General features: G+C 51.0%; 6 protein-coding genes and 1 long non-coding RNA gene across 7 annotated transcripts; 3 read left to right on the forward strand and 4 right to left on the reverse strand.

Moving 5' to 3' along the window:
• Positions 1-2224: 2224 nt before the first annotated feature.
• LAMTOR2 (late endosomal/lysosomal adaptor, MAPK and MTOR activator 2) lies at positions 2225-5535 on the reverse strand. Its single transcript, XM_050930833.1, has 4 exons — positions 5394-5535; positions 4219-4381; positions 3122-3211; positions 2225-2512 (listed from the first exon to the last, which is right to left on the reverse strand). The coding sequence occupies exons 1-4, from the start codon at positions 5459-5461 to the stop codon at positions 2456-2458; spliced, it is 378 nt and encodes a 125-aa protein (XP_050786790.1). The 5' UTR covers positions 5462-5535; the 3' UTR covers positions 2225-2455.
• Positions 5536-7743: 2208 nt separating this feature from the next.
• Positions 7744-9186, reverse strand: LOC127038282 (uncharacterized). The gene is made up of 9 exons (XR_007770612.1): positions 9047-9186; positions 8891-8929; positions 8813-8851; positions 8579-8617; positions 8501-8539; positions 8345-8383; positions 8111-8149; positions 8033-8071; positions 7744-7993 (listed from the first exon to the last, which is right to left on the reverse strand). It is a non-coding gene; the product is annotated as an uncharacterized LOC127038282 (long non-coding RNA).
• A 316-nt stretch (positions 9187-9502) lies between these two features.
• Positions 9503-24100, forward strand: UBQLN4 (ubiquilin 4). The gene is made up of 11 exons (XM_050930829.1): positions 9503-9687; positions 11606-11757; positions 14891-15108; positions 15532-15794; positions 17204-17362; positions 17845-18070; positions 18747-18886; positions 19754-19837; positions 20302-20417; positions 21107-21284; positions 23072-24100. The coding sequence occupies exons 1-11, from the start codon at positions 9523-9525 to the stop codon at positions 23222-23224; spliced, it is 1854 nt and encodes a 617-aa protein (XP_050786786.1). The 5' UTR covers positions 9503-9522; the 3' UTR covers positions 23225-24100.
• Positions 24101-44990: 20890 nt separating this feature from the next.
• On the forward strand, positions 44991-53888 carry GPATCH4 (G-patch domain containing 4). The gene is made up of 8 exons (XM_050930534.1): positions 44991-45072; positions 46247-46400; positions 47097-47170; positions 48224-48316; positions 49617-49724; positions 50836-50939; positions 51787-51837; positions 52711-53888. The coding sequence occupies exons 2-8, from the start codon at positions 46322-46324 to the stop codon at positions 53111-53113; spliced, it is 912 nt and encodes a 303-aa protein (XP_050786491.1). The 5' UTR covers positions 44991-45072; positions 46247-46321; the 3' UTR covers positions 53114-53888.
• Positions 53889-54326: 438 nt separating this feature from the next.
• Positions 54327-61542, reverse strand: NAXE (NAD(P)HX epimerase). Its single transcript, XM_050930535.1, has 6 exons — positions 61304-61542; positions 58277-58385; positions 57649-57759; positions 57016-57129; positions 55891-56038; positions 54327-54619 (listed from the first exon to the last, which is right to left on the reverse strand). Exons 1-6 carry the CDS (start codon positions 61504-61506, stop codon positions 54417-54419), a joined length of 888 nt encoding a protein of 295 aa, XP_050786492.1. The 5' UTR covers positions 61507-61542; the 3' UTR covers positions 54327-54416.
• Positions 61543-65236: 3694 nt separating this feature from the next.
• On the reverse strand, positions 65237-79027 carry TTC24 (tetratricopeptide repeat domain 24). Its single transcript, XM_050930504.1, has 12 exons — positions 78973-79027; positions 76212-77004; positions 75406-75621; positions 73684-73812; positions 73235-73356; positions 72263-72382; positions 71624-71730; positions 71334-71497; positions 70163-70316; positions 68486-68568; positions 67280-67337; positions 65237-66913 (listed from the first exon to the last, which is right to left on the reverse strand). The coding sequence occupies exons 2-12, from the start codon at positions 76969-76971 to the stop codon at positions 66811-66813; spliced, it is 2016 nt and encodes a 671-aa protein (XP_050786461.1). The 5' UTR covers positions 76972-77004; positions 78973-79027; the 3' UTR covers positions 65237-66810.
• A 2957-nt stretch (positions 79028-81984) lies between these two features.
• Positions 81985-121653, forward strand: IQGAP3 (IQ motif containing GTPase activating protein 3). Its single transcript, XM_050930487.1, has 38 exons — positions 81985-82074; positions 84943-85030; positions 85885-86041; positions 88343-88420; positions 89174-89250; positions 90971-91038; positions 91880-91993; positions 92620-92798; positions 93169-93256; positions 94762-94925; positions 95235-95322; positions 96432-96595; positions 96941-97101; positions 97782-97906; positions 97993-98156; positions 98630-98720; positions 99376-99543; positions 100674-100816; positions 101743-101913; positions 102575-102658; positions 103169-103240; positions 104964-105033; positions 105511-105719; positions 106463-106615; positions 107531-107694; positions 108419-108643; positions 108734-108874; positions 110040-110124; positions 110590-110822; positions 113884-114016; positions 114526-114628; positions 116044-116191; positions 116494-116581; positions 117560-117772; positions 118364-118530; positions 119012-119113; positions 119623-119731; positions 120713-121653. The coding sequence occupies exons 1-38, from the start codon at positions 82035-82037 to the stop codon at positions 120824-120826; spliced, it is 4941 nt and encodes a 1646-aa protein (XP_050786444.1). The 5' UTR covers positions 81985-82034; the 3' UTR covers positions 120827-121653.
• Positions 121654-133894: the final 12241 nt, after the last annotated feature.

Consider the following 133894-nt stretch of genomic DNA (forward strand, 5'->3'; position numbering starts at 1 on the left):
CAGCCCCTTGAAGATCTCCTCCAACTCCCTCATTGTTAGAGACTGATTGAAGCCTTGAGGCTAAGGGTTTGCACTGTAGATGGGAATCGATCCGTCTTCACTAGTCTAACTGATCCTCTTGTGCGTGACGTTAGTCAGGCTGCTTAATATACTAGAGCACAGTTACTACAGTGATGACCTCAGTACAAGAACCTATGTAAGCGTAGTCCCTCTTTGCTAACTTCTTGCCCTCGGTATGATCTTGTGGCAGAGAGTTCCAAAGTCTAATTATACCGTGGGTTAAAGGTGGAGGAAATACTTCTGAGATTGTGGCACATAGGTCTGTGTATTACAGGAATACCCAGAGGCACCAACCAAGATCTGGGCCCCAGTGTGCTAGGCTATATAACGAAACATAGCAAGGGGTAGCCCTGCCCCAGAGAGCTTGCAATTAAAATAGAGAAGGCGGGAGGAGAAAACAGGAACAGAGAGGGGAAGTTACTTGCCCATTATCACCCAGGCAAGTCAGTGGCAGTGCTGGGAATAGACCCCAGGACTCCTTATCCAACGCTTCACCTTATGCTGGTTTCCCTGGACTCACAAAGTCGGCTTCGTGCTGGCTTTCTGCAAAGGGGCGAGTTTAGACCAAAGTGAACACCTCAGGGGCCTTAGCATGGGCAAAGCTAATTTAAAGATCCAGCCAAGTGGTGGTGGGAAAGCAGTTGGGCTCCAGGCAGCTGTAGCCTGCACCTTGTTAAAAAAATGTATTAACGCCACTATCACTCAAGAGGGACGCAGCCGAAATCTGTCCCACCGGCTGAGCCAGGCTAGTCCATCCAGTCACTGCTTCTGCTGGACAGAGCCTAGGATCACATGCAGGAGGCCACTCTGAGGTTGGGTGGAGGTGGAGCTCCAGATTGACAGACCTCAGCTGTTACATCACCCTTGTCAGATTGCAGCCCCCATCCACAATGTGCTGATACATCCATCAGCCTGTGGCTTCAGGACACAGCCTCTGTAGGAGCCCAGCCTAGGTTTAGATCAGGCCTGAGACATGTGCCCTTGTTTGCACATCAGAACGGGAGGGTGTAGACCAGTGGTTCTCAACCAGGGGGACATGCACCCCAGGGGGTACACAGAGGTCTTGCAGGGGGTACCTCAACTCATCTAGATATTTGCCTAGTTTTACAACAGGCTACAGAAAAAGCGCTAGCAAAGTCAGTGCAAACTAAAATTTCATATAGAGTAGTATAAACAAGTCATTGTATACTGTACACTGAAATGTAAGTACAACTATTTATATTCCAAGTGATTTATTTTATAAGTATATGGTAAAGAGGAGAAAATCAGCAATTTTTCAGCAATAGGGAGCTGTGACACTTCTGGGTTTTTATGTCTGATTTCTGTAAGCTCGTAGTTTTTAAGTGAGGTGAAACTTGGGGGTACACAAGGCAAATCAGACTCCTGAAAGGGGGACAGTCGTCTGAAAAGGCTGAGAGCCACCAGTGTAGACTAGAGCTGGTCAGGAGTTCTCAAAAATCACAAAATGCCCATTTATCAAAGACAAATTGTGGGGAAAAGGTTGATTGGGCCAAATCTCACTTCAAAAGAATTCTGAGAAGAGTTTCAGAGGGGTCAGGATGCTCCATTTTGCCTTTTTTCCCGCCCTGTAAATGAAAAGTCCTGTTTGAGTCAAAGTGACTGCTGCAAAAGTTAACATAGTAAACGAAAGAAAGAAAGAAAGAAAGAAAGAAAGGTTGAAATAGACAAAATGTTACCATTGCCCCAATTGAAATTTGTTTGGAGATTTTTCAGTTCACAGCAACTTGCAAAATTTAACTTTTCCATCCCATTTGTGATCGGAAAAAGTTTTGAATGTCATCACAGGACAGGAGACCTGTTTGTGACCCAGCTCTCGTACAGCCCCAGGCACCTCTCCTTGTCCTAACCACCCCCTCCATCCACACTCCTTTCCAGCTCTTTTTAACCTCTCGAGTCTGGTCTAAGCTAAAAATTTAAGACAACCCAGCTGCACCCGAGTGATGCAATTAAGCCAACCTAACCCCGGCGTAGCCAGCGCTAGGTCAACCGAAGAACGCTATGATGACAGAAGAATCCTGCCCATCGGCGTACGTAGTGTCTGCTCTGCAGTGGCGCAGCTGTAGTGTTTCAAGTGTAGATAAGCCCTAGGATGAAAGTCTCCAGCCCCTTCCTCATCTGAAAGAGGCGAGACAGGACTCAAGTGTTAAATACTTGGTTTTATTTTTCTTTTTAACTATATATTAAAAAAAGCCCCAAGTGCCCTCCACTGCTGGCAGGTAGTTTTCAGTGTGATGCCAATGCCTGGATTGCTCATGGAACCATTCACGTGCCCACTTCACCAGTTCTCCGTTGTAAGAGCTTTTGGGGGGAGGGTTCTTTGCCCCTGAGCTGCGATGGGCTCATTCATCCTCTGCTCTGCCCCGCCGTAGTTTGTTCAGGATGCTGCCACTTGCGTGAGAGGTTCTTCCAGATACTGGACAAGGGCCTGGGCCTGGGAACAGATTATTGTACAGCACAGTTAGACGAGCATTAGTGAACGAGTAATAAGCCGTACTCAGCCTTGACTACAGCCGAACTGCTCAGAGGTAGGGAAATATTATCCAATTTTACAGCGAGGAAACTGAGGCAAACAGCCTGCCTGGGGGTACAGTGGCCCAGAATTGGGACTGCTGCGCTAGGTGCTGTACAAACACAAAAGACAACCCAGGCCCTACCCGGAAGTCTCACAGATTTTGTAGGCTGTTATAAAATCTCCACTATACACCACGGATCCCACTTTCACTAAGCTCTGGTAGTTTACAGAGGCCTTAAAATGTAAGGGCACTTTGTTCCGAATATTACGCTCTCCCTTTTCTAGATTGGTGTTAAGGGGCCTTTGGGTAAAGTGAGAATGAGGCCCTTTGGTTCCCCCAAACTTCATCTAGGTTCTCCCTCTCCCCCCTCCCATGCCATTCTATAAACTCCCCCCGCCCCAACATCAGTTAGAGATCTGCTCATCCTATGCAGCACTCACTAATCCACTTTTCAAACTGCAGCTACACAGCCTGCTACCAGCAGCCCCTGCCCTCCCCTCAGATGTGATCAGTCAGCTCAGCATCACCTTGGCTTTCAGCATCCCAAATCCAACGGTCTCTTTTGCATACATGCACAGCAAGAGATTCGCCACTCGGGTGATAGCAACACGGCCCTCCTGCAGAGGGGGAAGAAAAATGCATTTGATTGATAGGTTTGCAGAATTCTGCCCTCACACCCCATGTCCCAGGGTCCATGGGTGCCCTAGAATAGCCATTTTGACCTTCTGCTTTTAGAGTCAAGATACTGGGGACATGGATTCTCTTCCAAGTTCTGCCACTGGCCTACTGGGTGACTTGAGAAACCCTCTAACACTGGAGACTCCAATGGCTGAGAGATCTACTGATGCCAGAGTAGATCAGAGCTAGGGCTCACGTTCCTACTGCCCTGCACGAGGTGCTCAAAACGACTGTACAATGTTATCCAATCGGACTGTCCAGTCACACTTGAAAGTTTAAGTCATTCTTGAAAAGCAAGGCATTTGCTCTGAAATAAGTCCTTTCAACTGTGTGGGTCTGGGGAGAGGGGAATGGCAACCTTCGTAAAGTTTTGGCTTTAGATAACTTGCATTCTTATAGCATAGTGAGTTTCAGACTATTGTACTGGTGACCCCTTTCACGCCTGAGTGCAACCCCCCTTATAAATTAAAAACACTTTTTAAATATATTTAAGACCACTATAAATGCTGGATGCAAAGCGGGGTTTGGAGTGAAGGCTGACAGCTCGCAACCCCCCCATGTAATAACCTCATGACCCCCTGAGGGGTCCCGACCCCCAGTTTGAGAACCCTTGTTATAACACCTTCCATTATAGGATCTTGGAGCACTTAATTTCAACCTCCACCCCACCCCATGATGCAGCTATTAGCCTGGTTTTACACCTGGGGAAACTGAGGCAGAAAGAGGCAGTTGCCCAATGCGAGTTGGTGGCAGAGCTGGGAACAGGAGTCTGTAGTCTTGTGTTCCAGTTCCACACTTGTTTCAGGGATCTATGGCTTAAACTGGGACGAGCAGAGACCTGCAGCAGCATTCCTCCCCTCCTGCAGAGAAACTCAGCCTTCTGTATGGGAATGCAGCCCTTGCCCCATTCCTCCCTCCTTCCCAACGCCCCCCGCACCCCATATACCATGCAGTCCATAAGGATGAATTTCAGATTGTCCTCGTTGAAAGCCTGGTGACCGTTCTTGTCATAGGCCACCCAAATGTTACTGGCAATGGCCGCAGTGACCCTGGCATCTGTGTCTCCATAACCAGAATATGCGAGCAGAGACCCCTCATTGTTCAGAAGCCTACAAAGGAGAGAGGAGGAGAATTTGAGCCAAACACCCACAGGGCTTTACACCATGTCTGCTTAGGCATGGACTTTATTCATAGGGGTTTTTATGATGCTCCATCGCCTTAGTACCCGATCAGACAGATCATGCACTGATCCTCCCGACACCCCCTCTGAGGCAGGTCTCACTCTCATTTTATGAGAAGGAATCTGAGGGTCAAGGTGAAGTGACATGCCCAAGGTTAGATGGGGAAGCAGTGGCAGAGCTTTTCCTTTGTCCACCAAACCATCCTTCCTCCCTAGCAGGGGTGCTCTTTTTCCATGGGTGCAGCTACTAGGAAGAAGGAGTTAAGGGGGAATGGACCCCCCAGTTTTTTACCATCTAGTGGATATTTCTCTGGATTCAGCCACAGCACTTGTGCAAGCTCAGGATTCCCCACCCCCAGTTCTCATGTGTCTGGAGCTCTGCCCGCCCTCAAACTCCAGCCCTGTCCACAGTGGGAAAGGGCGTATTAAACACCGTATTTACACAGATCCCACTGTTACCCTCTCCCATTTCTTTGCACTGGTGTAGCTGCCCTCATGCAAACTCCCACCATGACTGGCCTAAGCAAGGAACACAGGCGACCGCCATGCAATGATACCAAAGTGCGCTGCAATGGTGCCCCCCAACAGGGGGAACACTAGTAATCTGTTCCCCAAGCCCCCTCCCCACAATGCCTTTTGGTGGGGAGGTGAGTATTCCTTATTGGGGTGCACTGGGCTGCCCACTCCTCCCCACGGCTTTCAGGTAGGTTGTACTGCACAATTCCTCGTGTGTGCAGGGGCAGACACTGAGATGTCCCTGTTCCTACCTGGTCACCGAGTGTGGCAGGGGGCAGGAGAGGAGGAGATGGGAAGCCCATTTGCACCCAGGGGACACTAATCCTTAGCGGGACCACTGATCTGGCCACAATACTTTAGGGTGAGGACTCACTGACCCCTACCCAGTCACCCCACACTCCTCTCCCAAACACCTTTGTACTCACAGGGTGCTCTGGACCCCTCCAGTGTTGGCCTGGCTCAGGACCTGGGTAAGGGCCTTGGGGCGCAGCATGGTCGCAACAGACCCTCTCTCCTCCCTGCAGTGGTGGAAACACACAGATCAGAGAGCCTACTTCCCCATCAGCTGATCAACCCAGGCGGGGGACCTCAGCCCAGAGCATGCTGGGAGTTGTAGTTCCTGCCCGATTCTTTGCATAGTCAGGCCCATGTGGAAGGACATGGCATTTTATTCACACAGATTGCTGTGTAATCTCTCTGTACGTTACACACATACAGCTTGTGATATACACCAAAGGAGTCCAATCCTTAGCAGTTCGCACAGCAGTATGTGATCTCCTGTAATCTCACTACAGGAAACAAACATAGCATTTACTGACATACACGCTACAAACAGTTAACACTGTGATCACAGAGGAAACACGCTATTTGGTTTTTAAGAACAAAACAAAAAAACAACCATTCTCAGCTCCTGGAGTCAGGTGAATCTCAGCTTTTATTAAAACAAAGTTTCTAGCCTTCATGTTTGCAGCATAGCAAATCCCAAGCATTTAAAAAAGAAAAAGAAAGGAAGAAACTCATGGGCCAGACCCCATGAAGTTATAATAGATTTGGGGTTCTTTTTATTTGTTTTCTGTGTTTTGAGCCTTTAGGAACACCCAGGTCACATTTTCAAGGTTTTTTCCAGAACCATGAGATCCATATCTATGTGTGATTCTCACGTGACTCCAGGAGCTTGCACCAAATATGGTGAGGCTTATGATTTAAAAAAAAACAAAACAAAAAACCCACCAAAAAAACCCTACAGTTTGTTAATATTGCAGTTGCAAAGAAAAACTTACAAGCATGACAGCTAAAGGCACGGGGGGAAAATACATGTTATTTTTGGAAGAGCTTGTGCTTAAGCCAATCTCATGGCTTTCGGGGGGGGGGGACTAACTCATGATTTCAATCATTTGGGGGTAACACTGCTGCCTCATCCACGCCATTTTCCCTACTGCTGTCCCATCAGCTTATAATTTTCCCCACTACTACCCCAGGTACTCCAAAATCCTGTGGGACCAGTGGAAGAAAAGCCTAGGTGGCTGGATAAGTTAACTGGGAAACAGTTATAACTCTTGTTTTCTTAGCACTGCACCTTTTAACAGCAGAGAATTTTGGATCTATGCAAGGGCACCTGTCAGTCTATGAGGCAGCAGGTTACTGCTGGTCACATTTCTTGCAAAACATAGAGGTACAGCAGTTTTCACTCCACCACCATGATCACGGGGCAGGGGAGAGGGGGGGCAGACAATAAAAATGCAGTGGCCCTTCTTCAGGTTTCCAGAGGCACACACATCCCATTTTATACCCAAATGGTGACTTTTTTTCCTTTTTTAAAAAAATAGAAGAGCTCAGCTGGGCTGGACACAGGCACACCCACATTACAGTAACACCTCAGAGCTTCAGTCATGGAACAGGATCGATGTGTAGCACCCCAAAAACTTTATGACTTACAGAAGTCTAGCTATAAGCATCCCAGCAGAAGCTAGCCACTTTGACAAAGTCTGTCCCCAATCAAGAATGCTGAATATCAGGGGATTGGGGTGGGGAGGAAAGGGAACTAGCTTCACACAAACTCTGCTTTAACAACTTTGTACCCACAATATAACTACATTTGTAGCACAGGTACCCCCTAGAATCAAATAACTAATTCAGTTACTTTCACACTGATACTTACATTAAGAGATTCATTTTCTGTCAAACTACTATAATCACCCTCCTTTTCCTTTAGCTTTCCACAGGAGCACCTCGCAGCAGCGCTTTTTATGGTTCCTCTACAACAGCAAACTAGTGTGGGTATGTGGGAGGAGCCTTTGAACCCTCCCTCTGACAGGCTTTATAGCTAATTAGAGTGGGACTTGGGGATTCCCTGCTCTGTCATAGACTTCCTTGGTGACCTTGGGCAAATCATTTAATCTTTCTGTGCCTCAGTTCCCCATGTGTAAAAACTGGGGACAACTGCCCTGCCCTGCCCTACAGGGGGTTATTTACAGGATAAATACACTATAACTTGGGATGGACCCCGATACTAAGGCAGTGGGGCCAATGGGCCATGTAAGTACCCTAGATAGATACACACCTTAGAAGAAACAGCTGGGCCCTTGTCTTTACCTGCTGCTCAGCCCCAGGCCAACTGCCCCATTGTTGCAGTGACTGAAATATGGGTACCAGTATTGCTATGGTAGACATGTCCTAAAAGGGCAACTTGTATTTCTCTCTGTGTTTTTGTTGCCATCTCAGCAAACCTACGGGTGGATCTTGAATAAAATGCTATCCCTTGCTGATACCCCTAGGCCTGGCCCACAACAGCAGACTGCACAGCCATCATTAACCACCCGCGCAGCTCTGGAAATGGACACTGTAGTATAGACAGGGCTCTCACTACACTTAATTCACACTTTTCCTTCTCACTCCAGATGCCTATTCCCAGCTACCAGTCAGAACTGTTCTCTCCTATCTGTTCCTTCCCAGCTGTCACAGAACCCTCTGATCCCAACATTCCAACCCCAGCTACCACGGAACCCTCTGATCCCAACATTCCATCCTCAGCTACCACAGAACCCTCTGATCCCAACATTCCAACCCCAGCTACCACGGAACCCTCTGATCCCAACATTCCATCCTCATCTACCACAGAACCCTCTGATCCCAACATTTCAACCCCAGCTACCACGGAACCCTCTGATCCCGACATTCCATCCTCATCTACCACAGAACCCTCTGATCCCAACATTTCAACCCCAGCTACCACGGAACCCTCCGATCCCAACATTCCATCCTCATCTACCACGGAACCCTCTGATCCCAACATTCCAACCCCAGCTACCACGGAACCCTCCGATCCCAACATTCCATCCTCATCTACCACAGAACCCTCTGATCCCAACATTTCAACCCCAGCTACCACGGAACCCTCTGATCCCGACATTCCATCCTCATCTACCACAGAACCCTCTGATCCCAACATTTCAACCCCAGCTACCACGGAACCCTCCGATCCCAACATTCCATCCTCATCTACCACAGAACCCTCTGATCCCAACATTTCAACCCCAGCTACCACGGAACCCTCTGATCCCGACATTCCATCCTCATCTACCACAGAACCCTCTGATCCCAACATTTCAACCCCAGCTACCACGGAACCCTCTGATCCCGACATTCCATCCTCATCTACCACAGAACCCTCTGATCCCAACATTTGAACCCCAGCTACCACGGAACCCTCCGATCCCAACATTCCATCCTCAGCTACCACAGAACCCTCTGATCCCAACATTTCAACCCCAGCTACCACGGAACCCTCCGATCCCAACATTCCATCCTCATCTACCACAGAACCCTCTGATCCCAACATTTCAACCCCAGCTACCACGGAACCCTCTGATCCCGACATTCCATCCTCATCTACCACAGAACCCTCTGATCCCAACATTTCAACCCCAGCTACCACGGAACCCTCTGATCCCGACATTCCATCCTCATCTACCACAGAACCCTCTGATCCCAACATTTGAACCCCAGCTACCACGGAACCCTCCGATCCCAACATTCCATCCTCAGCTACCACAGAACCCTCTGATCCCAACATTTCAACCCCAGCTACCACGGAACCCTCCGATCCCAACATTCCATCCTCATCTACCACGGAACCCTCTGATCCCGACATTCAGCACTTCTCCTGGTAAGGGGACATCACCCACGCTATTTTGCCGGCTGTCAGAATGGGAACCCAAAGGAAAGAATGCCGCACGGTTTACCCCACCCCCGCCCCAGTTACCCTCTCCTGCCCGGAGTCCTTCCCCCACCCTGCACCGTGAATCTACCCCTCCCTCCCCCTGCAGCTCCCACCCCGGTCCGAACCTTCCGTGGCTCGCCCAGCACTGCAGGTCCCTCCCTGGTCCACCGCCCCGTGCGGCTCCCTCCCGTGTTACCCCCACTGAGACCCCGGCGGCAGTTCCCCGCCTAGCCGCGTGGGGGCGGTGTGAGCCGGGCTCTCTCCCCTGCAGCGGCCGGGCGCCGCTCTCCCCGCGCCGGCTGCCCCCAGGCTGGCTGGCTGGGCGGGCGGCGAAGATGGCGGAGCCGAGCGGCGGCGGCGGCGGCGGCCCGGGCCCCGGCGGGGAGGGCGAGGCGGAGCTGGGCGGCCCCGGGCCCGGGGGGCTCCTCATCCGGGTCACGGTGAAGACCCCCAAGGACAAGGAGGAGATCGTCATCGGGGACGGCGCCTCCGTGCGGGAGGTGGGGCCGGGCCGGGGGCTGCGGGCGGGCGGGAAGTGGGGCCGGGACCGGCCGGGCCGGGGGCTGCGGGCGGGAGGGAAGTGGGGCTGGGCCGGGGGCTGCGGGCGGGAAGTGGGGCCGGGACCGGCCGGGCCGGGGTGAGGCTGGGCCGGGGGCTGCGGGCGGGGGGCGTGCGGGGGCCGGGGGCTGAGTTTGGGGCCGGGGTCTGCAGGCGTGTAGTGGGGTTGGTGGGGGGCTGCGGGCGGGCGGGCGGTGGAGCCGGGGTGGGTTGGGGCCGGAGAAGAGTGAGGCTGGGGACAGATTTCTCCGCGGGGGAGGGTAAAAGGCCTGGGGTGTGTGAAACTGGGGAGCATTTGGGGAAGTGAAAGGGCTGATGGGAGCTGGATTTGGAGTGGGGCAGGAGTTGGGGGGACTGGATCAGGAGAGGTGTGGGTGGGCGGACGGGCGAGAAGGGGATGGACTGAGACATGGGTTGCGGGTACTTGTAATCTGGGTGCCAGCGAGGCCCCGAGAGTGGAGTCGCATTTTGGGCAGTGGGGGGCCCCAAGGGCTGGGGAGTGAGGTTTGGAGGAGCGTGGCTGGGGTTCTGCTGGGACTGGGGGTGGATGGGGGTTCAGGGCACAGAAGCACAGGTTGTGAAAGGATTTAAAAGGCACATCCGGTGCTGCAGAAACATGTGGTCATGGCCACCAGGGCAAAGTATCCCTGGTGCTGCTTGTGGCGGCAGAGGCCGTGGTTGGATTCTGGTGTAGGATATGGTGGCTGAGCTGACGGTGTCGTGGATGTGATGACTGTAGCAGAGTCCTTGGTATTAGAATTAGACACTTCTGGCCCCTTTGAGGCCTCCACTTCTCCACATTCAATTCCTAGCGGCCCCTGAGTACAAACAAGGCATTAAGTGAATGTGGCATTCAGAGGAGGGTATGAGGGATGCGTTTTTAGCTGTGTGCCCTGGATGGCCTCAGGCTTCAGAGCTGTATGTTTGCTGGAGTTGAGTGCAGGGGCTGGGTGCCAGTGGCTTTTTGAATTTTGAGAACAACCTTTTCCCTTGCGAAGTCTTCCCCCATGGTCTGTGGCTACCAAAAAGCAAAGCTGAGGAATGCCCGCTGGCTGCATTAGCCGTGCAGGGGATAATCCCACTCCGTCCCAAAGAATAGTTGTCAGGTAGAGCTATACTATATGGCATGCTGAAAAGGAATATGATGGTAGGTGTTAGGCCTAGGAAAGACCATTTAGTCTGTTTCCCCTGGCTCATGCAGCGTTGTTCCCTGGTTTCTAGGCCTGTTTTAAAATCACTCAAGAGCTGGGTTTCCCTTTATGAAATTCAAATGAGTGGAGAGACAAAAACGGTTATAGATATTCAGAGGATAAACAATGTCTTTGGATGAGATCAAAAAGAGACAACTGGCCTGGCTTTGTTAGCCCTTGTTTCTGTTTGAGGTAATTGCGCTGTGGCTCCCTCCCTGCCCCTTCCTCAAACCTGAGCTGTGCTCCCCAAGTGGATACTGTTAAACAGCTCAGATAGAGGCACTATAGAAACATCAGCTGTTGGTAGCTTCTGTGTAGTGAGTGTGATGTTCTGCTGCAGACATTTAGACATTTTAAAATCGCTGCTTTCATTCCTTTGCCTATAAAAAAGAATTATAAAGTTCCTGGAGGATAGGGCCGTCAATGGCTATTAGTCAAGATGGTCAGGGATGCAACCCCACGCTCTGTGTCCTCAGACTCTAACTGCCAGAAGCTGAGAGTGGATGAAGGAGATGGATCATGTGATAATTGCCCTGTTCTATTCATTCTCTCTGAAGTATCTGCCATCGGTTGCTGTCGGAAGACGCGATACTGGGCTAGATGGACCATTGTATATGACCCAGTGTGGCCGTTCTTACGTTCTTAAATTGCCTTGTTGTCTGTTTTCCAGTTCAAAGAAGAGATTTCCAGGCGGTTTAAAGCCAAACAGGATCAGCTGGTTCTGATCTTTGCTGGAAAGATCCTGAAGGATGGAGACACTTTGAATCAACACGGGATCAAAGACGGGCTGACTGTGCATTTGGTCATTAAGACCCCACAGAAGTAAGAAATCATTCCTTCCTGGTGCTGTCAGAAACTTACTTTGTGAAGAAAGTATGTTAGTAAGGCAGTGTTTTGTCCAGTGGCTAAAGCAGGGTACTGGGAGTCAAAACTCCTGGGTTCAATTTCTGGCTCTGTGGTGGTGCTTGGTAGGACTCCTGGGTTCTGTTCCCCTTTCTGACACAAGTGTAAATCACGTAACCTGTTTTTGCCTCATTGTAACCATCTGTAGAATGGTTATTACTGCTACTTGGGGTTTGAGCTTTCGTCGCTCTAATTATTATGTAGAGCTTTACATTTGAAAAGAATTTATGATTGACGAGCATTAGTTAATGCTTACGCCAACCCAGGCAAGTAGGTATCATCCCCATTTTACAACTGGAGAGACTGACAGAGGTTAAGTGACTTTCCTAAAGCCAGCATATTGTCAGCACTGATGCCAAGGACCAGACCCTAGCTCTCCTGACTCCTGTTCCTTGACCTTTAGTTCCTGCTCTCTCAAGTGCTTTGAGATCCTTTGATGAAAGACATGCAGTGAGTACAAAGCTTTATCCACAGTACATAGTTCGGGGAGCTAAGAAACATGTATGAAAATCAACATTTCAGATGCCACCAGATGAAACTTAAGTAAATGTCCTAGATGTCAAATGATTCCAAGAGCAGTTGCTGCATTTTAGATGTGAACACGTGTTGTTGTTTTCTCAGTGCCCTTCGCAACAATTTCCTGGGTTCCCGTTGCTGCCTGAGCAGCCGTGTGCTGGTGAACAGACCGGGCTGCGTCTCTTTGTGAAGCTGCATTGCCCCCTTGGGAGTCCTTGCTCACTGGCTCATTAAAGATCAATGTATTTTTAAAAGAAGCACGGGTATTGTCAGTCATGGCAGAAGGCCCGTATGCCAAATTCTGCATTTCTGTGTAGAGTGGTAGGTTGATGCCATTTACTGCTGTCTTTGCAGTGCTCACAAACGATTTCAAAGGGTGCAGTAAACATCTGGCCAGTGTCATTCATTTTATTCTGTGTGATGGTCATTGGTAAAGGTGCTGTAGTGCTTATTGCAAACATGACAGCTTCTTCCTGCGCAGAGAGGATCAAGTGATCTGTGTCCAACTACCCCCCCTTCCTTTTACTTTAAACTTCCTATTTCCTATCCGCTTTGCTTCCTGCCCTGCCCTGCCCTGCCTCCCTCTGAGTGAGAGCTGACTGTTCCTACCCTCCCACCAGCCTTGAGCTTGCTACCCGGGGAGTTATGCATCTAGCTCTGCTTCTGCTAGGTCTCTGGATCCAGTGTTTTATAACAGCTAGCTAGGCACACTCTGCTTCAGCTGCTTTTGTTTGAGTGGTGGGAGGTGAAAGGCCTAATAAACAGAGGTAGATGGTAGCACTGGAAGCTTTTGGAGGGCTGTGTGGAGAAGGACTCTACAGATAGTTTGTCTCTAACGAGATATCCGGCCAGTTGGGCATTCTTTAAAAGACAGTGGCTGTCTCTGCAAGCTTCAAGCCTCTGATCTCTAAAAGGAGGATGAGTCCAGATTACCCTTTCCTGGCCTGATCACTCCCTTCCCCCATTCTCAGATGTTCCCAGAATATTTGTGTCTTAAAAAAAAAAAAAAGAAAAACTGCATTCATTTTTGCTCAGCTCAAGTGACATTATTTGCCATCCACATTATTGAGTCACTTCCCAGCATATTTTGTTAAAGCATAAGGCTGCAGCAGCTGGAAATCTAGTCAATTTCAGAAAGCTCAAAGTAATTTCAGGTTTGGCCCTGCACCCCCTAGTTGATTTTTATGCCTTTGTAGATTTTCCTATTTTCAGAGACATTTCTTTCTCCTGCTGCTGTTAAAGACCCAAACAAAGAGGGGACACCAGACATAGAGCACTGTCAAATGTGCAAAGTTAAAGCCCAGCAGTAGTGAACCCTTTCCCCCTAATCTTGTAGTTATAACCGTAGTCCTGCAAACACTTGTGCATCTTAACTGTAGCCTTGACTTCAGCAGGTTCGCTCATGTGCTTAAATTTAAACACGTGTATAAGTGTTTGTTTGTGTCATTCACTGGCGGGTGTATGTTCCAGGTCCCCATTTGTGCCAGTCCACAGAGAATATGGCTTGTTACAGCCCCCTGTTTTTACAGAGCGTTAGCTCAAGCTGTAGCATCTCATGCTTTTAGCTCTGCTGGTCCCTGGTTCAGTCCCTGGAGTGTCTGCCAAGATTGTGGCTGTCACATTTGCAGAATGGGGGCTGTAGTTATCTTCAGTTGTATTTAACCAGCATAGTAGGGTAAAGAGAAGATCAGACAGTATACATTGACTGTGTCTATTTAGCAATCAAAATGCTGGTAACTAAAGAATGTAATATTAAACATTGAAGTTTGTGACTTGTTAAAACAAAATGGGAAACAAACTGGAGAATATTTAATATTAGAGACGTTGTCAGAGTTCAGGGTATATATATATATGCGAAAAACCAAATTCTTTCCTTGATAAAGACTTCAGTTATTGAATCTGAAATGATTTTTAAAATTAACGTCAGTGACATATTTGCTTTTGCCCATCTTGGAGAATGAAGATGAGATAATTATGCTTGTTTGTAATCCACTGTCAGTTGAAACCTCTCATGCACTAGTCCAATAATGTTGGGCTTGTAAATGCTCCAGGGAAGTTGAAAAAGAGAAACATGGGGGGAAATCATGGTTCTAGGCTACCCGTTCAGGTTGGCTCTACAGATGGAAGGCATTACAGAAAAGCAAATGATTATTGCGGTAAGCATGGTTTAACCTGCTGAGGTTTCTAATGAGGCAGCAGGAGGCTTTTCCTGGTTGGAATGAACTCTGGTGCAGGGTATTATTGAGGCAAATAGCTTAGCATGATTCAAGAAGGGGTTAGACGTCATTCAGAATGAGACTAGTGCCTCCATTACACTGGCCAGGGATGTTGTAGAAGATCATGGCAGGAACCTTGTCACCAGCTGGAGGTGGGGGGGATTTGAAAGAACACACAGGGGGCTGGATGGAAGCATCCAGAGCAGATGTCCCATTGATCTGACATGGACATTCCGAAGTTCCTCTTAGGAGCTGCAGGTGGTGCTATTTAGATTACTGAGCCCGAGATGTGACCTGTTTTGTTTTGGTTTTTTTGGTAGGGTTCAAGATCCTGCAGCTGCTTCTACCCCTGCCCCTGCCGCTCCTGCTGCCACTGCCGTCCCCACTACAACCCCTTCCTCTCCCGCTGTAGCACCTCAGCCTTCCACCTCCAGCAGCGCCCTCTCTGACGCTGGGAGCAGCAGCAGGCGGAGCAGCGGCGCAGAGACCACGGCAGGTGCTGGAGATGGAGCGCCCAGCAACGCTGCATCCATCCTCTGTAGGTGACAACTTTGGTTTCTTGGCATCCCAGTGCCTATTCTGTGAAGGGAGAGTTGCCCAGTGGTTAAAGAAAGGGGGCCACGCATTAGGGTTTCTGGGTCCTATTCTTGAGTCTGCCACTTGCTGGGTGACCTTGGGCAAGTCAGTTCTCCACTCTGTGCCTCAGTGTCCCCATCTGTAAAATGGAGCTAATAGTACTGCCCTCCTTTGTAAAGCACCTGGAGTTCTGTGGGTAAGAAGCTTTCTGTCAAAGCTGGCTATTACAGAACTGGAAGGTGGCGGTATTAGCAATGAAGTATCATTGGGTTGCAGTGGATAGAATTCAGCCAACCCGCCCACCCGTACCCCACCCTCTCTTTCCAGTTGCAGATAACCGCACTAACTGGCGTGCGTCTCTCTCCATGTCTTGTTCCCTCTCCAGCTGGCTTTGGTGGTGTCACCGGGCTCGGCAGCCTCGGGATGGGCTCCGCCAATTTCATGGAGCTTCAGCAGCAGATGCAACGGCAGCTGATGTCCAACCCAGAGATGCTTTCGCAGATTATGGAGAACCCCCTTGTGCAGAACATGATGTCCAACCCCGACCTCATGAGACAGATGATCATGGCCAATCCCCAAATGCAGCAACTGATGGAACGAAACCCTGAGATAAGCCACATGCTGAACAACCCCGAGCTCATGAGACAGGTGGGTGAGAGTTTACGCCTGAGAGCCTATTTCAGGTGCCTCAGAGATCATCAGTGCGGACTCCCCAGCTTCTCGCTTCTCTCTTCTCTTTGCTCCCATCAGTGTCCGTTCTGTAAAGGGTGCGAGCGGAGTCCAGAGCCAGTTGATTCAGAGATCAGATTCTTTATCTCCCTGCTGCAGGCTCCTCCCAGACACACAATGGTCTGTGTGTAAGCTTATGTATGTTGTGTGTACCACAGTCATGCACCCATGTGCTTCCAATCCTTCTACCTATGTCAGTGCTGCTGAACAGATCACATGCATCGGGGCTGAAAGGATCTAGAGTGGTCTATTGCAGGACCAGAAGCAAAAGGCGTTGCTTTCCATAGGAATTAAAGATGGCAGAGAAAGATCTTATGGTACATCTCCCACTGCCAGTGTAGGATTGTTCTCTACAGTGTGTTCTTCAGGGCTGTTCGTTTCATTATTTCTAAGTATTTTTATTACCATAGTGCTTACAAGCCCCAGTCCTGGATCAGAACCCTCTCATACTAGGTGATACTTAGATTGTCTTTTGGTCTGTGCTTGTGTATTAGACAAGAGACAACAGATGGAATCAGGCGGGAGCGCCAGGAAGCAATGAGAACTCTAGTTTTAAATACAGCAAGTGACAAGACTTCCATCACGTCCCTTGGGAGAAGAAGAGATCTCATTGTCGGCAGATGTTTCTTGATATTTGTCCCGATGTTTTCTCTGCCCAATTTCAGTCTGTTACTCCTAGTCTTACCCCTGCTTGGGCCACGCTAACCAATTCTCAGCTTCTAAACTCCCAGTGAATTGTCACTGTGTGTAGTTGGACTAAATCGTCTTGTGAATGATCTGTGCTTTGGTTCTTTGAGTTGGAGCTGGACTTTCCCCAGAAAGGCAGAACCTATCTGAGATCTGGAGGACCTGTCGGAGGTCTGGAGCTACAAGATGGTTTTATTTTTACTGAAACGTGAGGGAATCGTTTTCTTGTTAACCTTTGGACAGTTTTCAAATGCAGTCCATCCTGGGGGTGTTAGCCAGGCATTTGGGCAGAGGTGACTTGATCTTGCATAGAAACTACATGATCCTAACCAGCTGAATTGAGATTGTGAAAAAAGGAAGGCATCGTAGCTTAGCAGCGATAGCAGGGAACTTGAGGGGCTAGGATTCTGGGTTCTCTTCCCTTGCTGTGCATTATCTTGGACAAATGATTTCCACCCTCTGTCTGTAAAATGAGTTTATTTATGCTTTTCTCCCAGGAGGTCGAGACTTATTTTTTTTCAGTGCTTGGATGTAGAACAGTGGTGGTACTGCTAGGGGCGGTGCCACCCATAGTTCAAGCCACTGGAATCTTTTGTGGTGTAAATGGGCCTGATCTCCCCAAATTCTTTTCCTTCCCCCAGACAATGGAATTGGCCCGCAATCCCGCCATGATGCAGGAGATGATGCGGAACCAGGACCGAGCTCTGAGTAACCTAGAGAGCATCCCAGGAGGATACAACGCCCTGCGCCGGATGTACACCGACATCCAGGAGCCCATGTTTAGCGCAGCCAGGGAGCAGGTATGGAGCACTCCTGCTCCAGTTGGGGTAGATTGGTGGGTCTTATCCCCCCCACCTGCAGGTGGTGGTAGAGCTCATTTGTCCAGCTGTCTGTGTGGTGTGGTGCAGATTCCTCAGCAGGGAAACTGCACAGAGGGTGTCGCGAGTCCTGGTGTGTGATCTGTGCCCCATGTGTTCCATTGACGCCTCCAGAAGAGGCAGGCTGGTTCAGGCACTTGTCTAAGACTTGAGAGACCTGGGTTCAGTTCCCTGCTTGCCACAGACTCCCTGTATGACCTTGGACAAGTCACTAGCCCCTTTGTGCCTCAGTGAAAGCCGGGTATAATAGCACCGTCCTGTGAGGCTGAACGCATTAAAGATTGCGAAACGCTTTGAGCACTGCTGGTGAAAAGCGCTATATAAGAGCCTGGTATTCTTGTACGGTGGTGGGTTTAGTCTGCTCTCCTTTACGGGGTCTGATTCAGCGATCTCTCTCTTTCTAGTTTGGCAACAATCCTTTCTCATCCTTGGCTGGGAACTCCGACAGCTCGAGCTCCCAGCCTTTACGGACGGAAAATAGAGAGCCTTTACCCAACCCCTGGAGCCCCACCCCGCCCACCTCCCAAGCCCAGGTTCCCAGCAGTGAAGGGAGTACCGGATCAACGGCAACCCAGAGCACACCCACTGTATCCAATCCCTTTGGGATCAACGCTGCCAACCTGGGGACTGGTACGTATCCGGTAGCGAGGCGCCGGTGACAAGACAAACCGGTCAGGGGTAGATAGCATCAGATTACTTCTAGCATTTGTATGTTTGCTGTAGCGGCCGCGTTCATCAGATTGGCCATTCTGGCCCTGTGGCAAACTAGAATGGGTTATTCCTCATGTGCCTGCCCAAGGGCTGCATTGGGGTTCTCCAGGGGCACAGGATGAGACAGGTAGCAGCTGTAGGGGGAGCCCATGGAGACAAAGTACTCCCTGCCTGGCTGCTCAAGATGGAGCATTGCATGCTGGGATTTGTAGTCTCCCTGGGCTGCTGCTGTTTAAGATGAGAGCATTTCCATGTGTTGGTGTAGCCCATCCTTGGCTTATTTACTTACTCAGCCTGAAAAGGGTTAACCACTACTCTGCTGGATTTCCTCTCCAGCATCTACACCCCCATGTCCCACTGGAAAATCTCAAATGGTCAGGAGCACATGTTGCCTTGCCCTCTCACCCTTTCTCTTACGAAGAGCAGCTGGTGAGAAATGAACATCGAGATTGCTCAGTGTTGCTGTATGCTCCACCTTCTACCAACACTAAATTCAAACACGGCCTCCATCTTCTGTGTGTTTCGTGCTTGATTTTAGCTCCTGTGTTAGCTGCGATCAGACTTGTAAGTTTTGCTCTCTCCTGTATTGCTGCAGGGATGTTTAACAGCCCAGAGATGCAAGGTCTCCTGCAGCAGATTTCAGAGAACCCCCAGCTGATGCAGAACATGATCTCTGCCCCTTACATGCGCAGTATGATGCAGACTCTCTCCCAGAACCCAGACTTCGCAGCACAGGTAAAAACGTAGCAGCATCTTCCTCTGTCACAAACAAGTCCTGGGACCCAGCACAGATGCAGACGTTCTGTCACTATAGCATGAGACATTGCTCATTTTAAGGAAGCAGAGTTCTGATAGACCAGGCTCGGAGCTCTATTGTGCTTCTTAGTTGCATGAGCCCAGCCACAGGACAGAGATCCCAGACGAATGAAGTCCTCTGCATATCCACACAGTGTGTACAACCTGGGCAGAGGGAGGGCAGGCACCAGCCTCACTGTGCTGTCTTCCTGACCTGGGAGGGATGAGAGGGGAAATTCAGATTCCAATGGCCCATTCAGTCCTCAGCCCGTCTGCTCAGACTGCCAGAAAAGGTGAGGTTAGCCAGTGCCAGTAGCTATTGTGAGTCAGATGCACATGCCCGCCGTGAACCTGGCTTGAGAGCCACCAACTCTTCTGGGTAACAGCTTTCTGCGGCTGCCATACTGGGCTGTATTTCATCTTGGATCAGGGTGAGGGTGGAGAGAGATGTGTATCTCAGCACTCCGGGAGCCATGCAATCATCTCTAAAGGAATGGGAGGTGGAAGGTCTTCACTAAAAAGCATTTCCACCCCTTCTGCTGGCTGCACCTCCCATTCATCTCTGATGGCAGGATCAGGCTGTCAGTTCCTGTTGGAAGTGGAACATACCAAAGCCACCAGTGGCAAGGGGTGTTAAGGACCCAGTTAGACTCATAGACTTTAAGGTCAGAAGGGACCGTTATGATCATCTAGTCTGACCTCCTGCACGATGCAGGCCACATGTTAACATGTTCTTCTATGGAACTAGGCCATGAAGAGAGTTTAATAACCCCATTGACTCATGCTGTGTGTGCTGTCTTCTGGCAGATGATGGTAAACGTCCCACTCTTTGCCGGGAACCCGCAGCTTCAGGAGCAGCTGCGGCTTCAGCTCCCCGTCTTTCTGCAGCAGGTAAGGAGCCTAGTCCCTCGCTCTGCACTGGCTATCCTGTGGTCCAGAACTGTTCCATGGCTTTTGCAGTGGGGGAAGCCTGTGGTCCTTCAGCCAAAGGCTCACAGGAGGTGCACAGTCCTATCGGTAAAAGCAGCAAAGAGTCCTGTGGCATCTTATAGACTAACAGACGTTTTGGAGCATGAACATGAGTCCTGTCGGGGTGGGCTGTGATGCTGAACGAACAGAGGCTTTCCCTTGGTAGGTGATGCAACTAAGGCTTTGAGAACTGACGGAGAAATGGATCCAAGAATCCACTGTCTTGCTGTAACTACTAGATCCTGCTGTGTCCCATTGGATGATCCCTAGAGCTCATGTTTAAAGGGCTTTGTCTGGCCAGGGCCCTCCTGCCTCTAATGCAAATCTTTGACTGAAGGAAACTGAATCTTTGGTAACTGTTGAATTTTACCTTCCTTATTTCCAAGATGCAGAACCCAGACTCCCTCTCAATCCTGACGAACCCCAGAGCCATGCAAGCTCTCCTCCAGATCCAGCAGGGACTCCAGACGCTGCAAACGGAGGCCCCGGGACTAGTGCCAAGGTAACAAGGCCTTAGATCAGACTCAGACCTGCAAAACCTGTCTGGCAGGTCTGCCTTGGGGGAGCAGTGGCAAGTCCCCAGCTACTTTCCAGCACAGCTGTGTGCAGCCTCTGGTGAATTAGCTGGTTCTTCTGCTTGCTCACACTTGCTGAGGGCTCCCCCTGCTGCTCTCTTTCAGGAATTACAAGAGCCCCCTTCTGGTCTGCAATTCAGAGTATTTAATATCGCCTGAATTTAGCACTGGGGAAAGGTTTGAGATGCACAGCCCTGGAGATGGATAGGCACATCGGGGCAAATAATCCTGCCAGCGCCTCTTAGTCCTTCACTAGAGTGAGGATTCCTTGTATGGGGGAGGGGGGAGTGCAGTCTTCACAGTCCCTTTAGTTCTTGTCTTCTGCCGAGATTGCTAACAAGGGAACCTGATAATCCCAGTTCTGCATGGTCTAGTGATGTAGGTATCTGCTCAGTAGGCCCAGGACTGGGACCGACTGGCTTGTTTCACAGAAGCCATGGAACCGCCGTCCCATGATAATGGCAGCCAGTTGCTCCTGCCCTTGGCTGGATTCAAACTGGCGACCTAGAAAAGGCTCCACACCCTGTTATGAGAACGCTTGTACCGTGCAATCCCAGAGAGACAGGCAGGAGCGACCTTGTAGCATCTCCTGCAGCGAGTGTTCTTTCATTCTCAGCCTCGGTTCCTTTGGAATGCCTCGAATCCCCCCATCCTCCGCAGGAGGAAGCACAATCCCAGAGAACCCTGTATCCTCCACTTCGACGCCTGCCAGTGCCTCTCCAGCCGGGGGCAGTAACCCCCAACAGCAACTCATGCAGCAGATGATCCAACTCTTGGCTGCAGGAAACTCTCAAGTACGTAATATGCAACCTGCTTGTGCCCATGCAGCTGCCATTCTCCCAGTACCATATGATCGTCAAGGCATCCTACAGCTGTTGTCATAAGCCAGGTGCTTATTAGTTCCACCCATTACAGCAAGATGCATGGTAAATATTGTGGGCGATTAGGAGCCAAACTGCAATACTCCCTGTCAACATTTTGATCCAATAATAGTCCCTTGAATACTGTGTGCAGATGTCACCCCATCTCTAAAAAGATGTATTGGAATTGGACAAGGTTCAGAAAAGGGCAACAAACATTAAGAGTATGGAACAGCTTCTGTATGATGAGCAATTAATAAGACTGGGACTTTCCAGCTTGGAAAAGAGACGACTAAAGGGGAATATGACAGGTCTATTAAATCATGACTGGTGTGGAAAAAGTAAATAAGGTAGTGCTATTTGCTCCTTCTCATGACACAAGAACTAGGGGTTCTCAAAAGGTTTAAAACAAACAAAAGCAAGTGTTTCTTCACACAACGCACAGTCGACCTGTGGAACTCCTTGCCAGAGGATGTTGTGAAGGCCAAGACTATAACAGGTTTCAAAAAAGCACTAGATAAGTTCATGGAGGATAGGTCCATCAATGGCTATTAGCCAGGGTGGACAGGGATGGTGTCCTTGCCTCTGTTTGCCCGAAGCTCGGAATGGACGACAGGGGATGGATCACTTGATGATTCCCTGTTCTGTTCATTCCCTCTGGGGCACCTGGCATTGGCCACTGTTGGAAGACAGGATACTGGGCTAGATGGACCTTTGATCTGACCCTATATGGCCATTCTTATGTTCTTGTGTTCCCTAGCTCTTATCTGCCATAGATCTCAAAGCACTTCACAAAGCAGTTCAGGATCACTACTCCCATTTTATAGATGGGGAACCTCAGGCACAGAGAGGGGTAGCTTGCCCAGGGTCACCCAGCAAGTGAGTGGCAGATCCGGGAAAAGCACTCAAGTCTCCAGAGCCCCATTCCCATGCCCTGTTCACAAGGCCACACTGCTCAATACCATAGCGTCGTGCTAGGAGGCACGACACCACTGGCGGTGCCATCTTTCTGAAAACGGCTCATACTGTGGCATCTTTTACATGAATCGGGGGTGTTGGTCACATCCCGCCTGGAGACTGCGAGTGCCCACAGCAGCTTTTTCTTGGGCATAGTATTCCCCATCCAACACTGTGCCCTATGAAATGTGCCAGCCCAGAAGTGGCTGTACTTTGGCTGGAGCAAAGAGAATTTAGCATGTGACGATTACATGCCTATTGATTGTGGGAAAGAGCTTGGCCTGGTGACTCAGGCACCAGCCTAGAATTCAGGAGACCTGGGTTCTTCAGTTCTGCCACCCAGGCACTGTGGGCGAGTCACTTTTTCTCTCTGTGCCTCAAGGGTGGACTGCGGTGGTGGGGCAAACTCGCCTCTGCCAGAGTGTTTTGAGATCTTCTAGTGAAAAGCATCAAATAATTACCAAGGGTTTACTACCCACCAGAAAGGGTTTGACCACATATACGCCTATGTCTATCAAGGTACTTCTATACTACAGTGGTGAGGGTCATACAAACTTCTCTCAATTCTTAATAGATTTTAACTGGATAGGATCCTCAGCTGCCAGGCATGAGTACAACTCCATTGCCTTCATCTGAGCCACTCTTGGGAGCTGGCCCCTTGACTTCAATGGAGCTACTCCCATTTACACCAGCTGGGCATCTGGCCCTCGCTCTGTAGTGTTATCTGTCCCAATCTAAGATCTTTGATTCCCTTCCCCTGGCAGGTGCAGAGCCCCGAAGTGCGATTCCAACAGCAGCTGGAGCAGCTGAACGCTATGGGCTTCATTAACCGCGAGGCTAACCTCCAAGCGCTCATCGCCACCGGTGGAGACATCAATGCAGCTATTGAGAGACTGCTGGGCTCCCAGCCTTCTTAAACTCAGTCATGCTGTCCCACAGTCATCAAACACACACCCCCCCCACACACACAGGGGCCTTTCAGGAAGACCCACCATCATTTTCTGACAGCTGTCCATGTATTTAAAACAAACAAACAAAGATACAGCTTCACCCTGACATTCCTACTAAGTTAAGATTTCATGTTGAAATGCTCTCTTAACTGGCTTGTGTGTGGATCCCGATTCTCAGCAAGTGGCCACAGAGACCAGATGTGTATTTTTCCTAAATATGCCCTCTGTATCTCAGACACTCTTCCCTCTCTAGATGGTAGAGGCGATACTTCTAGTTACTTACCTGAATGATTGTGTTTGAGTAGTTTGATTTTAACTGTACGTTATTCCTCCGGGCAAATATTTAAACCTAGGCTGAGTTTTTCTCCCCAGCGTCTTATCAGGAACGGATCAAAAGAGGGACTGAAATGACTTGGATGTTTCTGATGTCATTTGTCTTCAAATACTCCCATCAGATGCACTGGGCGTGATTTTCATTTACTCCACTTTGGAAGTGTGTAAAGGGGCACTTAACATTGGGTGTAAATTACATTTGCTTTGAGCCCCCTCCCCCCACCCCTCCATGCTGCCAGAGTGGTGTAAATGTGCCTTGATGTGATTGAGAATCAGGCCCATCCTCTTATTTTATTTTATTTTATTGTTTTCAACCCAAGTTTTGGAATTAGTGTCCCCTGCCAAGGGGAACTTTCGAGAAGCAGTTTTCTGCCCAAACACTACAGTTCTCTCGCACTGTGGCGTTACGGGGGTGGTGGCTCTTGTGTCTCTGCTGTTTGGTTTTTGAAAGTGTAAAAGCAAAATGGGGAGGAAAAAAAATTAACAAAGATCTTTCTCTCCACTGGAAAATGTTGAAAGTCCTCGTTCTTCTCTGTTTGTACATCTGCTTTCTAATTCAGGGGTGCTCAAACCTCACAATGAGTCCACCCTCCTGAGGACCAGCGAGGTAGCTTCCCAGGAGCCAATACAGCTACGTCATTTGCATCTAAATTTGCATACCACTCTTACTGAAAAGAAATGAACTCAACCATCTGTCTACCCTTGCTCCACGTATTTTCCTGGATGGCTGCATTTACCCTTTGGGACTCTGTGGCCCTTGAGTGACCTGTGGTTGATCAGATTTTTCCCCCCTGCCCTTATCCTGCAGATGGTGCAGACCGTTGGCCTGTTTTTGTGGGCACCCTTGCTCTAGTTGTGGCAAGAAGCTTTCTGATGCTGGCTGAGATGCACCAGGAAGCCCATGCTGGCAACTTGACTAATGTCAGATGCTAGGGGTGTCTTGTTAGAAACCTCCCATGTACTTAGAACTTTGAGAGTGTGTATGACTTGTTAGCATCTCCTCTGTAGCAGGGTTACCTCATGTTTCGTTTGACCTCCTCTCTCCATTGACCTGATCCAAAGCTCACCAAAGGCCAGTGGCACTCTTTCCACTGACGTCAATAGGCTGTGGGTCAGAACTCCTGGTAGGAAGCAGAACCACCACCCAATGAGTGCCTCTCTTGTCTAGCTTCCTCCAAGGCTGGGGCGATCCTGAGGAGTACAGTTGGTTGGTCAGTTCCATACACAGATGACTACACCTCAGGTTCTCAAAGCAACCCACTGGGCTGTGTTGTGATGGATCACAGACTGTTGACTTGGCCTCCAGCTGTTCGGAAGTTAGCACAGGCACTTGCCCTGGGCTTCATATTTGGTGGTGGACATGTATCAAGTCAGCTCTCTTATGGGGAGTGTGGGATGGTGAGTGATCCTGAGCTTTCCCTGATTCCTTCATTTCTATTAAACCATTCCAAGCGAGTCCATCTCCGTTAGTCCGAAGGATGTATCCTACATCCTTTTGTCAGAGTGTAGCTGGGGCAGTGGCTGCTGGGAGAGAAGGAGAGAGAGGAAAAAGGAGGTTGTGTGTGAGATGGGGACAGAGATGTTGCCTCTTTTGCCACAGCATGTGTCCTATGGAGGCAGTGTGGACTGGGATTTAGGAGGCTTAGGTTCTAATCCTGGTTGTGCTGAAGGTCTGCTGAGTGACTGGGCAAACCACTTCACCCCTCTCTGCCTTGGTTTCCCCACGTGTAAAGGAGCTTGGAGATCTAAGGATAATAGTGCTATTTAAAGGCAAGATGGTGAAATTACTGCCCAGGAAAGTGAGGAGTGGAGAGTTCTCGTAATACTCATGGTCAGCCCCCGTAGCTGCTCTGCGTTTGCTCAGAAGGCTGCCTGCGCAGTCCTTGGAGGGATTTTCTGCTCTGCCAGCAATCTAGCTTAGGAATGGGGCAGACTTCCTGGGGAAAGGCAGGCATTTTACCTGCGGGGAGCTCTGATCACTCAGCGCAGGGTTTACGTCCTCTCTGAGCCAGCAGTTGCAAAGGAGCATATGCCTGCAGGATTTGAGGAAGGTGAGTGAGGTGGCAAGATATATTGGATGAGAGGATAAGGGGAGATAGAGGGAACTTAAATTCATCTAGTTTCAGGTGAGTGATTAGAAGCAGGGAAGTATGTGCTGCAGAATCTCTTGCGTCAGATGTTTGCTCCAGACGTGGACCGCTCTTAAAAACAAAATAGTCCCTATTTTTTATGGAGCCAAAGATTGCCTTAAGTCTCTGCAGCCACATCTCTGCAGACAGCCTGAAACAGGTGTGAGCTGCCTCCGTGCATCTCCGTTGGAGTGTTGATTCTGAAGCCTAATGATTACATGTCAGCGCTGTTAAGTGTTTCACTGCTGGTCTCTTTAACAAGATGGTTCTGCTACTTGCTTATCCAGTTAAAGCCAAAAGTCCTAATTATCCCATGTCCAGCTGCCAATATCAGTCTAGGCCTCTCCCTAGTTTACCATGCTTAGCTGCAGTGATGTACATCGTGTCTACACAAGGGTTTTGCCATGGTACAGCTGCCGTAGTCTAGAATCTGAGTGTGGTTATAGTCTTGGTTTCCTGAAATCCCTAGGCCGTCTGTAGGCATAGATCCAAATTCTGGCAGGGTCAAGTCTAGCTTTGTGTCATTTTTAGACAGATAAATTGAGTTCTATGTGGGTTGTGTGGAGAGGCCAGCGAGTTAGGGATGAAGTGGGAGCAATATATTTACTCTGTTTTTTGTTTGACCACTGGGTGTCTCTGAATGCTACAGGGTAGTCTCTGGTAAGCAGAGACATAGCTGGGGCTCGAGCTGCGTAGAAACCATGTGTTGTGTCTATAGCAGAGTTGATTGGAAACAGCTCTATTTCCCCCCTGTGGAATAATTTAGACACAAATGAACATTATTTTTGGCTGAAATTTTTTGGTTGAAAACCGTTCTGTTTGAATGTTCTTTAGGAAACCCCCAAACATTTAATCGAAAACGTTTCCTGCGCACACTTCTATTTGGACAAAAGTGTTGTTTTCCACTGGTAAAAAAACATTGCTACAGGACAACTTTTTGACGGGCTGTAGGCTGTAGGCTCCATTTACTTGTCCAACACAACAGCACCACCACCACACAGCGTTACTTGGCTTGAAGCTTGTGTTGTCCCTTCAGCAACACAAAGGTTGGCCTTTGGCAGCCATGGTAGGCTGAGAGGCCAACAGGTTTCCTCCATGCTGGACCGTGCTCGTACAATTTTTTTCTAACAGATCCCTCCTATGTCCCAAGCCAGCGATCTGTCCCACTTTCCCAGCGGTTCAATCTCCACCACCCAGGCAGTCCTTTATGGCTCTTTGCCGGTTTAAGCAGAAAACACAAATCTCCCGTCTCTCCCTGACTGCGAAATCTGCCATCACATCAGCAGGAAGCCATCACTCACTCGTTGCTGGCCCAGCAACTAAGCTGCCAAAATACAGATAATAGGGCGGCTCGCTATCTCCCTTTGCAGCCCCTGTTTGCATCCTGTGTTGGTTTACCGGCTTTCCAGTTTCTGGTGGCTAATTTGGCAAGGCTCCCATCCCCTGCGCTCCTCTTCCTGCTGCTCAGCAGGTCCATTTACTTGTCCAACACAACAGCACCACCACCACACAGCGTTACTTGGCTTGAAGCTTGTGTTGTCCCTTCAGCAACACAAAGGTTGGCCTTTGGCAGCCATGGTAGGCTGAGAGGCCAACAGGTTTCCTCCATGCTGGACCGTGCTTGTCAGGTATGCGCACGTGGTGTCTAAGCCGGGATGCACCGCAACACAGACGTGTCCAAGTGCTGGGGGTGGGCAAGCCCTGGGACTGCATGGGCTGTATTCACCATTTGTGTGTTTGGGCAGCGACAGAGTGCAGGGGAAGGAAGGTTATGTCACGCCACCTTTGCACGCTCAGATTCACGGCCTTTGCAGGGTGTCCAGGAAGCAGAACTAGCTACAGTACAGTGCACCCTGGCTACTGGGGCTGGGAGCAGGGAGAGTGCAGAGCACCTCCACCACTTCTGAAGGCCCTCTGTGCAGGAGGATTCTGGGCCAATTTCTCCCTACTTTTATTCCTGAGTTTAGCTGAGATCCAGACCCTCTATCCACCGGACAGGGGTGGCCCAGGCAATGGTAATGAAAGATTTCCCTCATGCCAGCATATCTTATCCGTGACCTCTCTAAGAATTGAAGAGATTTCAGTTCCATGGCCCATTCCGTCCTGGTCCTGTACTGGAGGCTCCTTCGGGGCCGTGGATGCTTTCCCACTAGGGACCAGACTGAGCCTAAGAGAAACTACTAGCCCAGGATCCCACAGCTGGGAAGAGGATGCAGAGATGCATGGATCCGAGAGGCCCCTTGTCTGATCCCTTCCCAGTCTCTGAGATCGTGCACAACACATGGCTTATCAATGGAGCAAGAGCTACTGCTAAGCACGTGAGTTCTATATTTGGGTCTTGCTGACAATCTGAGAACAGGCAAGGCCTCTAGGACACAGCAGCTGCACCTGGCCTCTCTAGAGAAGCCAGCGTGGCCTCACCTTTAATTAGCTGATGCTTTCAAGGAGGCCGCTTTGAAGAAGGGAGCTTCTTAGTAAGACCGAAGCCACTCAAGGGAGCTAGAAACAGCCTTAATGTTCAATAATGTGCTATTCTAGGGGCCTTTCTTAAAGGAACAATTACGTTCTTTCTATTTTTACTTCCCATAGGAGCTGATCCTAAAGTGCTGCCTGCTGCCCTGAGTTCTGTTATTAATGCCCATCAGACTTTACTCAGGTAAATAGATTTAATTCCCTTAAACCTGATTATACTTAATACAAAGAGAATTTCCCTAAAGTTGTTTGTGTGTTGGGAACACGAGGGTTGCTAAACCTGATCAGAGCTATCGTGCTACCAATCCAGTTGCCTGAAGCCGGATTCTCAGCTGATGTAAATAAGCATATTTCCAGCTGTTTCAGAGAGAGGTTGAAAGCTAGAGATTGCATTAAAAAATCGTAAGTGTTTTCAGCAGAAGAACCTTCTGAATGAAACATAAATTTCCTGGAAAATCCATCCAGTTTCGTAGGAAATGTTTCATGGAATTGTCTGATGTAAATGACTTTTATTTCAGTTTTTCACTGAAAAGTTTAGCTTTTTCAGTCCCCCACATTTCTCTTTTTTTTCCTTTTTTTTTTGAAGAAAGCCCTCCTCCCCCAAGCCTAAATTAAAAACTTTCCATTTGAAGCAACCCCCCAGCTTGTTTCAAATGGCTTCTGGACAGGGGCAGACTTTTCAATCATTACAGATCTGGGTTCCTGATGTAAAGGCTCTGTAGGCCATTCCCATCTCCCTGCACCATGTGGCTTCCCCCGCATGGACTTCACCGTTGGCCAGCTTAGATCTGTGCTGAAAGTCATAGGAATTGCTGAATCAGACCCGGGGTCCACCTAGCCTGTCTCCAGCCATGGTCAGCACCAGAGGCTTCAGAGAACCCTGCAGTGGTAGGATAATAGCCACCCCAGGAAAGTCCTTTCCTAACTGTATAGGTTAGAAGTTGATTCGTGGCCTGAATCAGGACAGTTTATAGCCCTAAGTTGCTTTGTTTTTTTTAACCCCTGCTGTTAAACTCAGGCAGTTCTGGTTAGTCCTATAAATATCCAGTCAGCTGAATCCCTGTGGCAATCAGTTCACAGGCTGTGTGTTTTTCTACTGCTAAAAGAACAGTATAGATTCACCTCTCCTCCTCATGCTGCTGGGTCCCAGGGAAGGTACCATGGATGGATTCTTGGAGGCCAGTCCTGGGGCTGTGAGGAGACTGGGATTTGTTGTTCGCTTCCCTGACACCGGAAACAACAAAATCACAAGTCTTCCAGACCGACCCAGAAACAAGCGTTGCGAGGATCTGGAATGAGAAGCATCTTCCCCTTGTGAAGATCTCGCCGGGTCACTTGGCTCAGGGATGTCACATTAACGAGAATCTGAAAGAGATACAGAGAATGGGAGCCGCGTTCTACAGAAGCTGCATTTATTAGCATGCTTCCGGGCTGGTTCCTGGGTCTCCCAGTGCCTGGTGATAAGGAGACAGCTGGAGACCCTAGACTTTTAGCCTCATTTTTACGAAGGCCCCTTTTACACCATTCTAGCCGTAAGATGTGTGCAAATTAATTACTAAATAGACCTACCAGGGCTTTACTGTGAGAATCAGCTCCTGGTGCTCCTATCCCCTCTAGGTGGGAGCCCTTCGCAAAGCACCTGGGCTACAGGCATCCTTCCAGTGGCGGTGAAGTTACGAGATACTTATTTAAGAGTTTGTCCATCTTGATCGTCCTCAGGGGCTCTGAGGGAATAAGTGTGTTGAGATTCTCAGAGGAAATGTCCTAGCGAAGGACAAAATTGTTATCGGAGAAGAAATCCAAGCCCTCTGCTCCAGAGAGAGTCTGATGCCCCTCTATCACAGCACCCAGGTTTCAAATACTCCCGTGGGTAGGAGTATTCTGCATGGGCGAGATCTGTTCTGTGGATTGGAACGGCAGATCTAGACTCCATTTCAGATCCTGGATGCCCTCAAGTTGGAACGTGGGGTTCCGGTTTGGGTTTGTTGCTGCAAATGACCCTCTCTGAGATGTTTGTTCTTCGTGATCTGACCACCGTAAACCCCACAGTCAGGTGGGGCCTCCTGAGAGAGAAGCTGCTCTGTGAGGGTGGTGGCTGCCATCTTGGCTGACTCACCGGGGATTGAACCAGGCACCTCGCGAGCTAAAAGCAGGAGCGGCTACAGCTTGAGCTAAAGAACTGTGGTTTCTTAGTGGCTGCTGTAACCGAACCCTGTCCTCTGTGACTTGGGACCAGAGTGGGATCTGTAACATACGTTCACTTGTGGGTTATGCTAGCAGAAGATAAAGAGTTGGGGATGGGGCAGAAGAGGAGCTGACCTAATAGGGATCATTGTGAACCCCCTACGCACACAGGAAGTGAAATATCATCAGCAAATCCTCTTGATCCCTTTATTTGGGATCCAGGGAAGAACATGCTGCCATTCTCTGCACAGAGACCTTGGCCTTCTCCCGTTGTCAAGGCAACCACCACAATCAAAATGGCCTCGCCTGTCTTGATCATTCTTGTGCTGCCTGGTGGCCAGTTTCCTAGGGTGCAGAGAAAATGGTGCTTGTTGGGGGGTGGGGTGGGGGGGACTTTGCGTCCCTCAGCCCCTCTTGGCACCATGGAGGGTCAGGGCCCCAACCCAGATGATGGGCCTTTTACATTTTGCCCCAAAACCCAGCTTGAGCCCTGGCCTCTCTGCTAAATCACTACGAGCTATTTCACAGGCTGTTCTGAGCTAACCAACTGAACACTGCGCAGGGACAAGAAAAATGGAAGCTGCTTGGCTCCAATTTTTAAAAAATATTTAACAGAACAGATTTCTCATTTACTTAATAATTGACCAAAAAAAAAAAAGGGCGGGGGCGGGGGAAATGTGCCCCACATCGGATGGAAGTGTGGTCTATGATACTGTGAAGTCAGGACTCCTGAGTTGCTTTCCTCACTCTGGAGAGCATTTAGTGGCTGGAGGTGGGACTGGGATTTTATAGGGACAGTCTCGATTTTTGGGTCTTTTTCTTATATAGGCGCCTATTACTCTCTTACCCCTTGTCCCGATTTTTCACATTTGCTGTCTGATAACTACTAGGTTTTTGTTCCCAGGTCTCATGGGGAGTTTAGTCTAGTGGTTGGAGTTGGTGGGGACAATGGTAATCAAACTGTTGATCCAGTCCTGTCCCTAAAATGATTGACACCAGCTAGGTTTCTAGCCCCTTATTCCTTCCAGGCATTTGGGACATCTCAGTGACAGAAGCTTCTGTATCTTGGTCCTTGATGTAACTCTTTACTTCCTTTGTTCTTCAGAAAACTCCCTCCTTCTCTTCCTCCCCTATGAACAAGCTGGAGTTGCTTTTTAGGGGCTAGGGCAAGGTGCCGGATTCAAAACCCAGGCAGCTGAATCCCTCTGTTTAGCCACAGAACAGGGATCCACCAAACTCATTACAGGCCACCCGAACAACGATCAGATTTGAGTGAGATGCCTTCCATCCAGTTTTGCTAAGGCCAAGGCTGTGTACCATCTTCTGATAATGAGCCAGGTTGGTTTCTCCTGGACACCTGCTTGCCAGAGCGCAAACTAGCAACTTCAGCTCACATAGGCCGCTTAGTGATATTGGTATTGTCTCATGGGCTGGCTGTCAGGACTCCTGGGTTCTATTCCCAAGGGTTAGAGTGTTGGCTCATGTTTAGGACACAGGTCTGAGTCAGGACCCCTTGTTTCTTCCTCAGCTCCTGAAGATTGTGGCCTAGTGGTTAGACCAGGGGATTAGACTCCTGGGTTCTGCAGTAAACTCTGGGAGGAAATGTTACCAGCTAGTGAGAATGGGATAGAGAGCCTGGGTTCTAGTCCCAGTTCTGCCATTGTCTTGGTATATGCCCTTAGGTGAGACACTTCCTCCCCCCTGTCGCTGCCTGTTTCCCCATCTGTATAACAAGGGTCATAATACCCCTTTACGAAGGGCTTCAGTCTCCCATGGAAAGGCATTAGTTAAATTCTAGGGATGATGGTTGTTATAGGGACAGCTGGAAGAAGGAACTTAGCTAGTCCTGGCTCCTTCTCAAAAGTTATTTTGTTTTTATCTTAGCAGACAGAGCAGATAGCGAAGAAATATGAAAGAGTCAAGGATGTTGCCCCGATGGATGCTGGGCTGAAAGCTCAGCTTGGAGACAACGCGAGGGAAATTTTTTTAATTATTAAGTGGTGGGTGGAAGAGGAGGAGGCAGACAGGGGGAGATGGGACTGGACAGATCAAAGGATATAGCAACAAGTCAAACCCCCTGTGGGCACCAGGCCATCGGGAAAGGCGCCTCACATGCCAATTCAAAGGGCCTGCTAGGCTTGTCCCATTTAGCAACTTTTAGGGTCCCCTGGATCCGACAGGCAGGAGAAATCGAAGCAGCTGTGTTAACCTGAGAGTTGCATTAGGGCTTGGATGGATTGTTCGGATGACAATCAGTGCTGAGCAGTGGTGCAGGGTGCTGGATTCCTGGATTAAGCATGGGGGTGTATCTGTTGTGAAGCGCAGTGTGTGAAGAGGGCCGGGGAAGGGAAGCAATGTAGAACGAGCGGGTCTGATTCTTGGCTGTGCTGCCCCCTGTTCTGTCATTTACGCTAATGCAAACTGAGAGTAAAATGAAGCTATTCTGGTTCGAGGAGGGGGAACTCTGGCTCCGCTGAAGTCAATGACAAAATGCCCACTGCTCATAAGGTCAGATCCATACAGATAATTTAGTTGTTAAACTCCCTTGGCAAAGGGTTTGGTGATCAAGAGACGGCAAAAGAATTGGTTTTCTCTCAGGTAGATTTTGGGGGATTGGTGGATGCATGGGGAATGGGGCAAGGACCGTCTCTTTGTTCTGGGTTTGTATAATGCCTGGCACTGTGGGGTGTGGGGCCACGACTGGAGCTGCTAGACACTATGGTAATAGAATTAGTATATCCTAATGAAGGACCTAATTAACACTGGCAATTTCTGAAACAAGGAGGCCAAATCATCAGCTGGTATAAACCAGTGTCGCTCCCTTGAAGTCAATAGAGCTATGCTGATTTACACCAAATCTAACCCCAAATCTCTATAGGGGCCAAACACCAGCTAGAGAGGTAACAACTGCACCACTTGTCCAGGCTGAGGTTCCAGTGACAATGGTTTTGATGGCTGGGAAACCTATTCCTCGTCCACATTACAAAACTGCTCCAGAGTGTCTAGGACCCATGTAGTTTTCAGGACTCCAGGTCAGGATTGGGCTATGTTGTCAGAATTGTGGCTGGGGGAGCCAAGGCCTGGAATAGCAGAAGGGCTGGGGGTTGAAACTGAGAAAAACTGATAGAACTGAGTGGGTGGGTGGAGAGGGAGTTCAGGTCTCAAGTAGCACATCCTACCCCTGCTCTGGGTCCCGGTTTCAGTGACACTGATGCAAAAGCCAGAGCAACTCCAGTGAGGTCCATGGTGTCAAGCTAGAATTGCTGCTGGAGTCTCTGGGTACATCTACACTGGAATAAAAGACCCACAGCTGGACTGGATCAGCTGACTCAGGCTTGAGCTGCTGGACTAAAAATTGCTCTGTAGATGTTCAAGTGTGGGCTGGAGCCAGGGCTCTGGGACCCTCCCGCCTCATGAGGTCCCTGAGCTTGGGCTCCTGCCCAACCCCAAAGGTCTACACAGAAATTTTACAGCCTTGTGAGCCCAAGTCAGCTGGCCCAGGCCACTCTCGGGTGTTTAATTGCTGCGTACACGGACCCCCTGAGATCAGAATCCTGGACCGTGTACAGCTGTGAAGGCACCGTTAGAGAGGAGAGGGGTCTCTGACATTCACTAACCCAGGGGTCAGCAACCTTTTGGAAGTGCTGTGCCGAGTCTTCATTTATTCACTCTGATTTAAGGTTTCGTGTGCCAATCACACGTGTTAACGTCTCTTTCTACAAGTCTATAATATAGAACTAAACTATTGTTGTGTGTAAAGTAAATAAGGTTTTTAAAATGTTGAAGAAGTTTCATTTAAAATTACATTAAAATGCAGAGCCCCCCGGACCAGTGGCCAGGACCCAGGCAGTGTGAGTGCCACTGATAATCAGCTCGCGTGCCGCCTTTGGCACCTGTGCCATAGGTTGGCTATCCCTGCGCTAACCCTACGCTGGTGCAAAGTGAGTGTGAAATCCTACTGAATCCGAAAGGGCAGTGTTTGCCCTTGGGCTGGTGTAAATGATTGCATAGGGTGTAGGGCAGGAGAGAATCAGGTCCTTCACCTTCCAGACAGATGGGAAGACACCTTTGGTTCTATGCACGCTCACACAGAGAGACACAACACACAATCTCTCCCTCTCCCCTCACCTTCTCTGCACACATCTGCAGACACTTTCTCGCAAACCCAAACCTGATTGTCATTTACACCAACACTGCCTTTGCACCACTCTAGCAATACAGAGAGCCCTTAGAGTGGGCATACGTTACGGTGACACACGCTTTCAGGCCCTTTGATACTGCCAGGGCCATGTAAAAGGACTTTGGTGTAAATGTAAATTAGCCCAATCCCACAAATACGCACGCGCACAATCTCATTCACCATCTCCCACAGACAGACTGTCTCTCACTCCCTCGTGTACACACACAGGGTCTGATTAGCTTCTCACTTGCTCTGGTGGAAATCAAGAACTTTGTCTGAAGCCAGTGGAGTTACAGTCGGGGGTACTTGAGATCAGAATCTCACCCAGGGCACACAAATTGGCTCACACAACACACGTTCTCTCTCTCTCTCTCTCTCTCTCTCTCTCTCACACACACACACACACACACACACACACACACACACACACACACACACACACACACACTGCCTCTCACAAGTTCTGACTCTTACACACAAATACATAGACTGCCTCACTCAACGTGTGTTCTGTCTCTTACACACAGAGACATACTGTCTTACAACACGTTCTGTCTTACACACACACACACACACACACTGCCTCACACAATACGTTCTGTCTCTTACGCGCGTGCACACACACAGACTGCCTCACACGACACGTTCTGACTCTTACCCACACAAATACAAAGACTGCCTCATTCAACATGTGTTCTCTCTCTTACACACACAGACTGCCTCACACAACACATTCTGACTCTTACACACACAAATACACAGACTGTCTCACTCAACGTGTTCTGTCTCTTACACACAGACACACACACTGCCTCACAACACGTTCTGTCTCTTACACACACACACAGACTGCCTCAGACAACACGATCTCTCTTACACACACATTGCCTCATGCAACACGATCTGTCTTACACACAACAAACAGACTGCCTCACACAACATATGTTCTATCTCTCTCGCGCTCTCACACACAGACCGCCTCACACAACACATTCTCTTATACACACACACACTGCCTCACACAACACGTTCTCTCTTACACAGACTCACACAACATGTTCTCTCTCTTACACACACACACACACCCCTTTGCCTTGTAGTTTGCTAGCAGGTTCGTTCCACTGTCAGGATGACTCAAAGTGGAACTGATCAGACAGAGAGTTCAAAGCCACTTACCCACCAGGCTGGTCTGTGTCTGTCTGGTTTTGTTCCTTGTTGCCCCCAAAAGCTGCAGCACCTCCAACACCTAGCCCCTCTCAGTTCACGAAGAAGGGGACTCTGGGTGCCTAGAAACAAGATCGACCCCTCCCTTCCCAAAATCCTGCACAGCCCCCTGCCCCCCTCCAGGCGACACCTGCCGAGAGGGAGCTCTGAGCCTCAGCCGCCGCGTGCGTGGGCGAACCCCAGGCAGAGCTCGGGGTGGGGAATCTTATATCAAGACCGTTCTCCAAATAGGCTGGCCTTGGTGACAGCTTGAGTGGCAGCCTTGGGAAGGGGATGGAGCTGTCTTCATCAGCGAGAGAGAGGGAGGCAGGGGTGGGGGCTTGTGATCCACGCGAGTGATGTCATCTTGAGCACTGATGCAGCTTCCTCTCCCTCCCCAAAAAAGAGAGACCTTTCCCACTGCACCTGCCTGATAGCTGGAGCACTTGTGGGGTAGGGGTAGGGGTGGGGGTGAGGGGTTGGGTTAGAGGGGCCTGATCCTGCAAGCCAGCGTGGGAAGCAGGACGTTTGCTTTGCCAGGGAAGGAGCAAAGATCCCTCCTCCAGGGAACTCTTTGCGCATCAGGTCAGATTCTCAGCTGGCGCCAATGAGCGTAACGGTGTGGGGCATTGCCAGGGATGTCCCCCTTTACACCAGCAGAGGAGATGGCCTGCTGCCTTCCGTAGCACGTCGTGTTCTCCTTGTTCCTCCAGCCCCACCTGCCTAGTCTGCACAGTGATGTTCTGGATCGGCCTGTGCTCAAGAGGGTTTCAGGGGAAGGACTGGGTCGGGACTTGGGAGACCTTCCCACCAGCTCTCATTGCTGTCCCAGTGCTTCCGAGGGGCGAGGCGCCTGTATGTTTCAGAAAGGATTCTGGGTGGGGGGAATGTTTGTGCCTATGGCGTGAAGACCCCGAGGTGGTGGATTAAACCCGTCTCTCCAACCCCGCCCCCCCGCAGTAGATTCCATTGCGATCAAGGGATCCCGAGGGTCAGGGCTGCGGTTCGGGGATAGACTGTCTGAACACTGCCTCGGTCGGGAAGCAGAACAATCCCATCCCTCGGCAACACGGGCGAGAGAGTCCTAGCTGGATTCTCAGGCATGCTAAGGCCCCTTGGTACCCACTCACGCTGCATAAAGGGGTCTGAAAGTGCCTACTTCCACACCCCTTTACGCAGCCAGCGCAGGCTGGAAACCTAGTTGACATGAACCACTGCACTGGCCCACTTAAAGCGGTGCAATCCCTTCCCGTTCGTGTGAACCTAGCATATCGGTATAAAGGTGCTTATATCTGTCTGGGAAGCTATAATGGTATAAGGCACCTGATATAATGGTGTTCACACTAGCGCAGGGGTTCTCAAACTGAGGGTTGGGTCCCCTCAGGGGTTGGTGAGGTTATTATATGGGAGAGTTGCGAGCTGTCAGCCTCCACCGTAAACCCCACTTTGCCTCCAGCATTTATAATGATGTTAAATATATAAAAAAGTGTTTTCAATTTATAAGGGGGGGGGTCACACTCAGAGGCTTGCTATGTGACAGGGGTCACCAGTACAAAAGTTTGAGAACCGCTGGACTAGAGGTAGTACTGATATAAGCGTAACAGTAGAAAAATCACACCCCTAACTGACATAGTATAGTGAGATCAAATCTGTGTGCTGACCATGGCTCAGTGTAAATGCTTTGCTGAGGGTCCAGGGTTCAAGTCCCTGTTCGGGCGAAACCTGGCTCCAGGGTAGGAGAAGGAGCAGATTTGCTCTGGATCACTAGCAAGAAAGCATTGCATAATGATGAACTGGAGTCTTGGGTTCTATTTCCAGCTCTGGGAGGGGAGTGTGACATAGTGGTAAAGGCACGTGGGAGCCAGAACTCCTGGCTTCTATGTTCAGGTCTGGGGGAGAAGCGTGATTAGGGTGACCAGACACCAAGTATGAAAAATTGGGGCAGAGTGCTGGGGGGGTAATAGGCACCTATATAAGAAAAATCCCCAAATATCAGGACTGTCCCTATAAAATCAGGACACTTGGTCACCCTAAATGTGATCTAGTGGTTGCAGCAGAAGCCTAGGTGGTCAGGATTCTTCAAGTCATTTCTCAGCTCCATGAGAGAAATGGGGGTCTAGTGGTTGCAGTAGGGTCAGAGTGTCAGGACGCCTGGGTTCTAAAGCCTGAAAGGGGAGGGTGCTCTGGTGGGTAGGCTGTAGGACTTGGAACCAGGGCTCCTGGGCTCCCCCCTGGAAAGAGTATGGTCTGGTGATTACAGGGGTGGGGGAAACTGGAACTCCTGGGTTCCATTTCTGGCTCTGGGGGAATACCAATGACCTGCTCTGTGAGTGCTCAGAGCTCCTGGCGGGGAAGGGCAGATGTTCAGAGTCGCGTCGTTTCTCAGGCTGAAAAAAAAAAATCTCCTGAACCAACATAAAAGCAGCCTGACAAGTGAGATAAACCCAGCCTTGTGGTCTAAAAATATTGCCCCTTTATCAAGTCCTGCAGTCAGGAATCCCAGATAGCTGATGGCAGAGGGACCCTTGCACAGCAAAGGGCCTTGACAGATCATGTGCCTGATTGAGGCAAAGTCCCACTGCCCCACTCAGGCTGCGCCTGCATTAGAGGAAATGTGTGTGGAGTGTAACAGCATCTGTGCTGTTACTCGGGTCTAGGGGAGCTCCCACGGGCACTGATTCTTATTTACTCCGAGGTCTTTTTGCATTACTCTGGCCCTGGGAGTCACACCCATGTTCAGCCCCCCTTACATTGCCAGCGCAAAGGTACCTCAGTGCTAATAAGATGTATTTAGGTGCCTAAGTCAGATACCTACATGCCATTGGGGTTCTAACTTGTCATGTCGATGCCCCCCGCTGGGGAGTGTGCGCTACAGTCCCAGTTTGTGCCGGGTGTGTCTGTTACAGCCCCATCTTGGGACCTGGTCACGGACTCACAGGTTGTGCCCAGTCTTGGCTTTGGGGGGGGTGCCACAGCCCTTTTCAGGGGTCCACTCTCTCCCAGGGTCAGGCCCCTCCACCTCCTGGAGCCGCACCTCTCTGAGCCTTAGCACCCCTGTCTCTGCCGTGGCCCCCTCAGGGAGTCCACTCGCTCTGGACCCCCGGGGCCTCCACCCCCAAAGGGGTTGATGCAACCTTGTTCTCTAGACCGGAGGGTTTATTGAGTGTTGAACACAGCACAGAAAACGATCAGGGCCTCAGGCCTGGTCTCCCACAGCACAGCACATCCCAGTCTCCCCTGCATCCAGGTGGGCTCTGCCTGCTCCCTGTCTCCAACCCAGAGCCCCCTTGCTTCCCAGCTGGGCATCTGAGATCACCGGCTCTAAGTCCTGCCTCTGTCCATTGTCTTCTCTCTAAGGAAACAGGGTCGTCTGGGCCTCCTCTCCTCTTTGCCCTCCTCTGGCTGGAACTGGCTGATCAGGTCACTGGGGTCCTCTCTCCACAGCCCATGTCCTCCCCCTGGCCAGAACTGGCTGCGACTCCTGAGCTGGGTCTCCGGGTCACCAGTCCCTGGGGTATCCATCCTCCAGGCCATTGGCTGGGGTCCCAAGTTCCCTCTCCGGTCCTCTGTAACAACAAACTCCCTCTCCCCTCACCTCGTTAAACCAGTGACACTCAGGGAAACTGAGTCCCACCCCCTCAGCAGACAAACCATTGGAAAAACACAGAAAAACAAGAAAACCCCCCACTTTGTCACAGGCCTTCAGCGGCCTTTTGCTCTGCAGGTCCCTGGTTCAGTCTCTGGTATGTTGGCCAAGTTGGCAGCCAAAATGTGGGGCATGACACACTGCACCAGTGCAAATCAGGGTTCGAATTGACTGGCATCACCCCAGGGGCTTGCATCTGTGTCACTCATCACCTCTGACGTTCCCTAATATAGACAGGGCCTTAGGAACACCCCTGGGCTGGAACTGAAAACATGCTGTTAGCAAAGCAACTTTGCCCCTGCTTTTCATTTACCCGAAGGCCCTTTGCCCCACTCTGGCAGCAGAAAGGGCCTGAAAGTGTGTGAAAATTGTGGTTCTTACTGGCTTGTTATTGTAGGCTTGGTAGCGAGCCCTGGGGTGCACGCATGAGTTTTGTTCAGTGTATGGTTGCTTTTCAGCATCAGATGATGACGTGAGTTTGTTATGCTCAGGGTGGCTGAATTGAGCAGGCTAATTTGTTATTGTGGAGTTGCTCATAAAGACAGAGGTGTGTGCGCTGGTTTGTTTATTGTAGGGTTGCTGATAAGGAGCGAAGGGACTGTGACCATTATTTTTCATTATGAAAAACAACTTCAAATCATTGGTTTAAACAGCGTTGCCTCGGTCCTCTCTCTACACACACACACACGAATAAGATTTACAAGGACTTTGTAAACAGGTGGGAAAAACAGACAGGTCAGATTTTAGCCTGTTCTAAGGAAAATGTCCCTTTAAACACCTCAGCTTATGCTTAACTATATTATTTTGCCATTCCCCAGGGATAAGCTGCTAACCCTGTCATGCATCCGAATCCTGAGTCACTTGCATGATGGAAAGAAAAGAAGCAATTTGATGGCAGTCACTGTATCTCAGCCCGGAGATTCTTCTGTGCTCCAGAGAGTTGTCTCTTAGCAATAGGGCCTGAGTGCATTGGTTCTGCTTCATTCAGTCCCCAGTGGCAAATGATTGAGCTTGTATTTCTTAAAAGGTGAAATGGGGGGAGAGCTTTGGAGAAGAAATTTGTTTAGAAGTAATTATGAAGCTGATTTTACTGAAGAATTAGCAGGGTTTGCTATTGTTAATGGAAGGTTCCCCACCCCCATTCCAAAGTGTTTCCCATTTCACAGGTGAGGAAACTGAGGCACAGAGCAGCAGTGTGATTTGTCCGAGGTCATGCAGCAAGCCAGTGTCAAAGGTGGGAATAAACTGCTCTAGCCACTAGGCTGTATTCCCCTCCTTGAACTAGGAATAGAACCCAAGACTCCTGACTGTGGGGGGAGGGAGTGTCATCTACTGGATGGAGGCTGCGGGTCAGGACGCCTGGGTTCTCTTCCTAGCTCTGTCCATGACTTGCTGGGGGATGGCTGTGAAGTTCACTTAGCTGCTGAGCCTGAACCCCCAGTTTTGGAAGGGATGGGAATCCAAACCCATCTGTGAACTTGACAGGTGACTCTGACCCCTTTGGGATGCTTGAGGTCCCCTCGCCAGCACAGAGCTCTGAGCTTTGCCCACCAAATCCCCTTTCTCCAAGCCTCCACAAACTCTGCTTTGGGCTGACAGCTACTGTCTCTCTAAAGGGGTTTAATTAGCAGCCAGGATATTAGCAGCTCATTAGTGGTTTTCCCTAGTGTTCATGGCAGCTGTCGCCATGACACCCAAACAAGGGTGGAAGAGTCAGTGGACAACTTAAATAAATGAAGTATAAAAAACCAGCCTGCTCCCGCTTTTGCTCTGCCCAGGGCTCATCAGCCTGAGAGCTCATTTCCTGCTCTAATGAGGAAGAAATGGCTTCATGGAGCGCCCTGAGGGCCCGGTGAAATAGAGGTGAGAGCATCTCATTAACATAGCATGGTGGTAAGGGATAGGGGTGTGTGTGTATGTGTGTGTGTGTGTGTGTGTGTGTGTGTGTGTTTCCCCTTCTCTTGGCAATCACCTTTGCATTCCTCTGTGTCAGACTCCGACACTGCTAGTCAGGTGGCTCCTGCTCATGGGTGGCAGATTGCCAGCTTGGGTTGGGTTCCTGGCCATGCTGCCATGGGACACTGGGAGGGTGGGGGAATATGTGGAACCTTGTGAGTACTTCACCTGCTTCTGGAGCATCCAGCATTGGCTGGGGTTGGGTTCAGGACACAAGATGAAATGGACCAGTCTAGATGGTCTGTTCTGGCCTAGACTGGATGGACCGATCTAGACGACATATTCTAGGTAGTATTTTCTGGACTAGTTCACCTGAATGAGATGAATTGTTCTAGATGCCCATTCTAGACTGCCCCAGACTTGAAGGGTGATTCTAAGTAGCCTTGTTCTAGGCAGCTCCAAACTAGAAGGAGAACACTACTAGGCTAGGTGGACTGTTCTAGATGGCCTTTTCTGACTAGATTAGTGGTGTTGTTCTGGATGACCTATTCTAGATTGTTCTGGACAAGAGAGAAAGCTCTAGATGGTCTGTGCTGGCATAGCAGTTTCTGTATTTCTTGTTACCCTGCCAGTACCTCAGCCTTGATGCTGAATTGCCTTTAGAGGAATCTCTGACACACAACACAGCCAGTGAGCGATCTGGAGCAGTCGTCTTTCAGTTTTGCCTTTCATTGGAGGGCAAAGGGGTCAAAGTGCTGGAGCTGGTGCCAGGACCATTGGGTTCTATTCCTGGTTCCAATATGGATTCACAGAGTGGCCTTGAGCAAATTACTACACCTTACCGTGTCTCAGTTCCCCAAGCTGTAAAATGGGGCTAAGGATACCTACCTCCTTGGTAAAGCACTTGGAGATCTACATATGAAGAGAGCTGCACATTACAATTATGAAGTGCTTTGAGATCCTGAAAGGGAAGATGCTAGAAAAGTGCAGGGTGGGATAATTAATCATGCAAAGGATGCTTGTTAGGGCCTCAGGAGATTCCAGGGGATTTAGCAGGCCCTACCAATGCCGTTACTGAAGAATATCAGACTGGCATTAGTTTAATTCCATTCTTTAGTATAGTCTTTTCGTAATAGGGAGCCCATATAGCTGAATCATTGCATTGTTATGAGTTGTTATTTGTATTTTGGTGGTGCTTCGGAGCTCCAGTCATGCACCAGGACCCCATGGTGCTAGGTATAAACACAGAACAAGACAGTCCCTGTCCAAAAGAGCTTCCAATTTAAGTACGAGACAAGAGACAACAGCTGGATAGAGACAGCTCGGTGAGGGAGTACAAGGAAACAGTGAGACAGTTTTGGTCAGCAAGAGACACTGGGGTCTCAGCCCAGGAGCAGCCTAACCGGCATCAAGTTTTTTCTAGGCAATGCTCTTAGTGCGACATTGTCGTTTGCTCATAGCTCGTAATCAGGGGGATGGAGGGGCAGGGGTAAGTAATTCTCCCAGGGCTGGTGGAGTCTTATTGGTCTCCTGTTATATCACCTTATTCCAAGTCCTCTAAAGAGGACCTACTTCTCACTGAAATGTAGGATGGGGAAGGAAAGACGGGACTGGGGCAGAGAAGGGCTGAGCCCTGCAATGGAAATATTGGGGAAGGGACATCTATGTCCATCCCCACAATAGTCACCCATGTTCCTTTAAGTTGCTCAGATGTGGGCACTCTTCCCCCCCCCCCGGAAGTACTCCTTGTAGGTGGGCTGCGTGCCATCCCGGCCCCTCGGTGCCTAGGTGGACCAGGCTGGGGTGAAGGCCAAATCATTGTTCACTCTCCTTCAATGCGATTCCCCTAGGTGCTCCGGGGCCCACGATGAGTTGGCACCTTTCATAAAGAGCTCTGATCAGATTAGTGCTCTGTGGATGGAGTGCGACCTAATTCTTTAATCCCGATGAAAATTAGAATGAGATGCCCTAGACCATTAAAGTCTCAGAGAGATGCAGAAATTCTCATGATGTCAATGGGCCAGCTCCCCCACTGGTGTAAACAGGCATAGTTCCATGGGTGTTGAATGGGCCAGAGCCCCAAATGGTGTAAATCAGCATCACTCCATGGAAATTAAGGGGGCTGTGACAATTGAAACCAACCGAAGATCTCTCCCAACGTGACTGACATGATTTTTACCATCAATCTGTACACCTCTGTTGAAACTACAGAGCTACACCAGGAAGGATGGTTAGCTTGGAAGGGTGGGGTGGACACCAGTTCCTCCTACCTTTGATTAAGGTAGCATTTGAAATCTGGGGCCACAGCTCATGGAGGGAGGGATAGCTCCGTGGTTTGAGCATTGGCTTCTAAACCCAGGGTTGTGAGTTTAATTCTTGAGGGGGCCACTTAGGGATCTGGGGCAAAATCAGTACTTGGTCTTGCTAGTGAAGGCAGGGGGCTGGACCCAATGACCTCTCAGGGTCCCTTCCAGTTCTAGGAGATAAGTACATCTCCAGATATTATTATTTTTTATTTGGTGTAAATCAGCAGCACTCCAGTGGAGTGACATTGATTTACACCAGGGGACAAGGGAATCTGGTCCATTAATTCCAATGCAACTAGGCTGATTTACCCTGGGTGGGGGGCAAAATCTGGCCATCTTTTTTTAGGTACAGTCGCATGAAGAAACAAACATCCTCAGGCTGACAGGGGCCAAGTGCCATGTGACAGTCGCCATGGTAACAGAAAGCTTTCTGACAGGGTCTGTCTCTGGGTGATGCAATCCAGCGCTGAGGGTTTTGTTCTGTAATAGCAATGCTTTTGTGGCATACAATGGTTGCAAGGGGGGAGGCAATTCTCTGTCAGCCCCCTCGGCAGCGATCCGAGCTCCTTGTTGTGGTGTTGTCGTGGTATTGCGTGTCCCTTTAAAATTGTGCCTCCTTGCAGCCTTTCGAAGGCAAAGAGATAACAGGCGAGGTGACAGAAAAACTCAGATGGGAGGGTCACTTGATTCTAGAGAGGTTGAGTGGGGATGGGGCAGGAGGGGGGATAGGTGAGGGGAGAGGAGACGGTGGAGGGGGATAAGCTGCAGCTTCATATTATCCGTATTGCAGCATTGCTTGTGGACCACAACCACAGATCAAAGCCAGGCCCTGCCTCAGCTTCCAGTCCAAGTAAGTAGCAACATGCAAGCAGATTTAGCTCACTGTCCAGGCATCTCAGCCTCCTTGTTCAGCTCAGCAAAACGCCACTTGCTCTTCGTGGGACATTTCTTTTTAACCTTTCTTCCAAAATTGCCTATGAAACAGCCCCCTCCCCTCTCCCCTGCTCCTTTGCCACTGGCAAAAGGGAAAACAAACCAAAGCCAAGGCAGGCTTTGTGGGAGGATGGTGTATGTTGATCTGTTTTGTATTTTGGTTTTATGCTGCAAAAAACCAAACCAATCCAAGTGAAACAACAATAAAGGTGTTTTTTTTCTGGGGAAGTGGGGGGAGGACACAAGTTTTCCCTCAATGTTTTATGGGAAATTGTCCACAGTGACTAGTTGCACTGGGACCAGATCAGCTGGGGCAATGGGATCCATGATGCAGGGGATGTGGGGGTGGAACATGCATTGCAGGGCAAGATCCCTGGAGGATTCAAACTCTATGGTTTAGACACTAGGGGCAATTTCTTCTCTATGGTTCATCACAAACCTAGAGCGGCGGGGGGGAGGTTTTACTTCCGGGAAGATGGCGGCCTCCATGCAGAGCTGGGCACGTGTCTGTGGGGAAGGAATCCGGTGTAACAGTGAGTGGCTGCGCAGGGGGAGCCCCTGGAGAGCTGAAGGGGGGGCTGGAGAGGGCTGGATGGGGATCCGGGGGGCTGGAGAGGGCTGGATGGGGAGCTGGGGGGCTGGAGAGCTGAAAGTGGGGGGCTGGAGAGGGCTGGATGGGGAGCTGGGGGGCTGAAGAGCTGAAGATGGGGGGCTGGAGAGGACTGGATAGGGAAGTGGGGGGCTGAAGAGCTGAGGGTGAGGTGATGGAGAGGGCTGGATCTGGGGCTGGAGAGCTGAAGGTGGAGGGCTGGAGAGGGAGCTGGGGGGCTGGAGAGTTGAAGATGGGGGGTGGAGAGGGCTGGATGGGGAGCTGTGGGGCTGGAGAGCTGAAGGGAAGGCTGGAGAGGGCTGGATGGGGATCCGGGGGACTGGAGTGCTGAAGGAGGGGGCTGGAGAGGGCTGGATGGCGGGCTGGGGGGTTGGAGAGTTGAAGGTGGGGGGTGGAGAGGGCTGGATGGGGAGCTGTGGGGCTGGAGAGCTGAAGGGAAGGCTGGAGAGGGCTGGATGGGGATCCGGGGGACTGGAGTGCTGGAGGAGGGGGCTAGAGAGGGCTGGATGGGGGGCTGGAGAGCTGAAGGGGGCTGGATGGGGAGTTGAAGACCTGAGGGTGGGGGGCTGGGGGGATCTCTGGGGTGGGGGTTGGATGGGAATCCGGGGGATTGGGGAACTGGCATTGTTGGGGACGGAGAGCTAGTGGGGGATATCTAGGGGGTCGGCAGGAATGGGGTATGAAGGGTTGACTGCTGTACTTGGCTCCCCTTGTCTTGCTTTCCCTGGATTTGATCTCCCATTTGGAATAGGACAGATCAGTTTTGATGGGCTGTGGCCAACTGTTCACATGGGATGGGGGGCACTGGGTAGGACAGGTGTTGCCCTTCTGGTTTCTTGCGAAGAGCCCATTACAAAGGAGGTCGGTATCATTGTCTCCATTTTACAGATGGGGAAACTGAGGCACAGGGAAGTGAAATGGCTTGCCCATGGTCACACAGTAGGCTAGTGGTGAAATTGGGAATAGAGCCCAGGTTTTCTGAGTCGTGGTCCACTAGGCCACACTGCCTCTAGGCTTATAGGCCATTGGCAATGGGTGCTGCTCAATGCAAAAGATCATTTCAGCATGTGTAATTATGCGCCACCTTCCTATGATAGAGTGATGCACAGGGAGGCCTGGAAGCTGCAGGGTTCAAGTAGCATCAAGCTTTAGAACAGCAACCTGACTCCATCATGAACGGCTCTCCCAAGAATAAGACCAAGGGGATGAAGTTTGCAGAGCAGCAGTTACAGAGACACGGCTGGAAACAAGGTACGGACTTGACACATCCAAAAACTAGGTGCACAGAATAATGATTGATCTGGAGGAGGTGGATCGGGAGCTCCTTTGTTTCCTGTCTCTTAATACGATTGAAACATGGCACATTCAAAATTGATACATGCAAATAACTTGTTCGTACAACATGCCATTGGACTGCAGAACTCCTTACCACAAGATCATTGAGGCCTAGATTCAACGAAGGATTGAGTGTGTATGTAGACAATAAGAATGGCCAAAATTATAATCATGCTTCAGAGTTTAAGACAATCTTTGACTTATGAGGGTCAGGAGGAAACCTTGCCCAGGAACAGGTTATCCCAACAGTGCAGGGTTTCTTGCACTCTCCTCGGAAGCAGCTGGTGCTGGCCACTGTTGGGCACAGAACACTGGGTTAGGAGGATCTCAGTGCTGATCCAATCTGGTGATGCTTGTGCTCACAATTTGTGTCTCTTGGCTGCACTGGGTTTTCCATTTCGGTGCAAGGGGTCTGTTGGAGCTTTGTTCCTTTCTAGTCCCTGAACAATGTAAGAGGTTTATGGTTCTGCTGCTGGTTATTCTTTCAGCTTAAGAAGCTGGGGCTTGTGTTTTTTGGATCAAGAGGTTGTGGTTTCGATCCCCACCTACGACCCCTCCAGGAGCCATTAATGTGGGAGAAGTCCTGCATTTATCTTGCTGTGCTCTCTCTAGGCAAAGGGCTGGGGAAGCAAGAGAACGGCATCTCTGAAGCCATCAAGGTGAAAGTGAAATGCGACACAGCTGGGGTAAGGAAGACCTGGGTCTGTACAACCAAAACTTATCGTCAGTACCTCTAGGTCAGGGGTAGGCAACCTATGGCACGCATGCCAAAGGCAGCACGCGAGCTGATTTTCAGTGGCACTCACACTGCCCAGGTCCTGGCCACCAGTCCGGGAGGCTCTGCATTTTAATTTAATTTTAAATGAAGTTTCTTAAACATTTTAAAAACCGTATTTACTTTAAATACAATAATAATTTAGTTATATTATAGACTTGTAGAAAGAGACCATCTAAAATATTTAAATGTATTACTGGCATGCGAAACCTTAAATTAGAGTGAATAAATGAAGACTCAGCACAGCACTTCTGAAAGGTTGCCGACCCCTGCTCTAGGCTGTATAATGCAGTGCTCCCTTGGCCTTATACGTAGGTGGAGTTCTCTGGGGACTGGATGACTCCGGGGACTGTGAATAGGCTGTTTAGATCCTGCCCGTTTGCCATCTGGCTGCTCCTTGGGCCTGCATGGAATGAGGTTGATGTGTCTCAGCCCAGTTCCTAGTGGGGAAGGTCTGTTGAAATTGTGGGTTTGTCTTCCCTGCAAGATTTCTTTTGGGGTGTGTGAGGGCAATTGAGGCAATGAAGGCCCCCTCCGGGCCCCCTTTATTTCTATCTTTCAAAGGCTCTCCTTGCCAAACCTGATGCCGTTCCATCAGCGCTGCTTCTGGATTGGCAAAAGAGAATCAGCTGCTCCTTCTCTCTGCTGCCTTCCCTCCCAGAGCTGGTTCCGCTGCCTTGGCTGCTCCCCCAGCCCCTGCTAGGCTAACAGATGGGATTGGCTTTAAACTGGCTTCCCCCTGGGCTGAGCTGTCCCACCCCATTGCCAGCTCAGGGCCCTCCCTTGCACACGCATATGCCTCAGCTCCCTGAGTGTCCCACACTTGCAAAAGCTCTTTGCTTTGTAAATAAAGGGGTACCTAGAGCCAGACTGGGTTGGGAAGGATCCCGACAGCTGTGTTGGATCAGCAGATCCTGATGGGGAGCAAGGCAGGGTTTTTTAAGCCTTTTTTTTTGCAACCCAGGTGGGTCACGACCCAGCAGAGCAGTTCACTTTCCATTGGTGGGATCACCTCTTCAACAAGTCGGCTGCGAACATCTCGATAGAGGCTGGGCAGGTAAAGGGGGGGATTAGGGGTTGGGGGGATCAGGGAAGGCTGGACATCTTGATCTATGTGCTCAGAGCTAGATGGGATTGACGAAGAGCGGCCGACGCAAGGCTGCAGACATGGTTGTATAGGAGACGCCCTTCCAGAACAAAGCCGGACCCTGCTCACTTCTCCAAAAGCACTTTGGGTGTTTTCCCTGGCCAAAGCTATAATGAATAGAGCTCCTGGAACTCGCCGTTCACTGTGGCCAGTCCTCTGACATCAGGTGTCTGTTACAGCCCCCTGCTACAGAACCTGGCTCCTTAGCTCAATCTGGTGTGACTTGTGATTTTTGCTTGGGAGATCCCTGGTTCAGTACTGGTGGTGACTATCTCATATGTTCTTAAGGAAGATGCGTCACGGGCCTGATCTGACGAGATGCTGGGCTTTACAAAGGGGGATCAGTATAGGCATCCCTTTTTTAAGGATGGGGAAACTGAGGCACAGACAGGTGCTATGATTTGTCCAGGGTCATGGTGCCAGAGCTGGGAGTGTAGGAGCTGGGAGTCCTGAGGCTCCACCTGTACCGTAACCACAAGACCATCCTTGGACCAGTAATCAGGAAAAACATTACAGTTGATTATTAATTTCCTTTCTGCCCACTGGTCCAAGGGTCTCATGTGGAAAGGTTCTGGGCTGGGTGGCAGGACACTGGCTTTCTCTTTTTGCCACCACCACTGGTTCGCTGTGCTGGCTCGGACATGGTGTTCTCCCTCTGGGAAACTGAGACACGCAATCTCTAAAACAGAGCCGATGATACCGAGCCACCTTGGCAAAGTGATTTGAGATTGAACACTCTCCTTTGCTGTGATGCTAACAGAAAAACTCCAGAACCGTTAGGCAGCTGGTGTCCATCTTACTGAGTGGCATTGTCTCCTTGCCCTCCGCCCCACACCGCCCCATGTGAATGTATCCACCGGTCATCTCCTGCCTCATACTTAGATTGGAAGCTCTTTGGGACTGAGACTGTTTCTTTGTTCTGTGTTTGTACAGCACCTAGCACCATGGGGCCCTGGGCCAGGGCTCCTAGGCAGTACTGCAATACAGATATGAATACAAACACCTGTCAGGAATGGTCTGGTTATGACATAGTCCTGCTGGGAGTGCAGGGGATGGGACTAGATGACCTCTTGAGGTCCCATCCAGTCCTGCACTTCTACGGTTCTGTGATTAACAGTATGTAAATGTGAAATATGGAGCACGTAATTAAACTAACTAGTGGCTGTTGTGAGGCCTGGCTGATCACACAGTGCCTGTTTAAATCTCCCAGGATGGTGTCCAAATGAAAAAGCTCTCTGAGCAGGATGGGGAGATCAGCAACAAGAAGCCCCGCAAAGCACCCAGTGCCAGGAACATGCTGTATGGCCGCTTTGTGAAGGTAACAGGGCGTGCGGGTCGGTGTTCAGGAGTCCCCTTCGCTGCAGACAGGCTCCTGCGCTTTTGGCTACAACGTCTTGCATTTCTGTAGTGCCGTCTATCCTGAAAGATCCTACCACTAGACACATGCTTCAGCCGCTGCTGAACTGCAGCCACCTTTGGAGTGAAACGAGCCAACTGTCCGGCAGCGCATAGTGACGCTGCGCAGGGATTGCCCACCCGGTGTTGAAATGCAGCCCCCTCTGGGGTGGAGTGTGGTAGCGTATAAGGATGCAGCATAGGGTTCGCTCACACAGCTCTGAAATGCCGCTGCCTCTGGGGTAAAACAGGGCAGAAGTCTGACAGCACATAGCAACGGTGCACAGGGATCACCGTGCACAGGGATCATCATTTCCTGTGCTGAAATGCAGTTGACTCTGGGGTCTGACTTCCTGGATAATCCAGGCCAGAGAACTGCCCCAAAGTCATTGCTAGGGCAGATCTTCCCATCTTGATTTAACTGCCAGTGATGGAGACTCTCCCACACCCCTTGGTAAATCGTCCCAATGGGTAATGACTCTCTCTGTTCAAAAGGTACACCTTATTTCCTGTCTGAGCTTGTGTAGCCACAGCTTCCAGCCGTTGGCTCATCTTAGACCTTCCTCTGCTAGATGGAAGAGCCTCTGATTAAGTATTTATTCCCCACGTAGATACGTATAGACTGTGATCCAGTCATCCTTTGCCCTTCTCTCTGTTACACTAAATAGGTAGGCTCAAGCAGCTCAGTCACACATGGGACATTTTCTAATCCTTTAATCATTCTTGCGGCTCTTCTCCGAACCCCCTCCAATTTCTCACCACCCTTCTTGAATTGTGCATAGATATGGGGATGGGGAAACTGAGGCCCAGAAAGAGACCATCGCTTGTGTCCAAGGCTACCCAGAGAGGCAGAGCTGGGGATAGAACCCAGGAGTCCTGCCTTTCAGTCTACTCTGCAACGCTACCCCTCTGGAGTAATGCAACCCCTACTCCCCTACCCTCCCACTAGCTTTCCCTACACCTGCAGCACAGACCGTGGGTGGTGGGGGTGTCTCCAGCACGGTGATTTCTGACTGCACCTGTCTCCATCCCAGGCGGCCACGCTGACGGCAGGAGGGGAGGAGCCAACGGAGCAGGTTTCCACCTCTGAGAGCAGCGAGGACGAGGAGGAGAAACTGGACCTGTCTAGTGCTAGGAAGTAAGTGCCCAGCCGGGCGTGGGGGCAGGGAGCAGCTGTTCTGAGCCTCTGGGCTGGGCCACATGCTAAAGGCACTGGCCATGGGACACATCTCTGCTCAGAGGGCCATCCTGTGAGAACAGACTGGACCCCAAGGAGGTTGGGGGCGGGACAGTCCTACTCTGATCTGATTCCACAGTAGTCCCTGTGACTGCTGTGTCATCCCATGGCTAGCTGATCTCCCTTGTCTTAGAGCTGTCGTTCCCCCCACATCTGTCCTCAGCAGTGCAGCAGAAGTCCTTGTGCCGCATGCAAGGAGCAGGGTCAAGATCCCTGCTGGGTCTTCCTCCCCACCCCGACTTGGCAGAGAGCTCAGTTTTGCCTGGGGACTGAACCATTTCTCTGGGGGAGTGGAGGACTTGGCTTCTCGGTGGCCCCCTAGGAGCGAAATGGCCAGTTCTCCCCTCCTCGCTGGGACTTGCAAGCTGTCCCTTTCTGTCCAGTAGGGGCGGGATGGGACACAGTGCGAGCCCATGGGCCCGCTGAATTGAACAGCATGGGGAGCATGCCCTGATTACCCCCATCCCAGCTTTGCTGGCAGCTGCAGTGGGGCGGCCTTCCCTACCCACCGGCCAGCCTCTAATTCATTCAGTCCTGGGGACAACTGGAAAACAGGGAATGCCTGGTTTCCACTGGGGGAATCTCTTCCTCGCTGTTGCCTTGTGCATATCACAGGCGGCAGTGTCCTAAGCTGCTCCCTCCCCTTGGATATACAGCTCGGCCTACAGAAGCACTGCAGCGCATGACCCCTCTAGCAGTTAGCACCCCAGGTATCCCTGCTGCAAACTCTCTTGTCTCTCTCCCCCAGGCTGACGGATGAGGAGCTGGTCCGAGCCTGCGGTGGCCGCACCGCGCACAAGTAAGTGGGCAGAAAGACATCGCTAGTGTCGGCTTGGAACGCCACCTCCTCCCCCTTCTCCCTATTGCACCAGGATCCCTTCCAGCCCTGGTGCCTTCCATTTATCCAGCATGGTGGTTGGGGAGTTCCACTGAATGACCTGCCTTTCCTGCAGCTCAGGTGGACTTTTAAGGGTCCTGGACTATAGCCTCCCAGGCTGGGGGACTATCCAGAGCAGGCTGAGCTGTGGGGGGTGGTTCTATTTGATTCCACATCTCAGGAACCCGTCCCAGCCTCTGAGTGCGGTGGGAGCGTGGGGCTGGAGCTCAGATTCTGTGTGCTGCCCCTGGTGGTATATTGCCCCAGCTCCCTGCTAACGAGGAGGCCCTGCCAGAACCACCTGTTCTAACCCATCCGATACTTCAACACACACAATACCAGGGTTGGAAGGGACCTCAGGAGGTATCTAGTCCAACCCCCTGCTCAAGGCAGGACCAGTCCCCAGACAGATCTTTGCCCCAGGTCCCTAAATGGCCCCCTCAAGGACTGAACTAACAACCGTGGATTTAGCAGGCCAATGCTCAATAGCCACTGAGCTATCCTGCCCCCTTTGGCCCTCCTGCTTTGCTAGCCCAACCTGGGGAATAGCTGGAGTCCAGTTCAGGCCCAAGGAAGGGGGGTGTGGCTGCCACAAGCACTAGAAAACAGGCTAGTCCTCATCATCCCGAGGCAGCCAGTATCCAGCTGAGAGTCTGTTGGACGCAACTGTAGCGGAAGTGGGGAGGATACATGGCAGGGCTGACTTACGAGAGGGCGGTTGCAGGTCTCCCAGGCCTAGGCACTATCTCTTCTCAGGCTGTCATTAACCTGCCCTGTCTGGTGCGTTCTTCCCAGGGGAGCCCGTCATGGTCTGACCATGAGTGCCAAGCTGGCCCGGCTCGAGGAGCAAGAGCGAGCCTTCCTGGCTAAGTACGGCCAGGAGGCGGCTCCCAGAGGTGGCGCCCCAGAGCGTCAGCAGGAGGCAGCGGCAGGTACCTCGGCCCCGGAAAGCAGCAGCCCGGCTGAGAGGCGGCAGAAAGCCAAGAAGAAAAAGCGGAAGAGATCCAAAGAGAGGGGGGGTTGTGCCGAGGAGGAGGAGAGGCAGGCCAGGAAGAGGAGGAAGAAGAAAGAGGAGGAGGAAGTGGTGGAGGGTTTGGAGAGCGAGTTGCAGGACTCAAGGGAGCAGCCCGAGGGGAGGATGGACTGGGACGGTCCCAGGGAAAGGACCAAAAAGCAGAAAAAGAGGAAGGTGCAGTGAACGAGGGCTCATCCTGTTTGAGGGGGGTGCCACCCGCAGGCCTGCTATGGACCCGCTGCACATTCATCTGCGGGACCTCTTCCCAGTCACTCTGCAACCACTCTTAGTGCCCTTTGGCTGCAGGGGTTAACGGGCCTGCCCCTTACCCAAGGGGGCCGCTCTGCACACAGGTACCTGGCTGGAAAGACATGGCTAGTGTCCGACTGCTGGAAAAGAGCCACTGGGGAGTTTATAGCCGGGGTGGGTTTTTTTCTCCTCCGGGATCTAACCCTGATGCTGCTGGAGCCCAGCCGGAAGCAGATGCTCTTAGGGTTTGTTCACACAGCAGGTTAGGGCGTGAGGCACTTTCAGTGCATTGCAGCAGCGTCCACACGGGACGTTACTCTGCAGCAGCTTCACCACACAGTAACCGCTGTGTAGACAAACCCTTTGACCTCAGACAAGGCAGAGCGAAGAGGAGATGAAAAATACCACTCTCAGCACTGAGCACGGCTCTGCCTTGCAAGGGAATCAACTGATCACGCCACTTGTGAATACCTCAATTCTCCAGCTTTTGTATCGTTAGAAATCCCATTTCTGGCTGTTGCTTCCCATCAGCGGTTGCAACCTCAGTAACTGCAGGGAGAGTTTTGCTGCAGACTTCAGGGGGCCAGGGTTTCACCCATGGTATGTTTGCAGCATGGGTCAGTTGCATAAGAATGGATGGGAAGAGGGGGAAGGAAAGGCCAATTCAGAGTGATTTTTAGTGTCAATAAATCTTTTATTGCAGAGAAAAGGTGGATTTTATATACACATCAGAGGTCGCTACAGCTGGAAAGCCCATGGAACGCAGGCCCTTCCGTGTGTAGTATATTAAACAGAGTTAGCGTCAGAGCTCCCTTCCTAGACCCACCTGTAACTCCCAACAAATACACCCTCACCCTTAATGAACTTTAACCCTTCGGTTCTGATCCAAAGCCCACGGAAAGCCGCCCGCTGACTGCAAAGGGCATTGAGTCAGACCAAGCACAATCCCCAGCACCTGTGTGCCGACCACAGCTGGCTTTGCACACACCAGGCAGAGCTATGCCGGGGATTTCCTAGCACCAAACAAGGTGCTGAGCGCCCCCACCCATCAGATCAGCGCAAGTTAAAGGCGCTTTGCAGAACCAGGCCCTGCTTGTGCAGCACAGCTAGCCCCCACCCCTACTAACCAGCAACGCCCCCCCTCAGTCAAACACTGGGCAGGACTCGTCTCTGCTTCACAATCCAATCCCCCCCTGTCGTTCAGATTTTGGATAAAGCCGATCCTGCCTGGCCCCGGCTAGGGTAACTGCAGGATGCAGTCAGTCTCGGGGTAGGGCGGCAGATTAAGTGAGTATTTTTGCTGCAGAGCCATTGGCACAAACCTGCCCCCCAGGAAGTGATAGCGGCCAGCAAAATGCTGCGCAGCCTTCTTGGGGGCAGTGAGAGAAATGAGCATGTCGGGCTGGATGCCGTCGGGGCTGCCTTTCTCCACGTCCCAGCCTGAAAAAAACCAAGGGGGAGCCAGTTAGCCAAGTAAGTCCCACTCCAGGCAAACACCCTCCCATGTCTGAAGAGCTTCCCTGACGTGACTCGTAAGAGCGTTACCAGTTCCCCATTGAATATGCACAGCTCAATTCTCCTCTCGCCAATCTACAGTGGTGGAACAACTCCCAGAATGTCTCTTCTGTGCATTACAGGAGCACCTAGAAACCCCTGCTGAGATCAGGGCCCACTGTGCTAGGTGCTGCAGAAGAGTGAGGGAGAGAAAAAGGATTTACTCCTATTTTATAGCTGGGGAATTGAGGCATGGAGAGATCTGCCCACGGTCACATGGAGCTGGGACTTGGGAGCCTGCTTTTCCTGAGTCCCAGTTCAGCACAGTAACCTCACGCTGACTAACGAGACAGCTGACAAAGCAAATACCAGCTGACGCAACAAAGCCAGCTTGTGAATTCACTCACAGGGCACAAGCTGGCAACAGTCAAGAAGGAATTCTCACTTTCCCTGCCCTACCAGCACTGCCCACTGACCAAGTGTGTTATAGAGTCATAGACTTTAAGGTCAGGGACTATTATGATCATCTAGTCTGACCTTCTGCACAACGCAGGCCACAGAATCTCACCCACCTACTCTTGTAACAAACCCCTAACCTATGTCTGAGCTATTGAAGTCCTCAAATTGTGGTTTGAAGACCTCAAGCTGCAGAGAATCTTCCAGCAAGTGACCTGTGCCCCATGCTGCAGAGGAAGGGGAAAAGCCTCCAGGGCCTCTGCCAATCTGCCCTGGAGGAAAATTCCTTCCCAAATATGGCGATCAGTGAAACCCTGAGCATGTGGGCAAGACTCACCAGCCAGCACCCAGGAAAGAATTCTCTGTAGTAACTCAGATCCCACCCCATCTATCATCCCATCATAGACCACTGAGCATACTTACCTGCTGATAATCAAAGATCAATTGCCAAATTAATTGCTAAAATTAGGCTATCCCATTATACCATTCCCTGAAGCCTCAGGCACTGGCCCCAGCTGGGGACTGGGATTTGGCTGGCCCAATGAGTTTAAATTGATAGTACAAATCTTCACAGCAGAAGCCTGGGATAACCCAGCAGGTCTGCTGCTGTCCCGACCAGTGACATCTCTGCAAAGCTCAGCATGTCACCACGACCTTAGAGGCCCACTAGGAACATAACAACCCTGCTGATGCAGCCAATGTGATCGAGAGAAAAGTTAACAGATGCCAAAGGGTCCGGACAGCGCTGGAACAGAACGAACCGGAGGGGATATCGATGCTGGCGACGGGGACGGTGACTTGCTCCAAGGTCCTGAGGATGCTGCCAAAAGGTTCCCGCACGGCTCCCTTGAAGCTGAATCCAAAAATAGCATCCACCACCAAGCCATACAGCTCATCAATCAGCATAGCCTGCAGGCAAATGGGTCAGCAGCTTAAAACAGCAGGATCCCACCTACCCACCCTCCCTGGCACATGCACACTACAGAACTTTTCTAGGCAAGGGACATCAAGTTCCAGCATCTCCAGCAGGGCCAGATCCTGGTCTCAGACTAGCGTAAATCTGGAGTAACTGCATGGATTTACACTGGGGGGGGCTGAGCTCAAGCCAGGTAAATCCAGGGTGACAAGCTAAATACAAAGGGCCTTAGTCTAATCTCACGTGTGTAAAGCAGGAGTCGCTCCACTGACGTTAGACTGGCGTACGGGAGAGGAGGATCAAGCCCAGTATCTTTGAAGGAGGAGAACACGGCTACGACAGTGTAAACGCACCGACTTCAGTGGAGTGACTCCTGATTTACACGGAGTCACACCACTGGGTAACGGAGCAGACTGCGGCCCAGTCATTTACACACCCCCTTCCTGTTCTCCAGATAATTCAGTGGCAGCACCAGGCACATTTTTCAGGGATACAGGGGACGCCCAGACGCTGTGGCGATAAGCACCACAGAGATGCCCACGAGCACGTAATAAATCCACATTGCTCATTTCCATTGTAACTGGATTTACTGGTACTGCAGTGGCGCCTGAGAGCCCCATCACGGAGCAGCTCCCCAGCGTGTTAGGTGCTGTAGAAAAACCAGGACAAAGAGACGCTCCATCCTGTAGCCTTTCCCCTTTGACACCTTGCTTCCCTTCTTCCTTGGGATCCCAAAGCACTTGGAGAATATTAATGATTTAACCTTGCTACAGGAAGTCAGCCTAGGCCATTGCAATAGGCTTCAGAATGGAACCTAGAGGAGGAAACCAACCCTTGGTCTGCATCTGGCACATGAGCCTCTCTCCCCTATTTTGTGCAGTGAAGCGTATACAACCGAAGCCATGAAATGGACCAAGACAGGACGAAAGTAACTGCTGGATATTCTAGGTCTACCGGCCATGTGCCCTACCTCTGACGGGAACTCCGAGAGAAAGGGAATGTCCATCTTCTGGCACTGAGTTGTCAATCCTTCAAACAGAGCTTTGCCGGGCCGCTTGGGGTAATGCACGCTCGGCTCGTAGCCCTGCAGGGACAGAACAATTCCAAGCGATGCCCCAGTGTGGTCACCAGGGCTGATTCCCAGCACAGACCCACAGCTAGTGTCACCTGCCTGGGGCTTGGATGTCTCAGATCAAACACACACCACACACTTCAGCCTCCTCTCTGTCCCTATGGTTCCCCTAAGTGCCTCCTCTTTCCTAGTTCCCTCTCCTGTCCAGAGCTACACCCTTGTGCCCAGGGCCGACCAAGCACCCTGGTGCACAGTGTGTCAGCAGAACTTCACCCAGGGCTGCTCGCTGAAAAATCCGTATGCGAGGAAGGGAGGCTGGTCCGTCCTAAAGGAACGGGCCCCCTAAGGAACATCTCAGCCGAAGAGCTAAGAGCTGAATGGAGCAGGGAGGTTCCCAGGCATCATCTGGCTCACTCCGGCAGGAATGTATATGCGTGCAGGATGCTTGCTCGGCTGCTGCCTTTGCTGTATCTGCTCTGGGCAGAAAGGACTTGAGCTCCAGGGCTGGCACATTTTGCCAGCATTACTCACAAACATCTTCAGGTGCCTGGCACAGACCAAGCCGTCCCCTCCGTTATTCCCCGGGCCACAGACGATCAGCACCGCGGGCGGGCTTTTGGTGAAGGAGCTGGGTGGATAGGCCTGCGCGGGAGAAAAGAACAGGCTTCAGTTAAACAGCACAACAGGCCATTAGTAGGAACAGTTGGGGTAGCAGGGATCGGAGCCCTGTAGCCGACCACAGAGAGATGCGCTGATAACGCCACCTCCAAGGTATCTGTGCTGCTTGCCAAAAGCCCAGATAACGATGCATCCTGCTATGCTGCCTAGCTGGCAGCCTCCACCCCAGAGGTGGCTGCATTACAGTGGCCTGCATGCCCACGTGTGTGAGAGAGAGGGAGAGATGATCCTGCTGTGTTTTAGTCTCGTGCTCTGGGATGGCAGATACAGCCCTATAAACCCGGGAAGCTGCTTCCCAGGGCAAACTGATCTAAGAACCTCATTTACAACCCTGGATCGATCACTTGCAGGAGCTGCAAGGGGCCACGCTGCTACCTTCAGGGCCTGCACAGAGCTCCCTCCCCTCCCTGGACGGTCATGGCTGGATCGGGACAGGCAGGGCACCCCGAGAGCAGGGGGAACCCAGGTGTGCAGTGCTCACCTTGGCAATGGCCGTCGCACAGCTCAGCCCCGCCAGCTCCATGAGTTGGTCGACGCTGAACTTGTACTCCGAGAAGAGCTCTTGATCGATGGCTTGTGCTTCCTCCTGGCTGAGAGGAGAAGCAAACGACATGAGCCACCGGGCGTGTGTGATTGAAGGGCTCGTCTTCGCTGCTGTTAGCACAGGTGCTGCCTCTCAGCAGCTAACAGGACCACCCGGATCACACCGCCCCTCGAGAGCAGCTGCTCCTCCAGTACCGTCCCGCAGTTCCCCCCGTGCAGCCCGAAAGGACAGGCAAGATCCCCCACAAGGGACTGGGAAGGAATTCAGAGAGCAGCTCAGCTCCCTGCAGCGCTAAGGAGCCCGGCAGACTTTGCATCACCCATGAGCGAGCAGCGCCCGCGTGGGCACCACCATGCAAGGGTTATTTTGCACTGTGGCTGCTCTCACTTGAGCGAGGCTGACCCGAGAGGAGTCGCGGATCACTCCAGCTCAGGGGTCGGCAACCTCTGAGAAGTGGTGTGCCAAGTCTAAGTTAATTTAAGGTTTCGCATGCCAGTAATACATTGTACATTTACAGAGGCTGGCGGACAGAACCCCAGACTGGCAGTGGGCTGAGCGGGGCCAGCGGCCAGGACTCCGGCTGGCAGAGGCCGGTAAACAGAGCCCCAGACCAGCAGTATGGGCGGCAGATGGAACCCCAGACAGTCTGGGGTTCCGTCCGCCAGCTCCTGCTAGCCGGGGTCCTGGCCGCCGGCCCTGCTCAGCCTGCTGCTGGCCTAGGGTTCCGTCCATCCAGGCAGGCAGCAGGCTGTGGGGGCAGCTGCCGGGACCCCAGCTGGCAGCAGAGTGCCACTAAAAATCAGCTAGTGGGCTGCCTTTGGCACGCGTGCCACAGGTTGCCGACCCCTGCTCCAGCTAATTTTGCAGTGAAGCCAGGCCGTAAGTTACAAATGTAACAGCTCCACTATCCCAATCACCGCAAGTATCATCCACCATCCCTGGCTCACTCGCATTCTCTCCTGATTTACATCCTTCCTATCTTCCTCGGGATCTCCACCATCAAACGTCTTGACACTGCTGGGGTGTGCCTAGCGCAGGAGTTCTCAAACTTTGGTAGTCGTGACCCCCTTCACATAGCAGGCCTCTGAGTGCAACCCCACTTATAAATGAAAAACACTTTTATAAATGCTGGAGGCAAAGTGGGATTTGGGGTGGAGGCTGACAGCTCACGACACACACACAGTTTGAGAACCCCTGGCCTAGCGTTTCCCAACTGGCTCTTGCTGAGATCAGAGGCCCGTAGGAATAACAGAGCTGGTTGGAAATCTTCCAACAGAACGTTTTTCTGTTGGGAAAAATGCTGATTCGGAGACACCGGAGTATTCTGTGGGAATGTACCGATGCTCATATTTTGCCTGGGAAGTGATCAAAACGTTTTCTTTGAACTTTACCCTTTCCACTTTCATATGAAAATGTACAAATTGAATCACCTTTGTGGGAACATGAACTGTTTCAAGGAGGGCCACAGGAAATCTTTTGGAATATTTCATTTTGCAAAAAAAGGCCAAGATTTCTATTTGGGTTAAAAACGAAGTCTTGGCATTTCCCACAGGATGCGAATTCCAGGTATTGACCGATTCTAATTAACAACCCCCATATGAACACACACATCTGTTTCCTTCACGGGACGCCAGATTTGCCATGCCAGATCAAAGCACTGATTCCCCGACACTCGTGGAGTATTGCACCTCCAGCCTGACTGTGTCATGATCACTGATCCAGCCATTCCGGCCACCTGGCTCTGGCCCTGCCAGCACTGACCACTCAACTCTCTGGAGATCGGATCAACGGGCCCAGCATCCTGTCCCTGGCAACAATCGAGCTTCAGATGCCGGTGGAATGCCTGTGCTAAATGCCACATGCACTGAGACGTGTGTCGAATCCCGGCCTAACCCCGCCGAGATCCAGGTGCTGCTCCAGTTACCCGGACACTCAGCTTTTACGTTCCCTTTCATAACAGGGATAAGCTGCTCCAGGGAGCCACTGTCTCAAGGGGCATCGCCCCCTCAGGTGACAAAGGCACCCAAAGGTCGGACAGGCTAGACGAAGCCGCCTCTTTACCCCCAGTGCTGAAGCCAGGCCACTGATCTGCAGGGAGCTTTAGTGCCTCAGGCCTGGGAGTTCGTTTTACCAAACTGAAAGCAAAGGCAAAGGCAATTTAAAAAGGCCAGTAGCAGGGGTTACTCGGGGCCCAGGGGTGAGGACGGAGAGAGAATCACACTGCACAGGTACAAATAGGGGTGTTTTCATCCCAAGTCTCCATATTTTAAACTAGTTTTAAGACTTTTTCTCTCCAACCAGCAACCACCTATGCCACCCCCTCCCCCTTCTCTCAGTCCCTGACAAATGGGCTATTCCCCATATCCGAAAAGTGCCCCAGGTCCATGCAGAACCCCCACTATCCTCCCTCATTTCCCCATCCCCTGCAGTACAACCACCTCCCTCAGCTCCTCTCCTGGTGCCCTGCAGCCCTATTTCCTCTCTCCTCTACTACAGCCCCCCATTTCCCTCCCCCTCCAGCCCCATTTCCCCTCTCCTCCCCTCAGCCCCCCATTTCCCTTCCCCCGCAGCCTCCCATTTCCCCTCTCCTCCCCTCAGCCCCCCATTTCTGCCTATAGCCCACTTCCCCTCTTCCCCTGCAGCCCCCCATCTCCTCCTACAGCCCCCCATTTCCCCTCTCCTCTCCTGCAGCCCTCCCTCCCCCTCCAGCCCCCCATTTCCCTTCTCCTCCCCTGAAGCCCCCCCCTACAGCCCCCCCACAGCCCCCCATTTCCTCCTCCCCCTTCAGCCTTCTCCCCCTACAACCCCATTTCCGCTCTCCTCTGCCGCAGCCCCCTCCCCCTACTGCCCCCCATTTCCTATTTCCTCCCAGCAGCCCCCTCCCGAATTTCCCTCCCCAGCCCTTTCCCCTGCAGCCCCCCCGCAGGCTCACTCCCCGAGGCGGGGGCAGGACCAGGGGGCTACCTGAGGTACTTGACCCCGCTGCGCCCCGGGTTCTGCATGGCGCTGCTGCTGCGCCCCCGGCCTGCGCCCCCGGCCCCCGCTGCGCCCCAGATCCCCGCAGGAGGCCCCCGCTGGACCGGGCAGCGCCCCCCGCCCGCCGCCACCAGCCGAGAGCCCGAAGAGACCAGCAGGCCGAGCCCCAGCAGCGCCCTGAGCCCGGACATCCAGCTGCGGCTGCCGCCGTCCAGCCTCGCTCCGCTCCGCCCCGGAGCGCACGGAGCAGGCGCTGCGCACAGGCGCCCCGGCGTGGGGGTGGATCCCGGAGCCTGGGCTGAGCAGGGAGTCGGGACTGGAGCCGGGCCTTGCTCCGGTTCTCTGCACCCCTCCGGCGCGGCACCCGGCGGTGCAGCCCCCCTCTGGGACCATGCAGCCCCCTCGGGCTCTGCAAAGCTCGCTGAAGAGACAGGCCCCACCGGCAGCGCCTGAATCTTCCTCTGAATCTACCAGCCCCTCTGAATATACCAGCCTCTCAGCCTCTGAATCTACCAGCCCCTCTGAATATACCAGCCCCTCAACCTCTGAATCTACTAGCCCCTCTGAATATACCAGCCTCTCAGGCTCTGAATATACCAGCCCTTCTGAATATACCAGCCCTTCATCCTCTGAATATACCAGCCCTTCTGAATATACCAGCCCCTCATCAACCTCTGAATATAGCAGCCCTTCTGACTATACCAGCCTCTCAGCCTCTGAATATACCAGCCCTTCTGAATATGCCAGCCCCTCTACCTCAGCATATGGATATACTTCTGAATATACCAGTTCCTTTGCCTCTGGATATGCAAGCTCCCCTGCTGCCAGGAGTACAAACACGCCTGAATATGCAAGCCCTGGTCTCTCTGGGTATGCATCCTCTGGATATGGGAGCCCTGCTGCCCATGGATACAAAAACCTTTCCACAACTGGCAATGCAAATGTCTCTGGCTACGCAGACTCTACAGCATCTGGCCATGCAAGCTTCCCTGCCTCTGGATATTCTAAGCCTCTGGATATGGGAAATCCATCTGAATATGGGAACCTGTCCAGCCTAGACTATGAAACCCCTACAAAACACACAGGGCTTGTGAGGCTCAGCACTTGTAGTGCCCTCAGAAGGTGCAAGGGGGATTGTATGTGCTGGAGTGATAAGAAAAAGCAATAAAGACCCAATGGAATATACATGTGATGCTTTAAAGGGCAGGTGTCTTACGGCTCGGCATCATGTGTGTGCTTAAACTCGGGTTTGACTCAGACTGTGACCTTCCGAGCAAATGAAAAAATATTTCCAGCGAGCCTGATTGAAATGTTAAAGGGGACATTGTCAGGGTTACAAAAGTGATACAGTAAATAAAAGCCACAAATATCCTATATGTGGGTGCCAGTAATGATTAAGGCTATTCAAACAGAGTTGTGAAACCGTCTAATTCACTTTCCACCGCAGATGTAGTTTGCTTTATTTTCTTGCTCTTCACTCATCAGGGCAAATGGAACAGACTAAGGCCTTGTTGCTGCAGGCAGATCCTATGGTGGTGAGGTTGTGCATGGATGGATCTAACTATTATCATTTGTATCAAGGTACCACATAGAGGCCCTGACCAAGATCAGGGCTGCATTGTCTTGGGTGCCAGCTAGATGCATAGTCAGAGACACACCGTGGCCCACTTTTCCCATTTTACAGAAGGAAGCTGAAGCACAGAGAGATTAAGTGATTTTCCCAAGGTCACCCAGGGAGACAGTGTCAGAGCCAGGCCTTGACCCTGCATCTCCTGAATCCCAGATCAATCTCTTAATCACAAGGTTAGGATTTGGATGTAGGAGACCATCCCTGCAACTTGTTTTGTGCAGGACACCTTTGTGTTGTCAGTGGGACTCCAGATCTTCTACTGGGACCCCATATTAGGGGGCTTAGTCAGTTTCACTTTTGTGTCTAGCCAGTGTCTTGTCAGTTTCACCTCTGTGCCTGCCACCTGCTGTAGGAAAAGGCTGCAGTGTTTGAGTTGCAGGGACTGTTCACATCCAAGCACAATAGAAATGATACGAATAAAAATAAATTCTATGTTAATTTAGGTTTTGTAAAACTTTTATTTTTAAACAACCCTTGTGTTTATGTGACTGTGAGTGAGATGACAGGGCCTGATGTACTAAAACCAATTGGCTTCAATGAACTGTTTTGGTTCAGGTATGAAATCACACCTTGCGATGACCCAAGAACTAATAACCTGAATCCGAACCTTCTGGAACCTTTGAGGTTGAGAGGGTTCAAAACTCCCCATTCCGTGGTTTCTAATCACCGCGAAACCACATCGAGTGAAACTCCTTCATTCTAGGAGAGGGAACCTTTAATCATGGCCTGAGGAGAGAACTCAAATGAGGATGTTCCCTCTCCAAAGCCATGATCCTACAAGCATGTGCGTGACTTTATTCTTGTGAGTAGTTCCATTAAAGTCCGTGGGATCATCCATGCAAGTAAAGTCACACACCTGTTTAAGCATTTGCAGGACTGGGGCCTTTATGCATGAAGTGTTAAGGTTCTTAAACAAGTCTCAGGGGAGGACCCACAGGACCACAGAACCCACTGATTACAGGGGACTGTATCTATTGGGTGTCTGGGAAGTGGGCGGGGCATTGCTAAAGGATCCTCCCCCAGCCTAAGGGGAGGAACCACAGGGCCACAGAACCCACTGATTACGGGGGACTGTAGCGGGGCAGTCACCCCGCTCGGGCTCAGAAAGAGTTCAAAGCTGGCCCTTGGAGAGCACTGGGGCTGAAAACAGCCAAGGGAGGCTGATTGGATTGGCAGCTGCAGGTGTGGCCACACCCAGTTAGGGTCCAGCTGGCCCTGATAAAAGGGTTGGGAGCTAGGCAGTGGGAGTCTTAGTCCAGTAGTGGAGTGGGAAGGACCTGGCTAGAGAAGGGTATCCTCAAACAGAGCAGTGCTGGTGAAGGACAGGCTGAGCTGGGGAACTCTGGCCAGGTGAGTCCCCAGGCCAGAGGGGCCTGTGGTGGTATGGAGGATGCAGCGGTGCGGCCAGGAAAAGATAGCAGGTCCAACCCTCTTGCCAATGATGAGCAGTCATTTCAGACTACAGTTTTCCCCTGAGAAAAGGGGCTAGAAGAATGCTGGCAGTTGGACACTGAGGCAAGGTGGGCTTTGGGGAATTGGGGGTTCCCCAGAGAGGGGAGGATTCCTTAGTGTGGGGGCACTGCTGTGGGGCAGTACCCCAGAGAAGGGGCATCATGGGCCAGGAGGAACATGGGGCCTGAACTAAAGGGTGGTGCCTGAAGATAGGGAGAAGCAGGCAGCAGCAAGTGAGACACTGGCCAGCAGGAGGCGCTCTGAAGCGGAAAGAGCTAATTCCCAGACCAACCAGCAGGAGGTTCTGTGCCAGTGAGTGCACCACCATGCTACAGAGCCTGATGCACCATGATCCTGCATCATGTGCAATCATTCACCCCAGTGCAAAGCAGGTGAAAAACACTATCAGATCAGCTGAGGGAAGATTTTACTCTGCTATTTTCTCTGTAGGTAAAACTTGCCCCTGTGCAAAGGGCCATGTACCTAAGGGGGTTAAGTAGGATGTAAGTGGTGCATAGATCCCAAACACAGGACTTGGTAGTGCATAGATCCCATGCATGGGGGCGAATTTCACCTGAATTTAGTACTTCATAGATCCCATGCACAGAGGTGTATTTCATAAGGATTTTGTGGTGCATAGATCTCACATGCAGGGGGTGCACCTCACCTCTGGTGAGCGCCTGTAGTGTGCAGGGTGCCAAGTAACATCCAGCAGAAAGGGGGACATACAAAAGTTGTGACACCTTTGTACAAAATACAGATTTATTTATAATAGTTTACAGCAAGAAACAGCAACCAAGATCATGTGAATTTAAAGCAGGTGTTGCTGTGAATGCCACTTTGAGAATGAAAAAAGAACTGTTGCTAACTTTATTATTCATGTTGTGGTCATAGCTCAAGGCTCCAACTGAGATCAGAGGCACATTGTGCTAGGAGCTGTACATACACACGGTGAGACACAGCCCCTGCCCCAAAGAGCTCACAATCTAAGGCCCTGATCCTGCACCTCTACTTGTTTATATTGGACCAAACCATGGGGTCCTCACTCAGTCGAGTTTCCCACTGAGGTTTTTCCTGAGTAAGGACTGCAGGATTTGGTTACTCTATTGGTAACAGTTTCCACTGAGTATCCAAGAATGAGAGACCACCTCAGCCCACTCCTTCCTCATGGGCATCTGTTCCATGCTCCGATCCTTTACCCTAGTCCCCTTTATCTAGTGCTAGTGGTGCCTTAGCTCAGAAAGAAGGCTTCACAGTCCCATCTGGGGATCCTAGTGCATGGCCTAAGAGTGGTGTACCCACAGTAGAGGAGTGTGTTATGTTCTTATGAGTGTGGGGGTCTGTCTCCTTGCAGTAGCTGACTCAGAGAAGTAGTTAAGAGTCTACTACAGCTGCCAGCTAAGGGAGTTACTCTTTTAGCTCAAGTGCTGAAGGCTCATGATTTCAGGGCCTGATCTTAAGCCAGTGGAAGTCTGCACTGGCCCTACTGTGACCCAGGAAACGGGATGAGGGGGTCATGAAATCAGCAGCCCTTGTCCAGTGACCAAGGGTCAAACTCAGAAGTGGTGTAAATCAGACCATCTCACACTAACCGGGGCTCCCTTATATCCATTGACCAGGAGCATCCTGGTGTATCTTACATGCAGCAGAGGTTCCAGACAGGAGAGATCATTGCTATTTACAACAGAGTAACACCTGGGCAATAAGTGGAACCTAGCCAAGGTGCCTCTGAAGCGGACCCATTATATATAGTAAAATACAGCACCCCATTGAAGAGCAGCTTACAGCCAAACTATTGCAAAGCAACGTACGGTGACGACTGATTGCCAGCTATTTGTACAGTGCGCAGAGTCAAACAGCAGTAGAGAGGGAGAGGAAAAAGGCAAGAAAGGAGGGAGTAAAGCTGTATTTGCAATTTATTATTTGTAAGCCATAGCACCCAGGAGCCCCACTCATGGATCCTGACCCCATGGTGCGAGGAGCTGTACAAAACGACAGTCCCTGCCTCAGAGAGTTTCACCTAAACTTGCACTGTGGATTTCTAATGTCAGGAAGGACCACTGTGGTCCTCTAGTCTGGCTAATACATGGCTGGAGGATTGCGCTCAGCCACCTCTATGCTGAGCCCAACAACTTGTGGAAAGACATCCTGTCTCGTGTCTCGGTCGAAATGAGCTGAGGATTCGACAAGATGGAGGTTGCTCCAGAGGGTGAGGGATGCAGAGGAGAAGGCCCTTGCACCAGTGGTGGAGGGACAGAGAGGAGGACGGTGCCTTGAAGAAGTTGGGGGGAAGTCTGTGGAGGGCTTTGTAGACAGAGAAAGGTAAATGTGCCCTGCACTCTGCTATGACACAATGTCTAAGCATCCCTGGTTTACTCAGAGCAGATCAAAACCGAGCCTCTGTAATTTGCCATCACATGAGCGTGCACATTATGGACTCGAACCTGCGTCTCCTTTGCTGTGGCCAGGGCTCCAGTCTCTTGCCAGGGAGACATCCAGCTGGGTTGGCAGCAGCTCTAGGAGGGGAGCAAACACGAGGGGAGCAATTAATGTTGTTTTTAGGTGTTCCAGCTATGACACAGGGCGAGGAGTTGCAATGACTCCTCATGTGGCCGGGGGATCAGACAGGTGAGCTGGCTGGGCAGCGGATTCCACTATCTAGCAGTTCTAGCTTCTGTTTCCAAGCTCCCACCGCTAGGCCACACTTCTTCCAGCTCTACTCGGTACCCGAGCAATGGCCTAATTTCCTTGCTGGGGTGCTGCAGAGAAGTTGGAGGGGTGAATTCAGTGCATGATCCCAACTCAACTCCCAATGGACCTACTCCCGACAAACGATCCCACCCCCATGGCTTGGGAATTGTTCCCACTGTAGCATCACCTACCGCTCCAGGGTCCTCGTTCTCAGTTGTAGGGTTTCATAGTCGTGAGGGCCTGTGAAATCTGATGGAAAAGAGCAACACTCAGCAACGTCCCGAGTGGAAACATTTATTTCCAGTCGACACAAAATATTGACCGTTTGCTTGTATTTTACGGCTTGGTTTCCGTGGAAGACAATGGAGTTATACCAGGCGTGAACCTGGCCTGATAAACATAGGAACGGCCGAATGAATCACTCCCAGCATCCACCTAGTCCAATCCTGTCTGTGACAGAGGCCAGCCGCATGGTCAGAGGAGGGTGTAAGAACCTTCCATTTCTTTTGGTCTTCAGAGCAAGCCTGTCTGGAAGAGACGCATTAACCGAAGTTCTTGGGTTCAGTTCTGTGGTGACTGAGTGGAATTTAAAGGCCTGTGTTATATGATCTGACCTTAAACTCTATGAATTAAACTCTGTGCAACCTCTGCAGTAGGCAGATGGGGGGATTATCTGTCCCCTAAGTAGATCTCATGCTGGTTTTTAATAGTTAGGTCTCAGCTTCAGCCCTGGAGCATGAGAGATTCCTTCCAGAATTTGCTGTCATTAATTATGAAAGCTCCATCTACTCCTGATACCCACATAAATGTCCAATCCCTGATACACACTTAATACAAACCAGTGGATCATGTCTAATGACCACATACAGCCCCCATGGCTTGTTTCAAGGACTTATTCAGAAATAAGAGAACCCAGGTCTCTTGTCACCCAGTTCAGCACTCTATCCCCACTGCACTGTGCTGCCTCTGATTTCATAGCATACTACGCACACTTTGCATAGGTGTGCATGCAGAACTGCCACCCCCAAGTGTTCAACATGGATCAGCCCCCTTAAAATAATGAAATTTAAAATAGTAATAATTAAAAATAAATGTTAGGGTTGTTTTTATTTAGTCTGGGGTATTTTTATCCTCTAGTGTTACACTCAATTCATGTTATCAAAACTTTTCTTTGCAATCACAAGGGCTAGAACTATTTAAAAAGAACCCTGAGAGCTGAGAATCTCATGCAATCACCTGACTCCAGCAGCTGGGGCTTGAAGAAAAACCACAAATATCGTAAGACTCGCAGAGCTTTGGACATGCTGCAAAGGACAGCACAAGGTGCAGGCCGATGGGGAATCAGTACCTAGCATTGCTTTCTTTATACGGCGTCAATATTTTGTTTTCTTGCTTACTTTTCAATGATTGATGGATTCTCCCATTCTGCAGGCGGTTGTAGTAGAAAGGATCCGGGTGCAGGTAAGTGTTGTTCAAATTGCTAGGTGAACAAAGCAAAGGCACTTTGATATGACAGTGACAGGATAATCAGAAACACGACAGGCTAAATTAGAGTCTGAATTTTCATTTACACTAGGGCCCCTTTACGCTGCTGTGGCCATGAGAATTCACACCTAGATCTTCATGTCTAATATAAACAAAAAGACTCCGTAGAACCTGAGCTACGGTTGCTCTCATTGGTCATTTCTCATTTTCCAAACCCTACAAAATTCAGAAATACCAAGCCAAGCTTTAATTGTTAATTTCTCTGTGTAATGAAACATCAAGATTCACGTATTTTCCCTTCACTAAATCACACCCCAGCCGTGCCTCCAATCAGAATACCAATTACAATTATTTTTACACCTGCTTGGGGTTAATATTATGTATCTTTTATCTAATAGGATGTGTAATTTTAGCTAATATCAATTCTAATTATTTTTATACCTGGTTTAGCGCTTCATTTTGAGTCTTATAAGGGTGGGAACTACCAGTGCTTAAAGTGGGCTGAAAGAAGTGTGTGTGTGGGCGGTCTATTGTCGTCTGGGAGCGCCCACTTTGGTAAAATGGTGCTTGCAGTGCACCACATGGTGACCCTGCTCAATTATTATTATTATTATTTTCTGGCTGGATCTGTGACCCCTCTGACCCTCTCCCCACACATGTTAAGCATAGAAAGTACTATATTACAATCATAATATAGTATTTTTCCATCAGTGTTGTGATGGGTGATCTAGGCATTTGCTGCCCCCTACCAGAGGCCCCACTGCCTTTGTGCAAGCCCCTCGAAGTAGGCCTCCTTTTGAAGAAGAAGAGCAATGAATTCAGACATCCAAGAACTGCCTAGAGCAGCCACCCAGCGTCAGTTGCTGGCAGGACCAACCAGAATTGGTCCTCCACTGGCTAGAAAGGCCAGGAGCAGGCAAAAGCCAATCAGAGCCCAGCATGGAAGAGAAAAAGGGCTGGTTGCTTCTTCTAGGGGAACTGGGACAGGGAAGGCAGGATCTCTCCTGGTTTTTTTTTAACCCAAGAAACCAGTCCCAAGATAGGCCCCTACCCATCTTCCTAGTCATCCTTTCCCTGGCCATTGGAGAATGCTGCTCCCCACAGTGGGGATAGAACCCAGGACTCCAAACGCCTCGTCCATTGCAGTAACTAGCAGACAACACTGGGGCTACCTTTGACTTCACCATTTCGGTTGGGCCCCTGAAGGACTCTAGTTCTTATGTTATGAAATTAAAGGCCAGGCGGCCACCTTGAGTTAGACGTTGATTTATTGCTATTAAATTAAGGCACGCTTGCTTCCCAAGATGGCTCAGGTGAACCCAGGACAAGTGTATCTACAATTATGTATAACTTAGGTTAACATACAATGTGGACACTAAGCTTTGTCTCTCTCCAAGAGCCTGTCAAGGCCCCCTCAGTCTTCTTGTGAAATCTGTATCATGATACAACAGCACTGACCGTCTTTATGGTTACACCACTTCGTGATGCAATGTCCCCGTCCACCATCAGTCTCACAACTTCATGCTGAACAATTTCCTCGGGCACTTTAACCAGCCAGCACCCATTTTGAGTCTCTCTCTTTTACCCACCTATTAGCCTGGGGCTGGTTGTGATACTCTGGAGCCATGAGAGCACTGCTGGGCTCTTTGCCGCAATTGTGTGCTAGCACCGGGTGGCAGCGTGGGTCTCTGTGATCTAGCACGGATCCTTCCGCCAGGACTGTTGTCTGTGCAGCACTCACCTCTTCAAAGAAGTTTAAATGGTTAGGTAATAATTATAATTAATAATACAATGCCTATCTGATATATTGCATTTTTCAATAGCCGATCTCAAAGCATCTTACGAAAGAGGTCAGTATCATCCCCATTGTACTGATGGGGAAACCAAGGCACAGAGCGGGGAAGTGATTTGCCCAAGGTCACCCAGCAGGCCAGTAGCAGAGCTGGTAACAGAACCTATATTTCTCTTGCTGTAACTTGCCATTTGTAAAATGGAGATAATCCTTTAAAGAGACAAGGTGGGTGAGCAAATAGCTTTTATTGGCCCAACTTCAGTTGGGGAAAGAGACAAGCTTTCGAGCCACGCAGAGCTCTTTTTCAGGTCTGGGAAAGGAACTCGGAGCATCACAGGTGGAACAGATTTGCTTAGCATAAGTAGTTAGCTCATATTGTAAGGGATCATGCAAGGCAGAGTGGCCCATTAAAACTTCTGCAGTCACAGGATAAAAAGAGGAGGTTAGTGGGTTACAGATGGTTGCAATAAGCCATAAATCCAGTGTCTCTGTTCAGTCCATGGTTTTCCGTGTCGAGTGGGGTTAGGAATTTAAGCTCCCAGGCTCGTCTTTTGAAAGTGTTGGGCAGGTTTCCTTTAAGAATGAGAACTGATAGTGACAGAGAACGATCGCTGTATATCTGTGATGCTGGGAGTACCTTTCCCAGACCTGAAGAAGAGCTCTGGGTAAGCTCGAAAGCTGGTCTCTCTCACCACCAGCAGCCGGTCCCATAAAAGCTGTTACCTCCCCCACCTTGTCTCTCTAACGTCCTGGGACCAACCCAGGTACCGCTACACTCCATATAATAATCCTCTGTCACTGAGAGATACATCCTTCTGGGCTGCGATGCATGTGCAGCAGTGTGGAGGAGGTCAGGCTAGATGATCATGCTGGTCCCTTTTGAAATTCAGGTCGATGAGAACAGGGCTTAGGGACCTTGATGCGTTGCTGTCGTACCAAACGTTATTCCAATCCGCCCAGCCTCTTACCTGAAGCCCTGTAACTTGGTCCCTGCAGAGGCTGCCTCCCAGTGTGCTGCGAGCCACCCCGGGCCCTTCGCTGTGGAGAAGGTCTCCGATGCATTGCAGCACCCAGCATGGACTCGTATTGCTCCTCTGTGGTCTCTGCTGGGGGGATGTGCTTCACGAAGGACCTGTTATAGCCACAGAGAAGAAGGTGGCTTTCTGGTTAAGGTACTGACTGCGTCCAACAAGAGGGGAAAGGAAGGGGAACACCCCCACAGTGATGGGTGTCATGTTGTCCATGCTGCCCTACTTACGAATTGCTTCCCTGGTGCAATGGCTGGGGCCTGTTCCCGTGTTCCTGGTGCAGTGCTGTGGAAAACTGGACCTGACTGGAGGTCTGTAACTTCCCAGGAAAGTGTTTCTGTGCAGAGAGAGAGAGAGAATCAGTGCCTAGAAACTACAGCACTGGGAGCGATAGAAAGATCCATCTCAATGGGATGGATGGATGGATGGATACATAGATAGATGTGTGTCGATGGATGGATAGATAGATGGGTGTGTACATAGACAGATGTGTATAGGGATAGTTAGATGTGTGTCGATAGGATAGATAGATTGATCGATCTCAGGTAAAGCAAACAAACCTCTTTTCCTTATTTAGTGATACAGAGCAGATTGGTCACTTGAGCTGTATTGTCTCTTGCTGTGCCCTTATGTCTTAGCTGTGCCCTGCCTGGAGGTTTTCAGGGGGCTGTTTTGGCCAACGTTATGCAGCAACCGCAGCATATAGAGCCTTTGTGCATTTGAGAACCAAGCCTCAAGAACGTGCCAGGGTCAGCCATGCAGACCCACCAGGGACCGACCGCTGCTCTAAACACCCTGCGCCGGCTGATCACGCAGAGCAGGGCTAATTTCGGTCCCCAGAGGCCAAGGGGAAGCCGTTCATTACTCACCAGTGGTGCAGCCGTGGCTATCCCACCCCCGTGGGAGAAGCGGCTGTTCAGGGAGAGCTGGTACTGGATGGCATCCGTGAGCTTGTTCACGATCCGCTCCTGGGCGGTTTCGGGGACGTCCTGCCAGGAAGTGGAAGAGGGCCCTGTTAGACTGAACGGGGAGAAGAAGTGGCCAGTGCTACAATCCTGCACGTGGGCCTGGGTGGCCAGTCTGACCAAATCAGGGCGTGGTTGTGCTTTTGAATCGCTTGGCCACGTTGTTTTCCTAGCAGGGATCCCAAATTAAATGGGAAGCATTTGGATGAACAAATAATATCCTAGTTTGCCCAGACCTGAGGCTCTCCAAGAACTTTACGAGCCTAATAAAAGCCTCACACCCTCCCCCACTGATCAGTCTGGTCAGTATCATTATTTCCATTGTACCCTGGGAGGGGAGGGGAGGTCACTGGCGGTGGGGATTGGACCCCAGGACCTCAAAGCACGAGCCAGAGCTAAAAGACCCTGTTCCATTTGCGAAGGCTGTAGCGGGCTCGTCCTCCCAGCTGTCACTTGAGGACGAGAGACCCGCTCATTACCAGGGCCGCCCAGAGAATTCTGGGGGCCTGGGGTCTTCGGTGGCAAGCGGCCCCCCGCTGCCGAATTGCCACCGAAGACCCGGTGGAAGGACCCCCTGCCGCTGAATTGCCGCTGAAGACCCGGAGCGGAAGAAGCTCCGGTGACCCAGGCCCCATGAGTTTTCCGGGGCCCCTGGAGCAAGTGAGGGACCCCGCTCCAGGGGCCCTGAAATACTCCTGTGGGGGCCTGGGGCAAATTGCCCCACTTGCCCCCCGCCCCCAGGCAGCCCTGCTCATTACGAGGGCGCAGACACCCCGAATTGCACAGACAGGGCCTTAGTCCTGACAGACAGTGGCCACTGGCTTTAGGGTCAGGCTTGGTGGGGTGTGGATTGGTCTACGCACCCAGCCGCCTTACCTGGCACTTCGAGAGCAATGTTAGTGCCTCCTTGTAATACAGGATCGCCTTCTCGGGGTCTCCTAAGTGGAAGCGGGCTGCTCCTAGCCCTTCGCAAGCCTGCCACTGCCCAGGGAGGTCATCTGGACACAGAGGGGGAGACTGGGTCAGAAGACAGAGCAGTAGGGTCAGACGTCATCCCAGCATTCCCTAGTGCTGTGCCAGCCCATTCCTGCAGTGCTGACTCCGAAGGAAGAGCAGCACCTCCCCAGTCACCAATACCACTCCCTTTAGCTTTCTTGGCGGCCTCCCACCCAAGGGCTGAATCTGCTTAGGTTGGGAGGGCTGCTTAGATAACAGAACTGAGCGGTGCAGGCTGTTACCAGGCCCCCAACATGCTCCTAGGGAGAAAAACCTGCCCACAGGCTAGGGATGGCGAATGCCCCATCCTGAGCCACGGCTCCCCTTACCGGAATCCTTGAAGGCCTGCATGGCGTGCAGATAGTTCTCCCCCGCAGACTCATGGTTCCCCAGCTGGCTGAATGCATAGGCCAAGTTGCCAAAACACTGACCTTGAGCCTTTCTGTTCCCCAGCATACCTGGAAACAGACAAACACATCCCTTTTCAGAGCCGGGGTCACACTGGGTACCTCCACATTGCAATTGGGAGGTGTGCCTGCAGCTCCTGTGGGCACCCCTCAACTAGCTTTGATCTAGCCAGCTTGAGGAACATGACATGCTGTGCGCTGGCGTATGCTGCACCCTGGGCATAAGCTTTCATGGGTAAAAAATCCACTTCTTCAGATGCTTGGAGAAGTGGGTTTTTTTACCCACGAAAGCTTATTCCCTAATAAATCTGTTAGTCTTTAAGTTGCCATCGGACTCCTCATTGTTTCAGTTGGCATCCCAGGGTCCCCTGCACCACCGTTTGGCACAGGGCCTTGTGGGACCTTTTTGCAGTGTATTTGCAGCTGCCACCACGAGGCAAACCAAAGTATCTCCTATTTCCTACTAAACACTGACTTTCCTCTTTGTGTGTTACAGTGAAAAATACCTTTTGTAAATGAGTCTGTCTGAGCCTCCATATGGGCAACAGTGGCTCACCAAGTCAGTTAATTAATTCTCTTGCATAAAGCTATCTTGAAGTTAAGTATTATTCATCATGAGTGAAGCATTCTTCCAGTAATCTAATCAACTAAAGATGCTGCTGATTGAAAAACTGCCAGGTCTTACAAGAAGTCCCCCAGTCCTGAAACATCTTTGGAAGCTAAAGCATGAAGTACATAGAAAATGGCTCTATATTTCCCTCAACAGAAACAGCATCACTTTGCTGGCTCAAAGCGAAAATTATTTAACCCCAATTGTCTGAAGAACATATTTTAAAGTTTCTTACTTATTTTAAAGTTTCTTGTTGTGGGATAGCAACCCTCCCTATGGGAAATTGTGCAAGCTTGAGGTCAAGTTCCCATAATTCCCTTTGCTCCATCCCAAGGATACTTGTTTTTAAAATCACAACACCTATTTAACTTGTGGAACTCACCGCTACAGGACAGTGAGGACACAATTTTAAAAAGGACTAGGCATTTATCATCCATGATTACATTAGATAAGATAAAGAAATTATTTGGGTTATAAACTCTCATGCTTCAGCCTACGGGTCTCATCACTAACTGAATAGGCTAAGAAGAGACTTTCTGGTTATTCTATAATGTCCACTAGGGTTTTTTTTTCATCTTCCTCTGACCCAGTAGGTCCTAGCCATGGGTCAGATCCTCGTGGGAATTTATGTGTTCCTAAGATGTTCTAACTGCCATCATCAATGAGCCAGAGACCATCAATGCTGCATCAGCTCGGAAGTGCTGTGAGCGTCTGCTGTGTCCCATTGTCTGCATGTCAAGGAGAAAGGCACATGTGGGGGAGGAGAGAGGTGCTGTTTAATTTGGGGTATCGAAGATGGGTGACATTCCTCTCCATGCTGAATCAGTAGCCGGGGGTCTGTGCTGTTAATGGATGGAAGACAAAATGTTATTCGTCTCCTTCCTCTTCTTATAGTCTAGCACCCCTGAAAGGTTCTAGACTGATAGGCCCAGAGATCAAAATTCTCCCTTTAGCGTTTGCGAAAGGTTTTAGATGGAGAGTCCCAGAGCCTTCAATTCCAGCGCCCTGTGTTCTCCAGCCCTGCTGTCACCTACCATGCAGCAAAGCCGCTCTCTGGTGGAACCCCAGAGCCACACCGAAGTTCTCCAAGGTGTTGTGGGCAGCGCCCAGGTTCTGCAGCACCACGGCTTCCTTGCGCCGGTCTGCCTGGTCAGCTTGGCAGAGCGGGAGGGCTTTCTCGAAGCTTTCAGCTGCCAGGGAGAAGACCTTGAGCTGGGCATAACTGAGGCCCATGTCATTGTAGACCTTGCCTGTAGAGTGAGAGAGAACTGGGTCGTGGTCGGTCTTGGGTTCTCAGATGAAAGGTCAGAAGACAAGAGAAAGGAGCAAGAACTCAGACTTCAAATGCATGACCAGGTGAGCAGCATAAACCAAATGACCTTACTGGAGAAGTTAGAGTCGTATGAAAAGAGCCATTGTGTACTTTTGGCCTAAACAACTTTGGTTTTAGACAAAGGGAGAGAGAGAAGGTGCAGGCACAGTGTGTGTGTTTCCTTCACAACAAGCTGCATCTGGACGGGACACAAAGCGGCAGCAGAGCACTCCTAGGAATTTACTGTGCCGTACAAAGGAAACCACTTTTACACCAGCTGCACAGATCCACACTAGGTTTGATCCCTAGCCTGCGGCCTCCATGAGGGAGAGCACAGCATGTGTGTCTCCTCTGAAACATGCTGCACTTCAAGGGACACAAAATGGCACCTGCCTCCAGCTAAGTTCCTAGAAATGTAAAAGTCCCTTGCAAAGAAAGGACAGGGCTGTGCACTACCGGCTTGTTATAGGCTTGAATCACGGAGCTGCAGCTCGCATGGCTTGGTAGTCCCAAGTCACCCAGCCTTACCCAGCAAGACTTTGTTTGGGATGTTCTCACACAGCAGCTGGCATTTGTTCAGCACCTCGATGATCTCCTCTGCCCCGTACCACCGGCTCTGCAGCATGTAATTACTGGCCTCAACCAGGGCCACCACGGCACCTTCTAGCTTCTCAGCCACGGTGTAGGCCTGCCCGGCTTCCTGGAAACACTGGGCTGCCCGTGAAGGGTCCTGCATCCCCAAGTAACAGTAGCCCATCTTCATATAGGCGCCGGCCTGGCTGCCAGCCTGGGTTGGGCAGTAGTGACCCAAGGCCTTGCGGAAATGCTCCAGGGCCTTGGGGAAGTCCTGTAGCCCCTCATGGGCCACCCCGATGTTAAAGTAAAGGTCTCCCAAGTGCTCCCCAGCCTCCCCCTCCTTGGGCTGGGACTTGAGTAGGAACTCCAGGCCCTTTTCTGGCTTCCCGGTCTCCACGTAGGCCGCCCCCAGGTTGAAAGCACAGGCCTTCTGGACCTGCGCGCTCGGGGTTTCCAATGACAAGAGAAAGGCCTTCTTGAAGCAAGCCAAGGCCTCCTGAGCCACCCCAAGCAACAGGGCCTGTTGGCCTGCCTTGGTGAGGTCTTCAATCTCTGCTTGGCTCTTCAGAGGCTTGTCTCCTCCTTCCCCTGCCTCCGCAGGAGCCTTGGCCTTCTCCTTCCATTTCTTCTTCTTCTTCTTGGAGGCCAGAGGTGCTGCGGGATCTGGGTCCACAGGGAGAACTTCTGACCCAGTAGATTCTACCGAAGCCATCGACAGTTCTGGCGATGATGCTACATGGAGGGCCTGTGGAAGACAAGAGGAAAGGGTCACATAGATGAGTCCATGTGGGGACTGATCCAACATGAGAGTCTTCCCACTGACTACAACGGCTGTTGAATCAAACCACAAAGTAACATTAGGTTAGCCTCTTGTCAGGCCACTGCTCCGGTCCACCACTATCCCCCCCACATCTGCAGGGGATATTTCATTGCACAGCTGTGATCACCAGCATTTTCTTGCAGGCAACTGCTCCCACAAGCAGCACGTGAGCAGGAAAAGGTCCAACATGAGCCAATGGCCAGAAGTTGAAGCTAGACAAACTGGAAATCAGGTGTAAATTGTTGACAGTGAGGGTAATTAGCCACTGGAACAATTTACCCAAGGTCGTGGTGGATTCCCCATCGCTGACCATTTTAAAATCAAGACTGGATGTTTTCCTAAAACTCTGCTCTAGGACTTATTTTGGGGAAGTTCTCTGGCCTGTGGTACGCAGGAGGGCAGAGAAGATGATCACAATGGTCCCTTCAGGAATCTACACATCGATCTATACAAGGGTGCAGATTTAACACCAAGCTCCAAGAGCAGCCAATGTCTAATTCATGGGAGATGGGAGGAATTTTTCCCAGGTGTGGGGACATGGCACGAAGGGGGGACTATCCCATAGCAGCCTTCTGCTGGCTTCCTCTAAAGCCGTTGGAATTAGAGACAGGATAGTGGCCTAGATGGACCACTGGTCTGATCAATTCCTAAGTTCCTAGCCATGATGGCTAATATTTTGCCATGCACCACTCTGCCGTTGCTGCATAAGGGGCCAAATGCAGCCCCTGGGATACTTGATGTATTTCTGAAAGCCCCTGCTCCTACAGTCAGGTGATGACATGCATCCTACGAAGTGGGTATTCACCCACAAAAGCTCATGCTCCAATACGTCTGTTAGTCTGTAAGGTGCCACAGGACTCTTTGCTGTGATGACATGACAATCTCAGCTTTCATCTTCTCAAAAATAATTAAGTTTCTAGCTCTTATGGTTGAAGAGAAAAAGCTTGAAAACGTGACCTGGGCACAGCCCTAGAGACTATAAAAAAAAATAACCCAAAAGGAAACTAAAAAGAGCCTAAAATGTATTATTTAAAATCTCAAGATTTCGGGGGAGGCTTTTGAATCCTTGGGGTTGGTCTTACTGCTGTTAAAGTTTACACCACAGCTGAGTTATCCATGCATGGGATCTTGGGTCACTGGGTGCAGTGTTAGCATTTCCTGCCTATTCATGTGTGGCGTAGCTGAGCTAGGGTGGCTGCAGGGACGTCCCAACTTTGATGCTTTTAAAATTTCGATCAGACCTGCAAGAATCACACTGACCTGGCAGGGCTCAGGTACCAGGGTGACTGGGAAACGTGTCAAAGTGGAGTTAACAACAGCATTTAAGGGGCTGGGAGATAAATTAAAAGAACTAAATAGACCTAGATTGGCTAGATGGAGACTCAAATGGAGAGACAATGGTGACTGTTTACACTCTGCTCTGGGCCTCATTCTCATTCCCATTACAGCCCCCTCACACTGCTCTGGCAGCGTGAAGGGGCTTAAAGTGGGGGCAACTCTTTACACTGCCAAAGTGATGTAAAGAGGCCTTAGTGTAAATGGAAATCAGAGCCCTAATTATACAGAACATCAACATTCGGAGTTCCTTAATCTCTCTGCTCCCTCCGCAGATTCCTACTTGAATCGGGGTGAGGAGGGGACATGGAGGGCCTGCGGAGGACAAGAGGAGGGGGTTTAGCTAATGGCACAATAGCTGAGGGAATATAGCCTGCTAGTTAATAGTCCTGCCTTTGCTACTGACTCGCCAGGTGACATTGGGTAAGTCACTTAACTTTGCGGGGGTAGATTTTCAAAGTCACAGCTCCCACTGGATTTAGGTGCCTAAATGCCATGAAAAATCTCCCTCTCAGTTTTCCCAGTTGCAAACCAGGAATAATCCATAACATTACTTACCTAATGCTTCATGACTGTTTGCAGAGCGCGCCCAAGATCTTAGATGGCAGGTGCAGATCACACCGGTGGTCTCAAAGAAGCATCCTGAATGGTTCTCAGGAATGGCTAAGGCTCCTTGAAATCATCCTTAGGCCAGGCTGCTTCAATGCCCAACCTTGCAACACCCCAGAAAGTTGGAGCTGCGTGCTCTGATCATACCAACTCCCCGTGAATTGCACTCAAGCCTGCAACAGGCTGCTTGTTCCTCTGAGTGTTAAGAAAGCGCCAGGGAAATGAGCGAAACCCAGGCAGGTGCACCTGCATGGTTCTATTGAGCTCTGGGGTTCTTCCTCCCGGGAATGCTTTCCCATGATGGCCCTTAGGGGTCTGGTTTCTTCTCAATCGCCTTCTGATTGCTTGAGACACATTGGGCCGCCCCATGGCAACCGAGTGCAACAATGCTGGGTCCTCCCCGGCTGGGGCATGTCACCTGACGGATGGTTAAATTGGCCTCTCAGGGCTCTCGGTTGGGGTGGGTTATGAATCACACTTTATGGCTGTTAAAGTTGGTTGAATAGAGCACAGGTGGAAGGTGCCAGATCAAGGGCCCTGGCGACTGGAGTAATCTTTATCCACAGAAGGGGGACAGCCCTGGTATCGCTTCCCCCACAGTTGGCTCTTCATGTAGGGTGACCAGATAGAAAGTGTGAAAAATCAGGGTGGGGGGTGGGGGGTACTAGGCACCTACATAAGAAAAAGCCCTGAATATCGGGACTGGCCCTATAAACTCAGGACGTCTGGTCACTCTATCTTCATGACCCATTCAGTCTTGGAGCCTCTAGTAAGGCGGACAGTAAAAGGAGCCTGTTAGTAACAATGAGGTGGCTGGTTTTGTGAATGGCTGAGACCCATCAAACTCATTTCACATAAGCAACCAATTTGTCATCAGATGCTTCTGCTTCCCCTGCATTTCTGTGGGAGTTTTAGCCAGCCCCAGCTGTTGTTCTGGTGCCACTGGTGGGGAGCTGGCAGCTCTTCTCCTGAGACACCACCTGCAGCATATCTCTGTCTCCTGCCACTGTCAAAGGGCATTAAGAGATTTGCACACAATGTGATCATTTGTGTTACATTAGCACCTTGAAACTCTGACTGAAATCAGGGCTCCATTGGGCAAGGCACAGCTCTGTCATAAACACAGTAAGAGACAGGTTTCTGAACCAAAGAGCTTATGCTCTATAAGACTAGACACAGGGTTGGCAGGGAAACTGAGGCACGGAGCTGCAGTGAGTTGGCCAAGGTCACCCAGCAAGTCATTGGCAGAGTCAGGAACAGACTCCAAATCTCCGGAGCCCCAGGCCACTGGGCCACATTGCCTTTCAGTCTAATTGTAGGGCTATTCTCTTCTCCTTCCTTAGTTCTGGCACCCTGACTTCCAGCACTGGGCAGGATGTGTGGGGGTTAGGGATATACCCACAGCCCTTGCAGCTGCTGGGTAATTTAGTGTGCAAGCCAGCAGGATTAGCACGGGTCACTTCATCAGTGGCTTTTGCAGGGTGTTTAGTAAAACAAAGGAGGCCAACTCCTTGCTCCAGCTCATTCAAATAGGGACGTGATGCATGACAGGTGCTGAAGACATGCCCCTTTCCAAGTAGCTGCAGAGAATCACAGGCCAGAGTTAGCTCTGGTGTAACTCCCAAGGCTCCAGTGGAATTGACCCCAGGGACAGATCTGGCCCTGCATTCTGCATTGTTCCAGGTCATGGTTGCATGAAAGCACAAAACAACCTGACAAAGCAGCACAATCACTTGCCTCCACTGACAACATCGGAGCCCTTTAGGGTGTATTAAGAGAGTGAACATAACACTCTGTCATTCTCACTTGTGTGCCTCAGTCATTAATTAATTAATTAAACATCACAACACCCTTGAGAGGTAGGTGAAGGCTGCAAGGAACTGGCTAGCATGTGTGGTTTGCTGTCCTCTACTGGGTAGAATCAGAAGGGCTTCACTGTGTGTCACAGGCCCTATACTGCTAAGAGCTAATGAAGATTCTCTTGTAGTTGAAGTGGCAGGGATCTGTGTGCTTGGAACAGAGGGGGCACATTTCAGGTCTGTCCCTGCAAACTTCTTAATGACCCCCATGGGGAGCAGCATTAGTGATAGCTTTGAAGGATTAAGTGTCAGTGACTGTGATACCGCCTCATCCTTTCCATTTCACAGATGGGAAACTGAGGCACAGAAAGGGGAAGAGAATTGCCCACAGTCAGATAGTGAGTTAGTCCCAGAATCCAGGAGTCCTGACTCTCAAGACCCCACTCTTCTCCCACTGGTGGGGACAGAACCCAGGAGTCCTGCTGCCTATTCTTCCTGCTCCAGCCACTAGATCTGCTTCGTTTATACTGGGGGTGCAGATATCAGAGGCTAGGGGAGAGAGAGGTCTCTATTCCCCACTAATGTAAAGGCTGTTTTGAAGGGGACTCAAATGCCAATGAGAGATGCAGTGGCAGCAGCTGCATTGTACAAGCTGCTCCACCCGACCTGCCCTGGCGAGACAGCCCCCCATTCCCTCCACACTACAGTGCTACTGAGAGTGGGGGTTCGGACAGTCTCTTTGCCCCTTTCTAGCGCTCTCCCCCTCCCCTCCTCACACATCCTATGGCCTGCATGGGGCAGGGAGGGGCAGTGGGGAAAAGAGGTAGACGTGGAGCCTGGTTTGTGGAGCCAGGCAGCAGATGAACCCCTGGGGCGTGGGAGTGCAAAACTACCCCCACCCCCAGGCTGTACCCCATGCCCAGGGTACCCCCAAGCTGTGCCCTGGGACTTTCCTGTCCAGGGGACCCCCCACAACTGTGCCCAGGAACCCCCTGTGTCCAGGGGAACTCCCCACCCCCCTGTGTCCAGGGAACCCCCCTGGGCAGTGCTCAGTGTCCATGGAACCCCTCCCCCCTCTGTGTCCAGCCCCCACCCCCCAGGACTACATCCCCCAGCCTGCCCCGCGGCGCAGCCACGTATCCCAGAACAGCTGGGGGAGAAGTGGAGGCGGCGGGAGATTCAAATCTCGATTCCCGAGCCGGGTGGAGCGGGATGGAGCCGGCGGCGGAATCCGGGCCGGCCCGGACGGGCTGTGAGTGAGACCGGGCAGGGGGGTTGCTGGGATGGACAGACAGACATTGGCGTGGGGCAGGGGAGGAGAGGGGGTAAGCAGCCAGGCTGATGGACGGGAGCAGTGGGGGGCTGCAGACAGGAAGGGGTGTGGTGGAAGGGGGCAGCCAGGCCGGTGGACAGACTGATGGACAGGAGCTGTGGGGGGTTGCTGGGATGGACAGACAGACAGACATTGGCGTGGGGCAGGGGAGGAGAGGGGGTAAGCAGCCAGGCTGATGGACGGGAGCAGTGGGGGGCTGCAGACAGGAAGGGGTGTGGTGGAAGGGGGCAGCCAGGCCGGTGGACAGACTGATGGACAGGAGCTGTGGGGAGTTGCTGGGATGGACAGACAGACATTGGCGTGGGGCAGGGGAGGAGAGGGGACAGGCAGCCAGGCTGATGGGCGGGAGCAGTGGGGGGCTGCAGACAGGAAGGGGTGTGGTGGAAGGGGGCAGCCAGGCCGGTGGACAGACTGATGGACAGGAGCTGTGGGGGGTTGCTGGGATGGACAGACAGACAGACATTGGCGTGGGGCAGGGGAGGAGAGGGGGTAAGCAGCCAGGCTGATGGACGGGAGCAGTGGGGGGCTGCAGACAGGAAGGGGTGTGGTGGAAGGGGGCAGCCAGGCTGGGGTACAGACTGATGGACAGGAGCTGTGGGGGGTTGCTGGGATGAACAGACAGACAGACATTGGCGTGGGGCAGGGGAGGAGAGGGGGTAAGCAGCCAGGCTGATGGGCGGGAGCAGTGGGGGGCTGCAGACAGGAAGGGGTGTGGTGGAAGGGGGCAGCCAGGCCGGTGGACAGACTGATGGACAGGAGCTGTGGGGAGTTGCTGGGATGGACAGACAGAAATTGGCGTGGGGCAGGGGAGGAGAGGGGACAGGCAGCCAGGCTGATGGGTGGGAGCAGTGGGGGGCTGCAGAAAGGAAGGAGTGTGGTGGAAGGGGGCAGCCAGGCCGGTGGACAGACTGATGGACAGGAGCTGTGGGGGGTTGCTGAGATGGACAGACAGACAGACATTGGCGTGGGGCGGAGGAGGAGAGGGGACAAGCAGCCAGGCTGATGGACAGCAGCGGTGGGAGGTTGCAGACAGAAAGGGGTGTGGTGGAAGGGGTGGACAGACAGACACCGGGGAGTGGCTGGTTGGTGCAGACAGGTGGGGGCGGACAAAGGGTTGAAGATGGGGTGGGGGAACCGATGGGTGTAGGGATATGTTGTCCTGACCCTGGGGTAGACAGGGGACAGGTCTGGGCGTGCAGGAGGGGGCAGGTGGGGTAGGGGCCAGTGACCTGACTGTAGATAGGGCACAGATAATTGGGGTGCTCAGGGACTGGTGCCAGATGGAGAGACAGATAGGTAGGCTGGGATCAGGCAGAGAGCTGGATTTGGGCCAGCCAGCCAGTGGTGTGTGGGCAGGGCTTGAGAGGGCCTAAACAGCATCCAGGATGGACAATCAAAGGAATCTGGCTGTGGGGGGAAGAGTGCTGGCCCTGAGATGAACGGACAGACAGAGTGATGGTTGCCAGTTAGGGCACAGTTTGTGGGTCTTGTTGGGTGATTCCTGTTTCTCCTTTAGAGTCAGGCGATGATCTAGTGGTCAGTTTGGAACCCACAGTCAACTCCTTCCTCTGCAACAGACCCCCTGTGTGACCTTGGGCAAGTCACTTTAGCTGCTCTGAGCCTTCGTTTTTCCCATCTGTAAAATGGGTACAATAGCACTCCATGGGGGTGATGGGAGAATAAGTATTGTGAGGTGCTTGAATACTATGGTAACGGGGCCAAAAGGAGAGGAGCGTAGGGGTAATATTTTGTGGGTAGGATGTCAGTGAGGGCAGAGCCCTTTCAGATAGTAGCCAATACGCAGCAGGAGACGGGAGGGAAGGGCTGGCAAGATTTCTCGGGAATATGGAAAAACCTTGATTTTAGAGAGTGTGTATGTGTCTGTTTTTGTCTCTGGGAAGCTTTGAACACACAAGGCGTGTGTGAGTGCAAAAAATACAAATCTGGCTGAAGACGTTTTAAATATGACCTATTGATTGAGTACAACAGGGACTTTTTAACCCAGCGTGCTCGCTCTCTCTCTTTTGGCTGGCCATGCAGTGAGGGAAGGGAAAACCAGATCTGTTTACATGTGAAAAAGAAAGTAGACAGCCAGAGCATAATAGCCGTTAGATGGAAGGGTTATTAAGTCATGTGATAGTCCATCCCCCCTCTAGTAATGTACAACTGTTCTCTTCAGTGTGTGCATTGCCTCAGCCAGCTTGTGTTTCATAACTGTAGATGAAGTCACTTCAGTTGGTGTTTTCCATGGTGGGAATAGAAGCTTATGGCTTTTAATTTCTGCTAACGCTCAACTAGTCAGGGCATGGCGCTGGGACAGAGTCTGCTGCTGTGGCCACCGAAACATAAAATTCTTACTGTTTTGGTATTAAAAAGTAATTTTGCATAAATCTAAGAGCTGAAATGGGAGAGTGCGGTTAGAAATACATATTTAAAAACTCAGATTTTTGGCAAATGCCTTTTGCTTATTGCAACTGACTGTTTTTAAAAAATGTCCTTCACCACTGATGCTGTGGTTCTGTCTTGCATTTCCTTCAGTGTGGACAGTGAGAAGAGATCGGTTGACTTCATTTTCCAGTTCTTGTGCATTAGCACAGTGGTGCAAAATATGTGCTGCAAACAACGCAGGAGATGTTGAGAGGCCATTGGCATTGGAAATCCTGGCAATATTTTTACCAAGTTTTCTGAAATCTTAATTGAAATATTTTAATTAATTAATTATTGTTTTAACAAAACCTAAACTCTTGTCCATGCTTGACCTGGTATCGTCTCTCTCGAATTGTCCAGATGAGCGTCTCACTGCTGATGAGATGGATGAGCAGAGGAGACAGAATGTCGCCTATCAATATCTCTGTCGCTTAGAGGAGGCGAAACGGTGAGTGAGCATTCCCATAGGAAGGATGACTGATTCATTAGAGGGGCCCTGTCGGGGTTATGTTGACCTACCTTAACTGTCTCCTGCATAACAGGTTTTGCCTTCTAAATCAAACACCAGTGTTGGGACTTCTGAAGTCACTCCTTTTCCCCCAATGTTGGCATGCATGGGCTGATCTGTGTTTCTTGACAAGTGGGTTGTGACCCCTAGGAGAGAGGAAAGGGACATGAAAGGCAATGGGGGTGGGGGAGTGGGGAGGAGTAACTGAAAACTGCTTACAATAAAGCAAAGAAAATCTTGCACACCCTGACCCTTCAAGGTTGTCTTCGCTGACAGTCTTTACACACACACACACACACACACACGGCTTATAGGGATCAGCAATACCGTTTTTTACTCTGGCTTTTATAGGAAATATAAAGGGGGTGGGGGGAATATGACACTTCTTTTTGCCTGTGAATAAAGGGTGGCCGGCCTGAAAAGCCAGAGGCAATGTTGTCAGACTACCAGCAAACAGTAAGTGGAAGCAAAGGGCTCCGAGCATGGGCTCGGGCACAAGTCGATTCCTGACTGCTGCATTTTCCACTTACCTTGGGCAGGCCAAGTCACCTCTGTGCCTTGCTGTCTCCTGTCTGTAAAATGCAGAAACCCAGGAGGAAAAAGCACTGTCTGAACAGATGCAAAATATTTTTTTCATCGTTACACATCTCAGTATCCTGAAGCCCAACCCGGTGGCTATGCTGTGTCTGGAATGCCCCGTAGGGTTGTGGGAGACCTGCATTTGATGTGGTAGCAGCGTACTGGTCTTGTAAAAACAACTGTCTCCCTAACCGGTTTTCCGTCTTTTGTTCCAGATGGATGGAGGCTTGTTTGAACGAGGAGCTGGCCTCCCCTATGGAGCTGGAGGAGAGCTTACGGAACGGGGTCATCCTTGCCAAGCTGGGACACTGCTTTGCACCAGACATCATCCCGCTGAAAAAGATTTATGACCGTGAGCAGATGCGCTACGAGGTAAAGGAGTCGGGTGAACTGATTTACTTGGGTTAGAGGGAGTGACTTTGAGATTGGGACTTTGGAGACCTGAGTTCCAGTCCTGCCTCGTTGTGTGGCTTTGGGCAAAGAACTTAATCTGCTGGCACCTCTCCAACTGGAGCTGACGGGAACTGCCATTGCTCAGCACTTGTGCAAACCAGATCCTCTCTGAAGGAAATGCTGGGAGTGAAACTGATGAGAGGCATGAATGAAACGGACCAGCCTATGTTCACTTAATAATCTGAATACCCCCCCCCAATTTAAATGGGGGTGTTGTGAGGTTTAATTAGTGCCTATCCAGCTCTATAAAGTGCTGGGTAGCATTATCAACCCATGTAGAGGGGGTATAGATCAGTAGAAGACTATTTTTCTTCAGATCAAGAGATTCCCTGGTTGAAACCTGTGTTGCCATCATAGATTTTTAGATGCTCAAATACTGTGGTGATAGGTGACAGAATAAAACCTTCCGAGCTCAGCTTTAGAAATGCTGGCCAGGTGGCTCAGCCGGATAGTCACATGTGGGGATGCAAGTGCCCACAGCTTGTCACTCTGCCTCCCTCGTTTAAGGTAGAAATTTACTCCTCTAAGAGGCCAGTGCAAACGCTAATGAGCCGCTTAAATCTTCAAAATGGGGCTTTAAAATCTTGAAGTCTGGGAGTTTCAAAAGCCTGCCATGCTGGCTTAACTCTGCACCGGTTCAATTCAGTGCTGATGAAAATCCCACCTTAAGCACTCTTTTCTGTAAAGGGGTGAATTTCAACCCATTTGTGCACAGAAGACTTTACACTGCCAGAGCGTTGTAAAAAGCTAGGTGGTGGGGCAGGGGGAGCTTGGTGTGAATGAGAATTAAGACCCCTAGTAGGTTTAACCTAAATCCACTCTGCTAGGTCCAATGACTTCTCTTAAACGCTCAATTTCTCTGAACACAGCAACATTTTAGCCACAGCATGGAACTGGCATGTGAGATGCTGCCTGTGCTGGATGTGTGACAGGTTGGTTATACGTGACCTAAAACGGGATTTATTTACTGTAGCAATTAATTTATTTGCTGACCCAACAGCATGTGGGTTCCATCCCACTTTTGTAAGCATCCCATCCCTGCTCCAAATTAAATTATTAAATCTCTGCACCTTATTCCAGGAAAAAAAGCTCCTTTTTAAAGGTTGTTGGTGATTCATTCTAGACTCTGAGGGCCGTTTGAAGTCCCCTTCTATTTCCAACATATCAAAGACTGTCTTGGATGAATGCAGCCCGTGTGTCTGTTTCTGATACATAATGTGATTGTGCATAAAACATAAGGAATCCAGCGCTGTAGGGGCCGATCCTGTTCCCACTGAAGTCAATGGGAAAATCTTTCTGGGTAGATGCTTTTGAATCCGTTCATATCCTCTTAGATTAGCTAACCCTGCTGCACGAATGAAGGCTCTTGTTTTGCAAAGAGTTAAGCACATGCTTAATTTGACTCCTGTGAGCCGAGTTACTCAGGTGTGTGAGTCTCTGGCCGATCTGGCCCTATATGAATGTTTGTAAAATTGTTTGAAAAGCAGAACATTTTTTAAAAAGAAAATGAAATTAACACGTTAGTCTCTGATCCTGCAATGCAACCGATCGGTTGATTTCAATGGGTTATTTACTGTACTTAAAGTTAAGTCCTTTTTGGGGATAGGGACTATTGTTATCTTCTTTTTGTTGTGTTTGTACAGTGCCTAGCACAATGGGTCCTTGGTTGAAGCTCCTATGTGCTACTGCAGTACGTACAAACAAGTCTGTGCAGGATTGGGGCCTTCGCTCGACTGATGTGATTCGGTGTGAATAAGAAATCCTTTTAATTCTAGGTGATGATACTGGTGTGTGCTGCGAGATCTGCCTGATTTCCTTGCGGGTCTCAAATGGCTCCTGTGCCAAATCTTTGCTGTGCTGTGTCTATGGAGAAGCTGGCGTTGCAGGAAGCTGGCATTGCATCAGCCTCTCCTGCGTCAGAGGTGGACGGATGGGTGATCTTTTTTGGGCGTGCTTCTGACAGAGCTCGCTCCAGACCCCGTCTGTGCAGAGCTGGCTGTCAGTCAGGGTCACCGCTCCATTGCTCATGGCCTGGGCTGGCTTAAATGGGTTTGGAAGAACAAGTTGTAGCTGGTGCATCTGGCTCAGTGTCCAGGACCAGCGGCATCGGAGGAAGGCGCAAGAAACACCCTCGTGGGCAACAATGGCATAACACACCCCAAAGGGAAGGGTCATTCTAACCCCATGTTTAATCTCTCCTCCTTTTTTTTTTTTCCCCAGGCAACTGGACTTCATTTTCGACACACAGATAATATCAACCACTGGCGCGAGGCCATGGCCCACCTGGGGTTTCCTACGGTAATGTATTAGCATCAGCATGTCCGGGCCAAAAGCAGAGCCCGGAAAAGATGAGACGTGCTCTCTGCTTTGATAAAAACACAGAGCCCCTTTGCGTAAGCGGGAGCCGCTCGAGTGACTTCATCCACCCGGGTGTATCATCAACACCTTGTGGAGTCAAAGGCAGCTGGTCAGGCTAATAAAATCTTCATTTGAAACCCTGTGGACGTGAAGGAACCTTCCTTTGTCTCCTGCACAACAGGGGCGTAAGACTTTCTAGGGCGCAGTCAGGTCTGCATGAGCGATCCCTTCTGCATCTGTGAGTTGCAGTGACCCGAGAGTGAAATTCGTGGAAGGAGGGGTCGTTAAGGGGTTGCTGCATTAACAGTAGAAGTCTAGATGGCTGTAAAATCCTGCCAGGTGCTCGACAGAGTGGTCTGTTGAATCACGTTCTCCCCATCGGACCATGTGGAAGCTGTTTCCAATGGAGGATCAGCATTGGCCCTCCGTGTCACAGAGACTGTAACGATAATCCCTAGCGCTTCTCAGCTTCAGGTCTTCAAAGCACTTTACATAGGAGATCGGTATCACTGTCACCATTTTACAGATGGGAAAACTGAGAGGCAGGTCAAGGTCACCCAGTAGGTCAGGGCAGAATGGGGAATCAAACCATTCTCCAGTCTCCAGCCCACGTCTAGCCCCTTGGCTATAGTGTGCTGCTAAATCATTAAAGCTAATTGGCACTTACATGGGTGCTGTCTGTATTGCCAACAGATCTTTCATCCGGAGACAACAGACATCTACGACAAGAAGAACATGCCACGGGTGGTCTATTGCATTCATGCTCTGAGGTAAGTGAGAAACCCAGGATGTAACGCGTAAATGGGTTGCGTATCTCTGGGATAATAGGTAGGACCCTACCAAATTCATGGTCCATTTTGATCAATTTCATGCTCATGGGATTTTAAAAATTGTAAATTTCATGATTTCAGCTATTTAAATTTGAAATTTCACGGTATTCTAATTGTAGGGGTCCTGACCCAAAAAGGAATTGTTGGAAGGGAGGGGGGTTGCCAGGTTACTGTGTGTGTGTGTGTGTGTGTGTGTGTGTGTGGGGCGGGGGGTGTTGGGGAGGGAGGGTTGCGGTACTGCTACCCTTACTTCTGCCGCCCGCAGCAGCACAGAAGTAAGGGTGGCCTGGCATGGTATGGTATTGTCACTCTTCTGCGCTGTTGCTGGCGGATCGCTGCCTTCAGAGCTGAGCGTCTGGCCACCAGCCACCGCTCTCTGGCCACCCAGCTCTGAAGGCAATGCAGAAATAAATATGGCAATACTGCGGCTCCCCTAAAATAACCTTACAATCCCCTCTGCGACTCCCTTATGGGTCAGAACTCCCAATTTGAGAAACGCTGGTCTCCCCCATGAAATCTGTATAGTATAGGGTAAAAGCACACACAAGACCAGATTTCGCGATCCGTGATGTGTTTTTCATGGCTGTGGATTTGGTAGGGCCTAGTTAGAGGATCTGAAGAGTTTTTTGCCTGTAGATTTTAATCAATGATACTTGCACCATCTGGTGGCCATTCTATGTTTATCTCCTGAGGCCAGTAATTCTCAGATTTGGGTCCTGATCCTTAAACTCTCATGCACATGTTTAACTCCATGTCTGATAGACGACTCCCACACGTGTCAAGTGACGGCGTGCGCGCGCGTGTGTGTGTGTGTGTCTGTGTGTCTGTGGGATCTGCGTGACTGGATTTAGGTATCCAATTCTATGCTTACGTCCCCTGTTTGTTTGTTTTTGTAAAATTTGTTCCCCAAAGGTATTTTGCTGCAGCTCCCATTGGCTGCAGGTGGGGGTGCTCAGTGCCTCTGACAATCTGTTCACTTTCTCTAGGTGCCCAGTCTTAGGTACCCAAGTTTGAAAATATTAGGCCTAGATTTTAAAACGCACACAAAGAGGCCTGCCACAGACTCTAAATGCTGTGACAAAATGTTGTTATAAATCCATGCAAAATATGGGGCATGGAGGGGTGCCCCATGCCCGTAAAGCCACTGGGTCTGGGCTGTTTCAGAGCAGAGGGCTGGATTGATCCCAAAGCTGAGGGGAGAACACCCTGACAGCGTCCCCCTCCCTTTTAAGCCAAGGGGGGTTCTGACTGAACACATGTGACTAGTAGAGGGAGGGGGAAATGGGATCCAGTTTTATTTAGCACTTCCAAGGTCAAAGCAACTACCTCAGTCTCTCTGGAAGGCAGCAGACAGCTAGTCTGGGTCACAGAGTGTTGGTGTCTATGCTTTACAAAGGGGTATCATCCCTGTTTTACAGATGGGGAAACTGAGGCCCGGGAAGGGATGCGACTTGCCTGAGGTCATACAGCAAGCCAGTCACAGACCTGGCATTGCAGAACTGTGATCTCCCAGTTCTGTGTTCTAATGACCAGACCACAGAGCTTATTGGGTCATCTACTATATGGATTAAAAACCCTGGAGTGTGTGTGTTACTGTGTGTCAGGAAAAAACTGGATTGTTAAATTCATCCATGAAGTGTGTTTGTTTTAAATTTTTCAGTTTATACTTGTTTAAGCTGGGGCTGGCTCCACAGATCCAGGATTTATACGGGAAAGTGAACTTTACAGGTATGGGATGGTAAAGGACAAATCTGGGCTAGTTCTTGGGGGTTTCCTGGTTAACTCTAGCTGATCTGTATTTACTGCTTATATCTCTGGAATTGTTCTGCAGAGGGGATGCTTCAGCAGGCTTTTTATTTATAAGCAGCTTTATTTAAGCTCAGATAGAAAATTGGCTTTTTTTTGTATCTCAGTAGCTAACTAAAGAGATCAGTAGCCCACTGTGCCAGGTGCTGTACGTACACATGTTAAGAGACCGTTCCTGCCCTGAACTATCTAAATAGACATGATAGGCAAAGTGTGGGAGAGAAAATAGAAGCCTAGGGAGGGTGAAGTGTCTTGCCCAAGGTCACAGGGTAGATCAGTGGCAAAGGTGGGAATAAAATCCAGGTGTCCTGACTCCAAGCCTGCCCACTGGACTACACTGTCTCATTTGGGAGACTGGCTTCCTGTATGTACCCAGTTCAGCCCTGTTGACATTAGAGACAGAAACACATCCTGCTGCTGGCTCCCTTAGCTCTGCTAACTTTTCCCTTTTGGGACACTGAATGTCTCTTTACCGTATGGCCCTGATTCTGCACTGGATCCCTGTGCACATGTACAGCTCCAGCGAAGCCTGTGGCACCGCACAGGGGCTCCTGGTATGGATTAAATTGGCTGACGTCCATTGACGTCACCTGCCGTTTAGGGTGGGGTTCAGCTCTGTACAGTGCCTGGCATCCCTGGGGCCTGTTCTTGTTTGGGGCTTCTGCTTGCCATCCTCATGGTACACAGAAATGTCAGAAGGAGTCTGGTGCCGGGCCCGGCCCAAGCGGGCGTGTATTCGCTGACTGGGCTTGCTCTGTTCCAGAGGAGGAAATTAACAACATGAAGCGGGAGCTGGAGAAATACGGCCTCCAGATGCCAGCCTTCAGCAAGATCGGCGGGATTCTCGCCAGCGAGCTCTCCGTGGATGAAGCGGCAGGTGATTTTACTCCCTAGGATAACGCGTGAGGGTGGTTTTTCCTGCAGCGGCGCTTGTCTGAGTCCCTCCCTGGGGTCTTTTGGCTTAATCCAGCTCTGTAACCCTGAATGTGTTTGGCCTCTTTATGGGGCAGGCTCATGTTGGTCTAGCCATCAGTAGACCAACCAATGGATCACCACCTTCAGTGGCTGTGGCCTAATGGTTAGCGAACCACAGGGCTAATGGTTGTCAAGGGAGAGTTAGGTGCATGCTGCTTAGACCCCTGACTCCAGGAGAGTGGATCCCGCCTGTGGATCACAACCTTGCCTCCAGTCCAGGAGAGGGGTGGGACCTGTCAGCATCTCCCATTAGCTACCTTAGGCACCTCCTTGCCTAGCGCGCTGGCTTGTGTAGATCCCGGTCCCAGGTGCCCCTCTCTTCCCCTGCATTGTATAGAGAGCAACCATCTAACCCAGGGTTTGTGGATTCTGGTGACTGTTTTTTCAAGCCCCCTAAAAGCCAGGACTTGCAGCACTGTGTTGCTGTGTAGATGCGGGGCACAGATAAATGGAAAGTCTCAAATCCTGTCGCTCCAGTCTCTGACCACACGATGCTCTTCTGTCTCTCTCTTGCCGCGCCTGGTCTAGTCCATGCCGCCGTCCTCGCCATCAACGAAGCCGTGGAGAGGGGGGTGGTGGAGCAGACCATGGTGGCCCTGCACAATCCCAGCGCCATGCTGCTCAACTTGCGAGAGAATCTCGCTGCCGTCTACCAGGAGATGTTGTTCCAGGTGAAGATGGAGAAAGCTGGCAATGCCAGGAACCGGGTAAGGGCAGAGCACTCAGTGAAAGGAGGAACTCCGTTACCTGGTGGTAGTGGTAGGTTCTTATCCTAAATGTGGCCCACAGCGGTGTGAAGTGCATCATGATTTGGGGAGGCTCCTTGCACTTTGACACCTAAAGTTCAGGGCTCGAGTCGTCTTCAAAATGGATCGAGGGCAAACGCAGGGTGGATTTCTCTGCAGCCAGGAAAGGAAGTGGGCCAGATCCTCCAGGAGGGCTGGCCTAAAGCTGGCTGACCTGGCCACAGGAGGAACGTTGGGTGGGCAGAACTGGTGGATATGGGGGTGCGTTTGGAGAAAAGGGGTGTGCATCTAGGTGAAGATGTGCAATGATGGGTGACTTTTCCCTCTTCAGTACCTGCAGGAGAGCCCAGAAAGCGAGGATATTTACGACCGGTGTCTGACTCAGGCTGAAATACAAGGGAACATCAACAAAGTCAACGGTGAGCAAAACAACGTGTTCCCCCGCACCCCGAGAGCTGCTGGAGTAGATATGCTGCTTATTGAGCACGTCCCTTTGGCGTGGGAGGTCTGCCCAACACTAACTAGCTCTCCCAAAAGGCTTTGTTTCATGTGAGACCCAGGCTGGGTTCTTCAGAGCAGAGGCCATGCCCCCACTAGTTGTTTTCAGAGTCCTGGTCAGGAGCAATAGGCAGGGAATCCCTCCCTCCCCATTATGGGGCAAAGGGTTTCATTTCAGGAGCACCCTGAGGTTCTCCACATGGTTCCTTCATTGACTTCCCCTGGCACAAAGGGAATCCCTGAAGCAGGTAACCTGGGTAAACTCCTTTATAAGAGCTTGTCTACACAGGGAATCGCTAGGCCTGATTGACTGCTGGGGCGGAGATGCTCCTATTCCAGGATGAGTGCCTTTTATTGTATAAATAATAATATATGGAGATATACCTCTCTCATAGAACTGGAAGGTACCTTGAAAGGTCATTGAATCCGGTCACTAGTAGGACCAAGTACTGATTTTTGCCCCTAAATGGTCCCCTCAGGGATTGACCTCACAACCTGGGTTTAGCAGACCAATGCTCAAACCACTGAGCTGTCCCTCCTGCTCCTATGCGGCTTCTGTGTAGACACTGAATTAGTTTAATTCCATTTTGGAAGTGGATTAATCAGGAATAGCTAATCCACCTTAAATTTACAACCTTATTCCGGATTGTCTTTCATGTGTAGATAAGCCCTAATGCATTGCCCCTGTGTGGGTGGCTGGTAGCGGGTATCGAATCCCAGACCTCTGGATTTTTGAAGCACAAGCCTCTAATGCATGAGCAGCTCTGTTGGCCGAAGCTGGAACAGGCTCATGTTGGTCTAGTCATCAATAGAGGTCAAGAGTGCCACCATCAGTGGTGTGGCCTAGTGGTTAGCATTCTAAACTGGGATGCCTTAGACCTGGGTTCTATTCTCTGCTCAGCCACCACACTGCTGGGTGACCTTGGAGAAGGCACTCTCCCCCACAACCTCCTCGTGCCTCAGTTTCCCCATTTGTACAATGGGGATCAAGATACTGCCCTGCTTGGCGAAGAGCTTTGAGCTCTCCCGATAAGAGCGCTTTTTAACTTTCGTTGCGGGTATGCTAGAAAATCAAAGCTTGTGGGTCATCAGTAGGGGGCAGAGAGTCGCTCCATCAGCTGGCAGCAGTAGCAGGCTCTTCTCTGCGAGCCAGTTGCTATAAGGGGACAGGATGGAGCTAGTATATTGCGCACACACATCAACCAGCCCTTTCAAAACGAGTTCCTCGACAAAGGACCAATCACGGAACAGCTGACGTTCCAAGCCAGCCGGCTGGGTAAGTGAAGCCCAATCCTGTGCTCTGCCTAAGCCGATCCCCTGCCCTTTTAAATCCTCCTTCACCAAATGACGTTGACTCCAGGGCTCCTTGATACCAAGTGCCCCAGGCTAGTGGCTCTCTAGCGGTGTCTCCATGCCTCTCTTCTAGTGCACGGAGCGCTGGAATATGTGGACGATGCTCTGGAGAGGCAGGACCCTACGGCTCTGTGCCGGGCCCTGCAGGATCCCGTCCTGGCCCTGCGCGGTGTGCAGCGGGAAAACGCAGCCTGGTACTTGGATCAGCTGAGTACCGATCGGGAGCAGAAAGCGCTGGTAAGGCCCAGCAGGGGAAGGAGCCTGCATACTGGAGCGGGGAGGAAAACTACGTAGACAGAAACCAGGTGATGCTGTGGGATCGGGCCCTAGCAGTCCAGACACCCTGTGCTGGGTCGGGTCTGGATCAAGTGAAAGCCCCAGGCTCTAAAGGTTTCCTGTGACACATGGACGTTCAGGAAGCCCTGCAGCCGGTCTGCATGTGAGCAACTTCCCTTGGAGGGATGGTGGGCGTGGCCCTGGGAGGGGAGCAGGCTGGCTGGGTGGGTCTCCCTGGTGTGCAACCTCCTGCTGCTTTCCTCCTTGCAGGAGCTGGGCTACGTGGACCTGCTGGAGCAGGAGGAGGTGCAGGCGGGGGTCTACGCAGCCAATGAGAGAGGAGATCAGGAACACGCCAGTAAGTCATGCCAAGTCCCCCATGCAGCGAAGGGGGCTGGTAATGACCTGGGGGCAGCCAGGGTCGCTATGAATCTGAGGCCAAATCCAGGCTTCTCAGCCTCTTCCTGATGCAGCTGGGCCTTGCTCCACTTCCTAGTGACCCACGCCGCAAACCCCCCGTAACTGGCACCTTGGTTGGCCGCCATACCGGAGAGGCCAATGAATCGTTGAGAGACGCCTGCCCCGCAGGGACTCCCTGTCTCTGTTCACTTGCTGTGTTTGCTCCCTCTCATGTGTCGGAAATGCTAACGCATTAGTGCCCCAGCCGCAGAGGGTCTGAACATCATGCTTGGCATCTGGCTATGCCCAGGCTGCTATGGGGTGGGGTGTGTGCCAGTTGGTAGGCAGAGAGGTAGCTTGCATCACCTCTGGGAACTGCTGGGGCTTGGGCCATCCTTAACTTCTGTCCCTGCTTGGGGGGCACTTTGCCTGGTCCAATGGATCCATCCTGCCCCTGCCCTGCAATGCCACACTGTTGCCAAGGCATCAAAGAGCCGCTAGGGCCAGTCTCGTGCCTGGGCAGAGGGCATCACGCCTGCCCTGAGTCCCCTGTGCAGCTCAAAATGCACGTGGTACGGAAGAGTTAACGCCCTGTCAGCACGGGGCATGTGGCATCTGGGTTGCAAAGCAGATTTCAGGCAGCCTGGGCCCCAGATCTCCGCCATCAGATGCCTCCGTCGTCCCAAAGTCAACACCCCACGATTATCGCCGCTGAATGGACCTGGGCAGAGCAATTCCTCAGTAGCCCAGATCCGGGGCTCCAGGAGACCCGTGTCTTCGCCGGCGGGATCGCAGCAGTGCTGCCCCTAACCTGGCTCCCGTCTGTACAAGCAGCGTTCTGACTCGAGTTCAGCCGGCTATAGACTCCAGCTGCCGGGGTGGGGTGAAGCTGGCGCTCGCCACGCAGCGGAGATGCAGTCGCTCCGTGCCGCTGGAGTGTTCTTTTTTTGCAGCGTGGCGGCTCCCGCTCAAGTGGCGTGAACTCGATTTGAGGGCTGCCTTAAGACAAACCCTGAGTTCCGCCCCCCGCAGTTAATTTGCCTCGTTTTTTGTCCCGCGGGCGCGCAGTGAGGCGGGCCGTGAGCCGCATCAACGCTTCGATCCGCCGGGGGGAGGCGATGGAGACAGTGCGAGAATTGATGAGCCCCGAGGCCCAGCTGCCCAAGGCGTTTCCCTTCGCCGCCCAGCTGTACCAGCACGAGCTGTCCCTGCTACAGCAACACCATCCGCAGGTGAGGAGAGGGCAGCATCTCCGGGATCGGGGAAAGGAGGAGCGGTGACAGAGGCTATTGGACAGTCGGCTCTTTGCTGCCATCCTGGGGACCACCTTCACAATGGGGGAATCGCTATGGCTCATTGGCCTGGTGCTAAAAGCCCTGGCCTGGTGCTAAAAGCCCTGGACTGGTGCTCTGGAGATCTGGGAACAATCTCTGCCATAGACAGCATGGGACAAGTCTCTCTGTGCCTCAGTTTCCTCTGCTGTAAATGGATTCACATTGGGTGCTGTAGGAATTGGGGGGGCAGAAAAGGATCATCGTTGTGTGTGTCAATTCCCCCTCCCGCCCCCATTTCTGCAGGGTGAGTTGGGGCAGGAGGAACTGTACGTTGCAGTGGAAATGCTCTCGGCTGTGGCGCTGATCGACCGGGCACTGGAAGCTGGGGACGTCTATGGATTCTGGAGTAGCCTGGTCAGCCCTGCCCTGGGTCTGTCTGATATTGAGGATGCAAACGCACAGCGGTAATTGGGTGGATTTCAGTGGGAATGATGCCCCGTATACCGATTCCAGTGGATTGAATTGGCCGTAAATGAGTTAAAAGGCTTTGTAGCATTTAAAAATGGCAGAGCCAGGCCCCTGACAGTTGTGAAGTGGGTCGAGCTGGGTGGGGAGGTTTCTGAGGCTGTGAAACAGGATCTGCAGGAACCCACGACCTGAAGGGTTAAACTCTGTCCGTAACTTGGTTCTGTTACCAGATGTCATCTGGGGCTGACTGCAGATCTCCCCAGCAGCCTGCAGGAGCCACCTCTTGGACCCAGCTTCTTGCTGGTCAGGTGGCAAGAGAGGGATCTGTTGCTGGAGGAGAAAACAATGTTGGTCTTATGTTAAGAAAGTTAGCGGTGAATTTGTGTATGGAAGTCAGGACTCCTGGGTTCTATTCCTGCCTGTGGCAGGAGGGGTGGTAGTCTGGGTGGCCAAAGCTGGGACTAAGAATCAGAACTGCTGGGTTCCAGTCTGAGCTATGTTATTGGCTCAACTCGTGACCTTCACGGCTCTGTGCCTCAGTTTCCCCATTTTGGAAACCAAGAGACTGCCTCCTGCGGCGAGGTGTTTTGACATTTTCTGACAGCATTTTTCAGACCCTTGGATGCTGGACCTTTCAGTCCTGTGCTAAGCACTGGCTCTGTCTTTCCCCTTTCAGCTATTTTGACGACTTGTTGAAACTGAAGCGCTGGTCTGGGAAAGCTGGGGCTGCGTTCCTGAGCTGGAACGACATCCAGGCCTGTGTGAACAGCGCCAACTTGGCAGTGCAAGACGAAAACGACAGTAAGTGGCTTTTATACCTGAGCGTTGGGCTCCGTGAGCTGTATTGGACTCTGAATCACCAGCTGTCTTTGTTCTTCCTGGCACAGAGATCCTCGCCATCAGACTGATCAACGAGGCGCTGGCGCAGGACGACCCAGAGAAGACGCTCACTGCTCTGCTGCTGCCCTCTGCCAGGTTCTCTGCCGTGACGCTCCCAGGAGCGAGGCGTTACCACGATGTGCTGACCGCTGCACTAAAGCAGAAAGCCCAGGTAGGACCATTGGCGTTGCGCCGCCTAGAGCAGCTGGCTGGGGAAGGGGCGGAAAGTCTGTTGCTTGAGACACATTAAAACCAGCGTGTGGCAGAGAACGATTCAGCTTGATAGACATGAGGGACGGAGGAGAACTGTCATTCCAAGGCTGGGTTAAGGATTCACACTCCTGGCAGTGGCCTTTTTGCCCTGGGTTAGAAGCCCAAATCCACCATGCAACATAGGGAATTTCTGCCTTTTTTCTTTCCAGGCTCTTGCCTGCATCTTGCTCCACTTGGTTCCAAAAGGTCCCGTTGCATTTTCCAGAAGAGCCCTGGGGGCCTTTAAGCCAAATTCCTCCCACTCTGTTAAATGCTGTTTCTGCCAGCCGCCCCTTCCCCAGAGGTGGCTGCATCTCCGTGACGGAAGCACCGCCTCTGCGTGTGTTCTGTAAAGATTCCCCAGCTCATCACCTTTTGCCTCCCGTCTTCTAGGTGACCGGAGATGATGGAGCAGCTCTCTGGTGGGAGGAGATCCAGCAAGGGGTTTCCAAGGCCAATCAGGACACCGAGGCAGCCAGGAGACGTAAGGGCTCGGAAGCGAACGTGGAGCAGGTTCAAGCTGGAGCTGCAGCCCGGCCCTCTTCCGTTATTCCCCTGCGTGCCAAGAAATGCAGGATGGGGAGAGACTCTCTAGCCCGGTGGTTCTTATCTGTCCACCCTCCCTGACTCTCCAGGGCTTGTGAGATACTCTTCTCTGGGGTCTCAAGGTGCCGGCCCCCGGGATCAGGGTAGGCCCTGCGAGATGAGCTGGGCTCGGGAGTGCTGGGATGCTGACCCATAAGCCGCAGCAGTGAACACCGCTGAATGCTGTGCCAGTGGCGATCCCTCCGAGACGGCCGGCTTCTCCCCGATCCTCCAATTGCAATCTGACTTGGAGAGCCCCTAGGAACCTGTACTCTGTACCATCTGGAATCCACATTCCCCGGGGATGTAAAGCGTTAATCCCCTTCTCCAAAGCTTCAGGCAATCGGCTGCTAACTACTCGCTGGGATTGGCTGGTGCGAAGGTGAACTGGGCTGCTGATGGAGCAGGAACTCGGCTGTTTGGAAGCTTGGAGGCCACTGTCCGTGGTCACTTCCTTCCACTCAGGCCTGGACCACGCTGGGCTCGCTGGGGGTGTGTGGATGAATGGACCCTCTTCCTTTTCTAATCTTTTCCTTCCCTGTCTCTTCCCACAGTGGCTCTCGGCATTGCTGCCATCAACCAGGCCATAAAAGAAGGAAAGCCGGCTCAGACGGCGCGTGTGCTGCGTAACCCGGACGTTTCCCTGCGCGGCATCGTGGCAGAATGTGCAGGGGCCTACCAGGCACAGCTTGCCGCCCTCCTGGCTGCCAAGAGACAAGCAGGTAAAAGGCCCCGGACTCCTCTGACCTTGAAAACGATGGGGGCGGGGGCTGAATCGCCAGCTAGTAGCATTGGTTAGCCTCCAACATCCAGAGCTCTTTGGGGCAGGGAGCATTCTGTGTCTGTACAGCACCTAGCGCCGCAGGCCCTGGTCCATGACTGGGACCCCGAGGGGCTACCGCAATCTCGATTAGTAACCCCCCATTTCCACGCACCCCACAGGAAAGATGTGGCCGACCCTAAAGCTCTGACTGCCACAAGCCAAGAGGGGAAGACTGAGTGGTCTTGCTAGCTGCCCTGGTTTGTAGGCTCCCCCTGAAGTTCTGGTACCAGCTGCTGTCGGACACAGGATCCTGGGCTAGCTGGATCATTGGGCTGACCCAGTATAATCAGTTGTGGGGACGTCCACCAGGGAAGGCTGAACGAGAGGGATGGCCTAGTGGTTGGGGGCCCTGGCCTGGGATTTGGGAGACCCAGCTTTGCCACCAGTTCTGGGCGAGTCTCTCTGCACCTCCGCTCCTGTAGGACAAATGCACTAGACACAGCTGTGCTCAGATCCTACGTTGATGGAAGGGCTGCATAAGCGCTATATTTAGAGGCGATGAGAGACCATGGGCATCGGTCGTGCAGAGCCATAAGCTACAAACCTGTGTGTGTGGTGCAGAGGGAGCTAGCAGAGAGGTTGTGTGGTGCAGTCACACAGCCGGGACAGGAAGACAGAGGTTAGATGGTATTTGGTATCAAGCTGTTCATGGAGGAGGAGGATGGGTGACGGCGAGGGGAGAAATAGGACAAGCCAGGTGTCAAAACGAGAGAGGGGGCTAGCAGATAGTTGCTATAGGAAGGGCATCAGATGCGAGGGAGAAGGCTCTTGCTCTGGATGTATGTGGGGAGTGCAGGGAGTTGAAAGCCGAACTCTGAATCTGGGGACAGGGCTATAGAGAGCTGCCTAAATGTTCCACCAGCTGAGCCTTGGTTTCAAAACCTGATTGGAGGCCACTGAAATCCATTTTGCTGCTGGATTGGTTTAACCCTATGGTTGCCTGTCCTCTTGCCGTGTGTGTGTGTGTGGGGGGGGGGGGCTCTATTAACGCTCTCCTTCCGCGAATTCTGTCCCAACGGCAACGCTCAGGAAACGCCAACCACAACTGGGTCAGACACCAGCTGAAAGACGGCAGCGTGTATTACTTCAGCCTGCAGAACTTCGAAGGCAGCTGGGAGCGGCCGCATGACTGTGTCCTTAACTCCACCCACCTCAGCTGGGAGGAAATCCAGGTGAGGGGCAGTCGCTAGGGGCCGTGATCAAAGCCCTTGTGGCTGGAGGAGTGCTGAAGAGTCTGGCTTGCAGCTACTGGGCCCTGGATGTTGATACGTGAGGCGTCTAGGCTAACACGCTATGTGGTAAATGCTTTGGCTGCATCCATGGTTCTAGCCCGTTATTCCACTGGGACATGTCAGAGTGCTTCAGAGATGTTACTAACAAAGCCATTAGTTCTCCAGCCCTCTTGTTCTGTCCAGAGGCTTGCAAGAGAGATTGGGTCATACCACTGGAAGCAACAATCCCAGCTCTTAAACATCCAGCTCATGGGAGTTGCCAGACTGGATGAGACCTGGGGTCCATCTAGCCCAGTGACCTATCTCCAGCAGCGATGCCAGCTGCTTCAGAGAAAGGTGCAAGAATCCCGCTGTTACAAGATAATCTGCCCTAGGGAGATGTTTCCTCCTGACCCTGTTAGAGATTCTCGTGCCCTGAAGCATGAGGGTTTCTAGTGCTTCCAAAAGCCGAGGGATATTTTTATGCACTTTCCAGCTGTAGGATTATCCAATCCTGTCACTGAATCCTGCTAGCATTCAGACGCCCGGGTTACGCAAACGTGACTTATGCAAAACTTGAATTTTGCATAAGTCGGGGAGGGTCTGTATGTACTTTTGGATGTAACGCACTGGCAAAGTGTAGTTCTGTCTCCCTCTATTGGCTGAACTGATTAAGAAGCTTATGAGTCTGTCCCTACCTCTGAGCTGATTGGATCTGGTCCTTCAGCTCAAAACAGCAGCGGATTGTGCTTTTCAGGTCCAGATGGCCTGGGTTCAACCCTAGCTGACCCCTCTGGGGGTGTTCCTTTCTCATTGGTGGATGGTGTACGTGTGTCTGACGCATACAAAGTCCTTCTTGAACTGATCTGTGTCTACTATCTCTGCAGTCGACTATCACAGGAGTGACTGCGGCCCACGATCGGGAACGCCTCTGGGAATCCAATGCAGGATTCGTCGTGAGGCTGCAGGCCCGCATGAGGGGCTACCTTGTCCGCCAGGAATTCGTGGCCCGCAGACATCTGTTGCAGGAGCAGTTACCAGCTGTTATCAAAATTCAAGTGAGGAGCACTGCCAGACTGCCGAGCCGATCACACGCTGATGGGCACGACATCATTTATATAGCGCTGGGTCTTCAGGGTGTTGTACAGGCATCCTGACCGCTTCCTGTATTACCCCCTATTTACAGAGAAGAGAACACCTTTTATTATTCATCCTGTCTATTATGGTAGGGCCTCGGGACCGGACAAGAACGGGGGACCTGTGCGCTAGGTGCTGTACAGGGTGCTAACCAGGCCCTGCCTCCAAAGAGCTTACCACCTGAGAAGACACACCCAGGGGAGGGGGAAGGGTGGAACGTACAAGCAGAATCAACAATGCAGTGGCCACAGTTAAAGCCTGTATTTTTTCCATAGCCGCCGCCGCCTCTCTTTGGGGGCTTGCAGCTTGGGTTTTCGGAAGGGGTGCCAGCCCTGGTTTCATAGGCTCTGTTGAAGACTAACTGAGGCAGGGTGAGCTGAAGAGTAGGGGTTGTTGAGAGTATTCTGTGCTCTCCCTAGGAAAGTTTGTGCTGCCAGCGGCTGGCAGAGGTGTGAGGATTTCCTCCTGTGGGCACGGACCAGGCCTTCCCACGCTGGAAGCTGGTGCCTTGGATCACCCCAGAAATGTCATGCTGTACTTGATTGGTGTGTGTGATTGATTTATTTCTCTTGGGGTATCCAGTCATGCTGGAGAGGATACAGACAGCGCAGAGATTACCTGCAAAGATTACGGTACTTGCAGAAAACCAGAGATGCTGTGATAAAGGTACTGAAGCCTTGTCTGCTTCTGTAATCCCACCCCCTCCAACCACGCCCTGCTCCTCTGTTTTCTAGTAGCAACAACATCCTATTTGCGGCTATTTTCCCCATCTAGATATGGGAATCCCTGTGGAGGTGCAGCCACCTCTGGGGTGGAATGTAGCAGCTGTTTCACAGCAACAAGAATACATTCTTCACTTCTGTCCTAAGTCATTGCATTTAGTTGCAGGGGGAGACTTAGGGAGGCAGGACATAGCTTCCCAAACTGGATGTTGACCCCAGGTGGGTGACACCCAAAATTCTTGCAGAGAGCGCTACAATTGCCAAGAATCTTGGCATTATCTGTGATCAGAAAAGACACCCATGGGAGCCCAGCACCCCCTAGTGCTGTGTAGATGGAATAAGGGAGCCTAAGTGAAATGGATCAGATAGTTGTCTTGGAGAAGACCCTCCAAGGCTTCCTGTGTCCAGTTAAAATGGCCAAATCCGTGTCTCCTCTTCTGTTCCCTCCTCTCAGATCCAGGCATACGTGAGGATGTGGCGAGCTCGTAAAAGGTACCGGGAACGACTGCGCTACTTCAGGAAGAACGTGAGTGGCTGATCCGTGAGCGCAAGTGAAAATATAACCCCAGAGGCTATGAAAAGAGCCTCTTGCAAATGGGCTGAGGGTACGCCCACCCCTGAAGTGGGAGAGAGAGGCGTGATCCCCCAGCTCAAGGAGACGTACTTGAGCTAATGTGCGCTTAAAAATAGACCACGGCGCGGTGGGCGGGCCAGCCATCCTGAGCGCGCACCTATCAGAGATGCTAGGTATGTGCTCAGGATGCCTCGCCCATACTACTGGCTACGTGCTATTTTTAGCAAGTGAGTTTGCTGAGAGCTGGCAGGAGTATGTTACATCCCCACCTCGAAGTGTAAACATACTCTGAGAGTCCTTAGACCCTCTTCTTCCTCTGCCTGAGGGACACACTCAGATCCTCTTGTATCTTGTGCTGGAGCAAAGAGGAGCCCTCTTAAAGTGAATCAGCAAAATAACAATGTGGCGTTCCAGCTTGGTACTTGGGGATGAGGGAGGAGCTTTGTGTTTCTAGGTCGGGGGCTCGAATTTTCCCCTAGATTGCAAGATTTCTATGTAAGTATGCATCTGAAATGTACAAATCTGCAGGAAAGGGACCTGATGAAGAGGAAGGGGTGGGGACTTGTTGTGGACGTTTGGACCTGATTTGTCAGTGCCTAGTGATCTTGGGTGCCAGATGAGAGCCACCTCAAGAAGGCTGATTTTTTTCAGACAGGACTGAGTGCATTGTTTTGAGAATGGTGTCGGAATTGCGAGCTGTATGTGTGTGTTTAGTTGTGTGGTTCATCATTCCAGGCCCTACTTGCAGACTAGGGGGTTCTTGAGTAAGTGTTCAATCAGAAGAGCTGGTAAAGAACCAGTTTAAAGCAAGGTGGGGTGAGTGGTGCTTTGCTGCCTTAGGGAGCAGTCTGTTTTTTCTCTCTCTCTGTTTTTGGGTTCTTGTGTGTTTATCGTTCTGAATTCTAAGAAATAAAGTTGTGACATTGCAACCTCCTAGCTAAAGGATTTAGGTTTTTAATCTAACTTCTGTGTATGTAAACATCACACCGAGCACTCTCCTTCTGCAAATCAAACCCCTTTAAAACCTCTCAGGTGTGGCACCCAAGGTCGCTAATCCCTTTTGAAAGTTTGGGGTAAAGAGGTGTGGGGTAGGGAAGTCTGTTGCCTGCAAAAATTGAGAAGCTGAGTGTCTGGAGTTCATTTAGCCTGTTGCCAAATGTAGCAACTCCTGAAGAAAGCAACAGCTGGTAAGACCCAAGGTAAAATTTTCAAAAGCATCTAAGTGACTGTGGCTCCTAAGTCCTGTTGACTTAGATGCTTTTGGAAATTTTACCCTAAGCACTCTGCAAACATATAAACCCTTGCAAATGCCCTGTGAGCCAGGAAGAGAATAACCCACTTCACAAATGAAGGGGAAATTGAGGCAGAGGGCGGGTCAGTGAATTGCTCAAAGCACACAACCTCACATCTAGGAATAGAACCCAGGAGTCCTGACTCCCTGCCCCATGCTCAGACCATTTTCCCAGGTATCTGGCTAGGAGTTCACTGTCTAGAAGGATCCCAGTGAGTACGCGCCCTCTGCCTGACACCTCGGCTAATCAGTTTGCTAGTTGCATGGCTGGTGTGTGTGTGTGTGTGTGTGTGTGTGTGTATTTCTCTCTTTTTACATTTGCTGCCTGCTATAGGGATGCTTTAGGAAACATCCCTCTTCCTCTTTGTTTGTTTGTCTTGGCAGATTAATGCTGTAATTAAAATCCAGGCTTTTGTGAGAGCTAACAAGGCCCGTGGGGATTACAGGATGTTGGGTAAGTGCCTGTCTGTCTAGTGTGTGTTTTTGTTTTTTAAATACAGATGTGGCTTTAATTAATTGCAAGGATGTTGCCTTCTCATTACCATTCCTACACTTCGGGTATGGGCTGAAGCCCCCTTTGCAGTCCCTGTAGCCTGGTGCTGTGCAGAGACCATGCCAGCCCCTGGTGTAAAATAGAGCAGCCTCTGGGCTACTCTAACTTCAGGCCGTGTTTCCTAAGGGAGCCTGGAGTCAACAAATAGCCACATAGCACCATGCTCTGGCTTCACCTCCTATCCATGCCTATGCTGAGAGCAGGTGCAGAGCCCTTGCACTAGCTCCATGCCAGCTGCGGAGGCCCCGGTGCAGGGGGCATTCTTGGTTCTCATTTGCACCCACTTTTTAAGGCCCCTTTATGCTGGCCGTGAACGTGACAAGCCCTCGGTAGCTATTTAACCGCGTTCAAGGGAGATTTCCCTCTCTCCCCTGCCAGTCCACGCCAGGGACCCACCACTGAGCATCGTCCGGCGTTTCGTCCACCTGCTGGAGCAGAGCCAGCACGACTTCTGGGAGGAGTCAGAGCTGCTGAAGCTGCGGGAGGAGGTGGTGAAGAGGATCCGCTCCAACCAGCAGCTGGAGAGCGACCTCAACCTTATGGACATCAAGATCGGGCTTCTGGTTAAGAACAGGATCACGCTGCAGGTCTGGGGGTCATGGGGCAGCGAGGGGAGCTCAGCTCTCACATGGCTTTTTCTCCACTAATCCTACTTTCCCATTCAGGGGCCAGGCTCTGCTCTCTGTTACACCAATGTGATTCTGGAGTCGCTCCCCTGGACTGGACTAAAATGGGGGTTCCTAAATCCCCTAGGCTCCTTTTTATGTGCCTCTGGAAAACCTCCTCCCATATACAGCTCTGGTGTAGGCATGGAGCTATGCCTGCTTATCCCAGAACTGAGTTTGTCCCTTCATGCTTATCTCAGTTCAGGGCAACTGAACCTGTATTTCTGCTCTGTAATCGACCAAGGGCACCCAGCTTTCCAGTTGTCCCGTCAGGTGGAGATCTGGCGCTATGCACTAAGTCACGCTGCCTGCTGTTGAGGTCGGCAGCACCTTGCTGATTTACACTAGGCCTGTTGGGGAACAGGGAGCCTGCCAACTGAATGCAGAGCGAGCCAGGCCTCAGCCATGCATATGGAGCTGGTGGGTGTGGTTTTATGAGGGGTGAATTTCTCTGTGGTGTGTAAATGGCAAAACTGCGTGACTCCCAAGGCCCAAAGGGGTAGAAATTTCCCAGAGGATTTAGGAGCACAATTCCCATTGCAAATCCAATGAGACCTGTGCTCCCGAGTCACTCGGTCTCAACTATGTCAATGGGGTGGATGCTCCTAAATCACCTAGGTTCTCCTGCTACCCTCCCCCTTATCTGCTCGCCTGCCCCATGACAGGAGGTGGTTTCCCACTGCAAGAAGCTGACGAGAAAGAACAAAGAGCAGCTGTCGAACCTGATGGCCATCGACAAGCAGAAGGGGCTAAAGTCGCTGAGCAAGGAGAAGCGCCAGAAGCTGGAGGCCTATCAGCACCTCTTCTACCTGCTGCAGGTGAGCTGGCTGCTGGGTTTGGGGAGGCCACTTTGTTACTGGGGGGGGTGGGAACAGTCTGCTTCCCCTCCCACCCCACCCATCTGGTCACCTGCCTGCTGCCTCACTTTCCCTGGAGAGACTGCATGTGGGCTCAGGGAGTCCACGCACAACCCCGTCTTCAGGCATGGGGTTACCAACAGGTCGGCATCAGATCAAATGGAAACCCTGGATTCTGCTGCCTTGGCCTTTCCTAAAGCCACACCCAGCAGAGGCAGCAGCTGCTGCAAGTGTCCTCTTTTCGCTGATGCAGGAGCGGGTGGTGGTTCGCCGAATCAGTTCCCTGCCATTGCAGGGACCTGGGCACTGCTGGCACTGGGGGCTCTTAATCCAACAGTTCCTTCTGGCCCTATTCTCTGCACAGACTCCCTCCCCAGCTCCTTCCTCTCCCCTGGGGGCTCCTTTCTCTGTCTGGACCAGCTCCCTCCTTAAAAGGAAGCACCACCGCTGAGCTACCGTCACAAGATGCTGTGTCACCTGCCCCAGCCAGGCGCAGGGATGTGTGTGTGCACCCCAGGGTGCTGCGACGCTGGGATCTGCTCATTAGTTTTCCTGCGATGGGCGTTAATTTGTTATCTAGTGTTATGGTAGTGCCTAGAGGCCATAACCGATCAGGGCCCTATTGTTCCAGGCCTGCATGTGAACGGAGCAAGAGACAGTCCCTGTTCCAAAGAGCTTTGCCTAATCAAGCAAGACAAAGGATGGGAGGGCACAGAGAGGGGAAGTGACTTGCCCGAGGTCGCCCAGCAGAGCTGCAAGGAGAACCCAGGTCTCCTGACTCCCTGTCCAGGGCTATATTCACCAGAGCACGCCGACTGTTCCAGCCCTCAGACCCCAGGGTAGCTCTCCTCTTTAACGCCTCTCCTTTGTCCGCAGACCCACCCTGTGTACCTGGCTAAGCTGATTTTCCAGATGCCCCAGAACAAGTCGACCAAGTTCATGGAATCGGTGGTCTTCACGCTCTACAACTACGCATCCAACCCCAGAGAGGCCTATCTGCTCCTTCAGCTCTTCAAAACCGCCCTGCAGGAGGAGATCAGGTAAGTGCTTCGGGCACATACCATCGGCTCGGGAGGCCAAGACCAGGGCTTGAATGCCTGTCTGTCTTAAGGAGCTGGCAGTCTGTCTCTTCCCTGCATCCAGATGAAACCGTCTTGGTTGGATGCCTCTGGTATTCCTAGAACCCTCTGAGACACGTGGATGCTTAGGAGTTGACAGAACGCTCCCTAGCTGTCAGTGCAAGCACGCAGGCTAGGTTTTGTATAGACTACGTTTTGGTGCCCATCCCCCTTAGGGGATGGCTTGCCTGCAATCAGGTGTAAAATTGCACCATGTGTAGACAGACCTGAGCTGGCTTTAATCTCCGTGGCAGGGCATCGACAGCAGCAGAACGGCTGCAACGAGCCGGCCCAAGACCTCGGGCGTGCGCTCAGGCAGTGAACCTGTGAGGCCGTGGCTTTGCTGCTCTTGGTGACCAAGTTAGCTCAGGTGTGTCTACACGTGCTGCAGTCACACCTCTGGGTTTAGTGCAGCCAGGCCTTTAGAGTCTGAGCACCAAATTCTCTGAGGGGCATGGACACCCCCCTTGGACTAATCTATACACACAGGAGGTAGGCAGTGGTACCAGTTGGCCAGCTGATTCCACAGCTTGGCAGATTCCTAAGGCACAGTAACTGCGCTCCTTGTCTTCAGTGGCTATTTGTGCTGGCTGCACCTTGGAGCCCAGATCAGAGTTTTGTCCTTTCTCACCGCCCTCCTGTCCAGGTCTAAAGTCGACCAGCTCCGTGACATCCTAACGGGGAACCCCACTGTGATCCGGCTGGTGGTGAGCTTTTACCGGAACGCCCGCGGGCAGAACGCCTTGCGTCAGATCCTGGGCAGCCCCGTGCAGGAGGTTCTGCAGGACAAAACCCTCAGCATCCGCACCAACCCCGTGGACATCTACAAGGCCTGGATCAACCAGCTGGAGTCTCAGAGCGGACAAAAGAGGTCAGGCCCGGCCCAGGCCCAGCCTTGCCACAGAGGCCACGTTGGCTTGCCCTGTGCTGATGCTTAAGGGTGTCTTTCTTCTGTCCGCAGCAAGTTCCCATATGACGTTAGCCCCGAGCAGGCCCTGAGCCACCCCGAGGTTCAGCGTCGGCTGGACATCTCCATCCGCAACCTCCTGGCAGTGACGGACAAGTTCCTCTCTGCTATCACCTCTTCTGTGGACAAAATTCCGTAGGTAGCCCAGGGCCTCTCTGTTACAGCCATGAGGCAGCATGGCCTACTGGAGAGGGTACTAGGCTGGGAGCTAGAGTTTTACTCACAGCCGCTGACTTACTATATGACCTGGAGTGAGTCATGTCGCTGCTCTGTGCCTCAGTTTCCCCATGTGTAAAGCAGGGATGACAGTCCCGATGTTCCTCCATGGAGCACTCAGACCTGCAGAGGAAAGGGGTCAGGCAGGATTCTTTGTGCTAGTTTAATTAATGCCAAAGGTGCTTTCAAGGAAGAATGTATCTAGCGAGCCTTGTGGGAGGCATCTCCTGCTGCAGGTGTCGTCTTGCTGATGCAGAAGTGGGGTGTGGGTCTGTTCTGACTCATTTGCCTTTCCTGGAGTGTGACTCTCCTTTCTGCAGTTCACATGCCAGTAATGGAGGGGGAGCATTTCCTTCAGAGAAGGAGTGGGATCTAGTGGTTCAAATGTGGGCCTGGGAGTTGGAGAGACCTGGGCTTCCTCCTTGCCCAACCTTGGGCAAATCATGCCTCAGTTTTCCCCCTCCCCCCCAGTTTGTAAAATGGAGATAATACTTTGGGTAATACTCTGCACCTCCATACGCAGGAGGGTGGTGCCATGGAGATGACCTAAGAGACAGCAGAGGGTTTTGAGAGCTCTCTGAGAGGCTCGCCGGGTGGCGTATGGCACCACAGCTGGCCTGATGTGCAGGAAGAAGCCCCCAAAGAGCTTAGGCAAGGTCTGGCACAGGGAGAGCCGGGCCTGGCTTGGGGCTTTGTTGGCAGTGGAGACATCACTTATACCAAGTCGCTGTGTTTGTTGCAGTGCCAGGGCACCCCAGTCATGGCCCAGGACCCCACGGTGCTAGGTGCTGCACACACACAGACCAAAGACACCAACGCGCTTTGGGGCAGATTTTTAATGGGGATGGTAACTGGCCATTAGAACAACTGGGCTAGGGATGCGTTGGATTTCCCCCAGCGGCTCAAGACTGGATAGCTTTCCCACAGATCTGCTGTCCTGGGCTGGATTCAGGAACCATTGGGAGAGGTTGTGTAGGGGGCCAGACTAGATGATCGTTAATGGGCTCTGGCCTTAGCACATGTGAATCTAAGCCGCTGGTTGACCTCTGCCCACGTGATGAGCCTCTTCTCTGATTTCTGTTAGCTACGGGATGCGTTACGTGGCCAAAGTCCTAAAGACGTCCCTGGCTGAGAAATTTCCAGCCGCCGGCGAGGAGGATATCTGCAAGGTGCGTGGAGGAGGTAGATAGCTGGGCAAGGTGACAGCAGCAAGGTCTCTGTAGCTGGCTGCCTCTAAACATCAAGACTAGAGAGGCATTGGATAGCCGTCCTGCCCTCCCCTGGTATTCCATCAGAGGGGCAGTGTGGCCTAGGGGGTCTGGATTCCAGTTATACCCTGTGGCCTTGGGCAAGTCACATACCTGCTCTGTGCTTCCATTTCCCCATCTGTGTAACAGGGATAATCCTAATGTAATGAACTGGATAGAGTGTGTGCACTGCTGCCCCTTGTGGGTTGCAGTCAGAACTCCTGAATTGTGTTTCATAGGCCCCGTACTGTAAAGCTGTACAGGAAACTACCAATGTGTTATAGCTTGGAACAAACATTTAGGCAGCATCCAGACAAGACTAGAGCCCAATAAGAGCAAAGCATCATTAGTAGTAATATTTCCCTTTCTCTGCTCCCTGCTCTTTAGATTGTCGGGAACCTGCTCTATTACCGTTTCATGAACCCGGCTGTGGTGGCTCCGGACGGCTTCGATATCGTTGATATCTCTGCCGGCGTGGCCCTGCATCCGGAGCACCGGCGCAACCTGGGCTCCATTGCCAAGATCCTGCAGCACGCGGCGGCCAATAAAATGTTCGAGGGGGAAAACGGCCATCTGCGGGTGGTGAACCAGTACCTGGAAGAAACCCATTCTAAGTTCAGGTTAGTGCCATGCGGTGGCAGTTGTAGCCACGGTCCCATTGCGCTAGGTGCTGTACGTACATGTAGTGAGACTGCTCCAATCCCCTAAAGAGTTTAATTGAAACAAACAAGGGCGACATGAGCTATTATTCATCCCTCTTTTGCAAATGGGGAAACTGAGATCCACAGAGACAAGGCGACTTTCTGAGTCTCCTGCAGGGAGTCAGTGGCAGTGCTGGGAACAGAATCCACGTCTCTTAAATTCTAACTAAGGTCTCAACCATAAGGCCAGGTGTCCTTTGGCTAGTGCTGCTGCAAAGCTGGGGTAACAGCAAAGCTTAATTGAGTTTTGAGAGCAGCCGCCTTCTTAGCTAGGGACATGGGTGGAAAAGAGGATTGACACTTAGAAACTGGCCAGAACTGGCCCTTTGTTCTGTGTTTTTACAGCAGGCAGCACCGTGGGGTCCTGGTCCGTGGCTCAGGCTTCAAGGCACTTTGACAATACAAGAAATTAATAGGAATGAGGGGAGTGATGATTTTTTTTTTTTTTTTTTAAACAGATCTAGCTACACCAGTAAAAGCATAGTGTGGACTCTGTTATACCAGAATGCCTGTACAGTAGAACCTCAGGGTTATGAACACCTCGGGAATGTTTGTAACTCGGAACAAAACGAGATGGTTGTTCTTTCCAAAGTTTACAACTATACATTGACTTAATACAGCATTGAAACATTATGAGGCAGAGGGGAAAAATGCTGCTTTCCTTTCATATTTTTAGCAGTTCACGTTTAGCACAATGCTGTACTGTATTTTCTTTTTTTGAGTCTCTGCTGTTGCCTGATTGTATCCTTTCAATGCCAGATGTGGGGTGTGGTTGACTGGTGGGTTTGTAACTTTGGGGTTTATAACTCTGAGGGTCTACTGTACTTAGATCGGCAATATTTGTTAGCTCCCCAAGCCTGCACAACTCTCCAGTCTACGCTCCTTTCTACTGGTAACTGTATCCATACTAGCTGGGTTTGTATCACTTTAAATTGCCCAGTACAATGAAAGCAACAAAACGTTCCTAGTGTTGACAAGGCCTTGGTCTGATCCCAGTTCAGCTCTAAATTAATACAGACACACACAGTGCGAGATCCCATTGCAATGATGCCTCCTCTGTGCTGTCCAATTTAAACTCTCCTTGAAGATAGTCAAAACTTTGTGAAACTCTTCCCCCAGCTCCCCTTCTCCTCCCCAGTCCTCTGTCATTTCTAGCATTTGGCAACAGTTGAGAGAGTAATTAGCATGTGCCCCTTCGGTACATCAGGATTCAATAAGCAGATCAGAGTAAAAACGAATGTGCAATGATTAAACAGCATTCCTGGCACTCCCCTCAGCCCCAGTGAATAAATTAGTCCGTAATTAAAAACCTTTTAGGCACTTAGAAGAATGCAGGTGTTTGCTTCTCCACCTTGTTCTCCGGGGGAACAGCTGATGAACTTGGCTAATGCGACAGCTTGTGAAGCAGAAGAGAAGTGGCAGAGGGTCTGTCTGTATGGGGAGCAGCACAGAGCTCCTGTCCCAGGCTGAGGCCTGAAATTGACCAGGGTTGTCAGAGTTGATTTACTGTTCATATTGCAGTGTCACTTAGGGGGCTCAGTCCTGAACAAGCCCCCACGGTGCCTGGTGTCGCACACACAGAACAAAATGCCCGTCCCTGCCCCAAAAAGCGTCAAATCTCTAGGATTTGCTGGAAGGGACCCAATCCTGTGAGTGCTCAGTCAGCACCCTCAATTCCATGACTCCAGTGGGGGACTGAGGGAAGACGGCACTAGAAGTGGGAGCTGTGTGCCCTTAAAGGGGCAGGAGACGGTGATGCAGGATATGGTAACTCAACAGCGCTCCGGCCTTTCGTGCCTAGTTGCTTGGTGAGTTCTAGCCTGTTTGGGTGCTCAAAAGCACATGCCGCTGGCTAACACATCACAGAAACCCACATGTAGGCGGTAAGTTGATACCGTACACATACACCCTCGCTATAATGAACCCCCGGGAAGCCAAACCATTTGTTCGTTAGAGCCAGGGATTGTTCTAGGGAAAGAGTCCTGCTGGGAGGTGGGGGGACGGTGGTGGCTGACACCTCGAGCCCAGCAGCAGGATCTACTCTGGCCCCAGGGCAGCAGCAGGCTCGAGGTACAATCCAGGAACCAGGTTCTCTTAGCCCAAGATTTGTACAGACCCTCCGCGACTTACGCAAGTGTCCGCTCCGATATGCCTTGCATCACTCGAATTTTGCATGAGTCGGAAATGTATACCTGACCATTATGCCAAAAAAACCTACCAAAACCAAAACCCCCTCCTATCTCTAGCTTACGGAACTTTTTCCGTAAGTGCAGATTTGCGCAAGTCGGGTTTGTGTAACTCAAGGGGCGTCTGTAATTGTGAAGGGCGTCATGCCCCGGGTGTACTGTACCGTACTGTACTGCAATCAGGGAGTGTAGACAGTCTGGAGCTAGCGCGCGTAACAATAGCAATAAAGCTGCAGCTAATCCGCTGTGTTCCCCGGATGGACCTGTACAACTCCTGCTACCCCAGCTTCACTGCTGTTTTTACTTGAGCTAGCGAGATCCAAGCGAGCTCGGGTATGTCTACATGTGCTGCACTCGCACCTTTTGATTGCAGTGTAGACATCCCCTGTGTAAGCCCCCAGCCAAATGTACCGTACGGCATGATGGGTGCATAGCCTGCAGCCAGGAATGTCGTGCTCGCCAGCCTGGGATCCAGCTAGCCCAGCATCACGTCTCGAAGTGCGACCTGGGCCAAGGAAGATACGAAAAACCGCGTAGCTTTGGGATAAGCTGCTGCATGCTCAGCAGCTGTTGCTTCCCGTCACTGGATCAATAAAACATTGCAGTGAAATTTCCTACAGTATCATTCCTGCTTTACCCCCCTGAGGATACAGAAGACAGAGGCCCGACTGAGGCTGCGCAACACAGGCAGGTCCTGTGGTTCTCTCTAGTTCCCCAGCCTGTTCCCTACTCGCCCTAAATCCTGGACTGGATTCAGCAGTCACGGAAGGTACACTTCCCCCATTTCCCCCTAGGAAGTTCATCTGTGCTGCCTGTTCCGTCCCTGAGCTGGAAGAAAGGTTTAATGTGGATGAGTACTCGGAGATGGTAGCTGTGGCCAAGCCAGTCATCTACATCACAGTGGCGGAGCTCATTAACACCCACAAGGTAAAGGGGCCTGAAACCTACCGTCCGGAAAGGATTCTGCATCTGCCTTGCACCCTTTGCCACGTTCGGGAGGGGAAGGAGGGCTCATGCTGGTGCCCATCACCATAAAGGACTCAAACCTTGGACTCAGCAACCCAGTCAGTACCTGCGACAAGTGCTGAGTGTGGGGTCAGAAAACAAACCCATTTGCCCCCTCTCCCGACCCGGGTCGGGTCAGCTCTGCTCCTGCCCGTGGGCTCAGTGAGGCAGTGGCTGCGTTCCCTGCTCCTACCAGTTACTGCCACCTCGCCGCAGCGGGACAGTGCCGAAGTGTCTCAGCGTGCTCTTTTCTGAACCGCTTTCTAATTCTGCAATCTCCTTTTTGAGGTGGGGTGAGCGGTGCACGTGCTGTATTCCAGACAAGGCCTTGGTTTATATAATGGTGGGGCGCTTGCTGTCTGGAATACGGTTTTTAATCTCATTCCTTTTGTGTTCTCCACCTCGCTCATGGTCTCCCTCTGGTGATGTAGCTGTTACTAGAGCATCAGGACTCCATTTCGCCCGATCACAAGGACCCTCTGCATGAGCTTCTGGAAGACCTTGATGAGCTGCCTACCGTCCAGTCTCTAATAGGTACGTGCAGACCCCTTGTAAGTTTCAAGCCCTCCCCTCCCCTCGTGTCTTCTTTCAAGTGAACATATATTGCCTGTTACCACTCTGAAAGTAGCCTGGCTAAATTCCATTCATCTGGGCCAAGTAATTTACTTTAAGCGAGTAACTAGTGTGGCCACCTCCTTAGGTTTTTGTTTTTCCCTTAAAGCCTCAACCCCTGAAGTCATGCGACTGACAGAACCTCCACTCACATTCTTTTTAGAAAACCAAGTTTCTAGTCCTCGTAGTTGCAGAAAAAAGCTTGAAAACATGACCTGTGGGCATTATGATCGGGGGGCAGGGTGGAGACAAGCAAAGAGAATCCTATTTATACGTTAGATCTTCTGATTTTTTTTTTAAGCCCATTTTGTGGGTTTTTGACTGTGTGAGGGTGGGCAGTACTGTCACATCTGTTTGTTTCTCATCCTTATGATCAAGTTGGGAGAGTCCATTACTTATTTCTATGATATTCAGAGTTATTACATTTCCTCCTTTGATCTAGGAGGATTACTGATTAACAAGGAATAAGATGGCACCAGGTACCACTCAGTGGGATGGTTTCAGAGTAGTAGCCATGTTAGTCTGTATCAGAAAAAGAACAAGGAGTCCTTGTGGCACCTTAGAGACTAGCAAATTTATTTGGGCATAAGCTTTCGTGGGCGAAAACCCACTTCATCAGATGCATGCAGTGGAGAAGACATTTGAAAGACACACACACACACACACACACACACACACACACACACACACACACACACACACACACACACACACACACACACACACACACACACACACACACACACAGGAAAAAATGGTTGTTGCCATACTAACTATAACGAGAGTAATCAGTTAAGGTGGGCTATTATCGGCAGGAGGAAAAAAAAACTTTTGTAGGTGATAATCAAGATGGCCCATTTCCAACAGTTGACAAGAAGGTGTGAGTAACAGTAGGGGAAAAAATGAGCATGGGGAAATAGTTTTACTTTGTGTAATGGCCCATCCACTCCCAGTCTTCATTCAAGCCTAAATTAATGGTGTCCAGTTTGTAAATTAATTCTAATTCATCAGTTTCTCGTTGGCGTCTGTTTTGAAGTTTTTCTTTGTTGCAGTATTGCAACTTTTCGGTCTGTAATCGAGTGACCAGGGAGGTTGAAATGTTCTTCGACTGGTTTTTGAATGTTATAATTCTTGACGTCTGATTTGATGTGGGATGGTTTATTGATCAAAGCCTCAGGTTTGCAAGCAGAAGCACAGAGGGGCTCGGATTGATTTACCCTGCAAACAGCAGTGGCAGGGTGCCGTGTAGAACCCAGATCTCCCCCCCTCCAGCTCTGATCACCCCTCTCCCTGATGAATGACCGAGTAGCTACTTCCGGCTTTCTTTGGCCTTGCAGGCGAGAGCGCTCCAAATCCGGGCAATGGTAGCCCCGAGCAAGCGCTGGCCCAGCTCGGGAAGCAGGAGGTCTCGCTCACCCTCACCAACAAGTTCGATGCAGTGGAGGCCAGTAGCGAGGAGGCGGATACAAGGAGCTTGCTGCTGAGGTGAGAGCAGCCCTCTGAAAGTGGCAATCCAGCGAGTCCGTGGCGTGTCTTCCTTTGAAAGGGACCCTGTGACCCAAGGAATTCAGTGAAGCTTTTCTGACACTCGGAAGCCAAGCCAGTAAAGGGCCATCTTGGTCTGGAGTCCTGGCTTTGCTCTGATATGTTTAAATGTCTTGGTAGTGGCATTTGCAAGGAAATCTTCCACTGTTTGGCTCATCGCCTTGAGGCTAACTAGCTCAACCCACCCCCCTCCTCCGCAGCCCCCGAAACGGGTAACTTGTGCTCCCTTTCTTTTGTTTTAGCACCAAACAGATGCTAGTGGATGTGATCCAGTGCCAGCCAGGGGATTCCCTCCTGGAGATCTTACGGACAGCTGCATCAGAGGATCAGGTGGGGTGGAGAATAGCAGAGAGGGGTTGGCCAGCAGTGGTGATGTTTGGGGCTGGGTGACTCGCAGGCCTGTCTTAAACAGGAGGTGTTTGTTAAAGACAACCGCTACACATAACAAACAGGCTTTCACCCCAGCTTGAGTCTCAGCTTTGCTTCCTTTGTTTACCAGGGGCTAACACCCTGCCTGCAGCTTGCTACGGCACACAGTGCCATCTACTGGCTGACATGTATACTGCAAGCACACATCATTGCAAAGGAGAGGCGCTTCACTGGAGCATATAGCACAAGTGTGGCTGCCCCATAACGCCCCCTGCTAGTCATGTGTGCTGGTGCTGCAGGCACTCCCGGCCTAAATTTCTTCCTCCAAGGTGGGCCCCTTCAGCCTTCCCCACACAAGCTGGAGTTGATGCCCTGGCTTAGCCCTCCAGCCAAGTCACTGACTAAAACTTAACCCCTTCCGGGGTAACAAGCCCAAACAAAAAGTTCTTCTGCCCCACTTGGGCTTTTCTGCAGCCTGCCTTCCGGGCTCCCTATCTGCTCTGGGATAGAGCCGAGTCCCCTGCTTCTTCCACACCCTATCAGGGCCTTCCCCAGGAGCCCAGCATGTTCTCTGCCCTCTCCTGAGGCCCAGCTGTTTATCCGGCTGTCACCTGAGCTCAGTTAATCCCACTTAGGCTGGAAGGCAGCTAATTATGGCTCAAGGGCGAATAATTGAACCGGGCTGGCCAGTGGCCTACTGGCCTTTGAAAGGGGCAGGCCAGCCTGTTGCAATCGCACCCTGAGGCGGGAGCATTGTTGAGTCCTTCGGCCCACCTGTGCCCCACCCAGTCTGAGAAGCAGAGTTCACTCTGCTCAGGGAGGGGACATAGTTCTTCTGTGCTATCTCCGGGCCTCCAAGTCTCAAAACCTGCTTCCGGGGATGCTCCTGCAGGTACCACCTTGATGGAAGAAATGTACCCCCCCTCCCTCTCTCTCTAGGAAGCCTTCCATCACCACCAGATGCACAGACGGGCCCTGCGCGAAGCCCAGACCCCGGACAGGTTGAAACGCAACCGCTCCCTGGCTGGCAACAGCCAGCTCTCCATGGAAGAGAAGAAGCGGAAAGTCATCCGGAACCTGCGGTGCTTGGAGAACCTGGGGGTGGTGGACTCGGCCAATCAGTATCAGGAGATCATCAGTGAGATGGCCAAGGTACCACACCCCGTAGCCTGCCCCGGCTTAGGGAACCTAGGAGAAGGCCAGGGGACTGGGAACAGGCATAATAACAGGATAAGTCGAAGGTGTTGGATGCACAGAGTCCATTAATACTGGAAGGGCTCAGTTCAGATGGGAGCCAAATTAATCGCTAGGATGGACAGACGGACAGAGGGCTCCAGCAGACAGACTCCCTGTGTGATCTTGGATGAGGATTAAAGACACTGATTGTGCAGTGCTCAGATGCGACAGTAACAGAGTTCACGTTTGATACTGATCTGTCCAACAGAGCTACTAGGGGCAGCTAGTGTTGGAGGGGCGGAGGCGTTCAGGGGCCGAATGGAATTGTTCAGTGGGCCAGATCCGGCCTGTAGGCGGCCACTCGGAACGTTCCTGTAAGTGCCTGAAAGGGAATCCGATGCTTTAAGCCCCGTGGTCCTTATCTTGTTCCCAGAATCCGACTGGCAGTCAGCTATGTAACCACGCAGGAGTCGCTGTGATTCTCACTTTGGTAAACTGGCACAAGGCAAGGGGTTTTCCAGCTGTTTGTTTGGTTTTTTTTGTTTTTCATCCCGGCCCGTGCTCCAGGATATTCGCAATCAGCGGCGTTACCGGCAGCACCGCAAGGGGGAGCTAGTGAAACTGCGGCAGACCCTCCGCGGCCTCAACTCCAAGACCTCGTTTTATGAGGAGCAAATCGACTATTACAATCAGTACATCCGGACGTGTCTGGACAACCTGACTGCCAGCAGCAAGTACGTTGGGCTATGTATGGGCCGGAAAAGAGCTCAAAGTTGTAACTGCCAACACTTACGCAGGATAAGCCAGAGGGTAACTGAATGTCATGCTTCATGGCATGAGCTGATCAGGGGTCAGGAAGGAATTCTTCTCCACTCTGTGTATGTAGCATTACATCCCTCTTTAGTTAACCTCATAAGCCTTCTTGCTAGTTGGCCTTCTCTTTTTTCATCCAGCACTTACTTCCTCTCTTGGCTCAAGAGCCTTCTCCCCTGCCTCCCTTTAATTTGGAAACCCCTCTGTGCCTCTCCCCACCTCACTGACTTCCCCCCTCCGTCCCCACTGGAGATCTGACTTGTAGGTCCAGATCTGTGAGTCGGATGAGTCAGTGTAAGCGACTCTACGTTTATCGTGTATCAGGCAGGCTGCTGCGTGACTTCATTTCAGACCCCGGCGTTCTCTGCTTCTTACCCCCCACCAATTCCTTTTTCTTTTAAGGCTCAACGGAAAAAGCAAGAAGCAGCAGTCGCTGCACTACACGGCGGCGCGGCTCTTTGAGAAGGGCGTATTGCTGGAGATAGAAGATCTGCCTGTCAGCCAGTAAGTAACCTCACCGCCACCAGTGCTGCTCCGGTCTAAAAGCTGCCCCAGTCCAACAGCCACTCAGTTAGCTGCCCGTGTGATAAGACCTGGTCATCTCAGCCTGGCTCTGCTCACTTCCCCTTTGCTGACAGTCTCAGCCTAGAGACTGTGAGTCAAGAGGGGCCTCGGGCAGGGCAGTGTAAGAGGGGAAAATTATTTGAGCTGGCCAAAAAATGAGCAATTGAGAGAATCTCACGTGCTTTCTTCCTCCAAGTCTGGTTGTTAGAATGTACTCCTTGTGAAGCAAGTATAATCTATCCCACTGTACAGCAGCAAACAGAGTGAAGGCTACGGAGCTGATCAGCGGCAGAAGGTGGGACTAGAACTCAGGAGTCCTGATTCCCAGCCCCTCACCTCTCTGTAACCATTAGGCAACACTCCCCTTCCAGAACGGGAATAGAACCCGGCATCCAGGTGCTGCTGTCTCAGCCTTTCCGTTGCCCTCGTTTAACTCTATCCCCTTCCAGGTTCCGGAACGTGATTTTCGACATCATTCCGTGTGGGGAAGCCGGCAAGTTCCAGGTGAAGGCCAAATTTATGGGGATCGACATGGAGAAGTTCCAGCTCCACTATCAGGTAGGGAACCAGCCCTGGTGCCTTCGCCCATGGGGATGTTTCTGTGCTGAGCATAACAGCAGCACGGAACAGAGGTGGAGTCAATGCACCGAGCTGTGGTTGGAGTTCAGAGGTGACACAGCTACGTTTTTAACTCTGGCCGTCCAAGAGGTATGCATTACTTAGACCCCTAAGGGTTAATGTCATGGTTGGAGCAGGGGACTGGATAGACTGCAGGAGTCCTGGCTTAGACGACATGCTCTACCCACTAGACCACACTCCCTTCCCAAGCCAGGAACATAAATTAGGGTTCGGCTCCTGATAGGGGAGATCAGTCTGGTGCTTGGAGCAGGAGACCTGTAATCTCCCTAGATCTATTCTTGACAGTGCAGCTAGCTTGCTCCATAGACTGTGACGTACCTTTTCCACTGGGCGCCAGTATCCCCGGGAATGCAAACCCAGCAGGCAGTTAGCTTTGACCCCATCAGGGGGATCCCAGCCAGGGAGCTCTGGATAGTGAGGCTGATGAGATGTCTGCCTAGAATCCTTAATTTATACCAGAGTAAACACCTCTAGGGAGGAAGAGTGCTTGGAGCAGGGAATTGGTTGATAAGATTCTCTAATCCCAGCTCTGGAAGGGAGCGTGATCTAGTGGTTAGAGCAGGGGGGCCAGGACTCCTGGGTTCTATATTCCCAGCTTTGTCACTGACTCTCTGTGCACGTTGCTTCCCCTCTGCCTCAGTTTCCTCATCTGTAAAATGGGGTATAATCCCTACCGCTGGCGGGGGTGTTGGGAGACTGAACGTTCATCCACTGCTCAGAGAGCCTGGGATGCAGCTGGCTATAGAATCCCAGCATGATGTGCCAACAGCAGCTCAAAAGGAGCTGAGGGAATGATCCAGAGCTCCTGGAAGTCAAGGGAAAGATTCTCCCTTGACCACCAGGGGCATTGGCTTGGGCTCTACCAAAGACCTGTCACCAGTGGGACTTTTTCCCTCCCAGGATCTGCTGCAGCTTCAGTATGAAGGTGTGGCTGTCATGAAGCTCTTCGACAAGGCCAAAGTCAACGTCAACCTGCTCATTTTCCTCCTCAACAAGAAGTTCTTCAGGAAGTAGCAGGGGGGTGGGATGGGGGGAGGGAGGGAATCTGCCAAAGAGATTTCAGGGACAGAATCTGGCTTCTGAATGGTACCTTGCTAAGGAGAGGGGAAGACTGCAGAGCCGGAGCCATTGCCGTTAACTCTCTTGTGCCCAGAACTGGCACACTCGAGCTCTTCTACATCAAGCTGTATCTTGTTGCTTTGGGGGTTAAATCTGGATCCCAGCATACACGTGGGGGGTGAGGGGGAGATGCTTGTGCCTCCCCTATTCAGGGGCTGGCGCATGCTCGGGCAGAGCACCCCTTACAGCTGTCCTTTTTGTTGCAATGGTCCCTAGGGGGCTTTGCAGTGGTCTAGAATGACTGGTGTGCAGGTCTGCCCCATCTGTCTGCCCCCTTGCAGCTGTGGGGCTTATGGCTGATCTGCAGTCCCTTTGCGGCAATCGAGCGGGTGCCCCAGGGTCTGACTCCTCAGTGCCTTATCCATGCTGCTGCTGCTTTGGCTAGATAGGCAACACTATTACTCCAAGCTGCCGCACACTTCCTACGAACAAGGCGATTGTTTATTTTATTTTGTGTGTTTTTTAACTAGGCTGAGACTTTTTTACTCATTGAGTTGCTGAGCTCCGGCTTATCCCTTCTCAGCCACGCGAGCACGAGGTTGGATATTTTTTCACGCTGCCCCTGCTGTGGATGAAACCAGCGAGACGTGTGAGAGCTCTTGCTCTGCACCGACGCGTGCAAACGATTCACACACCACGTGTGGGTCCTCTCCCAGGCGGGGTCTCTGCTGAACGGCAGCGGATCAGTCTCAAGCCTAGCTGAATAGCTGATATTGGGCTACTCTTAGCACAAGGCATGGTGTGTGTGTGTGTGTGTGTGTGTGTGTGTGTGTGTGAGGGGTTAGCAGTCTCTGTGACTTTTTAATGGATATTTAACCCTTTTTTTACACTAGTATTTTTAGATGTTTGAGTTCTGAGTTTAGTTCTCTCAGGTCACTTTGTCAGTGGCTGTTTGACACTGAGGGTTTGTAGGCTGCAGACTCGATCTTTCACTTTTTTTTTTAAAGATACATTGATTGTAATTATTTTTTCCCTACCCCAGCAAAAAAAACCCAGCTACCTCTGTTTTTTCTCAGTCAGAATTAGCTTGCCCATAGATGAAGAAAAATCCCATAAACCTACCAGTGCTGGCCACCCTACATTAATAAACACGGTGGGTGCGCTGCCTGAGACCCATGGGTAGCCCTACAATAATAAACCAGTGTGCAATAGAGAGCAGTTGAACCCTAATTAAGGCCACTAACTTCATTTTAAAGTCTCCAAGGGGTTCCAGTGGGGAAAAATGGATCAACATAGCTCAGCTCACCAATTGCAATCTGTCGTAAAGTGCAGGGCAAGGGGGTATGGTCATGTCAAAATTAGGGGAGACCTCAAGTGTGTGATTTGTTTGTTTAAATCTTCATGTTCTCTGGGTGGTGTGTAGCCCTGGCAAATGGAAGGAATTTGGGGGGTGAATCACTGTCCATCTGGGAGGGCTAGGAAAGAGGGTAAACGTGAGTGATTAACATCTGATAGAGGTGACTCTGGAATGAATAATCCCGAGGGGACAGGAAGGGAAGTGCAAACTAGGCCCTCGGTCTTGCGAGACACTCATGCCTGTGTTTAAGCACAAGTGCTGCTATTTATTTGAACGGGGGGCAGGAGGGGGGTGCCTGCTCACCCCAGTCATGGCCCAGCACTCTGTGGTGCTAGGCGCTGTCAAAATGCAAAGACAGCCCCTGCCCCCGAGAATTTTCAATCAAAAGTGCCGCAAGAGTGAGTCGGTGCTCGAAGCTGAGCGTGCGCGTTTGTGGGAGCAGGGGCGCGGATGGCTGATGCCTGTACTAAAAAGCCCCTCTCTTTCTTGCCCCCTTATTTACTCTGAATTTTTCTTTTAAATAACTTTTAGAACCTCATTAAGACGCTAATGAAACCTGCCACCCTAGCACCAGTAACACTGCGCTGCCTGTGCTGAGGAATGTATTGAGAATGCTTACAAGTGCCTGGTATAGTCGGGCACCACAACAAGCCAGTGAATGCTTGAAATTACTTGTGTTTATAATATTGTGTCACGGGTGGGCGGGACACTTCACAGGGCTTGTCTTTACAGCAGAGTGAACTCGAGTTCTGGCCCTAGGTCAGATTCCGTCCATGCGTGTGCACACCCCCTTTAACTCAGGTCGGCTCAGTCATGAGCTGCACCTTGATTTAGCCCGACACGTCAGCTACCACAGTTGCTCTGTGCAGCATAAGCGTGAGCAGCCACACTCGAGCGAGGCTAGCTCAAGAGGCCTGACCCGAGTCTGCAGCGAAGACATCACCATAGATAAGGCAGTGTGGTTCAGTGCCCTGGCAGCCAGGAGACTAGGGTTCTATCCACAGCTCTGTCATGGACCTGCTTGGATGTGCCTCAGTTTCCCTCTGTGTATAACAGGGGTAGTATAATAATACCTACTTCATTATATAGATAACCATTTAACATCCACCCGTATAAAGCAATTTGAGATCTGGGGGTGAAAAGCCTTGTGTTAATGCCATGGGTTAAAATGGGCAGGTCTCTGCCCAACTGATCTTAGACTAGATACTAGATACATAACTCTTAGGATGCTGGCTTTTTCCGTACTGCTTGCCAAGGCGTACTGCTGGCCAGATCCTCATCTGATGCAAATTGGCAATGGAGCGTGGCTGACTTACACCAGTTGAGGCTCTGACCCTGCAGGTATAAGGGTGCAGCTTTCAAAAGGCAAGAGATATTCCCTGAGTTTGACGTTCATGGTAACGAAGGACAATTGCTTTAGCAGCTGCAGAAAATTTAGCTAAAAATCCAGCTTCAGTGATGAACCCTTTTCTCCTTTGCTGATACAATGACACCTACTGGCCTAAGAGACTATCGCCTTTTAAAATGCATTTCGGCTTCAACCTTTTTGAATCTGGGATAGTGAGTTGACGTTAGCTTTACAAAGCAGTTTTATACCACTTAGCCTTTTATTTTATTTTTCCAATTGCATCATGATTTTGCAGAAGCTGGGTAGTGAGGTACTATTAAATCGTATATTGTTTTTAAAAGGACTAGGAGTTATGGTAGATCAAACTGAGTATGAACCAACAATGTAATGGTGGAATTGCAAAATAGGCAAATATCATTCTGGGGTGTATTAACAGGAGTGTCGTATATAAGACACAGGAGGTAACTGTTCCACTCTACTCATCATGAGTGAGGCCTCAGCTGGAGTCCTGTGTTCTGATCTGGACACTACGCTTCAGGAAAGACATGGATACATTAGAGAGAATCCAGAAGAAGCAACACAAATGATCAAAGGTTTAGAAAACCTGACCTCTGAGGAAATGCTAAAAAACCTGGGCAGGTTTAGGCTTGAGAATAGAAGACTGAGGGGAAGGAATCGATCTTCAAATATGATCAGAGTGATGTACGATCAGAGTGGCCAATTGATCTCCATGTGTACTGAAAGTAGGACAAGAAATAATGGGCTTAGTCTGCAGTAAAGGAGATTTAGGTTAGCTAGTAGGAAAAAAAAAGTCTCAGGTGTACGTCATCCATGATCATCTCACCTGGCTGTTTCATAACCTCCTCAGCTGTTAGATTTATACTACACTCCATCTGAAGACAGAGCCAGCTCTAAACTTAGGACTCCTGGATGTCCTTTGTGCTGGGAGCTGTACATACATGTGGTCAGAGACAATCCCTGTCCCCCAGAGCTTTGGCTAGGTCTGCACTAAGGTATAGCTATGCCAGTGCACTATCCTGCCAACGTGCTCCTAGTGTGGACGCAGCCTATACTAGCAAACCTGCACAGTTAGCAATATCGTTTATTCCACCACACTGCTGAGTGAAACAAGCATGGTTTTGCCAGTGTAACTGGATCGGCCCTCAGGCTTTCTGCCGGCTCAGCCGTGTGGATCAGAAATCACTCTGGATTGCCATTGCTACGTCAGTAGAAGGCTGTAGTGTAGACATGGCCTCAGTCTAAATAGGCAAGATAGACAAAAGTTGAGAGAAAGGGATGGTTTATCTCCAGGATGCAGACGGGGAGCCTATGTATGTTTACACAGCCCACAGCAGTGACTCAGTCCACAGATTTGGTTCACACTCGTGCTCGAAAACTATGTAGGCAGCACTTCAAAGTTGGAGTCTAGGGGCTGAAGCCCCCTCTGCTCCTTGGGCTTCACAGCCTGACCCCCAACCTGAGCTGCCCACACAGCTGCTTTTAGAGTGCTAGCCCCAGGCGGCTGACCCAGACATACACAGAGTGGCAGGGCTTGATTCTCTGTTACCCGGATCCTCAGAACCCTTTTGCGCCCAGCCAGAATGAATGTAAAATGCTACCCTGCTGTAGCAATGTACACCCTCTGCCAGGCAACAGAATCGAGCCTGCTTTCACTCCAGAAGCTGGGACTTAAGAGACCCTGGTCTGAGTCCCGATCCAGTGCCTTAAACCACTAGGCTCTCCAATTACGAAGGTGCGGTGGGGATTTATGCTCAGAAATTCTGCCAGTTCCATAAGGCTGCAGCCTTGCAGGGCCCAAGTCGTGTTCCCTTGATGATGCCAGGGCAGTGCAAAGTAGTCTTTTAAAGCGGATGTAAACCAGTCACCCTCGTGGTTGTGAGGCTAAGCGCACTGAAGACTGCAAGGTGCTTGGGTACTATATTATTGGAAGGCAGATCAATACCAAAGACACTTAAAGAGGCCTTAATATAAACGAGGCTTGTGCTTGAAGGGCTCCCGAACCTGGCCAAACGCAAGCTCTCCTATGGCAAAGTGCCGTCAGGATTCTGCCTGCATGGCTGAAACAGGACCTGCTCGCCCATCCAGCCCGGCTGCTGCGCTCCTTACTATTTCTAGTTAGAGCTGATGCTGTTTGGAATCCATTCTAAAATGTAGCATCATTAGAGCTAAACACGTCGCTGCCGCTGCTTTCCGTGCTATGATGCATGTTGGATTTAGACTTCTGACCAGCCCAATGGCCGGAAAAGGCCTAAAACATCCAACATTTTGGGGGCTGTTTCAGTTGGCTTTAAACCCAAACCAAAGGCCCTGGGACGCACTTTTTGTCTAGTGATGTTGCAGTCAACCAGTTGCCAGCTGTTCTATTAGGGCCCAATCCTGCAGGGTGCTGAGTGCACTGGCCCTGATTCGGGAAAGCTAAGTGTGTGCTTAACTGCTAAGTAGGTGACTAATCCCATTGAAGCACATAGGGCTATTGGCCATGCTTAATGGGGGCTAAAGTGCTCTGAATTGTCAAGGATCCAGCCCCCAAATAGGCCTGATCCTGCCAGGTTTGCACATGCTCCATTCCCTTGAGACCAGACCCTGCTCCTCTTTGCATTGGAGTAAACCAAGAATAACTGCAGAAGTCAGCAGCGTTTCACTGCTAGAGGGAAAAAATGGCGAGCAGAACCGGGTTGGCAGACGTCAGTAGGGACAGGGAGCGCTGGGGATCGCTCAGAACAGGGTCCTAAAGAGAAATCCTGGTAGCAATCAAGGACCTGACCCTCATTTACACTTGAGGTCTCCTTCGCACCACTCTGGCAGTAAAGGGAGCTTCAAATGTGTCTAAATTACAGTTGAGGCCTGATATTTTAACTAACTTATACTGAATCTTAGTCTCCATTCCAGCTGGTGCAGCACAAAGGGGCCCTGTGTGTGAATGAGGATCAGACCCTCACACCTATGCATTTATTCATGTAACTCATGGTGTCGTCCTGCTGCTCTGGGTTATTCTCTCACAGAGGGGTTAAATGGGGAACTGTAAATGTCTGTCTTGGAGCTCTGTTCCTGCAGTGTCCGTGGGAGGAATTTTTGTCTGTTTTCTGTCTTTTTGTTTTTGTCATTCGATTGCTGTACGTAGTGTGTTTAATCCTGCCTCTCCAGGCTTGTGCCCGGTGTATTCAAATCTCCATGGCTTCTCTGTGCCTGCGCCTCACTCGGTTTATTCTAAATAAACGTCTATATGTGGACAAAACAGTAGCGTGGTTGTCCTTGTTACAGATCAACTCTGGAGCAGGGGGCAGTGTGGTGTAGTGCACAGAGCACAGCACTTGGAGTCAGGAAACCTGGATTCTATTTCTGCCACTGGCCTAGTGGGTGACCCTGGGCATGTCACTTTCCTGCTCTGTGCCTCCGTTCCTGCCTTATAACCTAAATAGATAAGATGGCCAAAGAGAAAACAATCTGTATCAGTGATACTCAGACCTCAGTGTTTCAGGTGCCGAATAAATGGTCAACATTACCGAAAAGAGCCGCAGTAGTGTGAATGCATTGTTTCATTTACTATTTATTTTATATATATTATAGACATATATATCAAAAAATGTCTTACAGCAAAATGCCTGACCAAATATTATTTTATAAACTACACTTTGTTAATAACATAGTAAAAGCATCTTGATTGGTTAATGACTTAAATTGGTTAATAATTAAATAACACAGTCTTTTAATACAGGTCTGTCGCATATTAGATGCATGTAACATGCATGATTTCAGCTTTACATGGTCAGCAAAAACAAGAAAAAAAACAAACCAAAAAACCCCAACAATTTAAATACTGTTTCTATAGTGCGGACGATTTCGCCCGCCATTACACTCAATGTAATTTTGACTCTACGCGATTTTCGCTTTACACGCTGACTGCGAAACGTAACCCCAGCGTAAGATGAGACAGACCTGTATGTGCTACAAAGAGCTTCAGGAGACGCATTCAAGAGCCACTGCCGACTCCTGGGCCTCAGTCTGAGCATCGCTGCTCTAAGCCAGACAGCGCCTGGCGCAGCAGGACTGTGATCTTAAACTGGGGCATCTAGATACTACTAGAAGTAACAATAATGGTCGAATTCTGCCTCTGGTCTATGCATGTAAATCTGAGTAGGTTGAACAGGCGAAACATGCATGTTTCCAGGGCCACTCAAAGTGAAGGAGACGGGGCGAATGCTTTTCAATCTACTCTTACCAAAAATGACCCAAGCTTGATCTTCTCGAAAATGGCACAAACAAACACTTTTATATTGTGACAAAGTCAGGCTGGAGAGCTGCAGGACGGTCCTGTAAGGCTGATATGTTAGCACAAGAATGTTAAAGGCCATTTTTCCTACAAGGTGAGAAGAGGTTACCTCAGATCAGTTAGGGCCACCTGAATCCAATTCAGGGCTGCCTGAGGCCTTTAAAAAACCCCTCCTCTGGAGAGAGCAAAGGGGAAGAGAGAGCCAGGGAAGTGGCAGCTGGGAAAGAAGCAGTTTCCAGGCTGCGAGGCTGTGCTCCTCCCCAGAGGGGAACAGCTAAACCCAAGTACCTGCTAGGGGAAAGACAGACACCCCAGGAAAAGCAACAGAGCAACACCTTGCCCCAGCAGGGAGGCAGGAAAAGGTACCCCCTTTCGTTTTTGCGTTACAAAACTGTTTCCTTTTTGTATGGTGGAGGATCACCCCTTAGGCCAGCCTTGAAAACAGCCAAAGGAGCATAGAAGGGGAAGGTAAACACTCCGCACAGGGGGGCTGATTTACCCCCAGGCCTACCATTGCCAGAATGGCTAAGTCTGGCGAGACGAAGGAGGTGCCTTGCCATGATATTTATACAGCAGCATCTTCATGTCTAGAGGGATCTCAAAGCACTAGGTGTAGAGGTCAAAAATCATTTGACCCTCTTGTGAAATGCAGCCACTGCTGGGGTGAAGCGCATCTGTTGTTCCACAGCAACATCCAGTTCTTCACTTGGAGCAGCTCTGTCCATTTCAAACCACAAGATGAAATCTCTTAAAGCAAGAAAAATGTAATTACCTTCATGGGATTCTGGCCAACATAAAGGCACTGGCCTCCCTCTGCTTTTATGAAGAGTGAAATAGGATAAGTGGCTTCTAATTCTCACATTGCCCCCGGCCATCACAGCTCAGCATAAGGAGCACCATCTCTTGCAAAGCATGCCTTAGCCTGAGCTTACACAATGAGATACAGTATAAAATTTATGGCTGAGAGGTTAAAAAGCAGCCTAACCTACAGGCAGGAAGGCTGGTACTGGGGTGAAAGCACAGGGTTTGGCCTGGCAAGATGTGGCTTCAGTCCCTGACTCTGTTACAGCCTCATTGTGCTGGGCAACTCACTTAACCTCTGTGCTCTATTCCTTATCTGTAACATGGGGATAATGTCACGGCCCCCTTTGTTTAGACTGAACATTCTTTGGGGGCAGGAACTCTCTTTCCCCTTGGTGTACGTACAGCACCAAGCACAGTGAGACCCCCAGTTAGGGTTGCTTCTCTATTAAGCCAGGAATTTCCAAAAGGGAGGAGTGATATCTTTCTCCCCCTCCCCTGCCCCCCCCCCACCTCCTGGTGCCTAATCTCTTTAAAGGGGCCTAATTTCTCAGCACCTGCCCTCTGACAATCCAGCCCCATGGAGGCTGCTCCAAAATAGCTGTTGGAGAACCTCAGCCAAAGTTAATGATCGGGCAGTGGGGGCCGCTGGCTAGCTAGATGACTGACTGTAGCTCCGTGTTGTGCACGTGGGCAGGGCTTTGCTATTCGGGCTGTTGTGTAGTTTGAAGTGTGGACAAGCGGGCAAGGCCTGGAGGTCGCGTTCTTATTTGATTTTTGTATCCATTGAAATTCCATGGAGCTGAGAAACAGGCTCCTGCAGCAAACAGCCCCTGCCCCGCCCCCCCGATATCTCGCCTGCACCTCCGAAAGATTAATATGCATTGCAGATGACTCGGTTTATAATGAGCTAGATAATAGCAACATTAGCCTGGAATGGCCTTCATTTAAGTCGCACTGAGTCAGATGCTTAGGTATCTATTCAGCTCTTGTGCAGGGAATTTAGGCCACTTTCAGACACACTTAATTCTTACATAAATACTATGATTACATCTCATAAAGACTATGATTATATCTTTAAAAGAATAAATTTGTAGCAAGCTGCAGAAATGCTTCACGCTCTAAAATAGGAGTGAGCGGTAGTTAACCTGTTGGGTGCTGCGCTGACAGGAGAAAGATCATGTGCATGAATAGTCAAGGTGGGGGGTTATGTGGTTTTTCTTCCATTTGCTGCTCAGAAATAATAGATCCTTCTCTGAAGCACACGGTTATCTCTTTAGTTGGGACTCTGTGTGTTTCCACTTGCTCTCGGCAATCTAAATCTTTCTGCCATCAAGACTTTCCTAAATAACCAGTGATTTTTTTGGGTGTCAAATGGGTAGAGGCCCAGTGGGAGATCCCTTTAATAATAATACTGCTGTAAAGAAGTAGGCATTAAATCTCAAAGCTCTTTACAAAGGAGGTCAGTTGCATTTATCCCCATTCACACCTGGGGAAACTGAGGCACAGGGAAGGAAGTGAGTTGGCCAAGTTCACCCAGCAAGGGAAAGGTGGAGCCTGGAATTGAACTGCAGTCTCCTAAGTCCTGGTGTTCTATCGCTAGGCCAGACTGTCTCCTCACCCTCTGAAAATCAAGCCTCCTTGAAGGTGTCTTAATTGAATATCTAAAAAATCACTTGCCTGCTTTGAAAATTGTGGTTTAGATTTTGGTGGGTGCTTTACTCCTGAGACATTTCTATCACATTTACCCCAAGGGTGTCTGTGCACCAGAAACCTCACCCTCATCCTGTGTTTGCTCACGCTGCCCAGGCAGTCGTAGTCTCTTCATTATACAGCTGGGGAAACTGAGGCACAGAGCATGTAGGTCTAGTGCTCTGCTGCCAGGCACACGGTGGCAGTCATCTGCAGCAGTGCAAAGTGAATGGGGAAACACGCTACCATTTAGCTCCCTTTTCACTAGTGTAATGATCTGCACATGTGGAGGGCAATGGTGTATTGGGACTGGTGTGAGTCTGTGGCCAAGCCAGGATTCAAAGCCTGATCTCTTGCATCCTAGAGCAGTGTCTGAAGCACAAGACTCCCCTCTTCAGGCCGTGTATGTGTTTCAACATTGGTATCAAAGCACAAGTCCATGGAGCAGATCCTCAGCTGATGTAAACTGGCCCCATTCCGTAGCCCACGTCGACTCACGCGACATTGGACTCCAACCTTAAATCTGGGAAGCCACTGGCAATGTTCTGGGCCTGGACCTGGATGCCAGGTGACCGTTTTTGTTTCCTCCCTGCCTACTTAAAAAAGGGGGTGGGGCGCCAGGCTGAAAATGTCAGCAAGCTGCCTCACCTGCACAACCTCCGGCAGCAGGTCCACTAGATGTCGTTGTAACCTGGGGAACTGCATGCCGTTGGGGGACTCTTCTGTTGGTCTGGCGATGCTGTTCATCGGAGTTCGACAAGAATATTTCGAGTTTATATAATAATTCAGCTGTAACGCTTGGCGATGGGCACGTCACACTGCCCCCATTTTAAGGAGGGGGAAATGGAGGCACAGGGGTGGGGCTGTGACTTGGCCAATTGTTACAATCTAACTAATAAGCTCTTTGGGAGAGGGGGCTGCCTTTTTTCTCTGGCTAGAGTGCTTAGCATCAGGGGTCCTGGTCTATGGGGCTCCTAGGTACTACCTCAGTGCAAATACTAATAATTATTGTGTGTATATAATAATACTAGCAGAGAGAGGCTGCAGCCAGGATTGGGATCGTGTTGTGCCAGGTGCTGTATGTGTGTACTCAGAGACAAGCCCCTGTCCCAAAGAACTTCAAATCTAAATAAATAAGGCATTAAAGAGGGATGGTGATGCATCAGGCCAGGAAATAGAACCCAGAGTCCCAGGGGCCCTGCCGTGTCCTACCCACCTGCAGCTCATAAGCCTCCTTGTGCTATTCCTCACCACCCCCATCTACCCCCAGGTGCTTCTCCTAGGGGCTGGATGAGGGATCTTCTTTTGGATTGTTGAGACGTTCGGGGTGGGGGGCGGTCAGGTGCTGGGGATAGAGAGGCAGGGCAGTTGGATGGTCACCTAGGACTTTAATATGCACCTGCCCCTGGGCCACCTGCTGTAAATTCCCACCAGACCAAGCATAGTCCCTCTACTTTCCCAGCTCGGCATACAGCATGTCACCTCACCCGGGATGCAGCTGCCGAGTGAGACAAATCACCAGTTGCCATGCAACCCCTAGCAACAGTGTTCCCGCTTCCCAGCCCTGCTCTGTCTCTCTCATTATTTATTATCATAATTGCCTCTGCGAGCATAAACTATTTTAAATGATGTGACAGATTGGTGCATTCTTGGGGGGTGGTGGGGGTGGTTGTTGTTGTTGTTTTAAAAGTGATGGAATGCTACCAGACACGTGAGAGCGAGGTGGTCAGGAGATGGGGCGCATATGAAATATTTCACAGGTAACCTGGTCAGATTTCCAGGTTTCAGAGTTAGCCCCCTCCCCTCCCCCGAACGGACCATTCTGATCATTGAGTCTTAATCTGTCAGCAATCTGGGGTGGAGACTGTCTTTTTGTTCTATGTTTGTACAGGGCCTGGTACGGTGGGGGCTTGGGCCATGATGGAGGCCCCTAGGTGCTAACATAACACACACAACAGCAATAGTTGTATACTCTCTAGATGTCAAAACACTTTACAAAAGAGGAGAGCATCCTTGTTTTACAGATAGGGGAAACTAAGGCACAGAGCGGCAAAGTGAGTTCCTCAAGGTCACAGAGCAGGTCAGTGGCAGAGCCAGGAATAGAACACTGCAGGGCTCCTGCGTCCTGACCCAGTGCGCTCGCTTGTGTGCTTTCTCACACACACATACACACACTATAGCCCCATTGCACTGGGGTGGCATTACCCAGTTTGCACTGGTGAAACAAGTCGCCATGGTTGAAATCCCAGAGAAGACAAGGCCTTGTAACTTGGGTCAGGGCCTTATTCTGAATGAGGCAGATGCCTGTAGGAACACCATCTATGTGGAGTGGTTTAGCCAGCAGGTACCGCATCTCTGAGTCTCTTGGGCATGTCGCGGTGAGGGCACACAGCAGTGTGTGGCTGTTAAATAGCCCTTTTGCATAAGAGGAGGAACAAGCCCCATTGTTCTCGGCCACAATTACCTCTTCAGAGCAGCCTTGATTGTTTCACATCTGGAAATCCAGATCCCCCAACACCCATGGGAAACAAAAATCAGGCCCTGTTAGATTTAAAAGTTCAGTACAGGGAGGTTGCTGCACTCCATCCCCAAGCTGGCTGCCTTTCTGATGGCACTGTAACTTTGCAAAAGATGCTGAGATCCTGTTGGGAGCAGGGGTGCTAGAACAGTTTGTATAGTGGAGTTGCTGAGAGCCACTGAACCAAACTGCGAACCCTGGATATGATGGAATCCACTTCAAGCCGGTGGGTGTGGCAGCCCCCCTAGTTTCAGCACCTATGGCTGGGAGGCGGAGGGCACTATAATGAAAGAATAATATTCTCGTTCTCTTCTGCGGGGAGCAGCTTCCTTGTGGGAGTGGGAAAAAGGACCAATCGAATGGGGGAAGCAAATAAAACGGGAATGTTTGCCGACTGTCTGCGGTGTGTAGTCGCTGTTTGTTGTGTTTCTGTGGTTGCCATGGCAATGCCCGGGGAGACATGCCAGGCTGCAGCATCCTGGGTACCAATGCGCTGTTAATAAAAACGTCGGGGGGGGGTGCTTTGTTGGGAGGGTCCCCTCCCTTTCTCACTGGTCTTTGGTCATTTCAACAGCCTGGAAAAGAAAATCAGAGTCATCAGGAGACCCTAGTTTGTTAGGGGCATGTGTTTAAATGAAGACATGTCCTTAGGTCCCATTGAAGACAAAGGAAGGGTTTGTCTACATGGGGAAATTGACCGGAATAGCTATTCCAGAATGAAAGTGTCCACACAGGGACTTAATCCAGAATGGCTCTAGCTCTTTACATTCACGCCCTGCATTATTCCCAATTAACTTCCCCCCGTGGAGAAGCCATAAGGTTAAGAACCGTCAGAGTTCCTGACTCAGTATCTTGGGCAGGACTGATGCTGTTTGTTAGCATCATGGCCTAGTGGCTAGAGCAGAAGACTCTAAGGCCTGCTCTACATACAGGTTTGACACCATTATAACTGATCAGTTGTTCTCCTGTGTCCACTGAAGTAATGGACAAGGAATTTTGGGCTGAACCTGCTGCAA

This window comes from Gopherus flavomarginatus, chromosome 20 (genome assembly GCF_025201925.1).
Source record: "Gopherus flavomarginatus isolate rGopFla2 chromosome 20, rGopFla2.mat.asm, whole genome shotgun sequence".
Classification (NCBI taxonomy): Eukaryota; Metazoa; Chordata; order Testudines; family Testudinidae; genus Gopherus; species Gopherus flavomarginatus.

Excerpts from the sequence above, each read along its gene's own strand:
- LAMTOR2 (XM_050930833.1), bottom strand. The coding sequence starts at position 5,461 with ATGCTGCGCCCCAAGGCCCTTACCCAGGTCCTGAGCCAGGCCAACACT. Across the intron at positions 4,382-5,393 it reads GGAGGGGTCCAGAGCACCCT|GCTTCTGAACAATGAGGGGT; the intron begins GTGAGTACAAAG and ends TCTCCTTTGTAG. Across the intron at positions 3,212-4,218 it reads TCATCCTTATGGACTGCATG|GAGGGCCGTGTTGCTATCAC; the intron begins GTATATGGGGTG and ends CCCCCTCTGCAG.
- UBQLN4 (XM_050930829.1), top strand. The coding sequence starts at position 9,523 with ATGGCGGAGCCGAGCGGCGGCGGCGGCGGCGGCCCGGGCCCCGGCGGG. Across the intron at positions 15,795-17,203 it reads ACCCCGAGCTCATGAGACAG|ACAATGGAATTGGCCCGCAA; the intron begins GTGGGTGAGAGT and ends TCCTTCCCCCAG. Across the intron at positions 18,071-18,746 it reads CGCTGCCAACCTGGGGACTG|GGATGTTTAACAGCCCAGAG; the intron begins GTACGTATCCGG and ends GTATTGCTGCAG.
- GPATCH4 (XM_050930534.1), top strand. The coding sequence starts at position 46,322 with ATGAACGGCTCTCCCAAGAATAAGACCAAGGGGATGAAGTTTGCAGAG. Across the intron at positions 46,401-47,096 it reads GAGACACGGCTGGAAACAAG|GCAAAGGGCTGGGGAAGCAA; the intron begins GTACGGACTTGA and ends TGCTCTCTCTAG. Across the intron at positions 51,838-52,710 it reads GGTGGCCGCACCGCGCACAA|GGGAGCCCGTCATGGTCTGA; the intron begins GTAAGTGGGCAG and ends CGTTCTTCCCAG.
- NAXE (XM_050930535.1), bottom strand. The coding sequence starts at position 61,506 with ATGTCCGGGCTCAGGGCGCTGCTGGGGCTCGGCCTGCTGGTCTCTTCG. Across the intron at positions 57,760-58,276 it reads GTGCGACGGCCATTGCCAAG|GCCTATCCACCCAGCTCCTT; the intron begins GTGAGCACTGCA and ends TCTCCCGCGCAG. Across the intron at positions 54,620-55,890 it reads CAGCATCGATATCCCCTCCG|GCTGGGACGTGGAGAAAGGC; the intron begins GTTCGTTCTGTT and ends GGTTTTTTTCAG.
- TTC24 (XM_050930504.1), bottom strand. The coding sequence starts at position 76,971 with ATGGCTTCGGTAGAATCTACTGGGTCAGAAGTTCTCCCTGTGGACCCA. Across the intron at positions 73,813-75,405 it reads GAGAGCGGCTTTGCTGCATG|GTATGCTGGGGAACAGAAAG; the intron begins GTAGGTGACAGC and ends GTCTGTTTCCAG. Across the intron at positions 73,357-73,683 it reads GCAGGCCTTCAAGGATTCCG|ATGACCTCCCTGGGCAGTGG; the intron begins GTAAGGGGAGCC and ends CTCTGTGTCCAG.
- IQGAP3 (XM_050930487.1), top strand. The coding sequence starts at position 82,035 with ATGGAGCCGGCGGCGGAATCCGGGCCGGCCCGGACGGGCT. Across the intron at positions 97,102-97,781 it reads GAGGATGCAAACGCACAGCG|CTATTTTGACGACTTGTTGA; the intron begins GTAATTGGGTGG and ends TTCCCCTTTCAG. Across the intron at positions 105,034-105,510 it reads TGGGGATTACAGGATGTTGG|TCCACGCCAGGGACCCACCA; the intron begins GTAAGTGCCTGT and ends CTCCCCTGCCAG.